This window comes from Balearica regulorum, chromosome Z, assembly GCF_011004875.1.
Source record: "Balearica regulorum gibbericeps isolate bBalReg1 chromosome Z, bBalReg1.pri, whole genome shotgun sequence".
Taxonomy (NCBI): domain Eukaryota; kingdom Metazoa; phylum Chordata; class Aves; order Gruiformes; family Gruidae; genus Balearica; species Balearica regulorum.
This window is the reverse complement of record NC_046220.1, coordinates 40,821,783-40,965,961: the sequence shown is the minus strand read 5'-3', so window position 1 is coordinate 40,965,961 and position 144,179 is coordinate 40,821,783. Positions and strand designations below refer to the sequence as shown.

General features: G+C 38.3%; 1 protein-coding gene across 4 annotated transcripts; it reads left to right on the top strand.

Annotated features, from left to right (window-relative positions):
• The first annotated feature begins 81,161 nt into the window (after positions 1-81,161).
• On the top strand, positions 81,162-143,560 carry ERCC6L2 (ERCC excision repair 6 like 2). 4 transcript variants are annotated; one of them, XM_075739395.1, is made up of 19 exons: positions 81,162-81,642; positions 85,032-85,456; positions 89,122-89,241; positions 90,702-90,895; positions 93,080-93,226; positions 95,451-95,658; positions 97,078-97,218; positions 98,825-98,938; positions 100,435-100,554; positions 106,829-106,900; positions 108,072-108,217; positions 115,518-115,613; positions 116,993-117,092; positions 120,376-120,528; positions 121,610-121,690; positions 123,349-124,546; positions 125,261-125,415; positions 140,479-140,666; positions 142,459-143,560. In XM_075739395.1, exons 1-19 carry the CDS (start codon positions 81,624-81,626, stop codon positions 143,423-143,425), a joined length of 4,644 nt encoding a protein of 1,547 aa, XP_075595510.1. In that variant the 5' UTR covers positions 81,162-81,623; the 3' UTR covers positions 143,426-143,560. The 4 variants fall into 4 exon arrangements, 3 of the variants coding, with proteins under 3 accessions (XP_075595510.1, XP_075595509.1, XP_075595511.1); XM_075739394.1 differs by having other exon boundaries at positions 93,080-93,241; XR_012832937.1 differs by lacking the exons at positions 116,993-117,092; positions 125,261-125,415; positions 140,479-140,666; positions 142,459-143,560 and having other exon boundaries at positions 93,080-93,241; positions 123,349-123,486.
• Positions 143,561-144,179: the final 619 nt, after the last annotated feature.

The following is a 144,179-nucleotide window of genomic DNA, read 5'->3' as shown; positions in this document are numbered from 1 at the left end:
CCAAGTGGATCTTCTAGGAACTGAAATTGTCCTTTCTCTTTCCCTTTCCATTTTTGCTTTTTTTCTGTAAAAGTGGGAGATCAAATTCAAGAAAAGCAGCTATTGGTATGCATATCAGTAAAAGAAATAGATGTCAAGATTCAAGAAGAAACCCTAGACTTCCTCCTAGGTTATAGTGTCTAGCCTTCATCAGAGCCTGGGCACTGAAGGTGGAAGAGACACAAAAAGTCTTTAAACTGTGCAATGCTGAGGGACCAAATCCATCCATATTGCAACTCTGAGCAAACATGGGCCTCCCAGAGACCCAAAGTTCTCCTTTGATCTCGTGGCCAGTGTCACCAAAGTGGGGCTCCTGGTCTCACTCTTCAGCCCTCCCAGGAACTCCTTTGTCTCACTGATAACCCACTGAGGCTGGGAGAACCTACAGCTTTCTCCCCTCATCAGCTGGATCCTGAAACCAATTAATTGCTTGCTCAGAAGTGTTCAGAAGATTCAAACAGCCAGAAGACTGCCAGATCTCAATCAGAATTCTGCTGTTTCTGACATGACAGCTGTTTGGGATCAGCTGGGATTAACTGTTTACAGCACCATTGATTTCTCTGTAGCCATGATGTTTTTAGACAATTTGATAGTCTGACATACAATTATACTGTATAAGAATGGCAGCTTGTCCTACAGATTTCCAGTCTCTTGGTGGAATGCTGTGTTGGGAGTTTTGATAAGCCATAGTCTCCAAAATGTTACATCTTGCTTCAGGTCTCTGTGTGACTTAGTTTCTGTGGAGTATGAGCTGTATGATTCTAGATACGGTTGATCACAGACTTAATCTAATTTGTTTAAGGATTCACTGAGAAGTAATATTTTTTTTCACCTGATGTTTTTAAGTCTTCCTTTAGGTTTCTACCAGGAAATACCAGGTTATTTTTTGCTTAAGACACTATAAATCATATTTGTAATGTAAATTTTATGTTTGAATTTTTCTTCCGATTAGTATATCTAACAAGCTGTCTAGTTCATTTTAATGTCTAAAATTTCTCTCTGGAGCTTGGAAACCCTGAAAAGCTCATAACTTTTGATGGCTAGGAACCATATCCTATTTGGACAAGCTTGCAGGAATTCCTCTGAACTCTTTCTAGGCTTCCAGTCTGTGACTACCTAGCTTCCAGGGGTTAAGATTACACAAACTGTTTACCTTATAATAAAGACTGCTACTCCTCAGATTCAAAAGAGGAGCAATGATGCTGCTTCCCACTGCTTTCCAGAGCTGTAATCCAAACCTAACACCTAGATACGGTTTTACCATTCAGTTCCTGAGTTGTTCGGTTGACTGTTCACATGTTTAAAGTTAAGTGAGTTTGTAACACTCATGTTAAAGTTATTTGCTGCATTCTCAAACTAGAAACAGTTTTAGGGATGCTTTTAAGAACGTGTTTCACCCTTCAAAATGGTTACTGCAAAATCCACAAGGAATGGAGTATGCAAAAGCAAAAAGTTGAATTTGGCTAACAAGGCAGCTTCAAACATAAATACTTTTCAAAGAACAAAACCGGGACAGCTGACCCCAACTGACCAAAGGGATATTCCATACCATATAACATCATGCTCAGCATATAAGGGGTGGGGAGAAGAAGGAGGAAGGGGAGGTTGTTCAGCATGATGGCGTTTGTCTTCCCAAGTCACTGTTACAGATGATGGAGCCCTGCTGTCCTGGAGATGGCTGAACACCTGCCTGCCCATGGGAAGTGGGGAATGAATTCCTTGTCTTGCTTTGCTTGCATGTGCAGCTTTTGTTTTATCTAGTAAACTGTCTTTATCTCAACCCATGAGTTTTCTCACTTTTACCCTTACTATTATCTCCCACATTCCACTGGGGGCTGGGGGGCCAGTGAGTGAGCAGCTGTGTGGGGCTTAGTTGCTGGCTGGGGTTAAATCGTGGCAGTGACAAAAACAGTTGGGAATGAAGACCATTTTGCTGTAAAATCATCTTCTGCTTTAGCATAGTTTTGACGAAGCTTATTGCTGTTCTGTTTGCACAGTCACAGAATCACAGAATCATTCATGTTGGAAGGAACCTCTGGAGGTCATCCAGTCCAGCCTGCCCAAAGTAAGTGTCATACAACTTTGCCCAGATATATTTTCCCTGTTTATTTTTGCACTGCTGAAGTAGGTACTTCTGGAGCGTGTCACCTTTTGCCAGTTACATCTCTACAGCTCAAGTCTGAGCTTTGGCTCATGATCAGGTGTAAGTCCATCCCTTTATGCCCCAGGCAAGGTTACTATATTGGCTCCTCTTTTGTAGCCTGTTCTTATATATAGTTACCCCAAGATATAGTTATATAACCCTAAGAATAAGGAGTCAATGTTTTCAAGATAGGCATACAGTTCTATGAACTGAAATTAACAGATGAGTACAAAAACATGCAATGCCTGCTTTAGTTTTGTATTATCTCCCCTTCATCCATGTTGACCTTCTATTACAACTCAGGCAACTAAGTTATACTGGCCCAAAAGAATTAATTTAAGACTCCCACTCATAACTATTCATGGACATGAACATTTAAATTAGGAATTTTAAGTCTTCTTTTCAGAAATATTGTTGCACGTAATCTGGGACCATCAACAATGTGATATGAATTAGCTGAAACTAACCAGAAGAGCAGAAATAACACAGCTCTTAGTGTGTGATTCATTGCTGAACAGCTAAAAACCACAATTGCTCACAATTAATATGTATTTTGTAAAATAGTTTAATGCCTTGAAATAAAAAAATGGATTATAGAAAATAGTTAGAAGACAATTATCACTATTTTTGGCACAGCTATTATGCAAAAGGCACTTAAGCTATGAATAAAGCATTAGTTGTGGCTATTCATACATCGTGCAATCAGGAGGACCAGTTTAACACTACTCAGGAAGCTTGCTCTATTGGATATTCTTTATGTTTACATTATGTCAAAAATTGGTTATGATAACCCATGATAAACATACATTTATCTTACTTTCTATTTGCCAAGTTACTGTCGTGTCTGTCATTATTTACACAGCATAGCAATAACACAGGAACTATCATTTTTTACTAAGCAATGTATGTCTCTTACAAGACAGAAAAACATTAAATTGGCCAGAGGAATGCATCATTCTGGGATTTTGAATTCACAACATTTTTGTATAAACATGTAAAAACTTCTCTTTTTATTATTTCCTAGTTGAATATTCATCATGCAGATAACTCTTCTTGCTGAAAATAATTATTATTAATCATCATCATCATCATCTTCTCAAATTCTTCATCACCATGTATTTGCCAGGTTTTCATAAACTGGTGATGTTAAGCTGCCCGATTTTGCCCAGAGTAGATTAAGGACAGTTTGCCATTTGCCAGGTCTGGTATTCTGGCAAAGAAATGGCAGGGGAAAAAAAAAAAAAAAAAAAGAGGGGATGCCATCTCTAACTTGCATGACTAGATCTGGCAGAGACTATCTATGAGCTTAATCTGAAATAACTTCTTTAAATATACTTCGTTATATTTAAAATAGATAATCTTGAAAATATTAAATGGCATTTATTAGCCTGCAAAGAGAGAAGAAATGTATTTGCACATGGAGATAATTATGACTTTCTTTCTGCTTGAAAATAAATCAAGGTTGAAAAATGAATATCAGTGGAAATTAAAATTAAAGCATCAGAAATAGGTAGAATTGCAACAATTAGTGGCTTGAGATTCACAGGAAAATATATGCTAGATATATGATAATAAATATATGCTAGATATATGATAATAAATATATGATAGACAATAAACCGTTGACTTTCTTTGCTTTTGGCTCACCATTTCCAGGAAACTTTCAATTTTTTTCTCTTGCAGTGCTTCAATTTTTTTTTTATTAAGACTTATAAATCTATTTCGCTAAGGTGTCCCTGAAGGAATGACATCTGTCCCTACCTAAGCCATCTGTGACCCAGTGACTGCAGAAACAAGAACGAACTGTGCAAAACTGATGTACCATTGCCATGTTCTTTTCTCCTCCCTGCTCATTACAATGCAAAACTGGGTTAATTACTATCATCTTCAAAAACTTCTTGTTGCCTTAGAGATTTTATTGTAGTGGAGTCCTCTTTCTCAGTTCTTAAGCATCATTGCAATAGAAACTAACTTATTTCACTTAATAAAATATGTACCAGACTGCTGAGCACTCATTTATGAGTTCCAAAGGAAGGGATGTTTTGTGAGTTAAGTAGAGAGACGAAATCAGAGGAAGGATGATACTGGTATTACCAAACAAATGTTTACTTGCTCTCAGAATTATATGATAATTAAATTGTACTTTTATATAAATATGTAATTTTATTACACTAGGAAAGAGCACATCCAGCAGCAGCAGCAGGGTCAGTCTCTTGATAAATTTGGAATGACATATTAAATAAAAGGACATTACCAGATGACACTGACAGATTTATTGTGTGGAAAAGATTTAAGAATCTCCATAAAGATTATCACCTCTGCAGTCCCATCCAACTATTCCAAGTCTTGCTTCTCTTTTCACAGCCAGGAAGAAATTTTGGCAAGAGGCAGTAGACGCTAAATAAAATGGACAGGGTTGTCTGGAGAGCTAGTAGTGGACACATTCTTACCTCTTCTGATGGGAATTTTTCCTTTGATTCCAGCAGAAGTGATTCTTTTTCCTAAAAATATTAATGTGATTGATAAGCAAAAGGACTATTCAGAAGGATTGCTGATATGATTAACCATTTAAAATCAGTACAGAATGATATGCTTTATTGATTGTCCAGAAAAGGTCCTGCTGAACAGATCCATTTCACTGTGAATTTAGTTAGGGGTTTTGCCCCTCCTGAAGTAGTGACTCAAAGATCAAGCCCAGTATTTCCATCATTTACTATCCACTTTACAGACTTCAGTGGGAGCTCTGAGACAGCAGTGAAGGCAGACTCTAGTTTTAAAATACACTGCAGTCATTATTTGAATTACATCTCCTTTTAAGTTCATTATTTCTAACTTGAGTCACATGCTATATGTGTCTCACTCCTTGGATTTGCCGTGTCCTCTGAAGAAAGGCTGCCTCTTACTTGTAGTGCTAGAAGGTCATGCATTTCAATCAGTCTACAGTTGTGAACAGAAATTATGGCTTGGTGACATTTACTCTTTTTAGTTTTGACTGCAGTCCTTGAATGGTGCGCTAGCATGGGATACCACGTTTTTTCATGGTAATGCATAACCACATAACTTTGGTCTGAGATAATTTCCTCTAATCTCTAAAATAAAAGGTTAAGGAAGAGCTATTGATTAAGTCTTAAACGAAAAATGAACTTTCAGGCTCTTTTCTTTCAAAGCAAGTGATTTCTCTTGTTCTGCTGGTAACAGAAAAGTTTTGGCTCCTTAAACATCACAAATGTAATCAAGCTGTCATCCTACTGCTCACGGTAACAAGCACAGAAAATGCGATAGAGACAACTTTGCACTGCAGATTAGTGGGGTCCATTTAGTCTGAAAGGCCATTTGTACAAATCCCAGCAGAAGCGTAAGGCATCTGGGAAATGTGTTTACAGTGACTCAAGGATCCCTCTTTTCTCACTGACTTCTTGTGAAAGCCCTAGATGAATCACAGGCTGCAGTCTCACTTGAACCTGAGAAAATACTCTTTTTGAAGAAAAGAGAGTTAGTTGCTCACACAGTTTGAAGGCCAACATGGGAAGATCGGTGTTTAATTAATTATCAGGTATTGTATGTTTGGAAGTACCCACAGAACTGTACGACTTCTGTTGTTCTCAGGGGACTTTCGTGCCATCTGAATGGGAGGAAAAACCTCAGCTTCAGGTTAGAGCTCTGCCTATGGTCCGCTGCTGTGACAAGCGACCCCACAAGAGTATCAGATTAGCCAGGTCCAGAGAAGATGGTGACTTGGTGAAGGACAAATATCTCATATTGTTCTCCGAGAAGTAAAACCTGTTGTGGCTGATTTCACCTTGTCCATGACACAACCAAACTCAAGCTCGGACAAATTTAGCTGGGACTGGAGAAGTGGAGGCCTGTTGCTGGGTCTTTTCCTAACTATCAACACAGGGCTGCTGCTGGCAATAGCCCACAGGAAACATGGGCTAGCAGCCAGCTAGCTCTGACTGACCATGCTTGGAAGCAGGTGAAATCAATGGGAGCATCACTGTTGACATGAACATCATTTAGTTCTAAGAGCACAGTGTAAGGCATCCGCACACATCACAAGCCATGGTAATGGAAAGTCTACCTGCATCTGGTGGATTTGGATGGTGTACAGGCACACAGACTGGGTGCAAAGATCTACTTTAGCTCAAAATGTTCTTCCCACCCTGCCCAAGGATGCACAAAATGCATTGTACAAAAAAAGCATTCAGCTAATATTTGCACAGAAATGATAGTTATAGTAAACTATGGCAGCTGTCATGGTCTTTTTGTATCTCTCAAATTTACAGGACAAGGTATTCTGTAAATTAAGCTTTATTCTATGTCTCATTAGGAAAGAAATGAACAAACATGTCAAACAAGGGCTCAATCCCCTTTGCACACACTAGTCTAATACATTAACTCAACAATTCATCACTTCATTCATGAGGTTTTCAACTCACAAGTTCTCTAATTCATCGCCGGTAACTCACATGCGTACGAGCAAACTAGTTACCTAACCGAGTTAGGGTGGGAGTGTTCATCTTTCCTTCCCCGTCAGGCTGTGGGCATCCCGTGTATCACATGGGCAACCATGAAAGTCTGGCTACTGTTAGATGCACTTCAAAACCTTTTTGCTAAAGTGACGTATTTATACCTTTCAGCTTGGAATTTGGGTCTATACTACATAAATTAGCGGATTACGTGTTGCTGTCACATGGACTTAGTGGCGCTGCTCCCAGTGCACATTGGGAGTTAGCATGGGCTGTGTGTTAGCCAAAGTCTGAACAGGAGTTGAGTGAACAGTCACTGACAGTCTACTTCAAGAAGACAAGAATACAACTATTCCAAACTTCATAAGCTTACCAGGTGGTCTTGGACAAATCATAGCACTTTCCTTGTTCACTTATATAAAATGGGGGATGTCCTCCTACTACTGGCTCCCCAGAGAGGTGGTGGAGTCACCGTCCCTGGAGGTATTCAAAAAGTGTGTAGACATGGCACTTTGGGACATGTTTTAGTAGACATGGTGGTGTTGGGTTGACGGTTGCACTTGATGATCCTAGAGGTCTTTTCCAACCTTAAAGATTCTATGATTCTATGAATCTAAAACATGCAATGGTGTCTACTGTAGGGAGCTTCACATCCAAGTGGCTCCACCAGATGCTAGTACAATAGAAGTAATATTTTAATAGAAATAGTAATTGCATTTGCAGTGGCAGCCACTTTGATGCTCTGCAAATCATTAAACCAAATTCAGCCATGGTGTAAGTGGGAACAATGCATCTTGATTTCAGTGGAATTTGAACGTTTATGCTAGGGCTGAACTTGACTTCTGTTCATAACCAAGTCAAACACTGATTGAGATTTTTTATGACTGGAGCTATAGTTTGATGCTAGAAAAGAATCTTAATTATATAAATGACACAGTAAACTTTCTTATACTTTCTCCGGGGTATTTGCTGCCCTTAGATCAATTCAACACATGCTTCTGCAAACTGTTCTCAATCCATGCTTGAGGGAGAACTCTGGGTAAAGTAAATTTGTATTTATCTTGGAAAAGTAACACATCCATCTCAAAGATTTCATGTTTTGTGATCTTTGCTTTGGCAGATTATCTCTGATGCAAACGCTGAAGTAACAAAACAGAGACACAAGCATATAATGAAATTCAGAGTTCACAATTTTCTTAAAATTACATAAGCGTTCAGCCCACACTTCTTGGCAAAAAGACTTCTGCTGACACCAGCACCTGGGTGGCTCTGAAGACAGTGCCCCCGCTCTCCTCTCAGGATTCTAAAACCAGTCTAGCTTCCCAACTTCTGTCACATAAAAGGTAAGACAAGGGTAATCTCAGGGTGCACAGGCATAGATAGACTGTGTGCTGCTAAGCTGTGAGACAACGCTATGGCATCGCACGGTGAGTCAGCTGAACCATGTCCCCCAGCTGCACCGAGCACAACTGCAGCACCTGCACTTCACATCCAGGGACTGCATACGGTGAGGGTCCAGTTACTTTGGGCTTTTCCAAAATCTTTTCCAAACCCAATCCCCTGATCTTACCAACTGTCGAGTAACGTAATGAAGGACGAAAAGGAGGGGGCTGAAACCAATTACACAACTGCTAAACTTTTTGTGGTTTCCACCTTGGCAGCAAAGCTGGAGGCAATTCCTCTTACCCTTTACTAAACAGAAACTAAATATCTGGGCCTGGCTTTCTCCTCAGCCCTGTGGTGGGTGGGAGAGAACCCAGACCTCAAAGCTCGGAGGTAGGCTATGACCTGGCTTCTCCTCAGCCTGCCCAACAAGCAAAAGTATGAGGCATTTTGACCCACTTCTTCAGTAAAATTCTCTCCCTGTTCTGCAAGGACGTGTCCTGCCTCAATAGAGCAACTCTCCATTTACAAGAAGGCAGCCTTTCAAACAAAGTGACCATAATGTAGTTTGTTGTCATAACTAATCTATCTGTCCATTATTCTGTCTACATAACTCCCGGACTCTCTTCTTCCCCCCCGCTACATTCCGATCTTTTCTAAGTCAGGATTTGTATCTTCTGACATTATGGTACATTGCACATCTCTGTGCAATGAGACTGTACTTCCTACCAAATAATTGACATTCAGGTGTGACCCATTGATGATATTCCTTGCAGGATATGGTAAGTCTAGGGAAGGAACCAAAAAGTGTTAGTTTTCTTCCCGTGGTAAATTCTTCATGCTTTCAAGTCCTAGCAAGACGGTTCTCAACTCCTGAACCAGATGCTGCCAGACAAACTTCGTCCTGGTGTCACCATAATTACTCCACTGGAATTATGGCAGAACCAATTTCTCCCTTTATAGTTGAAGATTTACTGCTGCAAAGTATAGCAGATATATGTCTCACAGATAGAAAGACAGTATATTTATAATATTATAAAATAGCACAAAGCTTTTCTACTGTGCACTGCAGCACATGCACATGATAAAACTTTGCAGTAAAGGGTATATTCACCATTGCCTTTACTACAAAGGATCAGGAGTTCTCCCGTACTGTTCAAGTGGAAATAAAATGGCTGCACAATAAGACAGAGGAGAATAGGAGAAAGAAACAAATATCTAAGGAAATCCTTAGGAGCTGCTGACTGAATTATCGGGTTTAGTAATCTGAAACAATATGGACACTTGTTTGTCTAACTGGAGCACATTCTCACTTCTATTTCTACACTCTATTGTAAGATGAAAGAGAGCAAAGCTTAACAAAGATGATTGCTAGAGACTTTTGCCCACTGTTAACCAGGAGGAAAGGTGACTTAAGGCAGGCTTAGAGCCCAAGCTACTTAGTAATGAAGAGCCACCTAAATTGGTATAATAGTTTTTCACACTGGGAAAAAATACAGAGTGGTAACAGAGTTCCTGTCCTTACCCTGAGCCAGAAGCTGCAGCTCTCTGTGGGAGGCACATATGTAGCCGTTGGAAAATGGCTCTACTGTTTTCTTTTGAATAGCTTTTCACCAGGTGCAGATGCCAGATGCACGACCTTCTGCACTACAGAAAGCTTTGGATCACTTCTGTCGCGCAGGGACTTTTGCACGTTAATATCAATACTCAAAGTAGATCTCGGTGCTTCAGCTCTCACTAGGAAATAAAGTCTGTGAGCACTCCGGTGAAAAAGGAAGAAGTGAGAAGAGGGACACTGCAGAAGGTCTGCGAGATCATGTTTCACTGTTAATTTGGAAGATAGTCTGTTAATGGCGATGGCTGGACTGAGAGATGTGATTTAATGGTCTGAGCACAGAACTAGAAACTATAAATCTCTAATTTGGCTCTGATGCATCATTTTCTTGTGGTCTGAGCCAAGTTACTTAATCTTTCTTCACCTGTAAAATGGGAATACTAGTATATATTTTGCAGGGCTATACGGAGGGCTTATTAGCTCAAATTTCTGAAATATTTCACAGGTAAAAGAACTGAAGATACCCTTTAAAAATATAGACAGATGCGTCAGTTCAGGTGAGGTCTTGAAACTTCAATGCTTTATCTACATTTATCTAAATTTCATTTAAAAGTTAATGATCTTACTAAATTTCATGAAAAATGTTATTTGAAAATTGTGTTTTAAAGTCTGCCAAGATTCCTTTCCAAAACAATGATGTATTTTCTTTCCTCCAAATGTATCATGGATCTTGTTCTTTCTTTCTTTTGCTTCTGACATTCGCTCTTTATTCCACCCCCTACATTTTTCCCGAGACCTTTTTTTCAGAAGAATTTTTCCTTTTGTCTTTTTATATTTTTGTAAAAGATTGTCATATGCATAATTTTTTACTTAGATCAGGATGGAGCTAACTTCAGTTTCACTCAGGCAAGCCCTGATTATAGTTTTTATGGTCCTGTAAGCAATACCCTGACAAACACTGTCAGATCACTCAAAATCATATATAAGATTAAGAGGTAATAACTGTCAGAGAGGCCTGTTGAATATTAGAAGGAATTTTGGAATTGATAGGGTGCAATGACTTCAATCAAAAACGACTTCTAAAAATCAAACCTGGTCTGAGGATGGAAACAAGATTTGGTCTTGAATTTATTTTTCTACAGTTATCCATGACTTTTAACTTTAAGGAAAAGTGTGGTAACTTCTTGCTGTATTTCCTTTGAAATAGGTGGGGATTTCATTAAAGAGGTAGCTGCAGTCATTTAGATTTAAAACATAAAATGTTGAAAAACAGAAGGCTACAGTAACATCTCAATATTCATGAATAGGAGTAGAGAATGGGAAGAGGTTTTGGGTTAGATGTTTTTATACTGCCTTATTTTACATACTGTGGAAAACATTTTAAGAATAACCTAAGAGTGAAAACAGTATAAAGCCAAAAATACTTACATAAGCGAGATTCAAATCACATACTTACTGCCATGTCATTAATAGGAACATTCCTACTCTAGTAACATTCTTTAAATACTCAATGTTACAATATCTCCTTATTCCCCTCAAACACTTCAAATACATGACTCAACATAAAATCACAATTTTCTTACAAACTGTAATGTAAGCACTTGGGAAGGCACATAATAATTTACGTATACTGGGCTACATCTGCTTTCTATCGCGGCCAGTGGCAAAACTTCTATTTAATCTCAGTAAGAGGAGGATTCAATCCATACTCTTGCTAAATGGCAAATGAAAGCACTCATGCTCATTTACTTAATTTGTATCAGTTTTTCATCTGAGCTATTGACGTCTTGTTATGCTGTAGGAAAAATACCAGATTCTGTTTTAATAGAGGGCTGCATCCAAGTGGAATTCTGTTTAAAAGGTGTCAGAATCAGAAATCCTATTTTAAATAGGGGCAAGAAGCAGGTCTGTTAAGTCTTCTAGAGAACAAATTAACAAGTGGGAATGATTAAGCCAGAAATGACTTGGTGTTCTAATTGAAGAAGTCATGCAGCATGATGTCACCCCCTGTTATTAGTATTTAATTGCTTTCAGAGAGAGCTCAGTGTGCCTCTCTTCTCTCTTCTACAAGAAAACACTCACAGCATTTCAAATGCATCAAGTTATAGAAGAATGTTGCTGCTTGCACACACTTGGTCTGTTTTAAGTTCATGTAATTAAATTAGCTAAATAAAAAACATGGAGCTGTTTATAGGCTCAGCTTTGGATTTTTTTGTTTTATGCATCCATGTCTGTTTCCAGTCTCACTGGCTGGTTTAAGGATTATTCTTGCAGTCTGTCTAACAAAGAATAGTCACATCTCCTGACTGCACCTGGTTTGCTGAACTGGCTATTTTAATTTTTTTTTTTTTGCAAAGTGTCAGTGTAGAAGGGTCATTACGTTATAGAAACTGAGAGGGAGAAGAGCACACTGTGCTCGTTACTTATCCATGCATATGAAGTATTCAAAATCTTTTTGTCATCAATGTTTTGGGACAGATGAATTCAACTTTTACATTAAAGCCAAGCAAAAGTTTTACTATGTGTTTCTATCAACTGCAGACCATTTAGCCTGCATCAAATTATCTCAATAGAACTATATATACACCACAAAGAAAGAAAGACTTAAATAAATGACGTTTGACAGGATAGAATTACACATTGCAGACTAGTTTCTACTTCTTGCTCATGCAGGTTTCCCCCGTCATGGCAGTAGAAGTAATGAAACATCATTACTCAGAAGTTGTATCTGGGTTGTTTTCTACATCTCTGATCGCTCCTTTCATACAGATAGCATACACATTTAACATTTTCAGTAATTCAATAATGCTATTGTTCAAGAAAGAAATTTTAAATTGTTGAGATTTAACACAATTTTGATGGATGCCTCCTGATTTCTGCATCACTACATCTTTCTCTAGACAGTTGCACAACAAAGATCCTGGGAAACATGCACTCTCAGTACCTCTTCTTGATCATTTTGAAAAACTTGTCCAGTTCATATGTTTTCTACCGGACTAGTTGCAAGGTTGAAAATTAGATACCTTAAACACTGCTGTAAGGGACAGGGCTCTGTGGCTTTTGTCCCAACTTTTTCTAGCTACACTCCAGATTCAGAAGGGAAAAAAAAATCTCACTTGCACGTTCTGAGAGAAAAGATATGCCTGAAGGTTTCTCTGTCTTTTATATCCAACAGATAAAATATGAGAGAGGGAAAAAAAATGTTCTTTTTCTCCAGACATGCAGATTACTCTCCCACTGTGGGGCAGCCTGACATGCAGCTTTTTCTTAAAATTATCCTTCCTGCTACCTAGTAGGCCTCAGCTGAAAAGGAGAAACAGGTAAACATCACAAGTGCAAGAAAAGAAACCTCATGTCCAGGCAATGGCTCCAAAAGTAAATTCCCTATGCCACTGCAGGGGTTAATTCCTTCCAATCATAGACATTGTGTTGGTTTCTCTTGGTTCTGCCAAATGAAAACAGAATACAGTACCTCAAATGAATGTGCACCAGGTAAGCCATTAAAAACTGACTGAACCAGAACTGCTTTTTGATAACTTTTCCAGTTATGGATCTCAGAATACTTTGTTATGTAGTTGCTTGTCCTTAGGTATGTTTATGCTACATCACCATGAAGTTAAAAAGTGGGAGATATGGCTGAATAAGTTTTCAGAATAAGGTACATAAAAATATAATCACAGAATGGATTGGGTTGGAAGGGACCTTAAAGATCATCTAGTTCCAACCCCCCTACTGCGGGCAGGGACACCCTCCACTAGACCAGGTTGCCCAAAGCCTCATCATAGCCCAAAGCTATGAAGTTCATGAAATGAAAGTCTTTTTCCTAGAGGAACCTGATGTGAGCCCAAACACTTTGCTGGAGCCCTGTGTCCTAGTTATTTTGCCGCTCCTATGGGTCTGGGTGCCTGTGCTCAAGGCTAGTTGTGACGTGGCGCAGCGGGGATCAGGCTGCCGTGAGCAGTGCTGTGGGAGGCAACGCTGGGGCTCCCTGCTTGGCTGGGGAGCTGCAGATAAGGTCAGGCAGTGGGTCTTTGAACTAAACTGCAGCTGTGCCAGCGCCTGGCCGCGCACTTTGCTGATTCAGTCCCTGACCAGTCTTGACTTCATAGTTTGACTTCAGGCCTGCCCTGATCACTGTGAACTTGCCTGGTGATCACGGCTGATGAGGCTACCAGCGCCAGAACTGCTCTGTTCTTCTTGTTTTGGGCCCTTGCCTGTAAAGCCACCGCCCCCCCTGCCTTGCTGTTGCTCTCAGCTCTGGGCTCGCCATCCCATGTGGAGATGCCCAGTCCTGCTGCCCTCTGACAAGCTCTTTGCTTTTGTTAGGCATGCAGGTCTTTTGTTTTAATTGGGTCTGTTATGAATAGCAGCTCAAAAGAAAACTTAAGCCAATTTATCTGCACTGTAAAGATGCCTCCAACTGCTATAAAGAGCAGTGGTATTAGAATATTATTTGTATGCATAACTTTTTTATCCAGGCAATACAGTCTCTCATGAAAACACAGCTTTTCTGAAAAATGACGTTTCTTGACTAAAACCTTGTTTCTGTCTTTTGGCCTTTTCCCTCACCTTCCTTCAGACCTAGAACTTCACTACTTGCTATTCAAATCCAGCTCTGGTTATACCACAGTTCATCAACTCTGTATGGAGATTATTTCAACTGCCTTGTGGTAAGAAGACTTTCTATGTTACATTTCCAGGCAATTTGTGGTACATGAAGCTTTGTCTTCAAAGAATGAGGTTTATAATATTTATGAGAAAAACATCACAGGTTAGAAGAACATTACCATTCCAAGATTATTTTTGACCCCTTCTTTTTTCTATAGAAATCTTGTCATAGGCTTTTTTTTCCCAGATGATGTGACATCCTCAAGATCCTTATTAAAAATGTTTGAAGGCAATCAGTTAAATCTTTTATACTAATGAGAAGGACTAGATCTACTCTCCAGAGGTCTATTTTTGTACAGAAGTGTTTTGAATAGTTTTTTAGTAGTTTTCCATATTGTTTTTTATTATTAAATAAAATAATGGTGCAAATATTGTTTTAATTAAGCATCGCTTTCAGAAGTGAGCCCTATTACTGTTTTATGTTTGTCACACGATGGAGACATGAAGACATTTTGTACTTTTAACAGCAGGACTATAAAAGATCAGGGCTTCACTGGCTGTCCTGTTTCCTATCATCATGAAAGTGGACATTTCAATAGCTGACTGTGGATGTGGTGTATTACTGTTATGGAGACATTTTCTAACATAATATACTGTACATACTGAGAGACCAGAGAAGCTGGGCAAGAATAAGAGAAAGGGAGTAGTATTTAAAAAAGAAAGGCAAGAAAGGCAAGAAGGAAGGAAGGAAGGAAGGAAGGAAGGAAGGAAGGAAGGAAGGAAGGAAGGAAGGAAGGAAGGAAGGAAGGAAGGAAGGAAGGAAGGAAGGAAGGAAGGAAGGAAGGAAGGAAGGAAGGAAGGAAGGAAGGAAGGAAGGAAGGAAGGAAAAGATGAACTGAAAGGAGAAAAAGAAAGAAAGAAAGAGAAAAGAAAAGAAAGAGAGAAAAGAAAGGATTTGTCTTTTATAAGGTAAAGTACCATTTTATTCTTGTTGCCACAGCCTTGCTAAAAATTGGTTAAACAACGTGGCAAGATATATAATAGACAACACGAATTTGATAGCAGAGACTGGACATTAGAGATGAAGAAAGGAAGGCTGAAATCAGTGAATTATTAAATAACATTAAACTACTCTTCTCCCTCTCCTTAAATTTATGAACACAGCAACAGAGCTTTTAGTATCATTAGTACAAGAGAAACATCTGACAGCCATTAAAAATCTACACAAGTATAGTATATTAACAAAAGTTCGACCTCCATGGAAATATACCAGTATGAATGAACTTGTCACAGTCTGTGGGAGTTACACATGGGTGGTGACAACATGTGATTTTTTCAGTACAGAAATTATATTCAGAAAAAATATTCAAACACCTTCATCAGTAGGAGACACAGGAGGTGCAGGGCAGCAAGTAGTATTATGGGAAAAAGACAGCATATTCCTTTACAGCTGGATAAAATGCACACCAAGGTAGGCACCGTGAGTCACGAGATAGTGAAGGCTGCAGTCAGTAAGAGCTGCGCTCTTTACTGGTTGGTTCCCAAACTTTAAACCACCACTTCTGGCGCTGTTCTTTAAAGTTTTCCAAGGGTCTCATTTTGGGGGCAAGTGATTACTTAAGAGGTAGCTGAAACAACAGCTGTTGGAAAATATTTTGCATGAAAGTAACAGTTTTCTGCATTCAAGACATGATGATGAAAAAATAGGGAAACCGCCAAGAATGGACAAATTACTGAATTATAAAAAAAAATTACTAAAATATAAGCAAATCCTAACTATTTCCTCAGAATTTTTCATCTGAATATGAGTGACCTGTATGTGTTAATATATATAGTAGTGTGATCTAAATACATGTGGCAAACACTACTTTTTTTACTGATAACCCTTCGCATTATGTCATTAATAATATTTTAAATATTACCACTGAAAACAAGATTCTGTTCAAACCTATTCAGGTCAGCTAATCCTTCAATTCAAATGCAACAGTCTTCTTAACTCAGGTTTTTTTCAGGTCCCTCTGCCTTAAATGGAGGAAACAACTGCATGCCTTGAGTGTCTAGCAAATCTGGCTCTACTAGATAAGTGACAGTAACAAAGTGAGGTCTTTAAATGAAAGATTCTGTGCTATGGATCTGAGAGAAGAAAATCTGAGGTATTTTATTTTGGTAATCCTAAGAAAACAATTTTCTTACTGCAAAAATATCCACATTTCTGAAATCATTCATGCCAATTGTCATCTTGGAAAATATACTGTACACTCTTTCGATATCATACAGTGCAGAGCATACTACCTGTTCTCTGCATGCATGGAAATCATGGAAGCAAGATAGTCAATGCTAAAGTGAGGAACCAGCAAATGTATCAAACCTTTCCACTAAACGTCTGGAAGAATGAAAACCCAGAGAAGGAAATAGCTACTTCTATTTTTCAAATATTGTCATGACCGAGGCTCATAAATGCCTACTAGTAGAAGGAGAGATAAATGAGGTATTACAACACACCCTACTTAAGAGTGGAAAACATTGATCAGTTATAGCAGAATTTCAGCAGTTGCTGTCAACCACAAACTAATTTCATTTTACTACTTTGTACACTCATATGCAAATCTTACCCATTACTAAAATTCCTACCCAAATCCTATCCTACTGCATTGGATTTTTAACTTCTCAGTGGCTGTGCTTGAGCTTTCTGAGACATGAGTTCCCTTACACCAAAACCCACATAAGATGTTCAGGGTTTTGTTGGTAAAAAGGGGCAAATCTCTGTTGTAGGTTCTTGGTACATGTGAGGCAAGACTTATGGTATTCTTGAGTCCTAGAGAGAACTCCCTTCCCCCTTAACCCAAAAGGTAATAGTGCCAAATTCTTGCTCTTCATACACAATCAGCTATGACTGCAGTACTCAGCGTTAGTAAACTAAGAATTTAATATTTTTGAGCTGGCTTTCTACCAGTAAACAGGTTGCTATCTTACAATAAAGTTATCATTGACTTTTTTTGGAAAATGGGAATGCTAGCACGTTCAGTTTTCCTTCAGAATCTGTACAAATTTCACTACCTTGTCCTTTCACTTAAGATTCTGAAAATTTGGGGGGTGGGTGGGTGGGCAGTAATTTTTATGTTGCATTGAAGAAACAGATATCTTCTGTTACATGACATAGCTTTTTCTCATATAACCTTCTCTTTGGCTTATGTGACATTCACCTTCCTGTGAAGACTAACGTGAACAGTGTGCATGCTACACTCTCTCTCACAAAGGACTGGTGTGCTTTGTGTCACACCTTTTGTTGGCTTCCTGCATGCAGCAAAGAGCACCACAGCTCCCTGGCTTAGAAAAACTATGCAGTTTGGTATGGCATAACTTATCTCCTGTGCTACAAGAAGACAGAGAAATTCTGTTTGTTTTACCTCTGCCTTCAAGTCTTATTTAATTATTTTACCTAACACTGGAGCAGCTACGGTAGAAAGGATGGGAAGTCCCATTCTCTGTACAGCACGCTGGCTATCGCAGGTCCTATGCTTAGGCATCTTTCTCTCTTCTTTTGAAAGAAGACACCCAAAACCATGACAAGTTCCAAGAGTTGGCAAGATTCTTAAATATTAAGCACTGCAGCTGTCAATGTGCTGTGGGACTAAGTCTCTGACACTGCTAGAAACCTCAGCGTGAGAGGACGTTTAGTCTTTCCGCAGGCTGGCAAAACTGTCGTGTTTCACTACATGCACAGCTCTGCTTAACTTTGCATCAGGCAGATGTCCTCTGGAAATCCACTTTGGTCATGATTCCCCTGTCCAACCCCTTTTAGTTTAGCCCACAGCAAACATCCCACTGAGCCTGGTGAGACATTTGCTCGACTAAGCAGTTTTCTAAGAGTGCTGAACACTTTGTGGGTTCTGCTTTGTTTTTTCACACAAATATTTTGAAGGAAAAAAAAAAGTGTTGTTTGTTGGTGTTCTCAGTAAAGGTTTTTGCTCTGCACATTATTAAATTTTTCTTTTTTTGGGCTTTGGATATGCATGAGTAGTATGTTTGATAGTCTTTGAAAATTCAGTAAAGGTGAAATAGAAAAACACAGAAGAAAACACACCACCTAATCAGATCTCTGTAGAAGCCAGATGTATTAATGCAAGGAAGAAGAAAAGAGTTACAAGAAATTATCTTCCTTGTCTTTTGACACAGGTCGTTGTCTTGTAAATACATAATCTTTCTGTGGCAGTTTTCTTCCAACTTGAAGGACCACCAGCAGTACAGGCTTTGCTAACACTACTTTCTACATATGGTAAAACCATGTTCATCAGCTCTTAACTACTTTTAGCTGCTGGTGAGCAACAAGCACTTCCCTTTTTAGAAAGCTGATCAGGCCAGCAGGTGTTACATGGTGTTAATGTGGAAAAGAAAATCTCCCTTCTTCTGCTGACATATTTTTGGGAAGTAGGTTGATTTGTGCTTGTGGGAGATGCCTGACTTGTTGCCAGAGAGTGACAGTTGATAATTGCACTTTTCCTGGAATCATCTCATTCATCCAATAAAGGATGAGACACTTTTCCAACATGTTGTGCTAAAACCAGATACCATCCACTTGAGCTATATATAAAATGCATATGGTGTTTTCAGTAAATGTTTACTGAAAAGGATATGGGAAAAAGTATCTCTACAGACTTTTATATTCCTCCATCTACCCCTGTATTTATATAGAACTTTGATCTTGCCTTGAAAAGTAAATTACGTATGTTGGCATTGCCAGCACCTTGTATGCATATGAAGTGCATGTATATGTCTGTAATAGCTGTACATACAGCTTACAAATGCTCACTAAAATTACCCTTTAAGTAAGTCCAACCTAAAATACTTAAAACTAGTTACAGATTACAGCAAACTGGCTCCTCAAACCTCTGGCACCACATAAACACAGATCTATCCATTTGAGATCCCATTCAAACTGAAACTATCGAAATTTAACTGACTATTAAGTCATTTTAATAACTTTCCTAGTAAATGAACATGAAAGTTCATGTTCATGAATTACAAAAGTAATTCATCCTGACCACAAGGTAAGGATGTTTCTCTGGACAGGAATTATAAACAGCATGGTACAAAAGTCTGAGACAAATGTGACTGTATCAATTAAACTGGTTTGAAACTTTGATTTCAAAAGTCAAACTCTCCATAATTTTTTGGGGGTGTTTTTCCCCTTTTCAGTTTCATAATAAGAATCCTTCCACTTGTGGCAGTTAGCTACGCGAGAGGTCTGATCCGAAAACAATTAAACCATACACACACAAACCCATACAGTCACTCACATACTGAGACGTGTGTTAGCCATAGATCCAGAGCGCCTGGAAAAGCCCGCGGGTGACACCAGAGAACTCCGTACCTTCTATTCCATTGCAAGCTCCCTTTTGTGCCCAAATTCATTTGGAAGGGATGACTAGGAGGTTACCATACTGGTTACATTAGTTTGACTTCAGATCAGACCACGAACAAACCAAGCTGACAAAAAAACATTTTCTGCTTTTGGGGAAGAAAAGCATCTCTGTGCTCAAATCACTGTATTTCCTTTGCCTTTGATACTGTAGATTATACGGTGCTTATGAGACAAATGGGACAAAAAAGAAAATTCACCTGATAGATCATTTCATTCCTGTGCAACAGATGTCCGTTGTCATGAGAGATACTTGTTGATCATTACCAAATATCTTGGCTGGAAACCAAAATCAGTCTAACCAGGGAAAAAAAAAGAATGAGGTACTCTGCTGAGCTGAAACTCTGCAAGACAGACAAGACTCTAAGCCTAGGCCACAGGTACTATCTTAACAGTGTGAGCCCTTACAGCATCAAGAAAAGATATTAACAAAGTCTCGAGAACCAGATGACATGGACAATGCGAACTGGAGCTAGATTGCACCCGACATCTCCGATACCTCATTAAAACTGTGCCTGTGGTATCTCTGCAGCATGCTGTGGACTGCTATACACACAGCTTCCAACATGGTTCACGCTATCTCCTCTTTCTTTTGACTTTTTTGTGACACTGCAACTGGAAAGCACCAGCAATCAAAGGTTCTCGTACCACCACCGTGGATGTGTTAACTAACTGTCCTATTCTCTCAAGCCGACAGTCACAATCACGTACACTGCAGCTCCTGCCCTGGGCACATCCAGTGACTGCCATGCCATATAGCTGGATGTGTCTCAGCTTTTCCACGTAATTGCCTGGCCCTGCACTTCACAAGTTTGCAGAGGCACCGTAATTCCCGTTACAACCCATGGTTTTTCCACACAGGTTTTTTTTCCTTTCTTTTGAGCCAAGCAAAGTAAAACAGTAGCCATATGAACTGCTGGGAGATCTCCCAGTGGCAAGGCTCCAACTGCAGCGCCTTGCAAAAATACTGCAGGCTCAAGCTAGAATCGCTGCATTCAATACCAACTCTAATGATACATGCTTGTTATTCAGAATTATTTCAACAGAGACAACATTAGTTTTCTCTCCTGTCTCCGACACAGCATGTAGAAGTCATGAATGATGTTAGATGCAGGCATCCCTGCTCAGTGACAGCTGTTTTACATTTTTGCTGTGAACCCTCAGTTTTTAGTTCAGTGGACGCTTAGGGTCTGTGTTAGAAATTAAAGGGTCATCCTAGACATCAGTACTTTAGCTCAAGGTACACTCACAATGACAATAGATGGCAACTTCTAACGTGCAACTTCTGCTTTTAATTTTCTCTACTTCTTCGTTACATTGCATAGGCAGTTTGTGAACATGAGTGCTTAAAATGCTCTGCTTGGATAAACAAAAGTTATCGTACCGAGAACTACAAGAATGATGGTCTGACTCACAAGTCTCCAAAGAGTGAGGAGTGCTGCCTGGTGAGGGGTAATGGTGATTTATAACTGATTTTTTAGGGAACGCATATACAAACTTCTGTGTGAACACAAACAGTGACAGTAACGCTTATTTTAGCCGTGTTTAGAGAGTGCACACGACTCTCTGATCTTATTCGATGGATGACTCCCTGAGGCTGGAGTGGAACGGCAGGTCTCATAACTTTTTGAAAACATCTCAAAAACCTTCCCAATACACTGACTGTTGGTGATTTCCCGGCTGATAGCTTGCTGGTCCTTGTGTTGATAGTGAATTTAACTTTACTTGCTGGTAAAATAGCAGTGCGTTGTCTGGACTCAAAATTATCAGACAGCAGGACTTTGCCTTCTCTGCAGTCACTGCTGAGCCTGCGGGATGGTCTCTAATGCTTTTTTTCCCCCACCAAGTACAAATAATTTAATTTTCTTTAGGTGACTAACTATGAAACAGCTCACTCGTGAGTAAAACGTAAAATACAGTTGTATTATATGAGGTGTGTCCAGGATCTGTCATGCTTTATTGCTAGACATTTCTGGGCCTTTCTAGGCAATGGCCTTGCCCTGTGCTTTGTGAGTGTGCAGAGACGCAGTAACTCAGTGTAATGCTTCTCTACGCTGCCTTCGTTCTTCCCTCTGAATAAGGGAAGCAAAATACTGCAGCATGAAGCCTGTAAGTTACTTCCATCCTGAACCGTTCTCAGGTTCTTCAGGACACAAGAGGCTGTTTTCATTGCATTTTTATGGGTGAATTTGTTGTCCCATATTAGAAAGAGCTCTTACTTTGACATGGTTAGTCTGTGGCTTTTAGCAATAATCCTTGAAGGAAAGAAAGAGTTTCAAGCAACCACAATATGGACTGTGAACCCGAAGGCCAGTTGAAGCTAATCCTCAGCAGTATTCACATTGCAGTAATAACAGACAGTAAAAAGAACTGGATCCAAAGGACGAGGCCCCCAACCCACTTAAAAAAACCCTGGAAATAGAATCAGAAACTTTAATGTCTTTTGATTTGGGTCACAAAACTAAGAGTCAATGTTAAAGCTTTATGAAACCAGCTCATGAGCTGTCCATACATTGCACAATCTGCTAGGAAACTAACTTGACATTTAAAAGCCAAACTCAAACTTAGTTAAGCATTTTCAACTGCATTGATGAGTGTAAAAGGAGAAAATAGGAAAGTATGCAGAATGACTGGTATATTAAAGCATTCTTTGCTAATTCTTTCTCAGTTATTTCCATGTTAAACTTAGATTACAAATTAAAATGTTTTTCCTGACTTTCAACATTGCAAACCAACTTGACAACTTCATAGCAGAACAGTCTGCCACTGGCACCTTCACTAATGATAATGCACTCTGTAGTTGTTGGTTAAGGCAAAGGGCTATCTATCCATCTTGATGTCTAGCATTGTAGAGCCAGTACCAGTTTAATCAGTGGTAAAAATCCTGGGAAATTCAGAAAATCCATTTACATTTAGCATCTATTTTATTTGCACTTCTATTCACTTGGCATTTTGTAGAGAAAATTCAGGTGGCTTTGTTGGTTATTTTTCATAAAATGACAATTTTCTAAGGGGAAGTTTCTATGGTAGTTTTATGAACAGAATAATATTAAGTTAATCAATGTAATATTTATTTATTGTTTTGCATATCTTGCAATCATATATCCAGAAAGGCAGGATGTGTTTTTCAATTGTTGAAATTTATTATAAAATGAACTGGCTTTAACCTCAATTAAATACCTAAAGTGAATCAGTATACACTGGTGTTTCAGTGTACACTGCTCTAAGAAATGACTTTTTCAAGGTTACAAAAAGCCTGTACAAGATGGTGGTCAGTGGTGTTTATTTGGTATTATAGTTGGAACCATTCATAACCATTTTGCTTACCAATCACTTTAGTCACTGGGACCCTCTTGCCAAAATAGAATACCTAAGTATAACTCTAAGATTATCCCAAAATTTTAGGGTCAGAAGCATATTGATGTAAAGTATGATTTACTTTCTGAATTGAGAACATGACTTGCAACTGAAGGAAAAATCTGGTTCATAGTAATGGTGAAATGAAAGATTTTATTTGTGATTTATGTACAGCTAGTGGTGAGGGCACTCTAGTCCAAACAGAAAACAAAAAAGAAAACAAAGTTAAAATAATTTTCTGCTGCTATCTTTTTTTGAAGAACATTTACAAAACACCTCTGAAACAATATGCAAGTGTTTTCTATATGCTTACTAAGTATGACATTCTGAGATTTCTTGTTTTTGTTAGGTAACATTTGTCACTTTAAAAGATGTCAAACAAATCATCTCTTTTAAACACAGAGTTGTGAGTTTACTGCAGCAGGCCATCTATTGACGTAGCTGTCTTTGTTTAGGCCAGATAGTTTAGCAGAATGTATTACTAATTGCCTATCACAATTACATTGCTATGGGTTCATCACAGAATAAAAGAATACAAATTTCAACTTTCTATTGAGTTGCATCAAAAATATCAAGTGAGCAACACCATACGCTTATATGCACAAAACTAGAAAACGGAAGCACTTACCAAGGCATCAGCAGTCATTGCCCCAGGGCCCCCAATTTATATTTTTATTCTAGCACATTCCCTTTCTGCAATGCCAAATGTTTTACCATGTATTTTTTTAAGGGACCTTCCCTCTGTATTTTGTGTTTCCTTATTCAACTCAACCATTTACATTAGGAAATATGAACAGAATAAAATATCTAGGAATAATCTTTTTCACATAGTTTCATCTCTCTATATTCTCTATAGTGTAATGGATTTCTTTGTGTATCATAACACATAAAGAATTGTATCAGGTGCAAATAGGGAAATTTTAAAGACCTTGAGTCTAGATTATGTTGCACCTTATCAATTGCAATGATGATATTGGAATAAAAACATTTATTCTCATAGTACCTTACACTCATTGTTCAAAGGTTCAAGAAAGTCAAGTAATGAAGGAGCCAGGCTGATCTCAATGTTAGTTATGGAATTAGTAGCAGAGAACATAGTGGTTAGGCAAATGCTATTAAAGTTACTTGTAATGTTTACACTGATAGTGGAGTTAGGCACATGTATGTATTCTCACAGCATAGAAAAAAACCCTGAACTGGTGATTTTGTTCTTATGATGATTGATGCAGTAAAGAGTTGAAATTAAAGTATTCTTATTAACTATTGCTTACATGCATTGGATGACTGCTCGTTCTTGGACTTTGGAGAAAAGTCTGTGTTCAAACAAAAAGAAGCTAGCACCTACCACTTCCTTGTAAATCATGACAATTTAGCCATTAAACGTGAGTTTAGAGATTAAAACATATTCTACAGAATGATTCTCTTGTATGTAGATAATTTGAATGATGGTGGTGGAGGATAAATATATAATAACTTAATATCATTCTTTTTGCTTCATTTTCAAAGCTATTTGAGCCTCATAATTATAATAAAAATCGTATTATTAATCCCTGCCCTTTCTTTTATTCATCCAAAAGTTATTCCAAAAAATAAGTAACATGTCTTAAGATGTCAAGGAGAATGGAGCACGCAAAATCCCTTATATTAATTCCTTTAAAATCCTGTCACTTTTGGCTACCTTAAATGGCTAGATTAATTTATTTTTTATTTTTTTCCCCCAGTAAACATAAACAAAAGTTGCATTCCTCTATGGTTAAGACTTTAGAATAGCATGATATAATTCCCTGTGGCAAAGTTTTCATAGCAGAATTACAGTCTAGGCAAATTAATGACAAGCAGCAAAATGCTCCTGGGATGTAGTGTAATTATTCTCATGATAACCCCCACCCTCTATTTGCTTTATTCCCTCTGTCTCTCATCTAAATTGTATTTTTACAAAGAACAGTTCAGTCTATCATTAAAACATGAAGGTTTACAGAAGGACTTTCAAAAGGCTTAAACTTAATTGATGTCCAAACCCTCTCAGTCTGCAAATCAATAACAAAAGACATTTTGCCTCCTTTTTGCAAACAGAGCAGTTGTCTAAGTAAAATATCACCTCTGGAACAGAAGCAACTGACTTTTATTTTCTCATCACAAAAATGGAAGCTCTCCACTGGTGGCCTTTCTTATTTACACCACACACATGGCAATCTTTGACATTCATTTCCTTGAATATAAACAGAAGATACAGCCTCCCTCTTCTGAAGTTAATGAATTGAATGATAAGGTCTTTCCATATACCCCCTTAATTCAAATGCTTAATGACTTTATAGTACTTACACAGTTCTGAAAAGAAAGTGCATTAAAATTAATTTTGGATTTCAAGATAAAATAGAAGTTTGGTGAAATAGTACTTTTCTGCTTAATATGAAAGGACTTGTTCACTTAGAGCCTTAAATCAAATTAGATATACCAATTTTAATATTGGCTAAAACTAGATTTTCATTTGACTATAAGCGAGTTGAAATGACTAGAGCACTGGGGTACGAGTTTTGTAATTAATCTGCCGGATCCTTTAACATGAACAAGATACCCAATGAAAGGACATTAACTATATTAAGACTCAACAGATATCAATCAATAGACTGAAAACTTTAGATAAAACACACATTCATTAGAACTAGTCAGATGCTTTCAGGTGAGCTGTTTTGTCTTTAAAAAATTACAAAACATGAAACTTCCAAATGTATGCCAGTTTTGACAAGAAAAAAAAAATTTGAAGTCACACAGACATGCACTACTGGAGAAAAATGCTCAGGAAACTCGCCTACAATGTGGGGAACAAGCCTGTTCTGCCTGGTTTGGATGAACAACTTGAACCTTGGCTCTGTCCAAGTCTCCTGGGCTAAGCAACTGTTCTAGTGTAAAATACTCTGTGGGGTTTTTTTGTTCTGTTTTCATGGAAAATACCTGAAGTTCCTGCAAAAAGGTGCATAATATTTGTTTGTCCTGCTGTGAGATGAGATTTTTTTTTTTTTTTTAAATTTTGAAAAAAGGAGAACATAGCTTCTTGTCCAGCTCTGATACTATTATTAGACTTGCTTGGTGTGCATTGCTGACTTGGCATTCTGTTTCCTTAACTCTTGAGTCCCAAAACATAAAAATTAGGGAAAAAAAGACCCTCCCAAAAAAGGAGAAAATCTAAGTGTTGTGGTTGGGGTTGGTTTTTGGTTTTTTGGTTTTTTTTTGGTAATACAAACTTCAGTAAGGGACTGTTTCTAATTCATTTTTTCCTTTTTAACTTTTCATATGAATTTGATCCCAAGCATGTGAGAAACTGAGTATCTTATATGATGAAATCTTGCTTGTGTCCAGAGCAAACAAAAAGTAAAGTCAAACTGTCCAGGCAAAACACTTCAATCTATTTTTTGCGTTGATCATTTAAAAACTGAGGAATTATTTTGCTAGACATCTGATAGCTACTTTACTAAAACTTGGTGAAGTTGCTTCTTGGGGCCTTTGAGGTTAGATGGAATCTGCCAATTCTCTGCTTGCACAGTCAGTGATAAAAACTTCCAGTCACTCTCCATGCAATCAGAATTGAACTGTGGATAGTTTTGCATCTTATTATTATTCCTTAATGGAAAACTTTTGGTCTTTGCATGGTATCCTGTTTTTGAAATTCAAGTTCAGTGTAGCAGATCACCTCATGTTTTAGGCAAAACCAATTACCAATAAAATCTACAGGCCTCCCACAAGCTTTTCAGGTTGCTTAGCGCCTGTTACATAAAAAAGAAGTTGTGGATCTGGGCCTTGATAAAATGTGAAAAAAGTGCTCTGGCCTGTAATAGCTGCAGAGTGAGACTAAGTGAGCAAACTCGTCCTTTCTTACCTTGAAATCTTTCCGTACATTGAACTGTAAAACAGAACACTCAGCAAGACCAGCTCCTGTGCATCGTTAAATGAACAGCCTCCTGTAAAGTCTCCTTATTCAAAACTCTCAAAATTCTCCTCTGTTTCAATGAAGATGTGAACTACATGTTTCATAAATAGCCGTAAATGAAAAAAAACCCCAAACAAACAACCAAACCCAATGTGTAAAAAAACCACAAACTTAATTTTATACAGGTATGAAGGATATTAAATTGGTAGCAGAAAAACAGAAAGAGCTGCTCCATCTGTCTGTATGTGTAATCTTTTGGCATGACCAAGCATTGAAAGAGAGCTCCATAATTCTAGCCATTTAGCAGGCCAAACCCCTGGAAATTCATACAAATAAAAACATCATTCATTGGAAACAAGATCTGCTCCACTCACATTTCTGGTGAGTAGTTAGATGGCCAGGAACGCATGGCTGAGATAAGGCAGAGAACGGGGAAGAGCGCTAACATAATATAGGCATTATTTCATAAAAGTAAAAGGTTTCAAGAAAGTAAATCTTGAACTCCCCCTGCACTGAGACACACTGCATTCCATGACTACATCCCATTTGTAAATATCAGTGATATCAGTAAAGGGTAATTATCTGAGAAAAGCAGTCTTATGTAAATAAGATGGCAAATTAGGAGGCAAGTATTTAAACTGTATCACAAACTATCTGGTGATAGGCACTTAGTTGAAGAGTAGATCTTTTAGTGTTGCTAATTGCTTACCATTTTCTCTGCTTTTTGACAAAATGCTGATAGAAAGGTGTAAAGTACTACAAGAATTTAGTTTAATTTTTTCTGTTAGAGCAATATGTTAGGAATAAAAGACCCTGGTAAGGCTGAAGAAATCAGTTGCAAAATTGGGCAAGACATACATTTGTTTTCATGTATATCTACTTGCAAGTTAAATTCTGTTGTTGTATTTTGCTCTTTAATGATGTGGGGGGAGAAGTAGGAGTTGCCGCCTTGATCCTTTGTGTTTGCCTGTCCTCTTGTAATACTTGTGTTCTCAGCTTTTATGAGTCTGTCAGAGTCCCAGACTCCTACACAAAAGCAAACTCTGTATTTTGAGGCCTGATCACATGTAAATCCCTTAAATGTAATTTGTTGGCTAATTCCTATTTTCACCATACTTATTGGCTCTACAGCATTTTAGTGGACAGCAGTGTAAATATCGTGGCCATATCAGCAAATTCAGTTCCTGGGCTGTAAATAAGCAGCAGAGCAGACAAAAGTGCCAGCCAGCTGGACATATGGTCCCTCCTTTGATTTTCTGAAGTAACCTGCATTACAGTGCCTTACAGTCCTTACTGAACAGAAGACTTGTGAGTGGAGGAAATAGAGACCAGACAAAGAAAAAGCACTTTATATGTCTAATTTTTTATAATAGCACACAATTTGAAACTATACACAAATAATGGCCAAGACAGCAAATGTTCTGCAGTTATTGCTTGCTGTTAATATAAAAGCAGTTCAAATTTCAGAGGGAAAGCTCTCTCATTTCCCTTGATGTTAATAGAACAGAAAATGAAGTTTAACAAACTTGATTATCAATGACAATTCTACAACAAAAAGGCAAAAGGACTTAAGCAGTTATATATTTCTGGGTAACTAATGTGTGGCACCTGATCTTGATTTTCAAAAATAGCAAAGCCTTGCAGTTCCCACTAACCTCATGTGAAGTTGTGGTAGGTTTGCATTTCTACAGACTAGGATTATGGTATTGCCAGTTTGCAGCTTAAATGTAAATGGCTCCAGAACAGTGGCCATTTGGGAAATTTTTTGCTTTCTCATGCAAATCACCAAGCAGCCCTTAGCCCATCTGCTTGGGAGCCCCATATTTTATAAACATTCATATTTCAACTCAGTTGGTGTTTCAGAGAACTTATGCTCATTGATTTACTGTACTTAAAAGGCAATGTTTGAGCAATTGAGTTTTTATGTATTTTTATCCATTGCTGTCAATGTTGTATGAATGCTTCTACAGCTGGCATTATTTATACAGTTATGTAAACTACAGCTAGGCTTCATTTCCCAAGTTGAAGTTCTGAAGTAGATGATAGAACTGGCTCAAAAAGAAAAGACAAAACCCCCCAAACCCCAAGAACCCCCTCCTTTCTCCTACAGATCACTGTGATTTTCTGAATAACATACAACATTTTTATACAGATCTTCCGATGGAAGCTGAGATCTCCATACAAAACAGTTCCATACCATCATTTTCTACAGAGGGCAACCTATACCAATGTAGCTTTTAGGGAAAAACTTGGCTATACACTATGGCGATACATCAAACATCCTACTACTCATCCCATGTGTGAGGTCCTATACATGGAAAAGGAAAAAAGAGCTTGGTTTCTTTAGTGCAGGGAGGATTTTTTTTGTTGTTGTTGGGGTTTGTTTTGTTTGTTTGGGGTTTTCTTTGTTTTGTTTTTCCCCCAGAAAGAGCGTCTCTTTAGGAAAGTCAAGCCTGTAATGCCCTTAATAGTAATCCTACAATCTGTTGCATATCAAATACATCTGTATACATGAATACATGAGGAAAGTTACTGGGAAGTCTTTGCCTGTGTTGTCAGCTCCCATCCTACTGCGCAGGAACCCTTAGGTAAACACACGCATTTAACATCAAGTTTTTGAAAACCTCTGGTTTCCACTCCTTGTGTTCTTCAAGTGTCTGTAGCCCTCAGCACGCACGACCCCCAGCAGCAGTGGTTAGGCCACGCTTGTCTTTCTGCTTATTTTCTCTACTTTCCAGAAGAGGGACATGTTCTCAGTGTGAACTGTCACCGGGGATACTCCACAACTAAATCTTCATTGCAAAGCTACTGTAGCCATTACCTTTAGCTACTTAAGTATTAGTTATCTTAGATTGTATTAATGAATGTGATACTTATGGACACATCATTACTGCTGTGATGATAGCACAAGCAGTGCGAGCAGCCTAACACTTTCTGTTAGAACTCTCTATTTTCAGACATTTCTTGACATTGATAAACAAACTATTTGAGTACTAGAATTATGACGTTTGTTGTCATACACTGACTAACTTTCAGGACTACTTGCAACCAAATTCGCAAGAAAGGAAAACGCAAAAAAAGCAAAATGAATCCTTAGGGGCTTGAGTAAAGTGAGCTCCAGGTATGTTGTACAACACTGGGTCCCAAAGGAATTCTGCCACGGCCATGCAGTTGATCTTTCTGATACATACATCACTTTCAAAGTGATTACGGTTCATGCACATTTCATGTACAGACCTGCTACCCTTTTTCCAACTCAGTCATTAGTACTGGAAACATCTACTGGGATCATTTTGATAAAATAAACTGCATAGACCTGTTGTTGAATTTCTGTTGAAAGTACATGCATTGTAAGATGTAAGAGAGCCCATTGTATTTAAAATCCTCGACTACAACACACGTTCTTTTTCTGGAAGTTGTGATTGCACACTAAATGGGAAGGGCGCCTGGATAGATACAGGTGTGGTGGGAGGGAATATGGTGATGGAAGGAGTAATGCGAGACTGCACCATTTGTAGAATATCCTCTCTATTACTTCTTTGTTCCTTTCAATTCTACAAAGGTTCTTTTAATAGCTGCTGAAATCCACGATGTGCATCCCTATTGTGGCTGTAGGGCAAATATTTGAAGTTATTTTTGTTTCTGCATAATGGCAAAAGTTACCTGTCACATCCAAATGCAGGACAGTAGCGGAAAATGCTCTGAGTCGGACTACACCCACTGGTGAAACAATGTTCTGCCTCTAAAGGTGGATATTTCTAACTGAGTAAGGAGAATTTGCAAGGAATCTCATGAAGGATATTTTCATGATAAAACTGCAAAGAAAACTAAACAACCCTTCCTCTCCCAACCTGACAGAATATAAAATTAGTTCAATCCTAATTTATCTCTGAACAGCCAACTTAGTCCAGCAAGGTTTGTTGCAAAATCTCTAACAGTACAATGGTACATGAAACAAAAAAAACCCCACTCTTGCCTTGGCCAACACACCACTTTCTGAGCTGTACTAAGCAGCCAACCTTACACGGGAATACGGGACAGTCACCCAGTGCCACACAACTTACACATGTGAGATTTAAAAATATTTTGTCATTTACTTTGAGTAAATTTTGTTCTTAAATGTAAGGTTTGGTAATTCTGAACTTTTAACCCTTCAACAAAGCTGCTTACGATCCAGAAAGACTCCAGCTGCAGCTAGGGCAGTACTCAACAACGGAGGCTGATAATCCAAATTTGAGACTTTTACAATGCCTTCGTATGTGGTCAGTGGCCTTGCAAACTAAGAGACCACACACGCACTGAGGTTCTTATAATTGCCTAACATTTTCACCACCTGTTCTGAAGCCATGTTATCAGATGTGAAGGAACCAGTAAAAAACAGTTTATAAGCTATAAATGGAAGCAGCTATGTCAGAGAGCTGATAAACATTTCAGTGCAAATTATTTGTCTAGCAGACTCTGTAATTTACATGATGCTAAACTGCTTTAAAATATTGGTTTCAAGTTACAGGATGTCACGGTTACTGTTTTGGGGTGGGTGACGTGTTGGGGGATAAAGAAGAATGCGGGCAGGTGATATTTCTTGTTTACCAGATCATGTCAAAGATAATGCCATCTTTTCCTTGCCTTTTCTGCTTCATCCTTACCCCAGTCTGCTGCCTAAATGGGAAAGCTGGGTTTAGCCTACCACGCTCTGTCATTTTATAGCCTTCAGAGCTGTTCACTTAGTGTGGAAATGCTGATATCTCTATCTCCAGTGATGTTAATAAAATTAATCTTAAAAAAAAAAAAAAAAAGATAACCTTACCTACACTATTAGTTTAAATAGACTAAAACTGAGCAGAAAAACATATTCTATATGCATGGCTCAGGTGGATATGAAGAAGAGGAAGGTATCTCCAGATCCAATTACAGCACTACAAGTCCTATGTTATTCTGTAAAGGCATTTGCTTTAGAAATTATTTTAGTGGTAGCTCTTCTGTCACTGCTGATCTGAATGAAAATAATTTGTAATCAGCCTTTTCTAGAACTGGATATTTGGTATGATGTGATGTAAATAAAGCATTCATTAGGAATATGTTGAATATGTTGTGATATCAGCCTTATTTCCCTCTGACTTAAATCCATTCCTATTTGTTACTTAAGCCCAAAGATCAGAACTGACTGATTTCTACAAGAGAAGAAAAAGAGAAGCAGTTGCATATATGCTGTTAGCCCTGTTAGCTTTGCATATCTTATTCAAGAAAATTTTGATACAATATTAGTTTTTGTTTTCAGTGAACTTGTCCTTGAAATTGTATTCATATGTACTGGCCTCTTCTTGGTTTTGGTGTAAATTGTCAGGGCTGTGAATTCCTGCCTGTAACACTCTTATAGAAATAGAAAACTATTATGTATCCAGATTTGGCAATTTTGGGCAGTTTTTGCTACTGCTACCTCAAAACAACTATTGCAGAATAAGAAACAAAACCAGAGAAGAGTAACAAGAATGAAGAGTGGTATGAAAGAGTGGTCATACGGAAAAAGATGAGTAAAAATGATTCTTCAGTTTGGGAAGTGAGGATTGAGGCAGGATGAAGGAAGGGGAAAGGAATCACAGATGCTGATGAAATTATTACTGTAGTGAAGAGGCCTGAAGAAGGATCTAATGAAATTAGCAACAGGGACGTCCAGTGAAATTACCATACATGGACTTAATACTAACAGAAGTAGTACTGACTTTCTCCACACGTCCAAGCTGTGCACCTTGGAGGCTTGAGATATAAATGTCTCAGATACTGGCTATGGAAGGCTGGGCAATGTATGGTAGGAATGGTGACCCTACACTCACCATAAATACACCAGAAGCTTTTCAAGACTCTCTGCAGAGCTAGGTGGACTTGGGTCCAAACCACTGCAGCAATTCTCTAAGTGACATTGTTCGTTGTTTTGCAATGGTGGTAATATTGCTTTTCAGTGTGGAAAATTTCCATCTTGTGCTAATTAGCTGAGGAATGAAAGTTTGGGACTTTGTGCCTGCAGAGATCACAGAAGGCTCTTACTGATGCTCCCGGTTAAAGCTCTTGTGCTATGCTAACCTTTCTAATTTCGGTGGTAGTTTCTCTTCAGATGAAGTTCAATTTTCCTGGAAACAAGATAATTTTTCCATTAGCAAAGACAATTTAAAAAATATTCACAAAATAAACCAATGTTTTTGGCTAGAAATGAAGTGTGGAAATTGCTGAAAACTGTTGCTTTTATTGCAAATATTTCATCTGTTTCTTACATATCTGCTGTACCAGGCAATATATTTTGAAGAAACAACCTAAACATTTCAGAAATTTAAAAAGAGAACTCTAAAAAAAATTGCTTGGCAAGCATTTTTTTAAAGGTGGTTCTTATCTGAACTTTGAGTGACATTCTGCTTTCTTGTATCCACTGCCTCTTCCTTCTTGCTGCTTCTTCCACCAGCTTCAATCCCATGACCCTTGCTAAGAAGGGTATCTTCTACTTTCTCTGATAGCCAACTGTGTTTTGAAAGTGTTCGTCTAATTTGGTCATGAATCTCATAACCTCCAGAATGCATTGCACCATCAGGTCATTTGTAAAGAATCAAAAAATTTGACATTTCTTTTCTTCTTTACTAGACAAGAGGCTTTATCCCACAGGCCACCCTGGCCATCTGCTTCCCTGCCAATCTCTAGCAAAGGATCTTTTCCTACTTCTTTCTATCCCCGATTTATTGCAATAACTTTTAGGTATCCGCTATCACACATTTATGATGAGTATATCCTCTGTGGTTTTGGGGAAGCTCTGGAATTTTACTTCAAGAGCACTCAGGCAGCAAGTCCTGAATCCACACAGCTGTCAGTATAACCTGATATGAGTTTGAAACCTAAGCAAAGTTTTGCACTTGTTTTGTTAACCAGTTAGGCAGATTTTTTTTTACTTTTCAAGCAACTTAATTTCTCATTAGTGTGTGTAGCAACAGCTAAAGCAAGGGAAGGAAAAAGTCAAACCCCAGTCCAAAACAAAGCAAATACCCCTTGGATGTCCAGAATTTTTCATATGCAAACCTGGATGCAAGTCTCCATTCTCGAACATGCAGTTCCAGAAAAGAATTGATAATAAACACTGAACTTTTATAGCTGTGAATTGCAAATAGACAGATGCAGATCATCAGCTGGAATCCAGGTCAGGATAGCAGTTGCTGAAGCTCATTATGTCATGGAAACAGTTGTGAGGTCTATTAAAGATGGGTTGAGGAGTACAGAAAGCTTTTCATTACCCAAAACTATGTGGAGATTATTGTGGAGGAGCAATACTACAACTTAATTGCTCTTTCAGTTCTTCTCAGGCTTCAGCTCAGTAAAATGAGTCAGGTGGAGACTAGCTCTGCCATCATGTGCAGTGTATCACTTCCAAACAAAAAGGGGAACATCAACCCTTACTAATTTAAAAGAAACATATAGTTATACTGGCAGTGTATCCAACCCCTACTCATATCCTACACTCATTTTTAATCGTTATATGGATGCCATTCAGGGGGAAACGCCACTGGATTCAGTCAGAAAGGACACCAAATAATGGAGTAATGCCTTATGTACTCTTGGGGCATTAATTACGTTCAGAAAGAATACAGACATAATGAACTTTAAAGAAAATTAATTGTTTGCCTGTTTTCCTACTTTTCTTTCGGTGGTTGGCAACAGTCCATCACTGCCGAGTCTGAAGCCCTCTGGTCATGTGAAGGGCCAGGCAGAACTGTGGCGTTGCTACCAATGCACGGCTCAGCGTGGCTGAGCAGGCGGGCAGCAGGCAGCTTACTACGGCCCTTCGCTGTAGTAAAAGCATGTCACCGGATCCACACATGAGGAAGAACTACATTTGCTCTGAGATACTCCAGAGTGCTAGTAACACTTTCTTGTCTCAAATTCTCTGTTGATAATAATTTAGCAAAGTTTGCCTGCTTGTATCATGAGGCAAAAAAATTAAGTACATATATTACATGCACATTAAATACATATATCTCACTCCCTCTAAACATCACACCTCTTTCAGGAATTTAAATTTGAGTCTTTTTTCTTTTCCTTTTTTAAATGTGTATGAACTGAACAACGGCACAACCTTATATACACAGACAAAATCGGATGACTGCTTACTTATAAGACTGATTCTTCCTGTATCTACAGCAGAGGGAAGAGATACAGAAAGTAAATCCAGCCTTTGGTAGCCACAGGATAGCTGTGAAATGATCACAAACAGTTTTGGCATTCAGCATTGTTCAACTTTTTGCTTCTTTATCTTGAACAGAAGTAGTTTCCTATCTGCTTATTGCACCCACCTACCTAAACTACAGTCTTCCCTATGGTTTTTTTTTTTTTTCAGCAGATGATGCTCACACCTGCAGATTTTCCCAGAATTTGGCCATTTCCCCAAGTAGGTAGAGCATTATGATGACCTCTCTGCTTTACTGAGCTTTGTTTTAACCTCCTGATCACCTTACAACCATCAGAGGGCTCCACAGCCCTGGAGAACGAAACACTACTGACCCCCCCCAGCTAGCCAGGGCCATGGGAGCCAGGAACTCAACCCTCACTTGGTGACCACCTTGCCATACAGCCTTTCATTCATTCTGCAGCACCAGCAACATCAAATCATTGCAACAAAGAGGTAACATCCTTAAATTGCTTACTTCAGAAAAATTTCTGCAAAATTGTTGTTTAAACAATGATATAGATTTGATCTAAATTAAATAATGATAAAGGGGAGAAATAGTGCCAGACCTCACCCTCAGACATTATGTATTGAACTGAGGTGTGGAAACAAGATTAACGTCCAAATGTTACTAATATCTCCCGCTTATTTATTGCAACATCCCCACCATGAATAACCAATAGCTCTCCCCTTCACTTGGAAAGTGGGAGACTCAGGCTAACTTTCCAGTGCCAAGCACTCTGCCACCAGGTTTCCAGTGTGGCTGTGGGCTGCTCTGGTTTGGAAAGGGCTCTCTGCTTCAGATGAAATCCCATGTGTGCTGAAGGTGGATGTGGGATCTCAGGAAGGATGTTCTGGAAAAGAAAAAGATGCATTTTATTGACAAATTCCTTACGGTTTTCTCCAAGTGCTGACTATGGAGCATGCAGCCACAGGCTCCAATCTGTGAGAGAGCAGAGGGACAGTAGACAGTGAGACAGAAGACATACAAAGCTTGTCTCCCACTCAATCCACAGTTACTGATTTCAAGATTGCATGAGTAATACAGAGTAATAATTTCTTGTGTCTCTTACTTACGGTAACACGGGTAAAGCATTTGGTCACAAGAGTCAAAAAGAAAATCCCTTTTTACAAATAAAAGTGAATGGGGTCCCACACAAAGCTTTGAAATGTTACGGGACTTTCCTTCTTGTAGTCGGTTTTACTTGCCATACGCAACTGACATAGCAGTAGGCTGCTCAGCTTTACTTCATTTGCTAGTTATAGCACACAGGCACACAAGGGCATGACGAGCCTAAAGCCGCCAGGAAAGAGCTAATGATGGCACACTAGTACATCTGCACGGAAAACCCGAAACAGGCAGAGATATACCCTCCTCTTTTTGAAATGCCTGGAACCCCACCTATCCCAGGAAGATTTTGCGTACAAAGCAAGCATTTAATGTTTATTTCTAAGGTAAAGTTTGAGCTTTCCATTTTGTTTGATATCTTTCTCTGTTTTACATTCTGTGTTTCTTGACGTCTGCAGTGCTGCCTGAACAACAAACATAAAGGTCCTAAAGCATCCTCCAGCACAGTGGGTTTCATGCAGACTTTTTAAGATATTTGCTAAGACAGCCTGTGCAAAAGATTTGGTTTTGCAAGTGTTTGTGTGCATATGCATGCACGATCCCTGTGTGTGGCCCATGTGAATAGCGAGTGCCATTTACCCCGAAGGCTCTCTAAACCGCGCTCTCTGCCTGTGTAGAAACATCTCCCTGCCGTAACTAAGCAAAATTAAAATAGTTAGTTATCCATTCTTCCTTTTATATACGCCCACTCTGGCCCCCAGTGAACCTCCTGTGCAGTTTTGCTGCACATTCTTAGCAGCAGCCGAAATTCCCCTCCTGTTACGGCACAGGCACAGCGAGCTGCGAAGGGAGGAACAAGGCACTGGAGGCATACTGCTGCTCTCCGCCTCGTACAGCAGCCGCTCCAAACTGCTTCTCCACTGAAGCTGCCCTTCCACACCTGTTCCTCCCTCCTGCACTCTACTGCTACTCTGCCTATTACACCTCTCTCGCTCGTGCTGCTCTTTTCCAGCACTTTTCGCTGATTTAAGCCTCTCATTCCTCAGAGGCTGAGTGGCTGAACTTCTTACAGAGTCACATAGGAGCTCTGCTTCATGGGTCATGAAAACACCGTATTTCTCTATCCTATTAAGCTGTTCCTTCTAAATAAATAAGAAAGACAGGAAATAAAACCATCACAAACTAATAGCTCACAGAACCACTCTCTTGACATGACCGCTATAAAACTTTGGAAGTGATTTGTTTTAATTTCTTTTTTTCTCAAGCATGCTTGCTGCCAGCAATCTAGAGAGTTCACTTAACTATCAGTGCAAGCAGGGCTGTAAAGCCTTGGGTCAATAATGTCATGGTCCTATAGCTGGTTTTAGAATTCAGAATATTTTTTTTAAATTTTAATCAAAATGTCGCCGGTATATAAAATTCACTGGCAAAAATAATCCTTCCACTTCACTCTTCGTACACTGAAAATTAAATTTTTCCATCTTGGAATCTGAGGTAATTGCTATCCACTTTATTGTGAGAAGTGAAAAAAACTAATTCCTGTTCCAGAACATAATACATAGTATTTGAACACTGTCTTTCTTCTAATTTCATTATTGCAGAAAGTGTTAAGTGTTTTATCCCCATTTTTCTGCTAGGGAAACTCTGGTAGAGGGAAGATAAACTACTTTCACAAGGATTTTAGAGTCTTGCTTGTCTAATGGCTTTCCATTAGCCTATATTGCTTCCAGTTTGGGAAGGCAGATTGCTCAGATTCTTTTAATGTATTTATGTTACCCACCTCAAAGCCGCTTTGAAATGATTAAGCACATGGCCAGGAACCACAAGTTCTTCCTCCTTCCAAAGCTGGGTTCTCATCATATTTTACTACTACGTCAAACTCTGCACATAGCACTTACTTTTGGGAGTGAGGAAAAAAAAAGCTAGACAGTGTGAGGGATCCACTGTCATCTAGGAAATTGGTACCAGTATTTCCACCTCCTGACACAGTGCAGACCGCAGCAGACCGCAGTACCTGCTGGTGAAATTTCATCAATGCTTTTGGTTAAAACCTAGGTCCTTTCACCATTTACCTCAATGGATCCCAAATGCCCCCTTTTCTCTTACCTTTTATAACACAGGATGTACTTACTCATCTACATTTAAAGTGGTCTGTGTCTGTGTACCTTCAGTCTCATGACATTTAGGATCTTTATTTCAGTCATTTTTGCTTACAAAATCAAGAAGATGTCATCACAGAGAATCAAGGAAGCATGCCTGTGAGAGGAGAGGCCGGTGCCTGAAGCAGCTGACTGGGATTGAACATTTTTTATCTTGCCTTTGGCACGTTAAACATCCCTTACTGTTTGGGAAATTGTGAAAGAAAGGCACCCCAGTAATTACTTCCAGTCATTTATGTAAACAAGGTAATAATGAAAATAAAAGCAACACAGTAGAGTCACCATCTAAAACTTGACTGCACGTAGTTTCAGTTAGAAATCCTTTTCTGTTTGAAAGTACACCAAAGTAACTCAGTTTTTTTAAAAGTCAGTGGTAAATAGATCTCTCATCTATTCAGAATGCCATCTGTGTGTTTCTGTGGAAAAATGTAATCGTGTGGAAAGGATATTCAAATACAGAATAATCTGCCAGAGTAAGCTGTAGCCTTTTCTGGATACAGCATCATCAAAACTTTCTTACTTTTGATTTCAAATTTTTTATTATAGACTCATATACAAGCTTAACTACCATGTTTAAAAATAACTAATTTTTATATTTAATGTGGGTAAATATGATATGAAGCTATTGATTCACAATGACTTCAGAACCCTAAAATGCCAATTTTAGAGTTATTCCACTCCATTTATTAAAATTCTTTAAAATATTTTTGTTGCATTTATAGTAGGCATCCTGCAAAACAGTTCTGCTTCCTGACCGACAAAGGTGAAGACAGACATTAACAATGGCATAGTTTATGACCACAGAAAACAGCACAACAAGGACACAAGGACAAAATTTTGGAAGATGGTATTATATGCACTACATTTTAGTGGTTTACACACATACAGCTTGCCTATAGCTGTATCTCGGGATAAAGTACAATCCATCCAGAGAATAAGGTCAGATGCTTAATATTGGTCATTCATGTAAAAAATATTGGACCAAAGTAGCACCGATAACTCAGCAGGTAGCATTCACTTGTGTTTATGCTGCAGGTTTGTAATCTGTTACACTTCACCAATACAACTGATGAGCAGTAGCTGCAGTCGTAGAAGATGCAGAATAATAAAGGGCCATTTTTGCTGTCTAACCTAAGTGATATGCTGTGCCTGCCAGTGCAGCCTGGGCAGCCGATTTCTTCCTAATGTACACCCTCCTTTTTTATTCTCACCAGACTGGAATTGAAATGGCAGGGAATTCATTGCTCCTCCATTTGCAACCACTGGGTAAGTACTGAGCTACTGCTTCAATGTTATCCTGCTCAGCTTTTTGCTTAAAGACAAAAACAAACAATAAAATGCTTTAGCTAAGGATTCTTACTGCTTTGTGCAAGAGGCGGGGCACCAGCCCCATTTTACTGCTTGCAGCTAGTAATTATAGTCTGTCATTTCCCCGGTGCTTTCAAATTATTACTGCATTCTTCCCACCCTGACCAAAAGGTTGTGTAGCACTTCATGCACTATTAAATAGCAGCTTCACTCCACCCTACCAACACCTGTATTTCATTGTTGGTGATTGAACCGACCCATCCGTTTCCCCTCACTGTGGAATGCGCTTTATAAATTTTTTGAACAGTGTGAAGTGTATACAGGGGTCACACCTTGTAGGAAAGAGCTGGCAACTGAAACATATCTATCAAAATTCTTATCTTTAAGTCTTTCCACTTCTCTCATCATGTCATGCTCCTTTAATATACCCATGCTACTTCAGCTGAGAGGAAAGTGCTGCTTTGTGAGACACCACCATTGCACGAGGAGCCAGGTACCCAGCAGGCTCACCAGCAGCTCTGAATTCCTCAGCTAGGGATGAGCGGGAGACCTCTGGCTGTTCTTGGGCTTATTTTTATTAAAATTAATTGAAATAAAATTCTCAAATTCTTTTGCTTCCCCCCCCACACCTCATAGATGCAAAAACCCCACACACAGGTGGACAAAAGCACAGGATGGTTACACGAACTATGAACCTATTCTTGATTTGGTTTGTTTTCAGTATGAATATAAGGAGTAATTTCTTGTGCTAGTCTTGATTGCTTGCTTTTCCAGCAGCAGTTATATGGAAAAAGCAAGAAAGAAGAAATCAGTATGGGTTGTTCATGGAAAAGTACACTTAATTTACAAAAACAGGGGTGTAATTGTCATCTACTACTGTCTTCTGACCAGCAGCATTCTGTTGCATGCAAGTTGTAACTGGACTGGCTTTTGCTTCAATAAGCGGCAAGCAAGTTACTTGGTTTTCTGATTTTTCTATGCTTGCGATAGGAGTCTCAGCATCACTCTGATGTTACCTGCACTGTACTACTTTTGCAGCCTGAGCTGGCAAGCTCAAAAGCCTGCTTGTACAAAAGCTCCCTGCATGGTGCTGAGCCTCATTGTGTAGGTCCACCAGGTAGTCCCGACGTAGCTCAGGAATTCACGCTGAATTATGCACTGGTTCTTCACACTTCAGGAAGCATAAGATAGTTTATTTTTTAAAAGTGAGGCTGAGGAACTTTAATTCAATTTTTGAAAAGGGTTTGTACGCCATGTTCAGCAATGCCATGATTGGGCACTCAGTGAAACGACTGAGGTCCCACTAAGTGAGTGAGGCTCAGACGTTCAGGAAAGTACATAGCAAAGTTGAGTACAAGTTAGAGCCCTGTTCCTCTTCCTGTGCTATCATCTTCCCTACCTGTCACTATTTTTGCTGCACTTATTCTGTACAAGTAAAGTTCTATGGTTAAGAACATGTACAGCATCTGGTGGGATGGAGTAAACTTTCTTCATAGGTGCCATGTTTTGGATTTGTGGCTAAAACTGTTGATAACACACCAGTGTTTTTGTTGTTGCTGAGCAGTGCCTGCACAGCGTCAAGGCTTGCTCTTCCTCCTCCTCCCTCTCTGCCCTCCCAGCAAGGAGGCCAATGGTGGGCAAAAAGTTGTGAGGGGATGCAACCTGGATGGTTGACCCAAACTGCCCAAAGCTTAGCTTACCTGCAGGCTGGGGTCAACCCATCCCAGAATGCAATTCTTTAAAAGAACATTTTAACTCTTCAAGCTAGCAGAGATTTAGAATAGGAGGTCCTGATTTTGGTGAACCTGGAATCAGTCACTGATGAAAGCACATCTGTGCTCATTTCATAGAAGAAATTCATATATCATTTAATCTAGCAGATACCAGCAGATACTTTAGAGAACAATGAATAATCAAAACTCATGCTAATTTGTCTTGAATCAGCACATTATACATGTATTTTGTATATTTCTCCATACTTTTCAGAGAATGGTTACTACTCCAAGGGGTCTTTACTCCAGGTATTAATAGCAGATCTGATTTGTGACTGAGAGCTCCCCACACTTTTGGAGTCTATCAATCAGCTCTATTATTGCTACTAATACTCCAGACATCTCTGGCTTTGTCTCTATTTTCAGCTGAAGATCTTAGAAGTGCTCTCAGAAGTGCTGTTTTCTCTTCCACATACACTTTCCCACAGGCATGGGCACAAACATAGCTCATCTGATGTGTGTTCTTCAAAGCAGCCACACCAGAGCTTGGAAAAAGGCAGAAGATCTGTAGTTTTTATAGATAATTAAAGTACTCACCAACACTTCAAAGTAATTTTTAATATGTGTTTTGAGTTTTATTCCATACTTTTGATGTTTTATAAATTTTTAGCCTGGGTTAACAGATATTACACATTAGAAAAGAAAAAATGGTGACAGGTTTTAATACCAAAAAACTGGGATTTAGCAAAATACTTCAAAGAGATGCTGTAACTTCAAAAATATCAAGCCATTTTTTAATAGAAAGACTAAGACAAGTAACTATTGATAGTGTGGTAATTTAGAAGTAGTCAACTAGTACTTGTAGCTCAATTAGTAATGAATGGTGCAAAGGTTAAAATAAAACGCTTAAAATTGTGTTGACTTTGGTAGTCCAGGTGGGAGTCTGAAGAGGGATAGGATCAGAACTAGATGGATATGGAAAGAGAACTTGATTTGTCTGATTGTTTATCAAAATGTCAAGATTTTCACTTCACAGAGTAAAAAAAGCACTGACTATACCAAGGGCAGCATCTTCAGAAAGAAAACTTGCATTCATTTGTACCTCTCTCTAACTTCCCTGAGAAGAGACAGATGTTCATGGTTCATGGCTCAGGAAAATGCCCTCCTTCCTTCATAAATCTTATGCCCATGAAATAGTTTGTTAAAGCCCACAAGAAGTTCTCTTGAAATATGCTTGTAACAGCACTAGCAGCAAAAATGATGAAGTAATTGTCTCATTTAGTAACATCCAACTTTTACTGCAGTTAATTTCTAAGGAGTCAGGAGCAAATTCAGCAAAAGGTTGTATTTCTTGCTCTAATTTCTGCATAAATGACATAGGAAATTGGCTTATTTTATTTAAATGGATGTCAGATGTTGCTAAAAGACAAGAAAACTCAGTCATGGGAAACAACTCCTTAGTACAGCAGGGTACTCAGAAGGCTTGTCATAACTGCTGCTAAACATGTAGGTAGTGAATTCTCCAGCCAGGGAACAGAAAACAGTTCCGACTTCCAGTGGATGGTGTCAGTAAAAAAACCACAAACAAAACCACCATCGACATTTAACAATAGGTCTATATACACTTCTGATAACTTATGATAGGCAAAAATATGGGGGGCTAAATATGGGCACAGGTGAGCTAAGTTCATCAAACATTCCAATTGAAATCGAGCATTCTGGTTCAGCTTTTAGGGACAGGCAATGGGAGAGGGGCCATACTAGGCACCCTGTTCACCACACTACACGCCAAAATCTGGATGTGAAAAGCCTAGAGACCCTGAGCCAAGCTTGTATCTGTCACACTTTTAACACCTCAGAATTATTCTACAGGCCTCTTCTGTTCTCACTTGCACTTTAAACAGATCCATCTCTGTTTGTTTCAGTAGTTATTTCTATTTACTTTGGGGTTTTTGGTCTTTTTTTTTTTTTTTTTTTTGTCAGGCTTGATGGCCACGTCTTGAATTTTCACCCAGATGATTTTTGTCCTGACACTGGCAAGAATTTACACACATCCGTACCTTTCACCAAAAGTATTCTCCCCATGAGTAACACTGTTATTTGTGAGACCACTTTTGCAGTTCAATCCATACATAAGCACTTGCAGAATCAAGGACTTTGAAACCTAGCAAGCAGAGCCAGTTGTTTGTCCTTAGAAGTGTCCAGCTTAGCTAGCATTAGTTCATACTTAAGGATATTTTATGCCATGCCACGTTAATTCAGTATTTATCTTTTAATGAGAAAGCCATTATTTCTCAAGTACAAAAGATGGTAGATATAATTCATCCAGATTCAGAAAGACATTTGGTATGACAGTATAACAGAAATTAAATGGTGTATGATTAATGAAGGGATTGTAAGAGGTGGAAAACATGAGAATACAATGAGCTATGCTGAAAGAGGAAGTACTCGGCTAAAATAAAACCATCCAGTGCAAAGGAATTATTTCTGGAAATCCATTCCAAGAATAAATTCAGTATTTAAAAAAAATTATTACAAGATCACCTCTGTGCTAGGCAAGATTATGGAGCAGATCCTGCTGGAAACTATGCTCAGGCACATGGAAAAAAAGGTGATTGGTGACAGCCAACATGGCTTCACTAAGGGCAAGTTGTACCTGACAAATCTGGTGGCCTTCTATGATGGGGTTACAGTGTTGGTGGACAAGGGAAAGGCAACTGACGTCATCTGTGTGGACTTGTGCAAAGCATTTGACACTGTCTCACATGACATCCTTGTCTTTAAATTGGAGAGACATGGATTTGACGGATGGACCACTCGGTGGGTAGGGAACTGGCTGGATGGTCGCACTCAAAGACTTGTGATCAACAGCTCAATGTCCAAGTGGAGAACGGTGACGAGTGGCTTTCCTCAGGGGTCGGTAGTGGGACCAGCACTGTTCAACATCTTTGTCAGCGACATGGACAGTGGGATTGAGTGCACCCTCAGCAAGTTTGCCGACGACACCAAGCTGTGTGGTGTGGTCGACACGCTGGAGGGAAGGGATGCCATCCAGAGGGACCTTGACAGGCTGGAGAAGTGGGCCCATGCAAACCGCATGAAGTTCAAGGCCAAGTGCAAGGTCCTGCACGTGGGTTGGACCAATCCCCCCAAGCACGACTATAGGCTGAGCAAGGACTGGATTGAAAGCAGCCCTGAGGAGAAGGACTTGGGGGTGTTGATTGATGAAAAGCTCAACGTGAGCTGGCAGTGTGCACTTGCAGCCCAGAAAGCCAACTGTGTCCTGGGCTGCACCAAAAGAAGTGTGACCAGCAGGTTGAGGGAGGTGATGCTGCCCCTCTACTCCGCTCTTGTGAGACCCCACCTGGAGTACTGCATCCAGCTCTGGGGGCCCCAGTACAGGAGAGACATTGAGCCGTTGGAGCGAGTCCAGAGGAGGCCACGAAGCTGATCAGAGGGCTGGAGCACCTCTGCTATGAGGACAGGCTGAGAGAGTTGGGGTTGTTCAGCCTGGAGAAGAGAAGGCTTCGTGGAGATCAAACTGTGGCTTTCCAGTACCTGAAGGGGCCTACAGGAAAGATGGTGAGGGACTGTTTATCAGGGAGTGTAGTGACAGGACAAGGGGTAATGGGTTTAAGCTGAAGGAGGGTCGATTTAGATTAGACATTAGAAAGAAATTCTTTTCTGTTAGAGTGGTGAGACACTGGAACAGGTTGCCCAGCGAGGTTGTGGATGCCCCATCCCTGGAAGTGTTCAAGGCCAGGTTGGATGAGGCTTTGGGCAACGTGGTCTAGTGGAGGGTGTCCCTGCCTGCAGCAGGGGGGTTGGAACTAGATGATCTTTGAGGTGCCTTCCACCCCAAACCATTCTATGATTCTATGATTCTATGATCACTAGTAGGCACAAAGGTAAAAGCATTTGCTGTTGCCCCAGGTGGGAGGTGGCAACCACCCTGAGGAGAACCAGAACATCACTTAAGAATTAGGCAAGTTTGGGGACAGGAGCTATGGGAAGAACTCAACAGTACAAAAATGTAAAGTCATGCATTTAGCATCTGTTAATAGGAATATCCTCTCTCCCAAGAGGTTACCTTTTGGAGGAAGAACAGAAGGAAGGTCTACTATCTGTTATGCAGTAAGAAATTGAAAAGAACTGATCTTTTAGGAAGCATTCCTGTGTTTGTACAAGCCAGGTACTGTACTCACTGCAGCTCTTCTTCCATGTCTTCCCATTAGCCAATGCCAAACAATTGGGATAGAGGGAAGGCAAAGGGGAGAGAGGACAAAATGGAAGGAGCATTTTGAAGTAAGCATTTCATGAGTGATTTTATATTAGCATGACCTTAGGAATAATTGGGCATAGCATGTCTGAGCCCAGCAGACTCTTGTGCAGAATATGCACTCACATTGATGGCATTCCACCAGTTTTGGCTGTAGCCAAAGGGGCCTCAATAGCCTTTCATGCACAGAGAGAAGAAGCAGGCAGTTATACTCCCGAGCTGGCATGCTCACTTTGTCTCTGCTGCTAAACAAAAGATGTCTGTACGAGGTCACTGTATAATGAGCCGCAGTTCAGTTGTAAATACATTTTCAATGTTTCCGTCCCAGTGCAGAACAAAGAGGAGTGTTCCAATTCAGGTCAACACTTCGCAACATCATCATTTGAGGAGAAAAATAATTTCTCTCATCAGTTGTCTCGGCATTGCTGTTTCATGGGAAGCAGGCTTCCTGATGCATTTGACACTGGCTGTGATGTCAAATGCCTGTCATTGCCCTCTTTAATCTTAATTGGTGATCTCTGCTTTGAGCTTTGTTGCATTTCTGCACATTCAATATTACGGGAATGAATCCTGTTTTGTTTGTCCCCCAAAATGACACTCTTTTGGTTTTCAAAGGTTTGTTTTCCTGGGGTGCTTGCAAGTATGTAAAATGTGAGGTGCAAAACACCAACGAAAGACATGCTGGGCTAGGAACAGGAAGATTGGCTTGCTTTTGCATAAGAAGACATATTTTCAAATTGGTCTACATAGTACCATCCCTCTACAGAATCCAGGTCAACTTCCAGGTCTGCAGGCTCATATGTAGTGTATTTTCACTGATACCTTCTGTCTGGACTTTATTTTTTTATTTTGAAACTCGCTCAAAATACTGTATTTCTTCTAGTTTCTGAGTTGACATTTAGGATCTAAACTACTGCATGCTACCTTTTAGGGGGGGGTTAATGCAATATACTCAGATGGTACAATTAAAAATAAGGGTACAGAATATATCAGGATGCCAAAATTAGATTTGCTTTCACAAACACCACCAAAAAACAGAAATGCATTTTTTGGGGGAACTGAAGATGATAGGAGACTTCCTACTAATCATCTAATTAAATTAAAGCAGTGAACTAGTACAAGCAAAGTTTTATTTTCAGCTGGAGATGTTTAGATCTGTCTCACTGCAACTTACAGGCAAATCAAAATTAAAAGTTAATTTAAAATTACTCAGCCTTATTTCAGTTTTTCTTCAGCACAATGGGATTTAAAGAAGCCTGTTGCATAAAAAAAAATGTTAACTCAAAATCTTTGGCATTCTCTTCTCCTTGAATAATCCCAGCTCTTTAGCACATCTTGGTTCTGCCTTTGCTCTCCTGTGTTCTTGTCTCTGTATATACATTGCTCCTCAAGTTTACAGGTAGATGCACAGAGACAAGTGATTAGAGATTCCATTAAGTATTCTAAAGACTCTAGCAATAATTTTTTTTTTTTTTCTGCTGAAAGTGCTTACTCAATGTTATATATGATGCTGGTCTGAGCTTGCAGTAGAAGTGAAAAATATTTTCAGGTGCCGCTTTTCCAGTATTAGATAAGTCTTTGCAACTACATTGCTGAAATAAGGCACTTGGAAAATATACCCTATTGGGTTCCTAAGTAAGAAAACATACAGACAGATTTTCTTGGCAAATTCTAACACTAACATAACAGCACATTAACAAGGTACTTTATAGCAATATATGGCCAGGTTGCTGTGCAAAATATTTAGTTTTAGAAACACCAGTACCTTTCAGTATAACCCTCATGCTTCCTCCGTTCTGAGAGTTTTGCATGCTTTTATTTATTCTCTTCCTGGACTTCCAGAACATGTCTGCATCCTTCCCATGGCTTTGATGATCCAATCCCCTTTTCCACCTCAGGTGGGAAATCTCTAGTGCCTGATGACTACAGTTTCTTTGGAATTAGTTAGATTTTTCTTCCTTTAAACACAGACCTCCACTTGTAGTCCACTGTTTAGACCCAGGTACAATGGTAGGGTTTCAAACCTCTCACAAGGGGCTACCTCAAAAATGTGTCACCAAACGAGGCAGAACATGAAATATTCCCTGAGTAAACAACTTGCTAACCTCCAGCCCTGCTCACTCCTCACAAACCAATCAATCTAGGTGTTCCCCATCTCTGCTTCTTCTGAACTGGTGGTTTCTGGGCCACCAGAGCTTCTTCTAATTACGCAATAGCTTATCAAGTGGCCTCATGTCAAAGAAAAAAAAGTTGCATGAAAAAGACTGCAATCTGGCTCTTCTGTAGCTGTGCTTGTATTAGAAAATGGATGTGTGGAGCTGTGAGGCACGGGTGTCTTTTCCTTCCTTCCTTCCCTGCTCTGGCTGGTCAAAGCAGGGAGGCTTCTGACTTCTGTTTTCAATTGAGATTTTATTTTGTTTGACTATTGTTAAAAACAAAAAGATTCTGGGAGGGAAAAAAGCTTTTAAAAGAACGTGGGTGTGGCTTTTGCTTCTCTCTAGCTGGTGACTCAGCCTACACAACTGTACTTTGAACTTGTTTTTCTGGGGGGGGGGAGTGGGGAGCCTGGATGCCTCCTGCAGTATGAAAGATTCTCTCTCCATAATCACAGCAACAAAGACAAAGTCAAATCTAAGGATTTCCGAGATTTGCCAGCATGATTCATAATGATATACTGCAGAATTTAACAAGACCATTAGGTGTATAACTGATTTCTCTGATCCCACACTACTGCAAAGAAAACTGCAGTAAGCATCTCTTTCCATTTATGAATCCACACCCCTTTACTATCCCTGCCAAAGAAAGCACAGGAGCTTTAACATTTAAGCGTAATTGAAAAAAAGTTAAAGGAGAACTTCAGCTTATCCAGTCGAAAGGGTCTATTTTACAAGGGGCTCATGAACTCCAGTTTTTTCATTTGGTGAATTAAAAAAAATCTTTATGGAACAAGATGTAGAATTAAACCTCTCTCTTCAGGACACAGAAATACCACAGTTATAGAAGTCTTACACCTTTTCTATTTCTTTTGAGTATTGTTTGTTTCATAATAGAGGACTTCAGAATCTTAAAATGGGGGTGGAATAGAGAAAACAGAATAACTGGAGCAAAAAAGCCCTAAACTTCTGTTTTTCTATATTTCTGTCATGCACAATACTGGAGTCCAAATAGATCAGATTAATTTCTTTCTAACAGTCTGGTTTTGACTGTCAGTTATGTTTGTTATTCAACTTTATCCTGAGCCTGTTTTCAGGAGATTTCTTATTGTTCAAACACAACTAAACTAGCAAGAAATACAGATGGGCAAAACTGAGCATTTGAAGCACAATCAAAAAATTACACTAGTGCCAAAGCAAATAAACAAACACAATACCAAAAGCTTTGTTTTTGTTCTGCTAAATCATAACTTTATTTTGAAAGTTGGTATGCGTTTTGTAATTTTTTTGTTTTCTTGTTATGACAAAGAAAAGCATTGACTGGAGATTTAATTCACTTTAACATGCTCTTTGGGGATTTTTTTTTTTTTTTTTTTTTGAAGCTAATAGTAAGAAAATAGCCTCTGCTTTTTATCATAATCTAAAATTTTCTTTTAATTCTACACATTTTTATGGCATTTTATTTATTAGGCTTTCATTTGGAAGAAAGAGAAAGGGTTGATGCATGAACTTATATGGCTTCTAAGACAGATGTCATTATTTACATTTTTTTCTTTGAAAAATACATTGAGCCAAATCCTACTTTCAGTTATAAGAAATAGTACCAAAAACCACTAGTGAAGTCTGTGGACTTCCTCTGATTTTACAGGTATAACAGCCTAGGCTTTACCCATGTGTGTTTGTGTTTTGTAACAACTAGTATACACTTGAACTATTAACATATATAAACCCTGTAAACAGCTTTATCTAGATATAATCAGTACATCTTAATTTATGACTAACAGAGAATTACAAATAGAAGTGTCTCACTCTTCAAAGGAACTGCTTGGTTTTCCTCTGACTCTAGTCCTAACTTTATACTGAGTCCTCATGTTATACTTCTTATGGCGAAAGGATTATGATTCTGCCAAAACTATTTAAAAGGCTTTTCATATATTTACAAAATCATCTAGGCAGTCCTTCATTCCACAAAGTACTGTAAAAATGTCACTCCTAAAAGCTATCATATATCAAATACTACTCCAATTTTTGGATTACCAATCGATTTCTGCCTAATATTGTGTAAAGTTAGTAGCAAGGCAATTATTTCTTAACTGAAGCCTTAACATGTAAAATTGCTTCCTATATTATGCTGCACTTCTGTTTAGAATCATCACAGAATGGTTTGGGTTGGAAGGGACCTCAAAGCTCATCTAGTTCCAACCCCCCTGCCATGGGCAGGGACACCCTCCACTAGACCACGTTGCCCAAAGCCCCATCCAACCTGGCCTTGAACACTTCCAGGGACAGGGCATCCACAGCTTCTCTGGGCAATCTGTTCCAGTGCCTCACCACCCTCATGGTAAAGAATTTCTTCCTTATATCTAATCTAAACCTACCCTCCTTCAGTTTAAACCCATTACCCCTTGTCCTATCACTACAGTAAAAAGTCTCTCTCCATCTTTCTTATAAGCACCCTTAATGTATTGAAAGGCCAGAATAAGGTCTCCCCGGAGCGTTTTCTTCTCCAGGCTTTTCTCCCAACTCTCTCAGCTTTTCTTCACAGGAGAGGTGCTCCAGCCCTCTGATTATTTTCGTGGTCCTCCTCTGCACTTTCTCCAACAGCTCAATGTCTTTCTTGTGCTGGGGACCCCAGAGCTGGAGGCCCCAGTAGTGGCTGCAGTAGTCCAGGTGGCGTCTCACCGGAGCAGGGCAGAGGGGCAGGATCACCTCCCTCAACCTGCTGGCTACGCTCCTTTTGATACAGCCCAGGATACGGTTGGCATTGTGGGCTGCAAGTGCACATTGCCAGCTCATATGTAAATTTTCATCTACCAATACCCCTAAGTCCTTCTTTGCAAAGCTGCTCACAACCCATTCATCCACGAGTCTGCATCAATGCCAAGGATTGCCCTAACCCAGATGCAGGACCTTGTGCTTGGCCTTGCTGAACTTCACAAAGTTCACATTGTCCCACTCCTCAAGCCTGTCAAGGTCCCTCTGGATGGCATCCCTTCCCTCAAGTGTATCAATTGCAGCAGTCAGCTTGGTGTCATCTACAAACTTGCTGAGGGTGCACTTGATCCCACTGTCTCTGTCATTAATAAAGATATTGAGCAGTGCTGGGCCCAATACAAACCCTGAGGGACACCACTTCTAACTTATCTCCATTTGGACATTAAGCCATTGACTGCAACTCTTTGGATACAGCTAGCCAATTCTTTAGCCATTGAATAGTCCATCCATCAAACCTACATCCTCCAATTTAGCGACAAGGATGTTGTGTGGGACTGTGACAAAGGCCTTACAGAAGTCAAGATAGATTACATCAGTTGCTCTTCCCTTATCCCCCCAACACAATCTCTCCATCTTAGAAGGCCACCAGATCAGTCAGGCATGATTTTCACTTTGTGAATATTCACTTTGTGAATATTGCCTGTCTCCACCTCCCTGTCATCCATATACCTTGATATAGCTTCCAGGAGGATCTGCTCCATTATTTTACCTGGTACAGAGGTGAGGATGACTGGTTGATAGTTCCCAGGGTGCTCCTTTTTACTCTTTTTAAAAATGGGTATGATGTTTCCCTTTTTCCACTCACTGGGGATTTTGCCTGACTGCCATAACTTTTTACTTTGTACAAGCTATAGTTGTAGTGTGATTGATAAGTTAGTCTTCTAAAGTTACTCTGCCATCTACACCTTACACAGAATTCTAAGAAAATCTTGTAGTCCTCTTCTATTTAGAAGAAAAACATAATCTAAAAGTTATCTATGTCAGTGAAGACTAAAATTTATTCTCAGTCTCCATTTACAGTATAAATTCTTTTATTTCTACATAAAATATTTCATTTCATTATTTAAATAATTTTCTATCCCTTACTATTATAGATTTTAAATTTTGTTCTTGACTAAAAAATACTAGTTTTGCAACTACATGGAGAATCATTTTAACATTTGTAATTATCTGCCTTATTTTCTTTTCCTACAGTTTTTCTTATTTAAAAAATAAAGTCCAGTAGACAGGATTACCTTTTACTTAAGATGAGGTCTCACATTGCTATAAAACTTAAACTCATTTGTCACTCCTTTCAGCAGATATTCAGGGAATAGATGAACTGTATCCCACGTTCCTAAAATCAGTGAGCTTGGAATACCTTTGGGGAAAAAAAAGGATGAAGAATAAGTTATGGGGTTAGAAAAAGGAACAATTTCAGAAGCTAATGCTCAGACATTACAGAATTTCTAACATATATACAGTAAGCTTAATGTGAACAGTTATGCCTACAGCAGTACAACTGTAGGTTTGTAAGTAGTTTGCATGTCATGGAAAAGGTTTTCTATTTTGAGCTAGATATATCTTTTAAAATAATGTCATTTAGTCCTGGTTAAGATGACCATAGTAATTCAAACAGGAGGTGTTAGGACCAGGAGTTCCTATCAGAGAAATATATTCATGATAGACTGTACTGGGTTTGCGTGGCAAGGTTTTGAGAGTGGGAGGGCTACAGGGATGGCTTCTGTGAGAAGCTGCTAGAAGCTTCCCCTGTGTCTGACAGAGCCAATGCCAGCCGGCTCCAAGACGGACCCACCGCTGGCCAAGGCCGAGCCAACCAGTGACAGCGCTAATGCCTCTCAGATAACAGAGTTAAGAAGGCGAAAAAAAACCCCACCTTAGGAACAGCATTTGCAGCCAGAGAAAGGAGTGAGAAGATGTGAGAAAAACAGCCCTGCAGACACCCAGGTCAGTGCAGAAGGAGGGGCAGGAGGTGCTCCAGGCACCAGAGCAGAGATCCCCTGCAGCCCGTGGTGAAGACCATGGTGAAGCAGGCTGTCCCCCTGCAGCCCATGGAGGAAGGATGAGGGGGTGTAGCGATTCTACCTGCAGCCCGTGGAGGACCCCACGCTGGAGCAGGTGGAGGCACCTGAAGGAGGCTGTGGCCCTGTGGGAAGCCCATGCTGGAGCAAGCTCCTGGCAGGACCTTGTGGCCCCATGGAGAGAGGAGCCCACGCTGGAGCAGGTTTGCTGGCAGGACTTGTGACCCCATGGGGGACCCATGCTGGAGCAGTTTGCTCCTGAAGGTCTGCACCCCGTGGGAGAGACCCATGCTGGAGCAGTTCATGAAGGACTGTAGCCCGTGGGAAGGACTCATGTTGGAGAAGTTGGTGGAGGACTGTCTCCCGTGAGAGGGACCCCAGGCTGCAGCAGGGGCAGAGTGTGAGGTGTCCTCCCCCTGAGGAGGAAGAAGCGGCAGAAACAACGTGTGATGAACTGACCACAACTCCCATTCCCCGTCCCCCTGTGCTGCTGGGGGGAGGAGGGAGAGAAATCGGGAATGAAGTTGAGCCCGGGAAGAAGGGAGAGGTGGGGGGAGGTGTTTTAAGATTTAGTTTTATTTCTCATTACTTGACTCTGATTTGTTCAGTAATAAATTAGGTTAATTTTCCTAAGTTGAGTCTGTTCTGCCCATGACAGTAATTGATGAATGATCTCTCCCTGTCCTTATCTCGACCCAGGAGCCTTTCGTTACATTTTCTCTCCCCTGCCCAGCTGAGGAGAGGGAGTGATAGAGCGGCTTTGGTGGGCACCTGGCCTCCAGCCAGGGTCAACCCACCACATCAACCAAAAAGATTAAGGAGATCTTGATCACTGAGTCCATGCCAGGGAGCTTTGCGCCACAGATGTTTCAATTTAGTTAATGAAAGTAGTATGACATACTTCCTCCCACATAATGGGATTAGATATTAATTTAAGAACACTAAATATCATAAATTACCAGAAGATGTTCAATTCATAAACAGGAAATCTGTGTGCAGGACAGAGCTCCAGCAGAGTGAGAAGTTATGCCACCATGGAAAACTCGGTATTAGTGAGAATTTTTTCAGGGTGCTAGAGAAACACCTGAAATTGCAAGTACTTTGGACCAGAAATTTATCATGATTAATGTTGAAGACTGATCAACTGCTCACGGCAATGGTGATGAGGGCTTGGAAATTTTTTTTCTGAAAAGTACCTTTTTGGCTATCACAAAATCCTCATTTGAATGAAAAGTATAAACAAGAAAGACCTTTCTTGAAACAAGACAGACCTGCAACACTGGTTTAAAATTAGGTTGGAAAGAGGGAAGAAACTAGTTCATAATAATTGTTTGGACTCGCTCAAGTTAATTTAGCAGATACATGAACATGAACAGGAAGGCTGAGGCCACAAAAGTATTCTGAAACAAAGATGGAGAGTGATAAATCATCGAGGTGTCAATAGAATAAGGCAAGAACGGAGTAGAATATTTATTACTAAAGGGATTTCTGATGGTTAGTGCTAGCCTGGTGGGCTGACTCTGGAAAAAAAAAAAATCACTAAAAGTAAAACTTTTGTCTCAGAAAAGAGAGAAAGGGAAGAGCTCATAGTACTGGCAGCACAAACTTGGCAAGATAAAAGATTAAAAAGATAAAAGATAAAAAAAAGATAAAAGTCTAGTAAGACAAAACCAGGGGCTCAGTGCTCCATGCTCTTTTGATACAAGACTTGGGGTGGCAGATGATGCAAGCCAGAGTTGTTAAAGGGTCTTTTGTCAACTACAGAAGTCAGGTGCTGTCAGGACCTTGGTCTTGTCTCTAGATAACCTATCGCTTCTCCTTCTGTCCCTCATTGCTTCCACAGGGCATCATGGTCCAAGAATTGCAACCATATAATAATGCTTTTGAGAATAGAAAATAAATCTAATTGCTCATCTAGATGAAATAATTCTACAGTTCTCTCATAGCTGCATTTTAATAATTATATTTCTATTTTATTACATTAGCAACACTGAAGCATTTGAGGTAAATTTCTGGCATATGTGTATGTAAAAGCTTAATTATTACAAAAGCACATGTGGAAGGAATTTGGGGAATAGTAGGACATAAAGGGTCAAATTTGGCTAGTCCTGTACATGCACTGTTAACCATACAATTTTTTCTGCAGTAAACGATTTCGGGTGAATATCCAGGTGCCTCATGTGGGTAGCACTGTTGCAGACTGCCATGATTAATACAGGACACATATAATCACATGATACTTCCATTAGCAACATGCAGCACAAATATAGAGTGAACACTCCTAAATTTTTTTTGCAAGAAGTAAAATCTGAATGTCTCATATTTTCCTGTTGTTGGCATGCAGTTTTTCTGTGTGCTTTATTGCACAGATTTTATTTTTAAAGATGTATTTTTACTTGCACTGCTGTAAGTTCCTATACAGATGGAAAAAAATTTTCTAATTTCAGAAATTGTAAGCATACAATAAGTAGACTACTTATTAAGTTCAAAAGGACTCATTTTCTTAAGTATTATATAGTACTGCTTGCAGACATCAGGTTTATTATTATTGATATTTCACCTTTCTTGATGCATTGTTTAGATGGCATTCTGGCTTCCTTAAAATTAGACCATGGTCCTGTAATATTTTGGTTTTGAAGTCATAATAGCAAAAAAATAGTTCTGCAGTCTTTATTATCAAAACTTACATTGCTGTTCTTGGTGTATTCTTTAGCTTAATATTCAAAAGAACTCGGTATTTCATTCTGAATTTCCTTAAGAAAATGAAGATCAAAACATCTCTTTAGCAGATTCTCATGGGAATCTCATGAAATTTAGTGAAACTCGTAGCAAATGTTACATACATGGATACATTTAATTTTGTTTTAAAACAGTTCTCATCTTAGAATAAGAATTAAAATGTCATACCTGGAGAAACAGAAAATGTGATTTCAAACAGAATGAACAGTTTTCCTGTTAATTGCAATTTAAGGGTAATTTAATTTAAGGGTAAATGAATAAAACCGGAAAAAAGGCTCTGAAAGTGATTGTTGGGCTAGCTCGACATAGGCAGATGAATTATTGAGAAAAAAATTTAGACAAGGGAGCTTTACCTCTTCTGTGAAATTATACTTCAGATCCTTACCCTAACCTCCCACAACCTTCGTCCTCCTATTCTACCCTTTCTGCAAAGTCCATGTACTGTAAATTGTTATAGGTCTTAAACCGACTTGTCATAATTGGCATTAGTTTAATTAGTTTTGGCAAATGCTTTTTGGTGACTCATGGGAGAGTTCTTCTGGTCTTTAATAACAGATGTACCATTTCCTGTGCTAAAAGTAATGACAACAATGTCACATGGCTATAAAATTGTAGGAATTTGCTACTCATAGTCCAATAAAAACAACTTGCTTAAAAAAAAAGAAATGGAGTAGATAAGATGGAAAATACACATTAGCAGAAATGTTTGGTCATAAAAGGTTTGATCCTTTGTCATTTAAGGTTTGATCCTTTGTCAAGCTTCATACATCAAACCTGAATTCTGTACTATACAAAACGTTAACTTGCTGGCAACAATTACGTTGTGTGACAAAGAATGCCACTGCATTGCACAAAGCTGCGTCTTCACATTATGTGCATGGAATAAAATGAACACATATAAAAAATTATCACTTTATTTATCAGCTCTAGTACAATTTGCTAGATATTCCCTGTTTTATCCCAACATGTTTCTCCTGGTTAAAGTGTTCCAATATGAAAAGCAGTCTCTGTGGAGTCATACTTGAAGACCAAAAGACAATCCACAACAATTTTTAAATCGTGATTTGTCCACTCACATATACTTACTCTTCTTCTCTGCTTACTTTATGCAGCAGAGCAGCCCCCAAGAGATACAATAATAAGTTAAAGTCTAGCGATTAGGATATGGCAGTTTCTTTTAATGATCCCCAATGTCCCCTCCCCATTTGGAAGCAGAGGGGGATGGGACCTCCTCTGGGATAGGTGAGAAAAGGGAAGTAGCACCCTGCCTGCATGCCATCTTCGTCTTCCAAAGAGGGCCCTGGAGGAGGCCACCAGATCTTTGCTGGACTCTCCTCAAGCCCTCAGGGAAAGCAACTTAAACTACCAGTGACTGTAAAGGGGAGTCTTCTGCCACACGCTACTCACAATTATTTGTTAAAGCCCCACAAACATGGGTATATATTCTCCATTAATTTCAATTTGCTTTTGTATGTATCCTGAGATTTTTATCTCTTTTATCAAAGAGCAGGAAAATCCTGTGAATCATCAGGAGAACAGATTTCCACGTGAACATCTGCCTGGCCATTCTGAAATATTTTTGAGATGCCTGTCCTGTAAAGCACAGACAAAACCGTGTGCCTTGTGCCCAGCTGTATTATGCAAATACAAATATATATGTATTTGTATTACACAAATAGCATTTCATGGTGTGGATGAAGGTGGAAGGAATAGACTCTCCTGATGTTACTAAGTTGTGATTTTTAGACCTAGCTGAAACATTTTTTAGATAATTCAAGGGGGAAAATAAAAAAGTTAATGAAATACTTTTTGAACCATTTCTCAACCAGCTTCAATGACTTCATTCCCAGTGCAATTAATCTGTCACCTTTATCAGAGCTGAATTCACCAAAACAAAACAAAAATGAAGGGAATGTATTCATCATTTGATTACAATTAAAGGTTCAGATTTAGACAAGCTGCCACAGGGAGATGTAATTTGCACATCCTAACATCAGCCAACCTTCCTATGCCAGAGGGGGCAATTCATCACTGTGGAGGGGTATTTGCTGTTTTGTGAGAGCTCTGCCGGCAGTAAGCTCCAAGTCAACACCTTTGTTAGACATCCTAGTCATGCCCTCTCCTGGACAATGCTACCCACTCCTTCAGCTGCTCCTACAGCATCTGGGAGTACCTGGGACTCTATACTGATATCATGTATATTGAACCAGCATTCTGCAGCTGCAGCTTCCCCACACATCACAAGGTGGGGAGAAGAAAATTCCTCAGTATTAGAAACAAGACTTCATGCCACAAATATAGGATCACACACACTTATTCTTTTGCTCCTAAATGTCTACATACATGAGGACAAGAAAGAGAAGTTGTTAATGAAAAGGTCGACATTAAGGCAAGACTGCAATTAAACCTGGAGTTGGAATGGTCACAAATGTATTTCTTGAGTCACCTTCTCTAATGTTTCCACAGTGTTTACCACAGATTCCTCTTTTCCACTTCTGTTTTGTATCATGCAAAAGTTAAAAGTGATTAAAAAAATCTATCTGTTATAGATAGGGCCCCATCTGTAATATTTATTCAGGCCTCAGTTAATCAAAATTTTGTATTTCTCACCTAACACTTTAATATTTTCACGACATGTTCAGCATTTGATGAAATAGTTCCAGTGCTGTTAAACTCCATAATGTGGAAAATCTTTTCAAAATAGTATCACAGAAATTAGATGGTCAATGTTAACATGTCTAAGAGTTTCTTTTGTATGGAATTAAAGCTAATCTTGACTTCCTCTTTTTGGAGACTCTGGACAACATTTAACACAAAAGGAGTTATTTTGCTGATAAAGAAAGCCTTCTTTGACCTTTATATTGTCTGTGATACAAAAAGCTCCCACCATAGCAGAAAGCAATGTCAGATTTAATTTAAATCCTTGCAATTTGAACTGTCATCAATTATAAGTTCTTCCTCATCAGCAACAGGGGAAAACATTTCCAGTAGTTTGGAAAAGTGTGAAAACCTTCATGTTAATGAAACAAGTTGAGTATTGATTTCCAGGTTAAAATTTTGGTTGTACAAACTGAAGATGATTAAGTACGATTTTAATAGAACAATAATATCTCACGTCAAAAGACTTCAGAACACTTTAGGAGACCAAAAAACTTCAACTGGTAATGGTTTAATTTCACAGTGGTAATGTAGATCAGTATAACTTCCTCCCTTTGGTGACAGATAAACTGAATGAAGTTTAGATACTCTTTCTGAGAGACGTTCCTGGATCATTTTTTGTGGGCATTTAATTTGGAATTAAGAATGCTGATAATGAATGATGAAAGATACAAAAAAAAAAGGGCCTGAGTGCCTCATGTGAGTGTTAATACATATTTAGATCAGTATCTAGTGGAATTACTTGAATCTTGAACAATAATTTAGTCTCTATTCATGTTATTCCTGTTACCTTCTCAGGAATTTATAGTTAGGGAGTTGAGAAGATCATTATTTACAAAGCTTCTGGCAGGACTACATAGTTCATATTTTCCCCAAAAGACTTACATGAATATTCATTTCACTACCATCTTATCACCACTGAGCAGAGAAACAAAATAGAAAGTGTTTTATCCTGCATTTTTAAAAATATAGTCCACACTTCTTACAACTAAAGGTTCAACTCTGAAAATCATACCCTTCAAGAATGCAAGGTCATTTTAAGTGAATCGTTATTGCATTCCTTTCTTCTGTTTTTTAGATCCACTCAGTAAACAAAGTAAATATGAGTCACGGAAAAAAGATATGTAACTTTAACTCTAGTTAAAGAAATAATATAATCTGTATCTTCATTACTGTTTAAGTAACACACTGGGCTTTATTTAAAGTATATAATAAGCTTTGCTTCTTAATAATTTTTGTATTTTTATAGTGCATATCTTTTACATTTTTCCTTAGGAAATGTTTATGTTTCCAACGATATTGAAACTTGTTCAGGATGGCAAACTAATTTTTGTGTAAACAATAAAAATAATCAGAACTCATCATGCTGGAAGTCTCAGTTACCACCCAACGTGTATCTTATTTTTAGATTTCATTACTCATGCATTTACATCTTTTAGATATGCTTTTGGCTTTATTTTCAGCTTTAACTCCACAACTCAGCTTGACTTGCCTGCCACGTATGACTTGTATGTCAAGTTTTTCAAAGTACAGCCTTGTTTCAAATGGTCTTTGCTCCTGAAAACTTAGTTCTTCTACTGTGGAAAGGTAAGGAGTTTTTAGGCAATATACCCTGCCTGGAGCATTGGTCAACAGTTAGCAATTAGGGTCAATTGTTCACTCCTCCACCCCAGGGAAACTGCACCACTGCTAGTAAAACCTCTCTAATGCCTTTTGGATTTTATGTGGCAACATAGTTTGAGAATGACAGAAGAAAGATAATGGTGGTAAATTCAATCCAGTAACATTACTTGCCAAGGTAGGTGAAACCAGAATTCACATCGGTTTCCTACTGAGGATGGGGACTGTGTTGACAATCTATTACAGTATTAAGCACCAGGAATAATACTGAGACACTAGGCTTAACAATGATTAAACACTTTAAAAATTTAAATTTGAATGCATAGGAGAAGTCACTGTGCTTGGTCAATACCAGTTAACAATGGAGAATTTTACTTCTGCAATATTTTGAAAAGCAATCTTTTAATTTCCTAGTGTATGGTTTGTAATAGATGGGAAAGATGTTAGTGTGAATAGTCACAGAAGATTATTTTGCCCATCTTGTTGAATGATCAAATAAATATATTATCTATAGTTTTTAAAGAACAATTAATTTGGGAATGTGCATAAGAGCATATAGATGCATACACAGCATATACAACACAGACAAATGCTTCATAGCATATTTCCATACCCAAGGATTTAGATGTCTTCTGTGTTTACCAGATCCATGTACTGAAAAGAAAAAAAAAATCAAATCATCATCCCAATGATTCTTCTCATTAAATGTCATTCACACACAGCTGGGATAGGTCTGCACAGCACTCTAAAATGACACTGAAGAACAGTACAGATGTTTTTACTGTACTCTCACTCTTGGCAGGCCACTGTGTACTTCTTTTTTCCTTCTTGATATTTCAGCTTATACATGTGGCCTCCAGAGCAGCTCTCTTACAGGGGCATATAAAACTCTGTCCCTTCTTGAATGCTCCAAGTCCAAAATAAGCACAAAACCCCAAACTCTTTCACCACTTTTGGGCCCAAACTTTTATTAGACTCTTCATTACCACTAGACTGTACAAACACTTCTATCCTGCCCAGGTTCAGGCAAGCCTAATTTGTTTTTTGACAGCTAAATAAGTAATCATCTCCTATCAAGCTCTACCTTTCCACAGGGAGCAATCTTCCTTAGGTCCTGACACTCAGCCAGTGCTTTTACTCCCACAGTAACAGCTTAAAAAACCTGTCTTCTTCCCATTCTTAAAGCAAAAACACCCCCAAAACAACAACAACAAAAAACCCCAATCAAAAACCAAGAAACACCACACCCAACCAAACCTGAAACAACAGTGCTAGGCTTCTCCCTTTGAATCCTCCAAGAAGCTTAATATTAGTCTCAGTCACTCTAGAGCCTGTTAAAACCTCTTGGGGCTCACTGTGTATCTCTTATGTAAGGGTGATAAATCCCACTAGAGTTGTTTGAACATTGAAATGCCTAATTCAAGAAAAATCAAAATTTCTAAAAGAAAAAACATGTTTCTACCAAAGGTGAAAATGAAGATCACATCATCATGCATGGTTCACACCACTGATTTTGATGTAAATAATTTCAAGAAGCATGCTAAAGTGTATAGACTGCATTTATACATTGTGTATATACAAACATACTGGTGGAATGTGCAAGAAGGGATGGAGAAATAAGCATTCCAAATACTTCATTGTAGCAAGGAAATCACAAAGGCATATGGCAGTAATTAGGCCAAACAGCTTTCATCCTGGTGTTAGCTGAGACAGACAGGAAAGCTCTAACAGATAAGAGTATGGGTTCATGGGGTAGGTGTACAAAGGCAACAATCTGTTAAGATTTTCTGATACTGATTGTTGGTTGCTGTTCCAATCCTACCGTAAATTAGAACTAACACATAAAAGTGGTCTGGGAAGCTCTAACCTTGTGCCAAAACTCTGGCAGCATGAAACTCCATGCCTAGCAACACCTCCATACCTCACAGAAAGATCCTCCTATACTGGCATTTGTTGACACCAATGTGCTGATTTGCTCTAACAGCTCAAGTTTTACTATCAATGTTTACTATGTAAAACAGTGCTTCAGGCTGTTGGTACCTTCCATATCCAACTTACTATGCATGTTGCAAAAAAAATCTCTATTGTATATACATTTTGTTTGTTTATTTTGCTGCTTACTGAAAGAAATACTATATATTGACTGTGCCAGCTCTACTGCAGATCACAGGATTATGCCACTGTTGATTTTTAAATGCAATTGAATACCTCATATGCTTGTTCCTATTGGTGGACAACTCTGTAATGACAGGTACGGTAGCAGGAAGTATTGCAATTGTAAGAACAAGTTCTGAGAAGCCAGGAACATTACTATTAAACATTTTTGCCAAGCTATACTACTTCCACACAACATACACATCTTTCAAATAAAAAAACTCAGCCAGCAGTTTAAGCCCTCCAGTGTTGGTTGGCTACTTCCTACATGTGATGTAATTGTGAATCATAATATATCATAAAGTTACTCAGTCTTAATAACAGAACAGCTTCTTTTCAAGCATTTTGTGAATCTATACAGGAAAAAAAAAAGCAAACTTTTACAGTGAATTAAGTGTTTGGGGTATTCTTAGCCAATGAATGATTTTGTACAGATCAAAACAGCTCCTCACCAATACTAGGAGTGCAATGCCCTATTACAATTCATATTTACAACATCCTGCCTGTATATTGCAAATATTGTGCCATTGCAAACACCACTTTTCAAATGAAGCTAAAACAGTGATGTTAGTCATTATGACCAGCTACTATAATTAAGGGGGGGGGGGGGGGGGGGGTTGGTTTTTTTTTTTCAAGAGTACACATGGCTGCTATGGCCTTCTGACCAAAATCCAATCAAGAGTATCTAACTATCTGATACTTACTGACTATTTTATTAAATTTAATTAGCTGGATACCATATAGCTGACCTATATACTTGGTTATAGCAAGGAAGTTCTAAGCACAGTTGAGGAAAGACATATATATGAAGCCTTCGCTTTCTGTCATCTGGTATTCATGCGGTGTACTGAATGGGTTTCTCAGGATAAATTTATGTCTGCTTTAAGTCTGTATTCCCAGAAGAGGTCCTGGAAACTGATACATCAAAATAACCCAGGTTTATGTTCTTTTCCTCAGTTATCCATCCCCCCAGGAAACAGATCCTGCCTTCTGCCTTCCATGCTTTCTGTGGCTAACAATGCTAACTTTGCAGCCCATAGGATACATCCTATGATAGGAATATCCTACAATTGGATATGTACCTGATGATTCAAGCTCTTTTCTTCCCTAGAATTAACAGCCCCATACCCAAACAACAAGAGACTACATTTCAGAGACAGACAGCATGTGTTCAGTTATTATTCTAAAAGACACAGAAGTTTGTGGAGACAGTCTGAAATCAGTAAACATTTTAAAAGTTCCCCCTGAAGAAGCAGGCAGGAACAGCAAATATCAGAAGAATATGCTGAAATGAAAATTATCCTGTGCCAAAGGCAGGATTTTTATCTAGAGAAAGAAAAAAAAAGGAAAACAGACTAGAATTATGCGATTATTAATCTTTTTTCTTCTGCTTGGTTCATGGTTAATATAAAAAATTATCCTTTTGTTTCTATATTAGAGTAAAAGGAAATTAAGATTGAAGTAACATGCACGTCTGAGCAATCTCTACATCTTCCATTGCATGTACCTTCTGTTCCAGATAAAGGTTGGGGTTTTTCTCTCACTTTTCCTGTCCACCCATTTTCATGGTTTGTTTATCATTTAGTATCTTTCACAAGACTAATGTGGCATCGATCCATTGGAAGATTACTTTCAAGGCTTTTCTCCTTATCTTCCTGTATTTAGACAGTCTCCATGTTAACTCACCAAGGATAGCAAGGCTTTCTTCTTGAGCCTAGGCATGTGCTTTAGCACTCTACCTTCCAAGTTGGAGTTGTTTATTATGGAAAAGGAGCAAGCATTTCAAACCAAAATTGTGAACTTGCTTGACAAGAAAAGGAAAAGAGACGTAAGATTGGACAGTGCATTAAATGGGGTGTTGCCATTTCCTCTCACTCGACACCCAGGTTGCCCTCCCAGATGTTAGTGTTAAATATCAAAAGTGTAGAGTGATTTCTTTTGGCTGCTGAGTTGGATTCTTCTGGAGGCTATGTGGCACAGAATATGAAAGATGAGTTATTTGATGCAGAAATAATCTGTACGGTTTAAGTTTCTAATCTGAAAACAAATCTTTATCTGTAATGCTTGAATGCACAACTTTATAAACATCTATAGCCATAGGGATTTGTAACAGTATGTATAAATTTTGGGTCCAGGGCCTGATAAGGTTTCTAATGAAACACACCTAACTAAAATCAGTAGGAGTTGGCCCTACGACTTCCAATAAACTTTAGATAAGAATCCTTCTCAGCTACTGTGGAAGCCATGAAGAACTTGAACAATGCTGACACCAAATGTTTAATAATCATCAGATCTTCTCAGGCTTTTTTCAATTTCATGTTTTAAAAGCACAGAGCAGCTTCAAGCACTCTGTATTAGGACTGGTATGCATAGAGCTAAGATGTAAGACCTTAATAGTTTAGGGAACAAAATGCATGCTGAGACACAAAGGACTAGCTAGTGCTGCAAAAGGTAACAGTCCGACTATGGTAAGTTGGATAAATGACAACAGACAGCATATTAGTTTTCCCTACTTAAAGTGTAAACAAACACTTCAGCAAACTGCAGGGACCACAGATGTGCTAAGTTTTAGAGAGGCTAACAAGGGGGGGAATAATTAATCCTTGGGGATTAGATCCTTCTTCTTCTGACAGCTACTTCAGTTTTGTGGCAGTGTACTTCTTCACAGCACTCAACTTTCCAGATAGTTTATACACAGTGTTAACTTTACAAGTAATAGTAGCCATAAGAGAATCACACGGCAGTGTTAGGATCCTGATGAAGGCTGCAGCCCTTTTCCCCAACCAAAGCAAGAAAAAGCATACAAAGTAGACAGAAGCTGCATTCAACCAGATCCTCTTGTTTCAACTCTTCCATTGCCCAGTTTAGTATCCTTCCTTTCTATAGCCTGCCTCTACTGTCATAGGAGCTTACAATCTTTAATGTGTTTCCTACAAGTATTGAGAAATAAACTGTCCGCTACATAGTCCAATGTCAGGACAGGGCTTACAGTCCCGCCACTAAGCCTGATTCACTAGCCCTCACGAGATTAAGGTTGGGAGGCCTTCCTATGAACTTAAAAGATACAACTTTGAAATCATAAATAACAGTGCCTCAGGCAGCAAGAAGGAAAGGCAGAGTGTTTCCTTCATCATATTCAGGCACTATTGCAACGCAGAAAAAGTATTCCTTAAACAAAATCCAAGGAACTCTATAGCCAACATCTCAATTACATTGTAAACCTTTTTTCTGGGCAGCTTTCAGTTGAGCTGGGAGACAGCATCAGTTTTTGTTTTCTGAAAATGCCGTCAGTTCTATATTAGGAGTATGTTTCTGAGGGATAAAATTTTACTATCATTTAGATAAAAAAGGACTCATTATCAACACAAGTTGCCTTTCAAGAAGCAAAGTACATCATAACTTTTTTCCCATCAAATTCTCTTTGGTTCATACTTTTGATCATACCTGTCAGAGATGGCTCAGTGGTGTTGGCAACAACTGTAAGTTTTGGTATATGGTCAAATGGAAGAACTGCCTTAACTTATAATATGTGGGATGGAATATACAAAACAGGCTTTGTCTTCTCAGCACCTGAAATTTCCCAAAGTCATCATTATACAAAGCTATAAACTGAATCTCTCAGTCAAGGACCACTTGTGATTCAGAAATTCAGATCATGTGCGATTCACATCTTGAAGCTTTGTTTTCCAGAAAATAATGTCCACGTTCTGCAATATTTCCAAATGTTATTCTATTTAGCCCCATGAGCACAAGACTAACAGGTCCATATGCCCAATTGGTTCATATGTAGTCCAGTGAGAAGCATTTTTGTTACTTTTAATCACAGGGGCCACTTTTGAGGCCTACCTTGCCAGACAAGGAGCATTTCCATTGTTTGGAGAGTGCCAGATGAACAGAAGTTGGCCACAAATAGATCATCTTCTGCACTATGATAGAAGCATTTAGCATAAAACATAATGCAGGGACTGCACTGTAACATTACCACCACTATGGATCATAAATTCAGCTAGAAGTGATTCTCCTTGCTATTCTTGAGGCTCCATGCCCATATTCTTTACCAGCAAGAGTCTCTCCTCAGCTCTTAGGTTTTAGGTAAAACCAGCAGTCTCCCAAAACAGATGCCTAGAGCCCCTGGCAGAGGATTTTTTGCTTGTATTCTGCATATGATGAACAAAACACAGTATCATAGAAGCCAAAGCTAATAAAGTGAGCCTACCTTCATATGCAAAAAGCTTTGATGACTGGCACTGCGTTAGGATGCAATGTTTTGTCTCAGCACTGAGGACCACCTCATCTCTACCTAGTTTTGAGAACCCACTTGCACAAGTCTTGCAGATCTGGCCGATGTATGGCTATGTGACTAAGAAGTCCTAGTGTATCAGCAAGGGGTCTGCAGCCAAAAGTATGTGACAAACTGTTGAATATGAAATGGATAACAATAATTTTAGGACACACTCCCCTCTTATTATCTTTTTTTCAGGTCAGTCAGAATGGCTAATTACAGTGCAGTGGTGACATTCCAGAAGTTGTGTTTGAATTATAGTGTCCTTTGGGGACAGTAAATATCTTCCAACTCCATTTCCCATGAGGGAAATAAAAATGGAGGCTCCCATATGCCACAGGGAGTGTGTCTAGACTGTGTCTTCCTAGCACTACATGTGTAGCTGTATGTGCTTATTAGATGTAGCAATGGAGAATATTGCAGGGAGCTGAAATGTATTTTGGAGGGCAGAAGACCACTACCAAAAAGCAAAGTTTGACGGTGTCATGCTACCATCCTCAGTGTCATCAGTGTCATTATCCAGCCTCAAAATCTACCAATGCAGCTAATTCAGTTAACCTAATTAAATAATTGAATCTTTTAGTTACACACAAGTAACACGCCAGGAATGTACGGTCTACAGCTCCAGCCACTTCACTGGGGGCCTCTGTCCATGGTGCCAGCCCAGGTACTTCCTTACTTGCAGTCTGCTAGGTACGTGGCACAATAGAAGATCAGAAAGTATGAATACTTAGGGATAAAGTACTGGAGGAGTTCAAAAGACACAATTTAAGATGTGTCTTTAACCTTCTGGAGGATCCAAAGAAAAATCAAATTGCAGTCATTTGTCCTTTTTCTAAAACAAAGGCTTTAGAATATTATTCATGTAACTCTGTGTGGAGAAAATGCCTTTGGTCCCAAGAGCCTGCAATGTAGGCAGGTAACAGAAAAGGCAAACCAGCAGGAGGCATGCAGCAAGAGTAGAATGATGCAGCAATGACACTGAGCCTGTGTCTCTCTTTTCTTCAAATATGTTCTTTGGGTTTTTTCTCCTTTTGTATTAACTGCCATATTGAAGAAAGGATTGAAGAAAGTACTAAGCTAAATGCAGTGGTATTAAATGTGAAGAAAATGAAGCTCATCAAACTCAAAGGCCACTTTTCTGCATAAAACTCAAACTAGCAGAAGCTGTACATTTTAAACTAACCTTTTCTGGAAAATACTTGCTCCAATAAAACAGAAGTAAATTGGCAACACAACATAAGGCCTCTAAACAAGAAGCCCACTTATGGAGATGCCATTCATTTATCGGCTGTGAAACAAAACAGGCCTTTACAAACTGCATTATAGCTCCATCTGTAGGAAGCTTGGACATAAATAATTTTGTGAGTCAGCAAATATTTATATATATATGGATATATCTCTCAGCTCTGGGTTTTCTTGTACCTGTTTTTTGAGAGCCTGTAGTCTCTAATTCTAGCTCTCCTCTGGTCCTAAGAATCCTTCCTGAAGTCAGAAGAAAAACAGGCAAAAGGGAAGGCAAGAAAGAAATAAAAGTGGGATCATAACCCCTCTCTTCATCCCAGCTAACTGAACTGGTTTATATTATTCAAAAGTTAGAAAAAAACTTTTTATAACATATAGGTTTGTGATGTGAGTGCAACACTTTTAAAGGTTTAGTTCCTGTGCCTTAAGCATTTTTCTTTGTCAACTCCAATGTTAAGGCAATGTTTTAAAGTGGCAGCCAGTTATAATCATTCAATTAGAATAAACGTTTTTTTATTCAGGGAAAAATATGAGTTCCATTGGAACTACGCATATTGACAAGTCTTTTCTCCCTGTCTAAATGTCTGGGCCTTCACTCACTCTATGAGGCCACAGCCATGATGCAACTGAAAGTAAATATGCAGCAATATCAATAAACTAGATAAGTATTAGCATACTGATCTAAGAGATTCACCTGTGACTGGATACTGAATAATCTAGATTACCTTTAAACTGGCTTGCTTGGGTGCAGTTATCATTTCAACAAGACAGAGCACAATGCAGGCTGCAAAGCCGATGGGAAAAATACAAAAGCCTACCCTTGCTGGGCTCTTTTCTCATGTCCCTGAACTGCTACTTGACACCCAGATTAGCTAATTTAAAGCTAGGTCACTGTGGCATTTGCTGATACAATTACTATAATACAGCTACATTTGGGTACTCTTCTAATTTAAATACAACCCACACTGGCAACAGAGTATTTTTGGGGGAATAATTTATCCTATTTCCCGAAACAAATTAATGCAGTAATTTCTGAGTCAAAACATATTGTTCGAAATCATACTGCTTATATTACAATACTGGGAGAAGTTTTCAGTATACATGTAGACTAGTTGTTTTTGCCAAATGAAACTGTGTTTGTCAAATGACAGTAGCTAGTTTTGGTGGTGTATTTTCATTGAAAATTAAATGTAAACTTCTTAGTAAAACAGTACTCCATTTTCTTATCTTAGAGGCACATTCATTCCAAAACAGAGTGCAGAGTCAGTCACTGAGCAATATAGTCTTTTCTGGTTATGTTACGGAAATGGCCACACCCACTTTAGTTGATATAGGAGAATTAATTTTGGATTTATGTAAGATTATTGTCTTGGTATTAATGCTGCTGTTTCACTGCAGATTTGTATATGATGTATTTCTGCAGCTAAGCTTGCAGCTGAGTTTGGGGTCCTTTGACTTCTGTATGAATCTCAAACTTTTAGTAAGAAACAACATACTACCAGTAAAAGTTGATCTTAGAATTTGAGTTTAGCAGTGTAAATCTGGAGTTTAGAAATGAGAAACTAAGAATCAAAGGATATTTTATTCCTTGCTACTGTAAGAATTCTTTTTTCCTCTGGGGCAAGTCTTTCACTCAACCTCGTCATATTTGATTGCTTAGCTGTGAAATACTTTGCTGCTCTCAGTATATGCTGCAATGTGTTACTGATTAGGTACCACAGATGCTGTGACGGAAAGTATTGTTACTAAAAACTAAAGTATTTGAAGAAAATTAATTAAAAACAACTTCATGCAGTTTATGGTATATTTGGTTTTCAGTTATAGGTTTATCCCACCACCTATTTGGTACTAGTATGTTCCAAAGTTGTTAACATAGCCAAGTAGAGAATTGGGTAATCACACGGTTGTTTTCATAACATACTGCAGTTTGTTTGGCATTTGTAAGGACCTCTGATAAGAATGAATTCTGGTTGTTCCAGTGCAAGCTGCACAGCAGCTGCACAGGATGAACTAATACTCAGCTATGAGCACTCTGTACTTTGGATCTTTCATATTGCACCGTATGTACTGTAATCCTCTCTCTGACTCTGCAAAACACTTGTGGATGTATCATCTACTAGTGTCCTCTAATAATCTCCAAGTCTCTGGGCTGATTTCAACTGAAGGGAGATGGAATCACAGAATCTTTGACAAAGATTCTAGTCAGAAGATTCTAGTCAGAAGAGGGTTTTGGGTGATCACATATCCAACCTCTTGCTGAAAGAAGGCCTAATTGCAAGTTAGAATATCTTGGTCAGGACTTCAGTCAAGTTTTAAAAATCTCTGTTATAATTGCATTTCTAAAATTTAAAGAAATTTGCCATCTGGGTAGAGATCAATACAAGTGGCATTGTCAAAGGAAAGGGAGATAGGACGCCGTTAATACACATTTTGCTTGGCTTCTGCTAGTAAGCTGATAGCTGATATTATGGCCTATGGAGGAACTGGCAAGAAAGAACCTGGTGAACATATCGAGGAAAAAGTACGTTTTGTTAATTCTCCTGTTTCCAGAATAGCTTATACAATAAAAAAACCCCAAGAAGGTAAACAGAATTTTCATTTTTCAACTATTTTTTCACTCATGAAATGCAGTTCCACTTCATGAATAGCATTTTCACATTAGAAATATAAGAAGCATATACACATAACCAGCCCAGATTAGAAACCTTAATTGCAGAACCCTTTCAAATAAATGTAAACCACCTAGATGGATTTTAACTAGAATTCAGTTTATTTCTGAAGGCTGAATTCAGATGGGCAGGTCTGGTTTTGTTATGTACTGTCTAATTCTGTAATTCTTTCACAAGTCCATCATTTTGCTTGATATAGCAGAGTTCATTTAGAAATGCATGAGAGAAAAAAAGCATCAAACATTACAGAATGGATGTCAGTGTCTCTAATTAGGTTGTAACACTCATAATTCTGTGGATTCATACAGACGTACTGAGAGTCTTCTAAATCTAGCTAAACCTAGGTTTACGAGTAAGTATCAAGAGGCAAAAAATGACCGCTTGCTCTGTTTATGGATTTAATGAGAAATAAAAACATTATAAATGTAGTATACTCTTATCATATCTTAGAGACTGTAGACTTCTGTACCTCTGAATGTCCCATTATAGTAAGAAAATATATGAAGGTTTACTGAGTGGGTTTACTGAGTGGCATGCCAGTTGTCTAGCAAAGGAAGACAAAAAAATATTTCTAATGCAGTTTTACCTGCACGTTTTATTGCACTCTATCAAACACATCTGCCAATTTAAAAACCCCTTAAATTGTTTGATATAATTTTGTACATCACATCAGATGCATTAACATAGTTAAAGACCTCTCCAAAGCAAACAGCTTAGACAAAATTTGTTTTTCAGAATGATTTCATTGCTGTTTAAATTGGTACCTATCCTCTAAGTATTAAAGAAAAATAGCTTGAAATGATATAAATAAATCTCACTATAGAGGTAAAGGCTTACATTCGAACCACCCCTAGAAATCAGTTGTACATAAGCATGGCAATGGTGATTTCTGCATATCAGCACTGCATCCAGCAATACTTAGCAAGCCAGCATTATATATTCTTGAAAGGGAGACTGACATCAAAACCACTAAGCATTTCAGGGATCCAGTAATACATACAGATTTCTTCTTATTTCAGATGTGGTTTGTTTAACTGACAAATTGGATTTTATTTCCTAGTCAACTATATCTTTCAATGACCGATCATCATCCAGCTCTGAAATAAATGTTACCTGATTAAAGTAGTAAAGGTTAAAACATTTAAAACACATGCCACAGATCTCAGAAATCAAGTCAAGATGTGTAAGGGTAAGAATTATTAGAGGATTTATGAAATCTGCTCCGAACAAATTAATTCATCAGTTTAGCCACAGGCCTGTCAATGAATTCAAGAGCTTTTAAAAAAAAATGGAACATCTGTTGCATATTTAAAGGTTCTGTTTATATGTGAATGTAGTGGATTATTCTTTCTGAGGTGGGATACACAGTTTACATAAATATATTTGGAAGTTAATTTGGAATCTCTCTCATGTCCTTGAGGATCAGGGGTAATCCACGGAGGATTCCAGCAAACACTAGTCCTCAAGCCTTTGGAGTGATTGAGGAGAATTAGATCTTGAGTGAAGCTGCAAGATATAGCCATAAATCTGGATAATGACTTTGTCAAAACAACCTATTACCTCACAAGAGTTAATAGTAGCTTTTTTTTCCTTTTCTTTTTTAAAGGAATCAAAACAGCTTTTTCGAAACAAGGTGGAAATCTCTCTGCCTTCTGTGGTCTTTCTGAGGTGACATAATAACCTAGGCTCTCATTTGTCTTAACATTAAGAGCTGACTAATCTCATTCTGGTTTAGAAAATCAATTAAACTAAGGGTTAAGTCCACTCAGCTAAAATAATTTGTTTTACTGTCTTTGTCATGAGAGGATGGTACTGAACAGAAAATGTGCATAAAGCAAATGTTTAAGCACTTAGGTTTTTTCTTACGTGTATCTATACAAATATGCTATTGTAAATGAACATCCCAGATTCTACAGAAAACTGACTTGATTGTGTTACTTTTTACCACCTCTATTAACTTCATATATATAAAAGTATTAATGAATATAGCCACCTACTAATTCAGATTTTTTTAATCTTTCTATATATTGCCTTAAGCATTCTTAGAAAACACTGCCTACCATAAAAAAGACACAGAACCTTTCTTAGAAGATATCTTCTCTGCCTCATTTTCTATGGTGGCTGCTGCTACTCCATTCATTTTTATCGGTCCAGTAGCTGTAGTAGTTGTATGACAAACATCAGGGAAGCCATTGTAACAGCACATATGTTTTAACACAGAAGTATTCCCTCCCACTTACACACATAGAACTGGGTACAAGCAACAAGTTAATCTCTTCATTAAGAAAAAAAAAAAAGACATACAATAGGAGTGACTGGCTGTGGTAAGAAAGGTCTTGGAAACATTTTTTCTGCCATTTTTTTCTCTTTTAGTTACACCTATGACAGCAGATTTGGTGGGATGTGGGGTTTGTTTGTTTGTTTGTTTGTTTGTTGGGGTTCTTTTGTTTGGTTTTTTTTTTGGTGAAAGTCAATGACTACATTTCACAATTGGCCTGGGAAGCCAGTTACTTGTGTCTTATACTTACAACTCAAGGCCCACATAGACAGAATCAGCCTCTAGTACTGACCCAGAAGGGAGAGCTGAATTTGAAAAGGGCTGGAAAGCTCTGGACTGGCAGTAATCTTGAATGTTGTGGGAATACCCTGGTAGGCCTGTACAGAAGCACAAGCAATTGAATGCTGTATATTTTTGTCTTCCCTTTTCCTTTTCTTTTGCCCTTTTCTTTTGCGCTTTCCGCTTTCCCCTTTCCCCTTTCCCCTTTCCCCTTTCCCCTTCCCTTCCCTTCCCTTCCCTTCCCTTCCCTTCCCTTCCCTTCCCTTCCCTTCCCTTCCCTTCCCTTCCCTTCCCTTCCCTTCCCTCTCCCTCTCCCTCTCCCTCTCCCTCTCCCTCTCCCTCTCCCTCTCCCTCTCCCTCTCCCTTTCCTTTTGACTTTATTTACTTATACTTAAAGCATGAACCTTTTTTGGTTCTGGAGGACAAAGTGAAGCATTCAGCATGAGAGACGACCATGCTGAACAAGGCAGGTCCATTGCTCACTGCTGCCCTGTGGCAGTGCAACTAACTTGATTACAAGTCTACTTAAAGTCAGCAGGTAATCATCCTCAGAAACAAAAGTATTCTTCCAAACTTCAATAAATGCTCCACTTCTTTGGCCTTGGTGTGTTCCTTTAAAATGTGCTAGCAAACCCAGTAATTTAAAACTAATTTAACAGCAAATATTAAACAAACAAAAATCTGTTCTGTTTAAAAATACGAAAAACATATTAAAGTTGGGGTCCAATCCAAGACTAAGACTGAATATGTGGGTTTTATTTGGTTTCAAGAATTTTTTTATAGGGAAGCGTATTACCTGTCTTTGAGATAAATTAAAGGTAGAAAAAACATTTACGTTTTTAACAGTAATTCCTTTTGTAAGCCATATTGTTTGTTTTTGTGGTTTCTAAATAACTTATGCTATATGTTACATTTTGAAAAAAATCTGTTATCAACTCAGAATTTACTGGATAAGGTGAATCACAAAAAATAAGAGAACACTGCCATTCAAAGCAACTGAGAATTTGCTTACAGCTTACAGCTGAGAAAGCTACATATCTTTGATTCGGACAGTAAGGTTTAGCTATATGAATCAAGTTTACTATTTTTGTGGCTTTATTTAGTTTTAATTATTTGTACTTGCATTTGGAAGCCTTAATTACAAACTAGAATGGGTTTCAGTTTGAGGGCCAGGGACACATCATATACATGTACGTGTACAAACTGATAGATAGGTCGTTTTCAATAAACCTAACAGAAATGTTACCTATTACAATGATCAGATACCTGACAACAAGTTAAGTGATATTAAACCAGTAGAAGTCATGCATGGCAACTTACTTTTTCATTTGATATATAATGTATTTCTGATAATTAATTTAAATTAAATTAACTTATAACTGGCTTAATATTTTCTTTGATGCTTTAGAAATCATATAATGGTATTTCTCCTAGTTTGTCTTCAATGTTATCCACAAGGAAAGACTTGGAAAAGTCTACCAGTAGTTTTACTAGTATCATAATTTGTTGCTGGTGTCACAAAAAGGTTTTGTTGTGTTTTTTTTAACATAACAGTGAACTTTGGGCAGGGGATCAGAATTTCTCTAAATCAAAGATATACTTTGCAGTGCAGTTCCCATTGTGTTAGAAAATGTCTCTGTGCTTGGGTTACTGGTTTAATATATTTGTTATTTTGAAAGCTGATTCAGCAGAAAGAATCTCTGACATACTGGTCCCAGACGTTTGTGGTTTCTGGCACCACCGACAGTCTGATCCTCCTAGTAAGAGAGGTTAACTGACTTGAGAGTTGGGGAAAAATCCCCCAGGAACAAAAAATATCCCTGCCTCCCGCATGAACATGCATCATTCATACATGCTTTAGGGGAACTGACTGGTGAATTGTTTGACAAGCCCCTAGTTAGCATGTCTAGCTCCAGTTTACATCTTTAACATATTTGTACACAGCTATAATGTTCCCCTAAAAACTGTCACTTCATCAAGTTACCCTATTTTGCTAGATATGGTGTATAGATAACACAAAGAAGAAACACAGGAAATAACTTGTATAAAGCACTGCATTCTACTCACAGTATTGGAATAGGATTTTTTTGTTTAAACAGGAGTCATCTTTTTAACAGAACTGCAGGGTTGCGTGCGGGCATGTGTGTGTGTGCGTGTGTGTGTCCCACAGCATGTTTCCCCAAAAGTGTAACACATCAGGTTACAGCTCACACAACTAATGAGGTAAATACCTTAAAACAAGTCAGAGAGGGGAAAAAAAAAAAAGATGTATCTTTAAGAGAATAACTATATGCAGTTTTTCTTTATTTTTGGGTCATCATAGGACCCTAGCAATTCACAGCTGGCATCACATTTCCAAGATGACCCTAGAGTTTCATTTGATTAGAGATGCTCTGGCTAGGTTGGACCTGATGATTAAGTCAGACGGCTGTTTACAAGGGTTGTGTATTCCAGGTTTTTTGATTTTAGCTATGAAAGCTGTGTGTCCCAGTCTCCCAGACCAGATCACATTTGCATCTATCATCTGCTCAGGAGGCTTTAAATCATGACTATCATATCTCTCGAGGACAGCTTGCTGTTACCCTCCGAAAAAAAGAAAATAAAAAAATATATATTTCCAGTTGTAGTCTTTTTTTGCTCTCTGTGTGTGTGGTGCTTTTAACTCTTTTCCTTCATGCCATCAATCAAAACTCAAAAATGTGAAATCAAACCTGAGGAAGCAAATACTTTTTATTTTTTCCTCAAGGAAAAAAGGGATTACGGGAACCAAACTCAACTGTAATGTCCATAAACCATTTCTATGACTACTGCTCCTAATGGAAAGCACTGTTCCATTTCTGAAATAATTTTTATTTGTAAAGTGAAATGTGTAACACATAATAAAAGATCCTCTGAAGAACAATTATGCTGATTTGGTTTAACCAGACCCAGAGCATAACTGAGACTGGTCCACAAGCCTTTTGAATGTTCACTTATTTTTCTGAAACATTCAAAACTGCTCTACACAAATACCTGCTACAAATCCAATGGAGCTGACAAGCCTCATTATCCAGTTCCCACTCCAGGCAATCATGAAATCTGAGTGTTGCTGACATGATCCATTTATATACAATATTTATTTAAGGACAAAACTTTACATTTTCCTCAAGTCACTCTTTAACCAGACACTCGAAGGAAATGAATCAATACTTTGTAACACTTGTGGAATCAGTCTCTCAGGTTTATTCAAGCTAAGTAACACATCATCTGGCAGACAAACTTTAAAGGACAATTTTGCAGCAGGTTATAAGAATTATACTACCCTGGCTTCTAAGAGTTAGTAGGATTTAAGACTGGCTAGACTTTTTCTGAGAATGAGTTAACAATGCAAGGGATATCTGATTTATTGAGTTAAATTCTCAAGGTGTTATCTATTTTTAATGTGCTGCGCACACGTTTAAGTGTTGTGCAACATTTGCAGACATCCTTAGTTAGAATTTTCAAGCTTTTATTTTATGATTGACAATAAAAGAAGAGAAGAATGACTCGAAGATATTACAAGAGCAGAAGCAGTTAGCCAGAACTGTTTGTCCTACAGACTTCTTCAAAGAATCACAGAATGGTTGAGGTTAGAATCATAGAATCATAGAAAAGTTTGGGTTGGAAGGGACCTTTGAAGGTCATCTAGTCCAACGCCCCTGCAATAAGCAGGGACATCTTCAACTAGATCAGGTAGCTCAAAGCCCCGTCCAACCTCACCTTGAATGTTTCCAGGTATGAGGCATCTACCACCTCTCTGGGCAACCTGTCCCAGGGTTGCACCACCCTCATGGAAAAAAATTTCTTCCTTGTATCTAGTATAAACCTACCCTCTTTTAGTTTAAAACAATTACCCCTTGTCCTATTGCTACAGGCCCTACTAAAAAGTCTGTCCCCAAAGGCTGGAAGGCTCTAGAGAACATTTAGTTCATCCTCAAAGTAGCATCAACTAGAGCAGGTTGTTCAGGCCTATGCCCACTTTGGTTTTGAATATTTCTAAGGACAGGGATTCCATGACCTCTCTGAGCAAACTGTGGCAGTGTTCAGCCACCCTCACAGCTGAAGAGCTTTTCCTGATATTTAAATATTTCCTGTTTCAGTTTGTGCCCATTGCCTCTTGCCTTGGGCATCACTGAGAAAAGTATGGCTCCATCCTATTTATATACTCCCATCAGCTATTTATGCATACTGACAAGATCTTCCATGAGACTTCTCTTCTTGAGGCTGCACAATCCCAGCTCTCAGCCTCTTCTGGTATGGTCAGATGCTACAATCTCTTCATCTTCATGGTCCTGGACTTTCTCCAGTACGTCCATGTCTTTCTTGTTGTGGGGAGCCAAGAACTGGACATAGCACCTCAGATGTGGTCTCATGTGCGCTGAACAGAGGGGAAGGATCACCTCCCTTGACCTGCTGGGCAATGCTCCTCCTAGCACTGCCCAAGATACTGTTGGCCATCTGTGCTGCAGGGATGCACCACTGACTCATGGCCAACTTACAGTCTACCAGGACCCACAGGTCTTTTTCTGCAAAGTTGCTTTCCAACTAGTTGATCTCCAGCCTATACTGCTGCATAGGGGTTATTCCACCCCTGGTGCAAGACTTTGTTGAACTTCATGAGATTCCTACCCGCCCATTTCTCCAGCCTGTTGCAGTCCCTCTGGATGGCAGCATGAGCATCTGGTCTGTCAACCACTCCTCCCAAATGTGTATCATCTGTAAACTTGCTGAGGGTGCACTCTGTCCCACCATCCAAGTCATTAATGAAATGGCCAGTACTGGCCCTGGTATCAGACCTCAAAATACTCCACTAGTAATGCGACTGCGATCCTTTAAGCTCTGAAGTTCAGACAATTTTCAATCCACCTCACTGCCCATTTATCTAGCCCATACTTCATCAGCCTCTGTATAGAGGATGTTATGGTAGAAAGTGGTGAAAGCCTTGCTGAAGGTCAAGATAAACAACATACACTGCTCTCCCCTAGTGCACCAACCAAGTAATTTCATTGTAGAAGGCTAATGGGTTGGTCAGGCATGAGACTGAAGGCATTTCCTGAAGTCCAGGGTTATAATCCTGCTATTTGTCTTGTTCCTCTCTCTCAAGATCCTGGAGTCCACCTCTCATGGTCACTGCAGACCAGGCAGAGCTCCATGTATCCCTGCTGCTCTCACATAAAACACCAATTCTACTCCCCACTGTCCTGGCTCATCCTTCCTGGCCCAGGCCTGTTGACAGCAGCACTCCAGTCATGTGAGCTATTCTGCTCCGTCTCTCTGATCCCAAAGAGACTAGCCCTGCAGCTGCCAAGAAGGGCTCAAAGGGCTCCTTGATCCCTGTGGGGTGTGCATTACTGTACACACACTTCAGAACACCATTGGTCTGATTTCCACAAAGAATTCTCAGAGCTTCTTGAATACTGTTAAGGCGTAATGTGTAAAATACTGTGGCAAATGAACTGCTGGAGAGACAAAAGGCTTTCCAAAATGTTAATTCAGTGCACATCACATTACCGAGTTCCTCTTTGTAGCACTTTTAATGCTGCCATGCTTAATAAATACCACTGAATTGAACCATCTCTTCTTTCTTCTAGTATAGAATTAAACAACCAGCTTACTTGCATTTTCAAAAACTGTAGGCGCCTGCACTTTCCACGGGTTTCAGTTAGACTTGCAAATGCTGAGTGCATCTAAGAATCACTAGCATGCTTTGTTTTCAGACATACTGACATGTAGGATGCTGTAAACGCAACTAAGCTGCCCTTTGTGCAGGCACATCAGTTAATTTATCTCCTCTCTCTGCCAAAGAAGAGCGAACAGGAAGGCGACAATGTTACATGCAAAATGCTTTCAGGGATATAGCACATATTTAAAAAGTGCTTATCCCCATTATCCTATTCATTTTGGTTGTTATCTTGAGTCTAACACTTCTCTTATGAAATCTAAACTAAGTCAAATATAAGCACAGTTCAAATTTTCATATGGAGTTTGGATACATTCAACTCTTCAGTAATGGCAACAGCTTTTCAAAATGAAATCCTTTTACAAACCTTTCCCTGCAGAAACCTGGTGTGAGACATTTTTGACATCCCAGCAAATAACTTCTATTTTGAGCTAGAAAGACTTCCTAAAAGAAGGACTTTTATGCTCCAAAAACTTGCAAAGATATGTGACAGAAGAAAATAATCCTCTGACCTCTGAAAATATTTTCATCATGGACCTGGTCCTAATCTCAGTGGGCCAGCTTGTTTTCTAGCTTTTTTCCAAAGTGGAGTAAAGGTACAGAAACTTCTTGTAATCTGCAAGAGGAATTCTAATAGCAAGAGGAAAACTACCTGTTGACATGCTAACCAGCTGCTCCTGCTAAGGGTGTGTTCCTCCCTTTGTTCTCCCTCTTTAAGGTAAGAGCTGCAAGAGTGTACCTAACTAAAGGGGATTCATCTCAGTGACTTCACTGGGATTTTCAGGTGCAATTCTGTTTCCAGCTAAGCCACTGAGGTCTTACCACTGATATAAAAGCAGAATGGGATCCTTGGAGTGCAGGCAGAATTTTACTGCCTGTTTATTAGAAAAAATAAAGTGTTTAAGCAGGAATTTAATCTGTTTCTTATTTCCTTCTATTGTGAAGTCACAATATTGTATTTGTGACTATAAAATAACAGCTGTACTCTGCATGAAAGAGTCCTTATTAAGCACAAGTATCTCACTAAGAATCAAATGCAACATAGTATTCATTAAATAAACACCCTGTGCTATAAATGCATTTATCTTCACATGTGATCCAGTTTAAAAGCTTGCTTTAGAATCAGAGCCTATATTCTCACTGATTTTTCTAAGATGCTCTGAGGGCTGAGGTGTATGAAGTATCTGAGGTCATGGTAAAATTATATTGTATTTTGCCAAATTTTTAAAATCTGAAATGTCATACTGTTTTCAGGTTTGGTTTTATAATAGTATAGTTCTTGTCACATTCCTTTGGAATTAATGCAGTTAAGTGCATGACTGCATGTATATTTTTAAAACAATTCATTGGTTCTAAATTACTTATTTTTGAACAACTTTCCCCAACGTACATGGTGCCTGATATTCATGTAGTTTATTGTTGCAGCAACTGTATTAGTGCTTTCATGCCTGTTATTCTCACATTACTCTAACATAACTGGCAAATCAAAAACCATACATCTTTCATTAACTTCTGTTAAAACAAAATTCTGGATAATAGCACACAACTTAAAGAAGCAACTTAACATTGCTCCAGGTTGCATAAGTGTTCATTACTCTTAAAGCAGGCAGGTAGCTGCCTGTACGTTAGCTGCATGCAGAAACAGCACGTAGACCCATGTACTAGAAAATTTGTCTTGCCTTGTTTCTGAAAATACTGTAGGATGTAGAATTTGATTAGCCAGTCTGACTATCCATCTTCATTGTATGCAATTTTACTGCACATGCCAAAAGGATCATGTTTTTTTCTCTAATGCTTAATCCCTCCTTAACATGTCATTAAAATGACTGGTTATCAAATAATTAGAAACAATGACAGTGATTCATCCCAAACTGATGTCTCCTGCATTAAAAAAGTAATCAAAGCTGTGTTAAAAATAGATCTTGCAAAACATCTACACACACTTTAGGTTTTGTAAGTGAAACTGCTTAGTATTGCACTATTAAATACATGTTAAAGCATTTTGTCAAAGTAACGGAAAGGATCTGGGAACCCGCACCATTGACTTAACACTTTATTAAATTGCTACCGAGATACAAGGCAATCTGGATAGATTTCTTGGTGGGGCTGAATTTTTTCAGCAAGAATAAGGTGGTTATTACCGATTGAGTTTATGATTTGAAAAGTGTTACTGCATCCAGTTAAGCTCATCTGACAGCAGGTAGAGGTAGAACATGGGCCTCTCCATCCAGCCTTTCCCACAGACGTTGGATCTTGCTGCACGTCTGGTTCTTGCTGTGCTCCAATTACCTCACTACAGCTATCTCCTCTCTACCGCGCCAGCTGCAAGGCCGCCATCTGCCAGAGCACCACCTGTGCCTTCCGTTGTACTAACTGTTCTCCCTGCTTCCTCATCTGCACAATTTCTTAGACAGTAACTTTACGTTTGCTTTTTTTTCCGACAGTAACTTTACATTTGCTTTTTTTCCCCCTCCTCTACAGATTTTGCTACAAACAAGGGCCGCATTAAGAGGAAACTCAGTTACAGTATAGGTAGCATGAGCAAAGATGCCGCTATTCCAGCCGGAGTAGTGGTACTTCACTCAAGGCCAGCACCGCCATCTTTGACGCGTCACAGGCCTGTACAAAACCGCCACACATACCAGACGCCACCTCGGGCGTTTCTGTGCGAAAGCGCTCTTTGTTTGGTGCACGTAACACGTCTCGGCGGCGCACTCCCGCCCTACTCCCAGTGCCGCGCAAAGCTCTCCAGCGGAGCAGCCCCACCAGCACCGACGGCCGGCGGAGTGGGAGTGGGCCTGGCTCCCCCGCCATCGCACACAGCACCGAGAAGCGCCATGCCCAAACCCCTCCCCGCCCGCCTCTCCCGACACCGCCAGCAAACCTCGCGATACTTCCCATTCCTCCCACTTCACCGCTGGCTCCTTTAAGAACGGCGTCCCGCCGCGCTGCTCCTCTCGCGATACCCGCCCCCCCACCCCCCGCCCTGTAGTCGGCTGTGGCCGAGCCTGCTGCGGCGGGGGCGGGGTGACAAGCGCGGGGGCGAAGGGGCCGCTCGCCCCCGTTCCCGGTTGCTGCCCGCATCCTACCGGGGGGGGGCGGGGGTGCAGGGAGGGCGCCTGGCTGTGGTCGGGGCCGGTAGTACGATGTGGAGATGGGGGGGCAGGCGGCCGTTTTCCTCCCTGACGCGCTGTGAGGTGCCCGCCGGGTGACTGCTCGACACCCCCTGGGTCTCCAGCCCCTTCCCCGCTGTGCCGTGCCCGGGGGAGCGTGTGGCCTCCATTGAAGGGGTGTGGGCGTTAGACCGGCCCGTACCCGCCTCGTGTGGCGGTAGGCCCCCAGAGCGGCGGGCCCGGCTGGCTTCTGGTCCCCTCCTGCCGCCGAGTGCCTCCGCCCACGGGCTCTGCCGGGCTTTGCAGGGCCAAAAGTTAAAATGTGTGATGATGTCCCAGGTAAGCATCTTCCATGTATCTTTCCCGTGCGATGTTCAGACGCTTATTCACGTTTGCCCAGGTGGAAAACGAGAGCAGGTGTGGAAGATACGAGGTGCTTGGCAATCCACAGTGGGAGCTTGCTGGCAGCTCCTTGTGTGCATCTCTGTGCCACAGTGGTGCGAGGCCTCGCCTAACAGCAAAGCTGAGGTGTTTGAATGTTAGGAAGTGTGCTGTTGTATGTGTTTTAGAAATAATAAGCGAGAAAACTCTTTTTAAATCGGTGCTGTTTATCAGAAACATTTGTTTCTTGCAACAAGTGGAAACGTGTGGTTAAGTGAACTCAAAACACCACTTTTGGAAGACTACATTTTAGGGTTTTTTAACCTCTTTTATGTAACAACTTTAAGCTTTGCAATTTAAGAAGGGCAGTGCTTTCATAGTACCCTTGAATTTTGCTTTTACAGTAATTTATTGGAGTGTAAAAAAGCCTTTGCACTCTACATTAAGTGGTCAAACCTCAATAGCTAGAAAGCATTCATAGTACTTTTGGGGGTTTTTTGTTTGGTTTTTTTTGTTGTTGTTGAAATGAGCTAGTGTGTGACAGTAGACCATTACCAGCATGATTTAGTACAGTTGATATATATAAAGACACAGGGGTTTTCTAACCGTGATAAAAGGACTAAGTATAGGCAGGAATCTTTACTACCACTTTCTTCATTGGTGGCAAGTCTACTGTACCCACACTAGGAAGCCATATTTTATTTATTTTTAAAGATAGTACCCTACATAAGTTATAGTTCTGTTTCAAAACCCAAGAAGTTAGTGAATCAGACTACTTAAAGTAGCAATTCTTGTTTTGGCTTGTACAGCATTATTTTCTGGGGGTTTGTAGCAGTGGTTTCCTTAATACCATTGCTTTTCTTTTCTTTTCTTTCCCTTTTTTTTTTTTTTTTTTTCCATTCTGTTCCTTGTTGCTCACTAGTTTGCAGTTTGGTAATGCTGAAACTGTTGTCCAATGTGATTTATTCCACTTTGTACCGGGAACCCTAATTCTGTCAAGTCATATGTAACTCATTAAACGCAAGTAAATGGTTAGTTAAAAAACAAAGACACTGTCATCTTAAATCATAGTTTTAACTTGAGAGTTTTTAAACTAATGTTGCATGTCACTTCAGATATTACTGTACAAGAAAGTAATTACAGAAATGCTCTCTCTTATTTTAAACTTTGTTTTGCATATTTAACAGTGTGCTATACATAGCTGGTTTCATTTATTCAGTCTTGATTTTGAGAAATTGCTCAAAGGCTTAAATGCTACTGGGAGAAGTTCACGTGCACTTCCTTTTTTCATGGATTTGAGCATGTGTGAGGGACAGTACCAATGCCTTAAAGTTTAGGAGATTAGTTATGTATGATTTGTTGAATATACTGTCTGTACTTCACCCTTTGCCTCAAAAAGATACCTTTGAGCTTCAAGTCTCTGAGAAGGTCAGCAGGAATGGCTGAAGGTATGGAGCACTTTGCGTACAGGTCACAGGGTGTGGGGCTTGAACTTACCAAGGATGATGGGGAGGGGGAGCGCATCATGAAAGAAATCTGCAAAGTAAGTCTTAACGGAGAAGTCATGGTTTCTGATCTTGTTAGTATAAGAAGTAATGAGCCATCAGTTTAGGTTGTGGGGTCCAAGTTCATAGCAGGCAAAAGCTTGTTGGGTATTAGAAAGCAGACCTGCAAAATTCATAGTCAGAAGACACTGAATGCAAGAAATCTGCATGTGTTGAAGTGGAATGGAGCTACTTGAGAGAGGTCCATTGAGGTTTGCTAAACAAACCACACCTGGCCCAGGAAATCTCTGTAGCTAAAAGAATACTTTAAGGACAAAAAATTTTAAGACAGATGTTCTGTATGCTTCTGCTGTTTTTAATGTTACCTGGATGCCAACTTATGGCCACTGCTGGTCAATTTTAAAAATGAAGTATAGTTATTACTGATCTAACTAATATGTTGTGGAGAATAATCCTGTGAGCGTATATTTCCAGGACAGCAGGAACTAGTGAGAAGAACTTATCTTCTCCATGAGTTTTTTTACATTGACCCATAAAAATGGGAGAAGGTGGAGTTTCTTGCCTTCAGGACTTCCTCTTTTCCTTACCTCTGAAAAGTAACTGGGTTGATGCCCCTAGAATGGTGTACTACCACTGATCATAGTTACAAAATATGAATACTTGCTCTAATGCAAGATTCTTTCTTGCTCCTTCCCATGAAAACTTTAGGTGCCTCTTACTGCAGCTGATTATGACTTTCTCAGAAGTGGCAGAACTTATTCCAAAAAATGGATAAGAAACAATGAAAGTTCTGAAATGAATTATGTATGTTCTTCTCTTTGTTTTGGGAAGGCTTAGCAGGGGAAGGTTGGAAATTGTTTCCACAAACACAAAAGGCCAACACTTCCTCAGTTCACATTTGGAAAACTTTGTGTGCAAATGTTATTTGCTACGTCTTTCTGTTTTTACTATGAAGAGTGAAGGCCTTGTTTTTTCTGATAGAGGTATTTTGTTGGGTTTTTCTTTGTCAGTACAATGTGGGTTCTTTGGACTCTGATACACTGCTGTTCTTACCTTCCTTTTTCTCTGTTAACAGCATGCATACCACCTAAAAATTATGTTTGTGCGTGAAGTGTAAAACTGAGATAGCTGCAAATGAAGTGGTTCAGTCATCTCTGTTGTAAATATTTGATATGCTGTATTAAGGCTGTAGTGAGACCACATAGAGGAACAGATTTTAACAGTTCCAGACTGGACAGCTATGTAAGCAGCTTACTGAGTAATTACCCGCTTTGATGAACAATATAGGCATATGATATGCTACTAAATGTTCTTAAAGTGTGCTTCTGTTGTTTCTAAACATAAGGATTTTTACCTGTTCCACACCTTGTTAGGAGGAAGGTGATGTTTTCCTATGCGATTATATTTGTAAAATGGTTTACTGACAGTGCAGTACTAGATTCAAGTAGATCAGAAGTGTATCTAATATAGAAGGCTTTTGATCAGTTCATGTGGTCTGTTAATTGGAAAGTAAACCTGCAGGCCTCAGTGTATCAGTGTTTGCCTGTGTGAAGCCAGTGTGAAACAACTTAATGTATCAGAATATGGCTTTTACATGAGATTTTTTCCTATAGACTTTCTGATATTTATAAAATAGCAGCACTTCAGCAAATTATAATTTAATATCTAGCTCAGGATTTGGTTCTAAACAGTAATCAGTATCATAATTCTAGTGCTACCTTCAGTAAAATCTTAAATTTAATTAACAAAATGCATACAACTTATATCCAATGTTTTATTAGTGTGATGCAATGAAATACTTTGGCCAGTTTAACACTGTGTGTTTGTTTGGGTTTTTTATAGATAATTGGCATATTGGAGAGAAATGCCTTGCCCCTTGTCTTGAAAATGGGAAACTTCATGAAGGAACAATATCCTCTATTGAAAAGGACAAGAATGGAAAATCATTTGCTGTTGTATCATTCTTGGAGTCTGAAGAAAGGAAAATACTAATAAATAAACTTTGTAGAGTCGAAGCCAGTAGAGGATCCTGGAAAAGCTTAATATTTGATGATAGTGATCTGGAAAAGCCTTATTTTCCTGACCAAAATCTTCCATCTCCTGCAGTTGCTTTTGAATTATCTGACAATGGTGATTTTATCCCATATACCATTAACAGATACCTGCGTGATTATCAAAGGGAAGGAGCACAGTTTCTGTATGGACACTATGCTAATAAAAGGGGTTGTATTCTTGGAGATGATATGGGACTTGGAAAGACAATACAGGTATTCTTTTTAATTGTTCCATTGAGAGAATAGATAATTTTTTGGCAGTGTGTTTTCTGCGAGATGTAAATCTTTTTTATAAGTAATGTATTTAAGAAAAGCCACCTCAGTGGAGCTTACCCTTTTTTTTCTGTTGTGGACTTGGAGGAGGCAGGACACTACTGTCAAGGACAGTACCAAGAGCCAGGAGCCATTGCTGTATTTAAGATTCTCTTCTGACAGGCCACAAAACTGGCATGTGGCCCCTTTTAGTGTAATCACAGGCAGTTACAGTAGTTAAAATGTTAGTATTCATTTTATGTTGAATGTTCTTTGAGGATTGCTACCTGTGCATCATGGAAGTAATTTGCGTTGGAGTATACTAAAACTGCTTGCAGCTCTTATTTGACTGTAGCTCTCTAAATGTCTTTTTGTTCCATGGAAACCAATAGTTTGACTGTACTGGGAACGAGAAAGAGCAGATACGTTTATCCCCATCACTGGAAAAAGTGCTTAGGTGTTCCATGTTATTTTTATCACTGTCTTGGAAATACAACTTGGGTTGATGAAAGGACAAAGTATAGCTGGATTTTTCCATTATGCTTTGAATCAATGAGGCCCAAATGATTTATTTATTTTACTAAAATTAGGGAGATTTTATGTTTGAAAATTCTCTTTAATCTGTCGGGTTTTAACTTAGCAGCTTGAATCTTGTGGTGGCTAGTCTTTGTTCCCCTCTCTTTTCTCCCACTGTGTCAAATGCAAGCTTATTTCTTCAGTGACAAATTCTGTCTGTAGTGTCTGTTGCCCTTCTATTTAGGACAATGTCAACAAACACCCAACAGCGCAAAGAAGTATTGTTCTGTAGCAGACTTGACAAGAGGAGTGAGTAAACTAAACTAGCACAACTTCTCTAGGTGGAGCACTTAGAGGTGTGTCATGGATTTGTGTAGCTGCTGCTGATCTGATAACAGATGTTCAACTAAACTAAACCACATCCATTTACCTTATGTTTTACCTAAGCTTGGCCATGTTTCTTGTCCATGGCAGTTTAAGAACTAAGTAGTTATGGAAGTTTATTTCTGCTCAGAACTGCAAATACCTTATTTCATATAGTAAGAATCATCTATATAAGGTAGCAGTAAACTGGGGAGAAGGGGAGAATTTGAGTTGTCTTGCTTCCTTCTCTTGTATTTTTTGAATCTCAGAACTGATTCTGTGATGATCTGGTCATAGTTATCAGTCAGTGGTACTGTGTTCTTGTCTGAAATTCACATCTGATGGTTATTTCTTTTAATTAGAGCATCAAGTTAGCAGAAGACAGAAGTTTTGAAGAATATTTTGTATATTTTTATAAAACACAGTATTTATTTTTCAAGTTCAGTATGGATGTTGTGGTTTAGCCCCAGCTGGCAGCTAAGCACCACGCAGCAGCTCACACAGTCCCACCCCCCAGTGGGATGGGGGAGAGAATCAGAAGAGTAAAAGTGAGAAAACTTGTGGATTGAGATAAAGACAGTTTAATAGATAAAGCAAAAGCTGTGTGCACAAGCAAAGCAAGAATTCATTCTCCGCTTCCCATCAGCAGGCAGGTGTTCAGGCATCTCCAGGAAAGCAGGGCTCTGTCACATGTAACGGTTACCTAGGAAGACAAACACCATCACCCCCCTTCTTTCTTTGCCCAGCTTTATATGCTGAGCATGACATCATATACTGTGGAATATCCCTTTGGGCAGCTGGGGTCAGCTGTCCTGGCTGTGTTCCTTCCCAACTCCTTGTGCACCCCCAGCCTCCTTGCTGATGGGGTGGGGTGAGAAGCAGAAAAGGCCTTGGCTTTGTGTAAGCACTGCTCAGCAATAATGAAAACATCTCTATATGATCAACACTGCTTTCAGCACAAATCCAAACCATAGCCCCATAGTAGCTACTGTGAAGAAAATTAGCTCTATCTCAGCTGAAACTAGGACAATGGGAAAGGCAGTTCAGTAGATATATAAAAAAAAAAGAGAATTCACTTGTTTACGGAAGATTAGTATGTATGAAAGAATAAGTATTAAACTTTATCAAGTAGTAACTGATTTAGTCTTATAGAAAATTCGTCTTATGTTTGTCAGTTGGCTGAACTTTATTTTTTCTGAATTATAGGTTGATTTATGAGATAGACTCTTCTAGAAAACTTTTGCATCTTCATGTTCTTTGTACTTCTGAACTGATTTTTGCTTAAATGGCTTGACTGTATGGCTCTCTCATTGCAAGCTGAAGTTGAGGTGGAGGCAGGTGGAATGTCTCTTAACATGATTGCAGTGAGTTAAACTTTCTTAGTAAGACCTTTAGTTTGCTTCCTGCATTATCTGGAGGAACCAAAGGTTTCTCAGCAGAGTTGCCTTTTTTACAGCGTTTCGCTATTGTTACAATTTTGTGATGCATAATTGTTCCAAAAATGGAGGATCTGGAAGGCACATGGAGATTTTATGTTCAGTTGAATTTTATTCTTGTTCTTCAAAAATAAATTTCAAGTCAAACAACATGTGCAATCTTGCAGTTCCTCTTAGCCTCAGTTTATATGAAATATTATGTGTGAAAACATTTTCTTTTCTTCTACATGTTTCTTTCCCACCCTGCAGTCCCATATGTGATGAGTTTTCTCTCTTTTCTGCTCATTTACCTTTACTCTTCTCAGGTATTTTTCTTGCATTTTCTGTACTGGCTGGTTCATTTCCCCCACATCATTAGAGGGAGACAGCTCTGTAAATTTCCTCTTCTTTGGAAATCAACACGTGACGGCTTTACCTCTGCCCTGCTATGAACAGCTGTGTATCAGCTGCAAAAGGAAGCATAGCTGGAGCTGGCTGCTCAGAGTAAAGAGAACCTGTTGAATTTTCAAAAGAAGGGCACCTCTCTGATGCATCGGGTTCTTGGTGCTGCTTAGCCTTATTGATACCAAGTGTTTTTTATGGATTTGAAGCTCTGGGCAGATATCTCTGTGTCTTCTTCCTGTTTCGGATTACAATGGGAGCAGCTTTGAATAGCCCATGCTGGGATGTTTGTCCCCACTGTGGTGTATTATAGTAAGTGTCTTCTCATAATCAAAGGGAAGTCACCTTGCCTGGTTTGAGGCAGATCAGAGAATACAGGACCAAACATGACAGAAAGAACTGGTTTTGAAGTTAACAACAGGAATTGGAAGGAATAGAACCTACAGAAAATTACATATTAGTAAAAATCTGACCTCTGTTTTAAACCTCTTCTTCCTTTTGCAGAAATAGTTTTGAGTTAGCAAGTATCTCTTCCTTCTGTTTTCTCATCAAAGATTCAAGTATCATCCTGAAAATGGAAGAAAATTGCAAAAAAAAGCACGCCTCAATTTTAGTTTTTCCTGGCTCGTTCATAATCTCTTCTGTATTTTTGGGACTTCTCCACTTGGAGGGTGGAAGAGTAATTAATTGCTATTATCATGAATTCAGGATTCTCCAAGCGAAGAGATTCCCATTTTTAAAACAGATTTATTTAAAACAAGCAAACAAAACCCCAGAAAAGAAACAAAAAAACCCAAACCCAAGCACCCCAAACCCCCCTTTCTAAATCCCATCCAGGATTTCATCCTAAATGTTTATTTTCAGTGGAACTAATTTACTTTCTGTTTGCATTTTTGTACATGATCACTGATAGTTGTTTTCTTTCTCAAGGTCATTTCGTTTTTGGCTGCAGTGTTGCAGAAAAAGGGAACACGTGAAGATATTGAAAATAATATGCCAGAATTTTTACTGAGGACAATGAAAAAAGAATCAAAGTGTAACCCCAAGAAGGTATAGCTTTTAGTGATACAAGCTTAAAGATCTTGGTGAAAGGCAATACTTGGATTTTTTTGTTTGTTTGCTTTAGGAGTTTGTATATTCATTTTTAATATTCAGCTACTTAGGTAGATTAGGGGTTCATGGCCTTCCTAGTAGTATTACGGAAACCTTCAGTTTTCCAGATTGTCATAGTGCATTACCTAGCTGTTATTGTATAATCTGTTAATACTGTTGATCTGCACTAACACAAAACCTTTGGAAATATCTGAATGAGATTTGTGGCTAGAGTACTTTGAAAAGCCTGTGTCACTAAGTAGAAAATTATAGTTTTCTGTGATTGTATTTCTAAAGTACAAAAAGCATGTGTGTATTGATTAACCTGATATTTAAATAATTAAGGCAAATGCATATATTTGGAAAATTTATTGCTACTATTCTTGTGACCGTGCCTATTTTCTTGAATGACTGTCATAATGTCAGAAGTAAGGCTGCCTGATAATCTAGGTAATCAAATACAGCAAATAAAGATATGTGTAAAAGTTCTGTGTGAACAAGAGAAATCTGAAGATCATTTTAAATTTACTCATCACGGGACCCCATGCAATTTCTGTTTTCCATTGCTATTTTTATTTTATTGGAATAATTGGAATATTTAACTGGCAGAATAATTCATATAACACTAGCTCTGTGAATAATGGATACAGGTTCCTCAAGAAAGACAGGCAGAGAAAAAGAGGCAAAGGGATAGCACTTCATGTGTAGGGAAAAAAACCCAACAAACCAGGAATGCTTCTGACTGGGAATAGGAGAAGAATTTCACTTTGAGCATGATTAAATATAACAGGTCACAGAGAGAGGTTGTGGACTGCCCTATCCTTGGGGGTTTTGAATACCTGTGTAGGGAAGGCCCTGAATGTCTGAACTCAATGTTACTCCTGCTTTCTCTGGAAAGTTGGACTAGAAACTTCCCAAGACCCTTCCCACCTCACTGATCTTACTATTCTATGATACTAAATAAGTTGTATGAGCTGTCTTAAATTTTGAAACCCTTTTCAGGTGTTTCTGTTTTGAAGTCCTATATTGACTAGATTTGTGGATTGCAGGAAGCTGCTTACCCTCTTCATCTTTTTGTTTTCTCCATCTGTACACAGATACAGATGCTATAGCAAAGCAAGGTGATGATATCTCATGTCTTATTGCAGTTGTTAGAGTATAATTTGAGTAAGTAGCACTAATTTGGTATCTTTCATAGTATTGCAGTATTTTTTGTCAGTACTATTTACATGATCTGAGTAAACATTACTTTTTAATTTATCTTGACTCTTCAGATATTTTCTGTACTATGCTTTGAAGTGACAGAATTAAACAATTCAAACTGTAAAGCAGTAAAAAAAATCTCAAGATTTTGACTTATTGAGAAAGTGCTATGTTGTAGTTTCTCCAGTAATACTATAACAGCTATTTGTTTTCAGACTTTCCTCATAGTGGCCCCTCTTTCAGTGCTATACAACTGGAAGGATGAGTTAGACACATGGGGGTACTTCAAGGTCACTGTCTTACACGGCAGTAAAAAGGATGATGACTTGAGTCGCATCAAGCAAGGGAAATGTGAAGTTGCCCTTACAACGTATGAGACGCTTCGCCTGTATTTGGATGAATTTAACAGGTGATTATTTTAATGTGTTTTTCTACACACAGAATTTTAACTGTTGGTCTAAGTTTGCATTGTTCTTTGCAGGTACTTAATCTTTGTGTAATGTATTTACTGTTAAATCTGATGACTCGTGTTGAAGAGGAGAATCCCATTTAACTATCTTTGAAGAGTTTACCCTATACTATCTTTGTAGTGGGGTGCTTGGGAGAAGTTTGAATAGTTTTCATAAAGCTAGTATTTTACTGTTAACCCATTCATGAAATGTTCTCTAAAAGATGCAGGAATTGCCTGCCTGAAAACCAGTGGTAGCTAAAAGATATGCAGAACTATATGCACATATGCTATATTTCAGTACAGTGTAAGAACAAAGAAATCTGGAATTTTTAGCAAACGTTCAAAAAAGTATTTTCCTTGTTATTTGCGCTTTTCATCAGCTTGATGAAATTCTCGAGTCCTAAAAACTGAGATACAAGATGTGTCTATGTGCCTGTGTAGTTTTCAGTACCTGATGGACCTAATGGAATCAAGGTCTTTCTGACAGCGGATTGTATTAGAAATCCTACTTCAATTGATCTGTAGCTGTCAGCATTTTCCAACTAGGAGTGTTGCCTTTCCTTTGGCTATGTTCAGGAGTACTTAGCCTCTCATCTGATCCTAGTGTCCTCTTTCCTTATGTCATCTTGGAAGTAGGGTACAAGTTGCATGAATAGTAGTAGCAGCCTGCCCTTAGCAGCTGGTGTTGTCAGTGGCTCTGCAGATCCTGTTGTTTTAGGTGTTGGGAAAGGTCCAGGCCCCAGCGAGTGTCCTAGCATTCTGGTCAACCATCACCAAAACAGTCAGATCTCCAGCTCTGTGCTCAGGTCTGAGAAAGAAGTGCAGATAGGAGAAGATTAAAGGAGTTATGTTACCAGTACACTAATTCTTGCTGTTGTCTTTCTGAGGAACTCTTCAGGCTTGGTCATCGAATAGACAGTGGTCAGGAAATAAGCGCACATCAGAGCAGATCTGATGTGTGACTGACTGCTTGCAAATACGTTTCTTCAGCATACAGATTTAAAAAACTGTTTCTGCAGATCACGTGACTGGATGGGCCTATGATCTTGTCACTGGAAGAAGCTATGTGTCTTGCTTTGCTAGAATGGTGGATTGGCCTCAAAAACTGGTTTTGAATAATTATCACTAGTTAGAATACGTAGACTCAGTTATGCATATAAATCAGCATAATGAGAGATTAAATTGAAGGAGCTAGAGTATAGTTGTCTGTTAGGCTTCTTTCAGAAACTCTGATTTTTAGCAGGTTTTAGGAATGTAAGGAACTCTGTTATGTATGAATGTATTTAGCAGGCATCAAAAATGCCACAAGATCAGCCTTCAGATTACTGAACTAAACGTAGTGTCCTCAGGAGAGAGGTTTCCTTCTAAACATGTCTGTTTCAGCTTTTTCCTGCTTGAAATATCATCAGAGTGGATATGATTTTTTTCTGAAATACTCGTTCATATGTAAAGCAATCACATGAAGTTAATAACTCTCTTCCTAGTGACTTGATGACTTAAATTGATATCACAGTATACAGGTCATTCTACATCTAAGTTTTATTCTGACCTGGCTGCAAAATATCTTTCAGTCCCTGCTTCTAGATACGTTCCTCCTAATCACAAAATCAAAAAATACTAAAACTCCTCTGCCATATTGGTATCATAGATATTTAAGAAGTTGAGTGATACTTCCACATAGGAAACTATGCATATTGAAATGCTTTCAGTCTACTTCTAGTTACATTGGATAGTTTTTGTGGGAAAAATGAAGCACACCTGTGTTAAGGATATTTCAATAGTTTCAGAAATTTAATTTTTCTAAATCTTACTTATCAGTTAAATTAGTGCTGGTGAGATGTGCTGGATTGATTGCTCCAGAGATTGAAAGCTGCTTTCTTCATGGAAAGCGTTTGATACAGTTAACAGTAGTTGATTTATTTGGCTATATAGTTTAGCCATTATACTCAACTATAGCAACCGAATTTACTAAACAGAATATAAGAAAACTGAGTAATATAAAAAAAATATAAAACAGGAAAACCAAACAGTAATAGTGTCTTATCAGAGTCATGGCTATGTGTGTGGCTTACTTCACTTTGTGTGTGTGGGATGATGGGATAAGTAGTTTCGGTTAATGTAGTATTTCTTGTTGATCTGCAGTGTAGAATGGTCTGCTGTGATAGTGGATGAAGCACATAGAATCAAGAATCCAAAGGCTCAAATAACTCAAACCATGAAGTCGTTAAAATGCAGTGTCCGCATAGGTCTTACTGGAACCATTCTTCAAAACAATATGAAGGAACTTTGGTGTGTTATGGACTGGTAAATATTTTTTTTTATTTAAACATCTGTAACCATGCAGTAGGATTGGGATAGGACTGGAAGATTTGGACCTATCTGTGTTTAAAAAAAAACAACCAACAAACCCAAAAAACCCTAATAAAACAACCCCCCCCAAAAAAACAAACCTCACAATGCTCCCCCCCCAAAGTCCAGTGTTTTGTAAGAATGAAGTATGTTTTTTCATAGATGTATTGGAGGTAAGCTCCTGATAGTTAAATATGCTGTATGTATTTTGCAGTTATTTATTAAATAATATATAACTAATAATAAATTGAGTGCACCCTCAGCAAATCTGCCAACAACACCAAGCTGTGTGGTGTGGTCGACATGCTGGAGGGAAGTGATGCCATCCAGAGGGACCTTGACAGGTCTGAGAGGTGGGCCCATGCAAACCACATGAAGTTCAACAAGGCCAAGTGCAAGGTCCTGCACATGGGTTGACGCAATCCCAAGCACGACTATAGGCTGAGCAAGGACTGGATTGAAAGCAGCCCTGAGGAGAAGGACTTGGGGGTGTTGGTTGATGAAAAGCTCAACGTGAGCTGGCAGCGTGCACTTGCAGCCCAGAAAGCCAACCGTGTCCTGGGCTGCATCAAAAGAGGTGTGACCAGCAGGTCGAGGGAGGTGATCCTGCCCCTCTACTCTGCTCAGTAGAGACTCCCACCTGGAGTACTGCGTCCAGCTCTGGGGGCCCCAGCACAAGAGAGACATGGAGCTGTTGGAGCGAGTCCAGAGGAGGCCACGAAGCTGATTGGAGGGATGGAGCACCTCTGCTATGAGGACAGGGTGAGAGAGTTGGGGTTGTTCAGCCTGGAGAAGAGAAGGCTCCGGGGAGATCTGATTGTGGCCTTCCAGTACCTGAAGAGGCCTACAGGAAAGCTGGAGAGGGACTGTTTATCAGGGCATGAAGTGACAGGTTTAAGGGGTAATGGCTTTAAACTGAGGAAGGGTAGGTTTAGATTAGATGTTAGAAAGAAATTCTTTACTGTGAGGGTGGTGAGACACTGGAACAGGTTGCCCAGAGAGGTTGTGGATGCCCCATCCCTGGGAAGTGTTTAAGACCAGACTGGATGAGGCTTTGGGCAATGTGGTCTAGTGGAGGGTGTCCCTGCCTGCAGCAGGGGGGTTGGAACTAAATGATCTTTGAGGTCCCCTCCAACCCGAATTATTCTATGATTCTGTGGAATGTGGAGCTCCTCATCAGCTAGATTCTTTGGGGAATTTGGGAAGCAGTTGAAATTTTTTTTTTTCCTCCTATGTTTACCGCCGTTTTTTTTAAGGACGCTATTTTCTGCTTCGTCTGTCCTCCACACAGTAGATAGAGAATCATTACACAGTCTCAAACAGCGTTGTGCCTTTGCTCTGTCAATACGTGCAGGTCATTCTGACTCACTTGGAAGTCGAAAGTAGTAATATTTTGCTGTTTTTTAAAAGGCACAAGTGCATGTGTTTGGAAAGGAACACTGTTGTCCAGGAAGACTTTTAATGGAGAAGGAGATGTGGAAATAACCCTAGATAGAAATCTAAACATAGAAGCACTGGGGGTGCTTTACAGAGGAGGAACAAAGGAAACAGGCCTTAAATATATGGAAATACACACTGAATTGAAACATCCGGAAAGAAATACTTTAACAGCAAGCTCAGTGTTGCATCTTATGCTGATATAAATAGATGTTCCAATATGTAGTGTTGCCAATGATTACCAAATTCTTTTTCCTATTGGATTTCTTAAGATTTTTATTTAGTAAATTGCAATATCTGTATAACCTCATTTTAATAAAAACCGTGCAAATTGAAAAATGACTGCTTAGCTTCTGATTTAGGCTCCTGAACAGTAGCAGCCTTGTAGTTCAGAGGTTATATATACTTGTGATTTAAGTTGTTCTGCTGAGCTTTAGTTTTTTTGGAGATGGCAACCCTTTCTTAAGGGCACTCTCTTAACATTTGCAGATCACAGTAATTAAATGAAAAAGTGGTGTCTGGAATTAGTATATGTTTCTATTTATATACACATTTTTTATTAATTTCTCTAGTGATTGTTAATTTAAGATCTCCTGCTGTTAGCCAAAAACAATTTATGGTATGCTTTGAATCAATGGAATAGGATAGACTGTCTTGGAATAAAGAAAATGCTGTTATGCCTTTACATGTGCGCACACATACACCCACCCTTTTTGTTTTTTAATAGGGCTGTACCAGGACTTTTGGGTAACAGACAACACTTCAAGAAGAAATTTTCTGATCCAGTGGAGCATGGCCAGAGGCACACTGCAACTAAAAGAGAGCTAGCAACAGGTCGTAAGGCCATGGTGAAGCTAGCAAGAAAAATGTCTGGCTGGTTTCTGAGACGTACCAAAGCGCTTATCAGTCATCAGTTGCCAAAAAAGGAAGACAGAGTAAGAGCACCTGCACGTTTCAAATACAATTTTAATGAATATATCTCTTTATTTTTTGTTTTTGTTGTGTTTTTTTCTCTTTCATCATGCCTTTAGTAGTTTATGGTTTTCTTTTGGACTTAGAATTTAAGAAGAATCCAGAGCCTTGGAAAAAATGCACATGCAGTAGTGTGCTTTGTTCACATAATTACTATGATTGCGTGCTGAAATGGAGTTAATCAAGCATGAAAATGCTCAACTAGACTTCTGCCTAGTGATTTACACATCTATTTTATGTGCACTTTTGTATTTATCTGTGCAAACCCAATGCAATGTATGTAAATCTCTTGAAATTCTATGTAGGACTTCTGAATTTGCAGCCTGACACTTGATACATAGGTCAGTATGCTTTTCATTTGTAAGTCCCTCGTTTTTGATCAGTAAATAAAAGAAAAGCCCCAAACCTAAAGCTGATTGTTAAGTCTATAATCCTGTTCATCTAATGGTATTGTAAGCATTAAAGTGATGATACTTATGACTATAGATAAGTTTCTGATAAAATCTTATTAGATATATTTAGGCTTTTTTCTAAGTAGACAAACATTAGAGTGCAGCTGGTTGGTTTTTTTTTTCAAAATTAAGTATTTATTCTTCGTTCTTAGTGTATAATAGTGTCATCTAAACTGTCTTCTGAAAGGAAGATTAACACAAATGTCAGTCAGTTGCTTTTCTAAATCTAGCAGGTTTTATTCTTTTCATTCTTTTCTTAATGTGAGTATATGTTCAAGTTACTGCTGTATTATTATAGCTCAGCATGGTGCTGCTGCTGTGTGGGTGGCCTTGGTTAAGGAACGATCTTGGGATTTCTGTCTCCTGCTGCTTAAGACTAAAGATGTCATGGAGATGCCACCCATAGTCTCTAAGAAGAGGGATAAGAGTTTAGGCCACAGCACTGTGTAGATCCTTGCCTTCTCATTGCTTATTCTGTTTGTCCTCCCTGTGGTAGTGCCCTACAACAGCTAGTGCCTAAAGAGGAAAAAAGGATGAATTAAGCAACTGGCAAAGCAGAGGGGAATCTTTAGTTACAATTATGCATTTATTCCTTACTCTGCCCTCCTCCTTCTGTTCCTCCACAGAAGTCATACCAAAAGGTTTATAGAAACATAACAGCAGGTTGTTGTAGCTTGATATTGATACTCTTTGTAAAATTTTGGGAGGGGATAAAATAACTGTACATACATTTTAGCTACAACTTCATACTATCTTGGTGCCAAGATCCAGATTTTTTTCATTTGGTGGTAAAATAATTTCATGTAACTATGAAGCAAATATATTCTTGTTTTCTACTTTTTCAATGTTTTATGTTTTTTTGATGCAGTGTTCTTTGTTTTTCATTGTATGCTGCACATAATTGTGTTTTGGGGGTTCTCTCTTTGGCAGATGGTATACTGCTCCCTGACCGAATTCCAAAAAGCGGTGTACCAGGCTGTGCTAGAGACAGAGGATGTAACCTTAGTATTACGAGCAGGAGAGCCCTGTAGCTGCAACAGCGGCCGTAAAAGGAAGAACTGTTGTTACAAAGTAAGAACTTGCACTGTTTGGATTTTAAGTACACAGTGTTTCGGTATTGAGTGGTAAATAGGTTTTCATGAGAGAGACTCTGCTCATGAAGAGCTGACTGAAAAGTCTGCATGGTTGTAGGCCATCTGTTTGGGAAATCCCAACTGGAAGCATGGATGGTTGCATCACAAATATGATGGAGTTGGGCACTTTGGGATTACAACAAAGCTGCTTTGCATGCTCTGAGCAAGTAGTTGTTATTTAGGCAGTAAATTCTGGATTTGTTGTTTTAATACAAGCGTATCTGTGAAACGATGTTGGCAAAGATACTGCATTGGGATGTTCAGTATGTGTCAGGCATGCTGCTCCCGTATGCCTCAGGTGGTAACTGCAGAAGCTGCAAATCAGAGGCATCCTGGACCCAGCAGGTTGTCTGGGCTTTGCTTGTGTTTTAACTACAGTTGGATTGTGTCTTTCTGTGCCACTAAACATGCGCTTTACTTCGCTTCATTGAAGGGAGAACTCCTGACAGTAGCCATAGAGAACAAACAAAACTTTGTTCACGAGTAACAGCTCTGTAGATTTCTTCTGTTGTCTCTGGACTTCATTAACACTTGATTAGTGTAACTTTGCATTTGTTTTGTCTGTATAACTCAGTAGGCTCATATTAAGCATGTCTTTTTAATATTTAGAAACGTGCCATACTTGCTTCTCCCTTGTTTTGCTTCTGGCCTGTTTTGATTCTTGTATAGTGGAGGGTTTGTTTTTTGGTTGTGGTTGTTTTTTTTCCCCAAATGATATAGCTTATTCAGTCTTCTGCATCTCTCTTTAAAAACAATTCTGTCAGCCTGTTTAATATTCTGTGGATACTGGTGTTAGTTCTTTGCAGACTTCTGTTTTTCAAGATGTTTTGCAGAAAAAAGTTAAATGCTGTTGAACTTAATTCATAAAGGGCATTAGGCAGGCCTGCAGATACTTAACTGCTCTTATGGGCTGTCTTATTCCAAAGTTAACCATGAAATTTAGTAACTTTAGAAGGGAAAGGAAAACAATTATTGGTCAAATCAGCCAACCATAACCAGAAGAGTTGCTGATGCTGTTACTGCTGCTGCATTGTAGAATGTTTGAAGTTGTTTGAATTACGTTACTTGAGATGTTTATAAAACTGTAGACATTTCTGCTGTAGAGAAAAGTAAAGTTAGCAGTTGTAGGGTAAGAAGTCATTGAAATAACTCTGGTTTGATTTACATTATAACCCCAATTTACATTATGACCCTTTACACTTAAATCAGCTGTAAATTTATTGTCTTTTTGTCAACCAAGGGATTCTTGGTTATCTTAGTAATTTCTGTAGATATCACACTATCTGAAATGTTTAGCAAACTATGAACATAGCTGTGGGGTTTTTTCTTTTTGGAAGATGTTTTATATCAGTAGGATCACAAAGCTGAGGAGGAAAAAGCCTTGCTGCATTTTTGTTAGAAATACAGTATGCATCTCTTTGGGATCAATTATAGTACTACTTAAAATCGCTAATGCATTAAATCTTGTAAGGACAACACTTAGTTTATTTCTTATTTTCAGGAGTATTTGTTTGCATAAATATTTTCTTCTTTTTTTATTGTAGGTAAATGCTCATGGTGAAACAATTAAGTCACTGCGCTTCAGTTACCTGACAATCCTACAGAAGGTTGCAAATCATGCTGCACTGCTGCAGACAGACAACACTAGCAAGCAACAAGTTAGTTTCAGGAGTATCTAAAAAATACTTGTGGAAAATGGGATGAAAACTCTTGAATGAAAATTGCTGCTGGCCTCCTTTTTAAGTCTTAACTAACTGAAATTAAGATATTTTGCAAAATTCCTTTTCCATTCCGTAATTGAGAATGTAGCTTATTTAATAGAGATGTTACATAACAGTATGTTCATTTAGTTGATGCATATTTGAAAATAAGGGTTATAGAAACATTGGAGGGCTTTAGGGGGAAGATTCATTTTTAGTGATTTTTAATAATGCCATTTCTGTTTCATTTCTGACAAGTGCCTAGTAAAGAGGAATGTCTTTATGCAAATAAATAAATAGTAAGCAATTAGAATGTGTTGTTTTCTGTAGTATTTTATATTCAAAGCTCAGCTTTAAATAATGAGAAACATGTTTTAGTAGAAAATTCTCAACGAGAGAACATTATCAGTTTATCTTGTTACTGTGGTAAGTAACCTACAAGACCCACAAATGGCAGAGTTTTTAGAAATGCTGGTATGTGATCCTTATGATCCAAAAATGAGCAAAGGGATTTAGGGATGTTACCACTTCCTCTCAGAAGCCACAAGGGAATGGAAATGAGAAAATCCCAGCTAACTTTGGCAAATTTGTTCCATTAAAGCAGTTTTGCTTTTTAGGAAATATTACTGTTAGTGTCCAGGGCCTTATATGCAGTAAATAACACTGAAAGCATTTGGGTGGTTTTTTTATGTAGTATGTGGTATGTAGTTTTTGTTGTAATAACATTTGAGAGTTGAAATAATAGTATATGAGCATTGTGAGACTTACTGTCTTTTATGGCATACATAATTATTAACCTCTCCAAAAGCTACTGAAGAAACTGAGATTTTGTATGATTTCTTACCTTTAGTATTAAAGTCCATCACATGTGTTAAGTGAGAGATGAGATCTTTTCTGCTCCTCTGGAAGAGCAGACTTTCCACTTGTGTGTGGTCACATTCAAGTTCAGAGCTATCCAAATTTTAGCATTGGAGGTTTAATGTGGCTTTTAACAGTTTAAATGTGTTTCTGATACTGGTTTTTGTCATATCAGTGGGACAACATGTAATTCCTGTATTGGCTTCTCATGCCAGAGCATCACAAGAAATGCTGGTACACAGCTGTTGGGTAATGCAAACCTCAAGCCAACACTTTTGAGACTGACAATTCTAGCCAGTCCTATTGCAATTTCTGTCCAGCAGAAGAAACTTTGGGCATTTCTTACTCTAGTAACTGGAATCCATGGTTTCAGACTAGGATCCTCTTTCTTTTTTAAATGAAGCAAACCACAACACACAGAAGATGTTTTATTCAGCACTTCTGTAGTGAACTGAATAAAAACATGTAACTCTTTCTGCTTGAGTTACTTTGGCAGATTACTTGCCTCAACCTGTTTAACTCCTTGTATGGCTTACTAGTATCCCAATGTAGCTCTAATTTTTAATGCCTATTCAGACTTTCTGCTTTTCTTCCAGGAAGCACATATCAAACGAGTGTGCAACCAGGTGTTTTCCAGTTTTCCAGAGTTTGTGCAGCTAAGCAAAGATGCAGCCTTTGAAACGATTTCAGATCCAAAGTACAGTGGAAAAATGAAGGTAAACTTGTTCTTTAGAGGAAAAATAAGTATTAGTAATAGATCTGCAGGTGTAGTATATGGCTATAAGAAAATGTACACCTAATAATTGTGGGTTTTTAATTGTTATGGTGGTAGTACCACAGCAGAGATCTCCTGTCTTGGATTGGGGTGCCTCTGGGCAAAGACTGGATAAGTGTGATTTGTGATGCTAAGATATCCTAAGATGTTAGTTTCACATATTTAGTGATGGTCATAGAATTGAACTTAGCAGTCAAGGGGATTGGGGTCATAATATTATGACAGGTAGTTCCATGAAACCCTTGATTCAGTGGCAGTCAGAGGTGTTTGGGGAAGGAAAAGAGCAACACAAAATCCTTACGGACTTAATGATTTGTGCACACCTTCAATATTGTGGATAGTCCCTCCTCTCAAAAAACATGTGTTACACTTTGAAAAGGTTTAGAAAAGGGCCACAGAGGTAATCAGTGCTGTGGGACAGAAGCAACCAAGTAGGCTGGAACTGTCCAGGCTGGAAAAAATGTCTTAGCATAAATGCTAAAGGGACAATCATCAGTAGCATGTGGCAAAGATGTAGTGAGCGCTCGCTGTCTTTTCTAACCCTTTGGACGTCAAATGAAGCTAATAGGAGCCTGGTTAAAGATGAACAAAATAAACGTGTTAAGCATAAACCTGTAAAACTCTTACCTCAGAAACTGGTTTCAGAGGGGAACAGGATGAATAACTGAAAGATGTCTAATGAAGCTAATTAAAAAGAAAACCATATTAGGTTTAGGAGCGTACCTTAGCTGACAGTACCTGGAGAGTGAGAAGCTATGCAGAATGGAGTATACTATATTTTTGTGCTCTCTATAAACCTGGATATTCACAGTTGGTGGTTGGGACTCTGGAAGGCAGTGGCTGGGCCATGTTTTTTGTAACAGTAATAGTTGTTATCACTTTATTGATTTGTTAGCATGCAAGTGCCATCTTTCTTTTCTGTTATTACATACATGCGAGAGGCCTGCATATTACCTTTGTTATATATGCTTTGTTATCTCATGAAATTCAACTTTATTGCTAAATTAGTTACCAGCAAATATTTAATACATACCTGTCAAAACTAAGACCGTGATCTTCAGTGGTGCTTACAAAGCTCTTTGTTTATTGGTTAAAACTAATTTTGCTTTCTCTAAAAATTTCTCTTTTGGCGCTATTGCATACTTCACTCCAACACTGCCTTATGACATTTTCATTATGTGTTTTTTTGACACACTAGTGAACAACACAGTCAAGCAAAAATACCTGAGTTAAGGCAGAGGTTCCAACATTATGTTCCTTTAAAGTCTGCAGTTTACAGAGCTACCTGTTGGGATGAATCTGCTCCAAACCATGGCCTTGAGTTGCTTCTGGGACAGCATAGACTGCAGTGTCTTCTCAGGGGTGCAGCCAGCTGTGGCTGTGTAAGTTGGTTGTAATGTTGGCCGGTAGCAGTTAGGCTCTTCTCATGCTTGTGTGCAGTGGACTTGAGTGGTAAGGAAGAAGGTTCTGCTATCTTGCGGTGCTGGAGTAAGAGCATAAAAGGTGGCAAGAGAGCAGTGGCTGTGATAGTTTTAAATATACAGAGCTTGCGTTGATGGCTTGATACTGATGAGATGTCAGGGAGGTTGAACGTTTACTTTTGACATTGAGAGATCCGCACGGTTAGAAAAATTAATCTCTGAGGTACCGGTAGATAAGTGCGAGGCCAACTTATATTTCTGGATAAATTGCCCAAATGTAAGTAAAATCTTAGAATAGTTTGAGTTGAAAGGGACCTTTAAAGGTCATCTAGTCCAACCCCAAGTAGAATGAGATGAGAAATACGTGTTGTATAATGAGCTACTGGCATGGTGATTACTCCTGTTGTGTTTTTGGGGGGATTTTTTATTGCTAATGAATCCTCTAATGCTCATCTTCATTCTCACTACAGATTTTCCTGATTGTGTTTTTTATTGAACTTTTGATCTTTTAGCTTTTTATCAGTCTGTGCTGATCAATTTTCCTGTACTTCAAGGTATTTTTATATAGATTGTAGGTAATTATAAAAAACCCCAAAACTCAAAAAAACCCAAAATCCAAATCCTAAATAAGCACATATTTTTGAGAAGAGCCTTTGTGTGGAGAATTTCCATTTTATACAAAAATGCAGCGTATATCATGGCAAACTGGATTTTAAAATCTAACCTTGTATTTTTGAAGTAATATTTATATTGAAAAATGTTTTTTCAGTATGTTAGGTAGATGACAGATAAGTGCAATATAAACTTCTGTAGAAAAGTAAGAAAAGAAATTTTAAAAATTGCTATAATTCTTTCACAGAACATTTTATTACTCTGACCTTTTTAAAAAGTCATATCAGTCACTGAACTGCACTAGTGGTAGACAAAGGTGTGAAGCAATATGGACCTTTCTTTCCTCCAACATAAGAAACTATGATCTGACATTATTATGAGGGGTTCTGCTTGGGGTTTTTTATGTTTTGGGTTTTTTTTACTTTATGAATTAGAATAGAAGCATTTTCAAATACTGCATTTATGACTGCCCAGTAGACTTATAGAATATTTTTCCACTGTTGATGACCTCTGGTTTTGTATACATGATGCTTTATTTTAGAAATCTATTCTCTATTTCACTTCATTGCAAACTGGATAAAATTGATCTAAGAATTATTGAAAGAATTGCTTACTTTGAGGGAAATTGTTCTGCTTTCTCTTTTAAGCGGAACTTGAATTTTGTGTCAGTTCATGAAATGTATCTTAGTATAAACAGAATATTCTGAAATGAGTGGTGATATCTCTGTGTCTGGAAGGAGGAGTTTTATGTAATGGGCCAAGTAGCCATCATTGAAAAATAAGGTGTTTTTTGAGTCCATTAAATTTGACTTCAGAATAATTATGATGTCAAAATTGATTCAATATGTGTCTGGTATTGCAGTTGGGTTTTTTTTTTCCTGCTGTTGATTGCATTGGAGGTTCGTCTTGTGAGAAGATTGTCTTAACTCTTTTGTTTTCTGTTGTGAACTTTAAAATGGAAGCTGTTTGGGATGATCTTGGTCTTTATGTTCTGGAAGCAAAGTCATTCAGAAGTTATTCCATTTAGGAGGTACTCTTACCATCAGAAAGTAATCAGAGGAGAGTCATCAGATACTGGAGCTTGAAAACTACTTTATATATTTTTAACATGTTTATTTGAAAATGAAACAAATTAGTCAAATGTATTCAATAGCCTTGTCCCATTTTTACATTTTCAGTTCTACAAGTGAGTTCTGGATACTAATGGAAATAGTTTTGTAACTTTCATCTGCTAGTATAGACTGAATAGGTATTATTTAGTCCTTTAAATGTAAATTTAGTACAGGCTACCCAGAAATTTTGGCACAGGTGATTATTCTTTTGCAGATGAGCATATTTGCAAAGGAAAAGTTTGTGGCATTTATTTAAATTTCTTCAGGGTGGTCAGAGGGCTGGGATTTGTTCAAGAAGTTCATTAGCTAAGCAGCTGTAACTGTTTTTAAGGGTTGAAAAGGTTAACCTATCTGCTAAAATACCTTTTGTCCTCTCACCAAGCAGAGATAAAACACATAGGGAAACATAGCTTTTTGTACTGTGGAATATGCCTGCCGCCACCACTAAATGAGAATTGCTTGAACAGAAGTGTGAGGGTGTGGCATATCTGTGTTTGTGTCTTACCTTGTGCTATGACTGCAGTCATCTCTAGGTGTCTTGCAAGCTGTAGCATTTACAATGTGCCACTCCAGGTTTTTTGTTCTGAAGTTAAGATTCAGAACAAGAGCCTGGAAAAAACAGTCCCTGTCATCCAAATGTATACCTATAAGCGTTGATGGTACACCGATGACTCGAATACATACTTGTTATGGTGGGAGGTGGGTAATAACACAGTGATGTGATTTGAACTTGAGCTATTTTGGGGGAATTATCCCTTCATTTTCAACCATACTGCAGAACATAGAGTTTTCAGAAGCCTTTGCTTACACTTTCTATTGCAAGGTGAATTTCATACCTGGATTTTTAACCTGAAATAGTTGAATATGTGAGAATTGAAGTGAAAGGAGTGTGCTGTCTTTTTAAGAAACTACCCTTTTTCCATCATGAAGTAAGAAAGTGGGGACCTGAAAAGTGTGAGGACAAGTGTTTTTAAACACAAATATTGGCGATTGTTCACACAGCAGTATTGGGTACTGCTTGGAAAAGAAGTAAGAAAAATTAAGGTAGTTTTATAAGCCTGCAGTATTTCTCATTACTATTTTGATTATTTCTTCAGTTTTGTTAAAATTCTGGCTCAGACTCTCTATGCTTTGTATGTGAAAGGGCTATTAAATGGGCACTTGAAATCACTTTTTGGTTTTCTAAACTACATAATAATATAATATTTCCACAGACATCCATTCGTGGAGTTTTGGAATACTGTTCTCCATTAATATAAATCTCTTAGGAATAACTATATTGGATTGATTTATTTATTTTGTTTGGCATATTATCATTATTTAAGTAGGAAAATAGAAGTCTAGTAGAGCACCTTGCAAATACTAGTAACTTCCACTATTAAACATAACCCTAACCCAGGCAGGCATGGTTTTGAAGCCTTAAAAACACTCTAGGCTAGCTTGGACATTGCCACGGTGGTTGGAACTAGATGATCTTTAAGGTCTCTTCCAACCCAAACCATTCCGTGATTCTATGGCATCTGTTTATAAACAAGGTATTCTGGGATGCGAGATGTAAAACTTCATCACACTCAAACAATTCACAGTGTGTAGTAATGGGGAGATAAGCATTTAAATCCATGTGGATTCTTGCAAAGAGCATGTTTCTTTTGCTTGAGTATGATCAAGTGTTTTTCTCAGACCAGCAACTTTCAGGATAATACTCTGGTGTGCAAGCGTAGAATTTATTTCTCTTTGGTGCAAAACCATTCATTACTTTTTCCCATTCATCAGCGCTGTTCTTCACTCCAGAATACCTAAAATCCCAATGGGCATGACATTGATCCATTTTATTTAAACAGACTGGGTGGATTTGTTTGTGTGTTCTCTTATAGGAAATTCATTATTTGACCTGTGCTTTACTCTAATAATAACAACAATAATACAGTAGCCAAATTCCTTCTACTTTGAAAGCATGTCACTGTTTTTCCTCTGTTTCTTAATGTGGCTAAATAAAATGCAAATGTAAGTAATTTAGCTCTTCTTAAATTACCTGATGTGGATTTTTTCCCAGTGAAATAAATCCTGGTTTACATGATCTTGTAGAATGAAACCAGGCAAAAATTACCTTGTTTGTACCTTGTTTTCACTTGTAACTGGCTGGCTAATATATACAAAAGGGGTTATAAGTGATGTAGAATTACTTTTTTATATTCTATATGTTATCCAGAACTATAAATTTAATGTTAACATTTCTCATTATTTGGTTGTCAAAGATTTGTTAGGCTTTTAGTGAAACTCGTGTCAATCAACAGTTTATGTATTTATCACTGAATACATACAATTTAAAAATATTTATTGCCCAGTGGGAGAAAGCTACAGACACAGTACAGAAAATTCCTCTTTCCCCTTTGTGTATTGCTTCTGCGCAGTACTCTGGAGCAGCCATTGCCAGATGTGGACATGCTTCTTTTGAAAATAACAGTGTCACTATTATACACAAGGCTCTGGATTATTTGCTTCCCCACCAGAAGAACATTGTGTGTGGGCGGATTATTGGCATTTCAGGGTCTGTGCAGAGTCTGGGAAGCTGGATCCTACTGTAAACAGAGCAACAGACGAGAGTGGGAGCGGGGAGGGGCATACATCTCACTGATTATTTTAAGAAGACAAGTTCCAAGAAGTTCTGAGCTCAGATGTAGTACAGAAAACTTAAACAGACCTTCCAGTTTTTTAGGGGAATTGGGTGCATTTGCTAAATGCAGAAATTCACAAGCTGAGCTAGCGCATGAGTTAAGTAACATTTAGTTGTAGTGTATGTAGTGACACAAATAGCTGCTGAATTTACCTATTAGTAATATGATTGCCTTTTTATAGCAGGTTTTCCATGTAGATCACAAAAAAATTCATGTCTGGCATTTTCATTACCTTTGGCATATTTATTATGCTAGCATTGTTTTTAGTTATGCCACTGTTTTGCTTTGCAAACAATTTATTACAGTGTAGCATGTGTAAAGGCTGAAAACACAATTGTGTGTGAGATGACCCGTAGATAACATCTCTTCATTTGTGTTCTGTGTTTCATTTACAGGTCCTTCAGCAGCTTTTAAATCACTTCAGAAAAAACAAGGATAAAGTTCTTCTTTTCTCCTTTTCTACAAAGGTGAGCTTCATATGATTTTTATCAATTAACTACAGCACTAGATTCTGAAGTTTAAGGCACTGAGGTGACAGCTGTCAACCACATTTACTTTCTCTGTTCTATGGGAATTAATGATAAGGACAGTGTGCCATACTCCAGAAGCATGTTGAAACCTTATGTGAATTCATGCTAAAAATAGTGATGGCAAAACAAATGTAACACTCTGCCTTCCTTAGAGCTTTTTAAAATTGTTGTATTACTTTAGTTGTAGAAGTTACTGAGTTCGATTGTTGTGTCTTGAGTTAGAGCAGTATCAAAGCAAAATGTGACTGAAGTATCATACAACCTTTGTGTTAGCACTAAATGTACTTAAATTTCCCCTGTTTTACTGGCTTTTGACCATCACCAGTGATGAAACTTCAACCTTGAGCCTTATTACACCAGTTGGTTTGAACTGAAAACAGTGTTAATTGGAGCAAGAGGTGTATGCGCACTTCACTTTTAAGGGACTTGCTCCTTGATTTTCTTGTTAGAGAATAATGTGTTTCCTTAAATGATGCAAATTGTAATATGGTTTTCTTTACTTAACTATTCATAGTGATAACATTAAAAATATTGAAAAATAATAGTCTGAATGACAGTTCAGAGTCTTAAATACTTTAATTTTGTGGCTTTAAGTCAGACTGCAAGTTTAATATTTAGATGTAGTACTAAAATGCTGATGTGTCTCAGGCTGTGCTTCATGGTGTTCAAGGCCAGACTGACTGCTGGTTGCTGCAGTCTCTTTTGCTCTGTCCCATTGAACTCTGCTTACCAGCCTGTTTCTTTGTGCTGGCTCTGGTGCTCATTTACCATACTTCAAGTCACTGTAACTTGCTAAGATGGTAGGAAACTGTTGAAGTTGCCTGCCTGCTTGTTGTGTTAAACTGACTCAGCATCACTTAGAGGTGGGAGAGGCAGCCAGGGTTGGAGGATTGACTGAGACCACAGCAGACCACCATTAATCACCTTGAGTGCTGTAGAATCACAGCTAAAGAGTGATGAGGATGTGAATATCAAAATGGGGAAGATTTACTCTTATTTTCAGTGCTTGGTCTATTGAAAATGTGTTTGAGATATGGCCTCTGTGATTATGTTTAATTAAAAAAATAATAGTAAGCACTCAACTTTTTAAATTTATTTTTCCACCCAGTTGCTAGATGTGCTGGAACAATACTGTATGGCATCTGGGCTAGATTACCGAAGACTTGATGGAAATACAAAGTCAGAAGATAGGATCAGAATTGTAAGAGAGTTCAACACCATTCAAGAAATTAACATATGTCTGGTATCTACAATGTAAGAAAATTTAACTTGTCTGTTTCACTCTGCCTTTCTAGTGTTCAGTAAGTGGATGACTCCACATTTTACTTGATGACCTTGTGAAGGATTACTTCTTCGAGAAACTGAGTTCTCTTGTCTGTTGGTAAATATAGACTCAGTGCTGGGGACTAAAGCTTCTTAAAATATCTGAAGACTTCCTCCCTTGCCCTCTCCTTTATAAGGATTGCTGAGATCTGAAACAAGTGGGTTTTCTGAATCCTAGTTTTCAATCTCCACTTGCTGTAGGAGTGACTTAGTGCAGACACTACAGCTACCTAGCAACAACTACCAACATCAGTGCGTTATCAACATTATTCTCATACTGAATCAAAACACTACACTGTAAGGGCTACTGGAAAGGATATTAACTTTATCTTAGCCAAAACTAGGACAGTGAGGAAACATGAAATGCTATACTGAACTGAAAAACTACCTCTTAGTGTTACTGTAATTCATTAACCACATTAATTAGCATACATCTATTTTAAATACTTCAAACAATCCTTGATTATCTTTCTAAAAGGTATTTGCCTTTCAGATCTGCTTATCAATTTATTTTGAAATAGAGCGTTATGTTCAACTAAAATTAATGAAAACATGATGACCATTCTTTTATCTTTGTTTTTTCTTTTTTCTTTTTTTTTTTTTTTTAAATCTGGTTACTTCCATGTTGGATGAAGTTTGTTACCAGGAAAGGGCAGAAAGCGAACAAAGAGAAACTTTATTCTTCCTGCCCATAGGAAAACTCAGTGAAACTCGAAAAATGCAAATGTGGTGTTCTTGCCTGTATGGTCACCTTGGTTCTTCTTTACTGAAAGTGTGCATGTTGGATTTAGATAGGAAGATCGATAGTCTAAAAGACTGTTACAAGTGCATGTAAGAACTGTCTTCAGATACTCTCTGGTGCACGTGGGCAGGGTTGTGAAAAGATTTGTTTTGTTGGTCATGCACATTTGCTTGTAATCTCTGTCAACTTGGAACCTGGCCATCAGCTTCCCTAAGACCTTCATGTGTCCCTGAAGACAGTAAGGAATTACTGCATCTGTAGCATTAGGAAAGACTCTCTAGTTTGTGCTTCTATCAGTCTAGTTCAGTTGCATAATTACAAGCTTTTCAGTTCTATTTTACATAGAAATAAAATGAATGTCAGGTAAACAGAGGTGGACTTTCCCCGTTCTGCTGTGAGAGCTTATGAATACAGAGATTGATGAGTCTTCCATGCCTGCTGGTGGTACTTGACACGAGAGTCTTGATTCTGTTGTTCTTGGTGTTTCTCATATTACTGAGTAAACGGAAGGTAGAAACAATGATGGAATTGCAGTCAACTGATGTTTACTAAGAAAAACAGAAGGTGCAGTTCTTCAAGAGGTTAATCACAGATAACAAAAATGTATCTTTTTCAGTCAATCATAAAATGGTTTGAGTTGGAAGGGACCTTAAAGATCATTTAGTTCCAACCCCCCTGCTGCGGGCAGGGACACCCTCCACTAGACTACGTTGCCCAAAGCCTCATCCAACCTGGTCTTAAACACTTCCAGTGATGGGGCATCCACAGCTTCTCTGGGCAACCTGTTCCAGTACCTCACCACTGTAGGTGTTAGAAAGAAATTCTTTACTGTTAATCTAAATGGACCCTCCTTCAGCTTAAACCCATTACCCCTTGTCCTGTCACTACACTCCCTGATAAACAGTCCCTCACCAGCTTTCCTGTAGGCCTCTTCAGGTACTGGAAGGACGCAATTACGTCTCCCTGGAGCCCTCTCTTCTCCAGGCTGAACAACCCCAACTCTCTCAGCCTGTCCTCATAGGAGAGGTGCTCCAGCCTTCTGATCAGCTTCGTGGCCCTCCTCTGGACTCACTCCAACAGCTCAATGTCTCTCTGGGGCCCCCAGAGCTGGACACAGTACTCCAGGTGGGAGACTCTATTGAGCAGAGTAGAGGGGCAGGATCACCTCCCTCGACCTGCTGGTCACACTTCTTTTGGTGCAGCCCAGGACATGGTTGGCTTTCTGGGCTGCAAGTGCACACTGCCAGCTCACGTTGAGCTTTTCATCAACCCACACCCCCAAGTCCTTCTCCTCAGGGCTGCTTTCAATCCAGTCCTTGCTCAGCCTACAGTCGTGCTTGGGATTGCGCCAATCCACGTGCAGGACCTTGCACTTGGCCTTACTGAACTTCATGCAGTTTGCACAGGCCCACTTCTCCAGCCTGTCAATGTCCCTCTGGATGGCATCCCTTCCCTCCAGTGTGTCGACCACACCACACAGCTTGGTGTCGTCGGCAAACTTGCTGAGGGTGCACTCGATCCCACTGTCCATGTCGCCAACAAAGATGTTGAATAGTGCTGGTCCCAGTACCAACCCCTGAGGAATGCCACTTGTCACCGTTCTCCACTTGGACATTGAGCCGCTGACCACAACTCTTTGAGTGCGACCATCCAGCCAGTTCCTCACCTACTGAATGGTCCATCCATCGAATCCATGTCTCTCCAATTTAGAGACAAGGATGTCATGTGGGACAGTGTCAAATGCCTTGCACAAGTCCAGGTAGATGACATCAGTTGCTCTTCCCTTATCCACTAATGTTGTAACCCCATCATAGAAGGCCACCAGATTTGTCAGGCACGATTTGCCCTTGGTGAAGCCGTGTTGGCTGTCACCAATCACCATGTACCTGAGCACAGTCTCCAGGAGGGTCTGCTCCATGATCTTGCCAGGCACAGAGGTGAGACTGACCAGCCTGTGGTGCCCTGGGTCTTCCTATTTTCTCTTCTTAAAAGTGGGGGTTATGTTCCCCCTCTTCCAGTTGGTGGGAACTTTGCCGGACTGCCATGACTTCTCAGATATGATGGAGAGTGGCTTAGAACTTCATCTGTCAGTTCCCTCAGGACCCACGGATGCATCTCATCAGGTCCCATGGACTTGTGCACCTTCAGGTTCCTTAGATATTCTCAAACCTGATCTTCTCCTACAGTGGGTGGTTCTGCATTCTCCCAGTCCCTGCTTTCTGTGACCTGGGCAGCGTGGCTCAAGCACTTGCCAGTGAAGACTGAGGCAAAGAAGTCATTGAGTACCTCAGCCTTGTCCATATCCTGGGTAACCAGGTCACCCGTTTCATTCTGGAGGGGACCCACATTTTCCCTCGTCCTCCTTTTCTCACTAACATACCTATAGAAGCTTTTCTTTTGTCCTTGACATCCCTGGCCAGACTAATTTCTCTAAGGGTTTTGGATTTCCTAACCTGCTCCCTGGCTGTTCGGACAGTTTCTCTGTATTTCTCCCAGGCTACCTGCCCTTGCTTCCACCCTCTGTAGGCTTCCTTTTTGTGTTTGAGTTTGTGCAGGAGCTCCTTGTTCATCCATGTAGGCCCCTGGGCATTTTTGCTTGACTTCCTCTTTGTTGGGATGCATCGCTCCTGAGCATGGAGGAGGTGACCCTTGAATATTAGCCAGCTGTCTTGGGCCCCTCTTCCTTCCAGGGCATTGTCCCATTGTATTCTACCAAGCAGATCCCTGAAGAGGCCAAAGTCTGCTCTCCTGAAGTCCAGGGTAGTGAGCTTGCTGCGCGCCCTCCTTGCTGCCCTGAGGATCCTGAATTCCACCATTTCATGGTCACTGCAGCCAAGGCTGCCCCTGAGCTTGACATCACCTACCAGGCCCTCCGTTTTACTTGACTGATACACAGTAATGGAAGCAGCTTCAATTTTGTAATCCTTTGGAAATCAGAAAGTGATTTGTCACAGCTCTACTCTACAAGAGATTCATCCTTCCTCTTGCTCAGATTTCAGACATTAAGTCTTCACAGTATATTCTTTATTTCTCAACACATAGTAAGTTGACAGAATTGGGTCATACTCTTCTGTCTGTACTTTCTTGCAAAGTTTTTGGCCGACTATTCTGTGTAGTGAACTTGTACGTGTCCTGAAAGTACCATTGCTTGAAGAGACAAACGTTGATTTTTCGCTGAAAATACTTGCACGGTCTTTTGGCTGCAAAAATGCATTCTGTAAAGGATGAATTCCCTGCATAGTGATCACGAGTCTGCCATTGTATTTCACATTATATTCCACTGGCACAGTTAACATACAACTTTAAACAGGAAGCTCCAATCTATAAACTAGTGACTTACAATGCAGACAGTGCTGATGACTTCACTGTTAAATTTGCAGTGTCCCTGTTTCATATTTCATTTTTTTTATACTGGCAAAATTCCATTTCTGCCTGGAATTGCCGACGTATAGTCTGTAGATATGTGGAAATCTGAATTTTAGCTCGTTGGTGAGCTTTTTGAGAAATAGAGCCTTAAGCAATAAAGTAAAAAAAAAAAAAAGCTATATGGAAAAAATATTTTATGGGTATTGAGAGAAAATATGACTGATTTCTTCAGAGCTTGTAAATTTCATCAGAATGGTAGATATAGATTATGAATTTCAGCCTTGAGCTTTATAGAAAAATAGGTCTATATCTGTTGGAGCTTCTACGGCTCATGAAGTAAAGTCTGTTTCAGAATATTTCAGTCCTGTGCTGGTGTTGCTGGGAAAATGTATGATTATTTGGAAGAAAAGGGTTTTTTTGGTCATGCTTAGAAACATTGAAATAATTGTTAGAATAACTATAATTTGACAGAAGGATGTTACTATGCATTGTATTACAATGCAACTCCATTGATGCTGCTTAGCCTGAAAAAGGGGAACTGCATGTGTGCAACGCTGAAATCTGTGCAATCCTGTTCCATTGCAGTGTTCTGGAAGAAATAAGAGTAGCAAGTGATCCCACCTTTAAAGCTAAATCACTGTTCTCTGGGTTTTCCATGCTAGTCTTTCTCTAGGTGGATCCTAGAGAATTCTGATACCTTCAGAATAATTACAAATGCAAATCTATTTCCGCTTCTCAGTTTTTCTTTATTAGGTGAAGAGAAGTGCTTAGATGATGAAGAGATGATGGTTACAGAAACTTGTAGGCAACTTTTATTGTGAAGGGTTATACAGTATGCATTTCCATTCTACCTGCAGTATTCTCAATTACTGGACTACTGCCCATTACTTTGTGCTCTTTCAGGGCTGCATTTAACTTGAATTCTTAACAGCTATGTTGTAACTCATTTTTAATGTACATGTAATCACATTCAAAGAACTCTCAGCCACAAGATCTCACTGAAACAGAGAACTCGCAACTATAAAAACTTACGTCATTAAATGGAATTACATAGTCACAGCTTTCATGGAAAATTTCCTCAAGTGATATTGTTTTGTAAGCTCTAAACATTGTGGTATTAAGTTGTCATTGATAGGATATAAACCCACGCCATTTTTTAACACAGTGTGCCTTTTTAAATAAGGTGATCTTTTGAACGCTGTTTGTAACAGAACTGTTATGAGACATTTCATACAAGACTCTTAATTTGAGGTGTATTATAGTAATTTGTATGGACCATCTTGCAGTAATGACTTTAGCATCCAGTTAAAATGATATTTAAAATGGAAGATATTCTCTACTATGCACAAACTAACTACTACCTTCATTCTGTCCATGAAGGATATAGGAGCCATTCTTTTTCTCTTTTGGAGTATCTGAATTTTTGTGGCATACCTAAAAATATTGAAAGGTAAAATCTTTCTAAAGCCTAGTATCCTGTTTAGTTAATTTTCATAGTCAGTCTGTTTTACTGACATTAAGGCTTTGCACTGAGGTTTAATTCATATTCCAAATACTGCCATTTTTTTATGAGAAAGCATTTGGAAAAACATGTTGACTTATGTTTCAGCCTGACTGCAGGGTTGGTTTGGTAAGATGAGAAGCTGAATTCTGTCCTCACTAAAAAGAAATACACCAAAATTCCAAAATACAGTAAAGTATTCTGAAAAACACAAAGATTTTTATTCAGCATTTCAAACTTTGAGAGCGCTCATCCTCCGGAAACCTCCGTTAATTTTGGCAGGTTCCCACATCCTCTCCCTTTCCAGATTTAACTAACACAACACCACACTACACCTGGAAGGAAGAGGCCACAGCAGTATTTACATTAACAAGGATTCCATGAAGACCAAAAGGTAGTGGGGCTCCATAAGCTTTTGGTTTCTGTCTCCATTTATTCACATGCCTGGAAACTTTACCTTTCCTCCTGCTTTAAACAACCAGAATATAAAGTAATCTATTAAAACTAGGTGTTTGGTAAATTAAATGGGATTGACTTTTTCAATTTTGTGGTACGTCATTCAGGAAAAGACACACTTGAAACTAGTGCTGTCTATGTCAATGTAAAGAATTCTTTTAGTAGTTAAATGAATAATAGTATTTGGCATGTGCTTGTATAGGAACTTGTCTCTTTTTGTAGGAATGTTGGTTGAGCCAGTTGAAAAGAATTTTCAGTATTTGTTTGTTTTGCAGCTGGATGAGAAATGGTATTTTTCCTCACTTTTATTCCTATTGAATCACCCAGCTGTACACATGCAAAACTCGAAGAAACTGAGCGGTTTTGTTAGATTCAGTAAGGGCATTAGTTAGCTACCTCAGGTTAAGCATATGCTCAAATTCTTTGCTGGCTTGCAGGCTTTACCTGAAAGCACAGTAGAGCTGTTGAATGTTTAAGATGATGCAACTGGTATCCCTGTGACTCCTTACCCCCCACAGTAGACAATTTTCTTACAGTGACTTTTTTCCTTGTAATGACAGGTATGAATGTTGTTGATATGCAGCTCTGTGGCCAACTATATTTTTAGCAGTTGACTTACATACTGTACCACTATACTTGTGACAGTTGTTAATTCTTACCGATATGACTTACCCTATACTGTGACCATTTTAGTGGAAGCTGCATAGCATTATTGTCAAAACCATGTTCTGGGATTAGAGGAAGTAAAATTTAATGCAGACTTTTTATTTAAGCTACAGTTTTCCTGCTTCTATGATGTTAACTGGCAGGGAAGTGGTTATGAATTTCCGTATAGTCATTGGAGGAGTTGGCCTGTGTAGGACTCAGGGAGTCAGGACTTTTGTTATAGTAAAGTGATAATTGGTTATGACTCAGCTAGTAGTACCGTTTGTAATCTTCTTGCTACTTAGGTGAGACAACTGCATTTTATAGCAGTGGTTATTTAAGTACTTGGTGCTTATTGTCAAAACAGTAACACAAAGCTGTACCCCACTATTTTCAGTATCCCCATTGTGCTCTTTTTTTATGTTGAAGAAGGGTATGCTAAATGGACCTAATACACAAGAAAATCAACAATTTTCTTTTCTAACTGTTAAAGTTCTGGTTTTTCATTTTTATGTTTTTAGGGCTGGTGGACTGGGTCTTAATTTTGTTGGTGCCAATGTTGTTATACTGTTTGATCCCACATGGAACCCAGCAAATGATCTTCAAGCTATTGACAGGTACACTCAAAATACAGATCCATGTTGTACTCTTTTGCTTTGCAATTGTCCAACTACACTTGTGTAAAGGAGGATTTTTTTTACATAGTCTGACTTGTCCACAAGATAGTAAATGTCCAGCTAAATTAATTTTTAGCTTTGATGTTCTTGTTTTTAACCTTGAATTTTACTTCTTTCTTGACATCTATTTTTGTGGTACTATGATGGTGGGCTCATTAAAAAAAAAAAAAGCCATATTTAGTGTAACTTTTCGTGATCTCTAGAACAAGTATGTATGTGTCTGTATAGCTGGATGGCATTTTTCCTATGTTTTTCAGGACAGAGTGAGTTGTAATTGACTCTAGTTCAAGTGATGTTTTGAATTCCAGAATCCTTAAAGAAAAACATCTCTGTTCTTTTCTGCTTCACCATTGTGGAGATTAATGGTTCTCAGCACTCATTTCCATCTCTGATACTATGCCACTGGAGGATTTCCAGGAATCTGGATTTTTCTTTCAAGGCTTTTTGATCATAGGATGTTTCCCTAGGAATTCAGGACAGACTTTTGAATAGCTAAAGTAAAGAATATGGGAAGCCTTCAAAATTCAGTAGATTTATTTTTGCTCATGAAAATATATGGACTTGTTTCTGTTGTCTTACGTAATTCCATTTTACGGGTCTTTCTGACTTCTCAGAGGTGTTTATGTGTGCCTGTTCTGGAGGAATATGTGTATCAGAAATGTGTGTTGTTGAAAGGGGCTGTATAGAAACGTGGTCTTACAAAGATTCTTTAAATTGGTTCAGCCTCTTGAATTTTCAGGATGTAATTTATTAGAAGTCTCAGGATTTGCCATTTAGAAAGAACATTGCCTGTTCATTAGCTGTTTTTATTATGTTGTAATTTGCAAAGTGCTTTATAAAGTTAAAGAACAGACTGCCCCAAGGAATCCTTGATCTAGCGCCTATATAATGCAAATAGGAGACGATTTTGTGCAAGACCAGATGGAGACAGAGAAAAAAAAAACAGAACTGAGAAAACATAGTGGAAGATGTGTTTTCAAGAAAGATGGGAGACAGGCTTGTGAAACAAATCAAGGAGAAAGCTTTTTCAACTGGATAGACCTGGGAAGAAACTTGGAAAATTAAGGGTAAAGGAGAAGGGAAAGAAATACTGAGGAAAATTTGGACAAGTGAGGAAAAAAACCCCAACAAACCCAGAAAAAACCCAGATTTAAAAAAAAAAAACCCAACCATCAAAAAGCACTCAGCTTCTCAATGATTTAGAGTACTTCTGTTTTATTGGAATGCTTTATTTATTTATTTTACTATCCCTAAGAGCGCTCTTTTATTTTTTTTACTGATTAAAAGGTATTTTTTTTAATATGCCACTGTCCTTGCAGAGCTTATAGGATTGGCCAATACAAAGATGTTAAAGTGTTTAGATTGATATCCTTGGGAACTGTGGAGGAGATGATGTACTTGCGACAAGTTTATAAACAGGTAAAGTTCACAGACTATTTAAATTAGGAGCTGGTTTTTTGCTGTTTCAATGACTGAAAGCTAAGCTAGCCTATAGCAAAATTGAAGTTTACTTTGGTTTTATGATATATGCTGTTACTTTAACTTGCTAAGGAAAGATATATCAGTAGTTGTCAAAGAACAAAACAGAATTATATTTGTATTCAAGTTTTTCTGTAACTTTTGACAGTTTAATTAACGAATATACCTTAATCAGGTTATACAGAATACTGTTTTATTTAAAAACCTGTAAAAAATATCTGAGAGAGATGTAGTTAGTATCTGCAGCAGTATGATTCAGGCAGCTTTTCCTTTTGAAAGACTGGAGAAAGAGAGCAAAAATCTTGCTGGTGCTGTAGAAGAAAAGCAAGATGATGTTGTTACTCTCCTGTCTTTGAAAATTTGCATATAAAAGGAGGGGGAAACAGCTTGTAGTTGCTGCTGTTATGAAGATAAGAAGTGATGTTGTCTGCCAGAACACTCAACCTGAAACAACTGCTCTTTCTAAATTTTGCTACTTGCATTGATAGGCTTGAAAACCAAAGAATGTGAAAAACTGTGTGTGGTTTGAGGAACACATAATCTAGCAACTGCTTCCTGATGAGATCAGAATTAAAACAAAAAAATAAGCAAACTCAAATATCAACAACAAAGAGCAGGCTTCAGAGTAATAACAAAATTGACGACATTTGAACATGTTTTTCTCAACAAAAGTTGTAAGTTAAAAAGATGATTGGGTTTCAATTAAGATACTGATGTTATAGGCTTATAAACTTGGAGAAGAAAATTAGTGAGATACAGCTGTCGTGAAGAATGCATTGCCTAGAAAAGGCAAACTAGGTCACCTCACTGGGCAAATGATACCATGTATTAAAGAAAGCGTTATGAAATTTGATGAATTAACCTAATAATTTCAATTTTTGGCCATAAATAGGAAAAATTTGATACTGAGTCCTCAGTGACAAGCACCCTCTTGTAGCTGGGTTATTTACAATGAGGAGCTGGAGACTGAAAGAGTGGGAAATGCAGTAATAGACAGAGTGTCATTATCCTCATACAGATTTAAGTAAGTGACAAATAAGAATAAGATTCTAAGATCAAGCATTTGGACATGATATCTGATTTCACAGAGCAGATAATCAGAAACCCCACGGCTGGAAGATCAAATCTTGAGCTTCTCTCAATGTGTATGGCCAGCTTTAAAATGTTACTTTCAAAAGGGTTACAGTGACTTTATCGCACTTAAATTCAATGTTTTACAGAACCCCAAAAAATTTAAGAGTTCTGTTTAATTTTGACAAAATGATCTAAGTAAAAAAAAGAGGAAACTTGTTAAGAAGAAATTAAAAGTAGTAGGTGATGGGCTGACGTGCTCACAGGTAACTGGGCATTTCCAAAGACTCTGTATCAGAAGCTCAGAATGAATAAGACATTGTATTAATAGGTGAAATCATACTAATCAGGTGAGTTAAATATAAAAAACAGTAAGTCAAAAAACTACTGTTGAGGGACAGTGGTCTAAAAACATAAAAGCTAACAATTTTGGTTTTTAACACATCAGGAGCAGGAATTGTATTGCTCTATGGGCATTACTTTAGCAAGGTTTAAACCATTGTTCATTGCAAAGAACCCACTTGATATGTTCTTTATATCCATATTCATGGAAAAGCTTAGAGAGCATCCTGTTCCAAAGTTTCTCATGAAGTACCTTTGAGGATTCATTTCAACAGCAAGTATCAGTAGAAGAGGTCTCTGAAAGACTTAACAAAATGATCAATAGAGGATTATGACCAACTATATTCACTGAAATCATGAGGGAGCAAGTCATGCTTCACAGAGGTCTTTGGAGTTGGTGATCTTGTAGACAATGATCTGCATGATACTGTCTGTTTGGATTTCCAAAAGACATGTATAAAACTACTTGAAAGGCTCTTGTTTGGTTGTGAGGTTTTTGGGATTTTTTTCAAGTTGACTTGGTTTTCAAGCCGAATAAGAAGCAATAAACAGAGTAATTGCAAGTCTGGGGTTTTTTTTTTTTTAGTTGACGCTTGGATTGCATTCCCTGCTATTGACACTTGAGCACAGTTAGGAAATTAGCAGTTAAGTTGTAAAGAAAATGCCTTTATCTGCTGTTGAAAATTCATAAGCAATGAGTATATGTGGACATGTTGCTTTTGGTGAACTATACAAATGTGCTCTGAGCTAAATGTCACCAGTCCTTTTCATGAAACTAATTTACGTGAAAATACTTTATGATGTTTGTAGTGTATTCTTACTAAGGAATCTATTTGATTTTAAAATTGTGATTTATATTTTTTTTAGTGGTGTTTGGTTGTCTGACCTCATAATATGAGATTGAATAATGTGATATAAATAAAATTGAAATGTAAGATAATAGAAACCTGAATAAGTTGTATATGTATCCTAAAATATACTTTTGTAAATACTATGCATGATTCAAGAAAGTAAACTGTGCTTAGCTAAAGTTAATTTAGAATTTGACGGTATAGTTACTGGCCTACATAATTCAAGAGATGTCCTGTCTAGGAAAATGCCTATTCAGTGCTAGAACTAGAAGTGAGTAGAACTTAAGAACTACCAACTGCTTAGAGTCAGTTACAAAAAATATTACAGGTCTGGTATCCATAAACCCATGGTTTTGACATTCTTCCAGTTAAAGTCAAATATACCAATTATCTAAGTATTGAAAATTTGCAGTCATTGGAATGAAGCTAACCTGCCTGACTTAAAAAATGTTTTAATTCTGCCTGACAAACTATTTACTTGTCTTTCCTTTTCACCTGGAAGATTTTTAAGTCACTTCTGTTCAATCTACTTAGCAAGAGTAGATTGCTAAAATATTCAGAGATCAGTAGGAGTAATCTTGTGGCTTTTATTTACTCCTTACCAAGTAAGCTTACAATGCAAAGGGCTATGAAAAAACAGTAAGAATTTAGTATTGAGTAAAGATAAGCCGTCAAGATACAGAGGAGTCTCAGTAGAGCGTATAGTGGGTGTCTGATATTAGGCAACAATGAAGTAAAAGATTCAAATTTTTTTTTTTAATTCAGTAAAACCAAGCAGGTTCATGTCCTACCACAATCTATTATACCAACATCTGTCAGGTAAATTAAAACAAAAATATACTCCCTTAAGAATTTCTGCCTGGTCCAACTAGAGCTATGTATATAATGTGGATGCCAGGAAATTCTGACATGTTGTTGGAGCAAACACTTCTGAAATGTCTTGTGTTGTTCTGTTTTAGCAACTTCACTGTGCAGTGGTTGGAAGTGAAAATGCCAAGCGGTATTTTGAGGCAGTGCAAGGATCAAAGGAACATCAAGGAGAGCTTTTTGGGATCCATAACCTTTTCAAACTTAGGACTCATGGGTCCTGTCTTACGAAAGACATCCTGGAGGTGTGAAGTCCTACGCTTTTTCTTCTGGATATGTTTTACATTTTTCCTTTCCTTATGAGAAGCTTTCATTCAAAATTATAACAAAATACTTTATAAAACTCAAACAGTACCTGTCTATGCAGTGCCTTAAATGACATAGGCATGCTAATTTCTTGCTCTGATCCTAGACCAGATTTCCTTAAACAAAAAACTGGAAAAAGTTTGGATTATAACTTCCAAAAGTTTGCAAATATATTTCTTTTCCTGATAAAAATGCCGTAACTTAATTTTGTGATACTTTCACATATTGTCAGCTTTGTGCAGATACCTTTTTTTATCAATAGCTCAGCTAGTAACCTTTTAAGCCAGATCATTAAAATATTTATGATCATAGTAACCTTTTGTAGTACATTTTGAGATGTCAAAAACTGCTTAATAAAATATTTTATCATGCTAGGTTTAAAACCATTACAAGGTGGAAGAAAATAACTGAGGCTTCATATATTAAGATAAATTTCTTAGCTACTCTAAAAGGACTGTTGGCACAATTCCATAGCATGTAATGCACACTGGTTTTAAGAATATGCAGTATTATACCTTTTTCTGTTCAGCATGTTTGCTGCAGCTAATGTGCATCTTGGAATTTATTGCTGCTTTATTCTAGGTTTCTTTCCATCCTTCTTGTTATTTTGCCTATACTAGGAAGAGGCTGGGGAATGTGATATAGCACTATAGAGAGTAATGTGGTATAAAACCACCATATATTAAGCTCAAAAGTTCTCTAAATTAAATCTAAATTAAAACATGGCATATAATATGAACATTCCAGCAGATATCTGCTTTGGAAAAGAGTTAAAAATTATTAAAACAGTGTATATGTAAGATCTTCCCAATTTATGCAGTGTGTTACTTTTCCTGTAGGTTATGGGTTAGATCAAAGAGCACTAAGTGTCAAAATGTAAGTCTTAGCCTGGACTTCACTGATTGTACTTCTGATGCTTCTATCTCTGTAGAAAAAAAGAAACTTTTTTTTTTTTCTGGGCTTGCCTTTGTTACCTTGAACAGATAGAGTTTTTCTTCTATGTATTCTTGATTGTTTTAGAGGGAAGGACGAGTAGAAGCAGGAGTTATGACAGCAACTACATGGCTAAAGGAAGAGACTTCTTCATGCAGCTCAGAAAAGGTGAGATGTCTTTGTGGACTATGGACCAGAGCATAACCGTCTCTTTAGTTCCTGATACTACAGTGGTACATGTGGACAGTATGTTGTTAGGCTGGTAATACTTTTACCCTGGTCTGCTCTTGCCATCTTTTATTGTCTGATTGTTTTACATAATGTAAAGCCTTAGATAATGTCACATTGTCTGTATTAAAATGGAATATTCTGAACATCTGGTAATAGGATATTCTATGACCTTTACAACACTTGGATATCCTCAGTCTGAATGAAAGTATTACTAACATGCTGTTACTACAGAGCAGTATTGTTTACTGAAGCATTGCTCTGTAGTGTCTTAAGAGTGGCAGCCATGTGATATAATAGCCTCAGATCAAAAAGTCAATTGAGAATCTAACACCTACTGTTCTTTAGAGGATTTTGGTTTGGAAATTGTGGAAAGGAGTACAGTTGGTCTGGAGGATTGAAAGCTTGCTTCAGGCTTTGTGGACCTCTATAGAAGACATGGGCTATTCAGCTGATGTAGTCAGTGATTCCCACCAAATCAGTGGTCTGTTCAATGTCGGCTTTTTTCCTAAATAATGTATCGAATCACTTCCTTCTGGAACCAGACTTCTTTTTTTTCCTGTAAAGGCTGGGTTTCATGGGAGCATTTTTATGAATGTATTTAACTGAGCACTGCATTCAGATGATTTGAGAAACAAACAGTAGGTCTGCAAATATGGCCTCTAAACGTGGAAATGTCATTAGATTAGATCACTGAACAGTACTGAAAATTAGCCACTGCCTCATGCTTTTTGGAGATTTCTGTGGGTAAATGTCAGTATAAATTTAAAAATCAGTATGCCATCACACTGGTGATAACCTCACATTGCTGTATGGTCATGATCTCACAATGGATTTGGGGACAGTAACTTTTTTACTTTGTATGAAATGCTTTTTGATAAGCAGGTTGATACCAGGATTAATATATTAATTTTAAAACTTCTATTTTTGTACAAAAGTTTAGTATTTACCCTTCTGACTTTTCATTTAATATTGTCATAATTTTTATCTCAGTAATACAGTGTTTTGGAGTTGTATTTTGGACTTCTGTAGCTTCAAATATTTTAAGGTTGCCTGGAGGTAATTTTTGTTTGATTACAGTAGGCCTCAACTAATTTTAAGAGCAGAATGTTATGCACTCCTAGCTCTTTTAAACTGTATTATCCCCCAAATACAAAGAGGTTGACTGCTGCTGGGAGGTTATATTTTTATGAATGTCACTACGCACTATTAAGGTTTGAATCAGGAAGTCACTTTTCAAACTACCTTTGAAAGATGAAAAGTTGCAAGAAGGTCAGTATAAACTGGAAAAATATGGGTGGGGATTGTGAACACATAATTTGTTTTAACAGTGTGATGCATATATAGTCTCAAATAACCAAAAGTGTATATTTTCTTTGTTCTGCTAAAAATTTTGTTCTACCAAAGACTTTCATGTAATTTCTCTTCATTATTTGTTTTGTATTTGCTTGCTATTTGCATATCGTAATACTATTTTGTATAATTTTTTTGATTGAGTACCATAATGAAAATCCACTTTTTTTACACTGTTTTGGAATTAGGTTTATTCCATATATTACTTATGTTTTAAATACCTTTGCTGTAAATTACTCTTTTAGTATGAGCAACCAGACTGTAAGGAAGATAGACAGCCCAGAAGTATTCAAGCACAATTAAAGAGAGAAGAAACGGATTTTTGTGATGACTTTAGTGATGATGATGTTCTAGAAACTTCTGTGAAAAAATGTGACAGAAGGAAGCCTTGCGATCTAAATAATTTAACAGCAACAAAGAGACAGCTTTCCTTAATGCAGTGTGGATTCTCTAAGTTGTTGCAGAGAAAAATTGAAACTACCGAAGAAGAGTCTAATAATTATAACTCTCATCATTCAAATTCTGATTATCAAACTATAAGAAGAAATGTAAATAGCAAGCATAGTGATTTTCAGAAATGTCAAAGCCATGTACCTGCTTTGGAGCATGGGAAAGCTGTTCAGTCACCAGATGGAACTGATAAACGAGATACATATAGTACAAACTGGCTTGTTTTGTCAGACTCTGAGGAGGAAGAGAACAGAGAAAATGAGGATCAGCACCTTTCAAAGCAAAGTGATGTAGTCATTGAAACTGAATGGAGTTCTGAAGAGAATGATGATGTCATCTTTCCTACCCAAGTTCCATCATACCAGCAACCAATGCTTACTAAAAAAGTTGAAGTTTACAGGTCAGCATCTGAAAATTGTGAAGAGTTAGCAAAAGAAAAAGATGGGTTGGTATTTAAGGGAGACAGTAGGCAACTTAAATTCCATAGTACTGAGTCAAATTTCAGCAAAGTCATGTCTTTTAAAGACATCAAGAACAGCACAAGAGATTTGAAAGGGGCAAGTGACATAAGTGATGAGTCTGATGATATTGAAATTTCCCACAATTCTGAATCAAGAAAGTTAAGGACTTCCAGCTTTTCAAAATGGAAAGAAAGACACACCCATAAAAATGGATTAGGTAGCTTCTCCAAACCTCTGCTACAATCAGAGAAGCCCAACAGAAAAGAAAAGGAAAATAACTCTCAGAATATAGATGAATTTTCATCCTCTGAAGATAGTTTGCCAGTTGAGAAAATTCGTGCCAGAAAGCAAAGCTGTAAGTATAAAAGACAGAGAGGCAGAGTTCAGTTTGGGTCTAAAGTGGTTCATCCTATTCAAGAAACCTCTGTTGCACAAACGAAGTCCAGCAATTCTGCTGTGCGTAGGACCTCTGCAAGTAAAACTGCATTTGAACATCAAAAGCAAAAAGTGGAATCAATGGACAGATACTTAGGTAACTACTCATTTCATTTCTTTAATCTTATTTCAACTAAAGTAGTAACATGTTTAATTTATCATTGTTGGCAGGTTTTAAGTTCTTTGTGCTATAGATGGTTTTTGCTGCGAGACACTAAAATGCTCTGCTAAATTATTTAGTAATGTCCTTCTGTATCTCTCTTTTTACCTATTAGCCTTACTTTTGTGTTTTGAGGTGATGGATTCCTTTGTGATATTTTGTTAAGCACTTACTGTTGAAGGATGCTAAGATTGAAGATTTGTTAGGAATTCACAAATCTAAATATTTGATCTGTAAAATCTTGATGGGGCTGTTATGGTGGGTTTTTTCCATGTATGTAAGTGTTTGTTTATATGATTTGGGAGTTTGAAATACCATGTAGAAGATTTGATTCTGTTAGAGACTTAACTTTAAAAATTAATATTGCAGCCATTAAATCACAGATGCTTTGAAACTTCTCCGTTGTCCATCTGAAAAAAGCACTCTGAAATAGAAGCAGTATTAAACTGTCTGGATAAATCTGAATAAGTGTAATGATTGTTGTTCATTTCAGAGAGCTGAGAAACATGGTGCTGAGTGAAATCATAACAAATTTTACAACTTCCATGTAAAACTTTTTTTTTTAAATTACAAAATCCTTTCTCAGTGTAACTGTGTACCTTCAGGGTTTTGGAACAAATCTTTGATTGTATCTTTTTCCTAATACATTAGATGGTGTTCAAGAAGTGGCATATATTCATTCAAATCAGAATGTGGTTGGATCCAGCAGGGCTGAGAATCGCTTGAGCCGGTGGGCAGTGCGAGACGTATTTGAGTTGAAGCAGTTTTCCCAGCTCCCTGCTAATGTAGCAGTCTGTAGTGCCAAGGTAAAGAGAAATGTTTGGGAAATGTTGTTTTTACTGTTTTTATCCTCATTTTTCATCTTAAAGCTCTAGTGAACTTGTTTTTCTGTTAATGGCCGCCATGAATGATCAAAGCCACTGAGGGTGGGAGGAGGAGGAGGCTCAAATGGAGGTCTAATAAATTACTTTTGTGTTTTGGTTTTTGGTTTTGTGTTGGCTTTTTTTTTTAATTGTCCAGCTCTGAAAGAGTTGGGAATTAAGCAGCAGAGCACCCTCTGTAGGACTTTTCTGAGAGAAATGATAAGATTAAAGATTGGGTGTTTGAAATCAAATTCTATGCCATGTTTTTCTGATTTGAGGCTTGAAAAAGCTTCAGATAGTCCTGGATCCAGTCCTGAATCCAGTTGCCACAGTACATGCCGAAATCTCTGTGGTGTAGAAAGTCAAACATTAATCAGTTTGCAGAAGTTTTTTTTGGGGTGGACACATGCAGTTGCTATAAGGGGTAAAGTATTGGTCGTTATTGTCTGTGCTTAATGTCTGAAATGCAAAACTAGAGTTTACTGGGAGTGCTCATTTGCAGCAACAGATATATGTTACACTTTTTGTTTGTCATGCATCTTGTTTAATTTGGAATACATACAAATCTGGAATAAATTCAGGTACAGCTTCCAGGGTTTTGTTCTTATTACATAGTGGTTTTAATCTACTCTGATTATCTGGACACTTTGTTTGCTTTGTAATAAACATTTGCTGTTTCCTAGACTGATTCTTAAAGATAAACCACAAGCCTAGAATAAGTAATTGGTGAACGTGCAGTTTAGTCTTTACAAATATATCAGCAATCACTATAGAAATTGTAGCAGAAACCTATGTCCTTCTGGGGTGTTGAACGACTAAAAGTTTCTTCCAGTGTTGTTGATGTACTGTATTTAATCAAGCCATTAGCGGGGATGCCAAAGAATTTTTGCACTGGGAAGGTTAAACCAAGCCAACAAGTAAAAGTGAGGCCTTTTCAATTCTACCACATTTGCATTAGAATGTCTCTTATTAACAGAAAAATTGGTCAAAAATACTCAGAAATAGTGTAGAAAGGTCCTTATTTGATGGCAATGGCTGACAACATTAATAAAACTAAATATAAATGAAAGAATACTTTGAAGAGAGTACTTTGAATAAATGTCTGTTGATCCACCTATGTTCAAAACTAGTCTGTACGAGTCATTTGTATTGTTCATGTAATTTACATGTCACTATTTAGAGTTTGTGTGACTGCAACTATTACAAATTAACCTCTCTTGATTAACTTGTCAATCAGTTTTTCTAAGGTACCTATTTTTTACTCAGAAGCAATGGTAGTATCAATTCTCTTAGAGGTTTAAGTAGAAAGAAAAGCATCAATAATTATGGAGAAGGTTGCCTCTTCCTTTGCTTCCTGTTTTTTCTTTGATGTAGAGGCACTGATCTAGAAATAATCCCTAGATGGCTACCTATTCTTAAATGTGGAGCGTTGAATTTTTTGTGCTCAGCGTAAAAGAGCTGCCAGAGATTCAAAGATAACTTTTGAAATATGATCTACTTAGAATGTTACTGCTATTTTCCTTTCTTCATTATTTTATTTTTATTTTAAAAGGTGTTCTGTGAAAAACATGATCATTATTGCTCTTCTGGCCATCAGTCTTCGCTGGTCATTTTTCACTTATTTGCCATCAGTTCAAGCGAAGACATCCAGTGTCAGAGCAACTGACTGTGTATAATTGTGTTATAAAGAGAATGCTGATTTCAAATGCAGTTTAATAAAAAAGTTTTTCAGCATATTAAAGCATTATGTACAATGTTAAAAATACAACTGAACAATTAAAATTTTAGTTACCAGGTTATGGAAATTTAAGTATTAAATACTGAAATATTAATTGTAACCTGATAGTTACTGACAGAAAAAATTTTTGTCAACTGAAATTTCTCACTGATGTTGCTTCCTAGCATCATTGTTAGAACTTTCTCAGAAATTATGTAGCTGTTTCTATTTGCTTTGGGTATCAATCATCACATTCTTAATTAGAAGCTTTTTTACAGTGTATTGAAGCTTTATTTGATCTCATCATGAAGGCTTCTGAATAATGCTCTGATAATATTTATGTCCCTTTTTAAGCACATTTAATCTATTTGTCTTATTTCTAAGTAGGAGTGATCAAAAAAGGATCTCTTCATTTCATAGATAGGTTTCTCTGGGACAAAAGTAAAATATTATTTGTGCTGTTTAGTCTACCTATGCCAACTCTCCCTTCCTGCTTTGCAATTTTGCTCTGCAATCTGTCTATAATCAATTTTGACTTTAAATACATCTTTCAAGAAATTACTAATATCTCTGGGGAAGGGATGCAAGAACACTTAAAGTATTCCATTGAAGTGGATGAGTTTTAAGTTGGGAAATACAGCTTTTCCTACAAATCTTGGTTGATGTCTGAGTGAAACTTTTGCTTCCTGCTTAACACTTAGAAGCATGGAGACTAATGTAGTCACTTGAGTTACAGAAACTGCGTAAAAGTCTGGAGCAGACTGCAAAACCTGTGAGGACTCTTCCTTCAGAGTGAGGGAGGTTGCATGGGAAGAAGATCCTTGAGAGACAACGTAGAAGGGATAGGAGGCAGGGAGATTTTTTTGCTCAAGAGAGAACTTTGAATGTATGTATAACATCTTATTTAAGAACCTAAGTAACTAATGAATAAGTAAACTTGGATTTCAGTTGATTATAAAAAGTGTAAGATTTGAACTTTGCGATAAGAAAAGGTGTTTATCTTGGAGACAGTCTCTTTCTTTAATTTGACTTCAGAAGGTGTTAATCTGAACTGTTGGCATTAATGTAACTCACAGTAAAATCTCTTAACCTTTTAAACTGTACGTTTCAATCAAGCTAATTTGTTTTTATCCAGTAATAAATAGTCACTCTGTCCTTAATGTTACCTGTGCCAGTATTCATACACCCCAGCTACCTTTTCTCTGAAGTAATAGAACATATTATTTTAACCTGCTATTGTTCTGTGCCATTAAAGGCTTAAGGGAATAAAATCTTTGTTGTTTTTATGAGAAATAGGTCTTGCTACTATTTCTTCTGTTCCTGCTTGCTTTGTGCTCCATGTTCCGTAACAGTCCAGGTACATGACTTCAAGACTGCTGCAGAGCCTTTGACTCTTCTTTCTCCTGAGGTGGTAGGGAGCGCAGTCATACTCTCTTTTTTGTTTGTTTTAAAAGGAATTGTGTAAATTGACTAGTTCAGCTAGAATGTTCATGTTTATAATACTGAATGCTTGTTTAGTGTGTATTCCCCTAAACTCTATGTAATTATTGAAAATACAGTTAGGTAACAGCAATCAGAATATGAAGTCTGCTGTCAAGAAACAAAAACAGAATATAATGAGAGCTCTCTTGCAACTGACCAGCTATGAAAGGTGAGATAAAATCTAAAAGTAGTGAAAGTAACAGTATAAAGTATGCATTAATTATACAAACAAGAGAATAAACTGTATTTTGGTTGAATATCATTAGTCAAAACAAGTCCTGTCCAGCACCTGAATTAAAGAAAGATAACTATCTGAAGATAGTTTGTATATAACAATAGTAGAAGCAAACAAATGTGAAAGGTTTTATCACATGATTCTGAAGAAACTGAAATAAATTGTGGGTTTGGGAATATATTTCCTTTATGACAGAGGTCCATGGGATTGCGTGGCAGTAGAAGATGATTCAGTAGCGGTAGGTGAGTTGGAGTAGCATTTTTCAATGGAGAGAGATGCTGTTGTCTTGTTATAGAGGGAGCTTTAAAAAATAATCATCTACAGCAGTGGTATCTGCTTATACTTTATTTTGCAAGTGTAATCAGGGAGATACTTAAAAGACAATTATTTTTTTTTGTGATAGACATGGTATTTATATACTAGTATTCTACACTTAAGGGACATCTAGAATTACAGTAAAAATATTATAACTTATTACCAACAGGCCCTGAATTGTACATATTATCCTGTGTCTGAAGATTGTCCATATTCTGACCATTGACACTTGCAGTGTCAGATCAATGTAGATTTTGAGGAGGAAGGACAGAAGAACAGCATGATAATTATCCCTCAAACAGTTGATGTTTCTGGTAGTGTTGCTTATGTGGAAGGCACTGAAGTGTCAATAATTAGAGTTGTTAAAGACCCTCAGTAACTGAAACAAAGCCAGGGATTTTTATTGCATGCAGAGGTGTGGCAGACAGCTGTTCCCAAAGAAATTTCAGGAATACACATTATGCATCTCAATTTCCACTGCAGTTCTGAAAAAATATTTTACACTCCAGAACCTAAGTGTCTCAGAAAGCAGTTAAGTATCTCTCTTTACTCTGGCTATTTGCAATCTTTGATAGCAAGTTGTAAGTGTGAAGGCAGAAATTATGGTCAGTTCTGATACCATGATGTAGGGAGAATCACACCAGGCTTTAGTATTCTAAACATCTGAGATTAGAAAATGCATGTCGTTTAGTGTGGCAGATATCCACTCTATTAAAAATTACTGAGAGCTGGTCTTTGTTGCTTCCTTATGCGTATGACTACAAAATACACTTGATCTGCTATTTCGTAGAAGATTATTAGTAACAAGGGTTTTCTGGCCTTCTATTTACAAGTCTGAGTGGAGATAATTCTATTAAAAATTAATCTATTGGAATAAGTAATTTGGGTTTCCTGCATTATTTTGTATACTGTTTTTAGGCTGATTTAATGACATTGAGTCATCTTTGTTCTGCATTTTAGTTTAAATTCAAGTCTTCTGTTTGTGCATGTGTGCAAATAGACTTGGTTAAAAATTTATTGTTTTTTCATGAAACAAGGTGGAAGATTGGTATTTCTATTACCCCATTACTGTTACGAAGATAGTTCATTTCGGTTTTTATCTGTCTTGTGTAACTACAGAAAGAAGGGAAGGGGAAATGAACTTTTAAACTGGACGTGGTGGACTTACGAAGCCAGGCTATACTTTTCAGAGCAGACCTACAGGTATTTCAGCCTTTCAGGGAAGAAAAAGTCTTGAGTCATTCATGCGGTATTTTCCTCAAAATTATGCTGGCATTATTAATTTTGAGGGAAAAAAAGAAAGCGTTAGCATTTTCTCTAAGACCGTAGTCATCTACTAAGTATTTTTTAGAGGTTTGGGGGGGCAGGGGGGGTGCCTTTTTTTTCTGGTGAGTTCCAGGTTTCAAAGCAACCTGGTTGATTTTGGAGTGCAGACCTTGTTACTTTAGTTTTTGGGTAGTTTGCACTGTTGTTTGTGCAGCTTTTTCATAGTTACCATAAGAAACAGAAGCCTCCCAGGGAAGATTAAATATCTTCTTTTAACATTTCTAATCTATTCTGAAGTAAATGACTGCATTCCTTAATTAATTTCCTAATTAATTTCTGTGTTAATTGGCAAAAACAGCCTATGTGAAATGATTTACATAAGTACAGAGGTCTGGAATAGGCTTTCTCTAGTTCCTATAAAGCTGAATTTGTGTAGTATTTCTTCAATAGGCATCTTGGTGGGGGGGGTTAGAGCATGGGGAAGACTTTGGAGAAGGCTTGGAGGCTTCACAAAAAAGACAAAAAATGGGAACAGTACATACTAAATTTGAAAAAGTGATGATGTCCCACATTAGAGCTAATTTGTGGGTTTTTATATGTGGAAAAGTATTAGTCACAAGTACTGTACCTGTTGAATATGTGGAGTCTCATTTTTTTCAGTCAACTGCATGTTTTCAACTTAAGTTTACTTAAAGTTTTACTGAAAAGAAATGTACAAAGACAGCCATTCAATTGAGGATTAATCACTATGGCAACAGAAATGTGGTGACTGAAAAGGGGGAGGATGTATTCTACCCTCAGCTTCCTGCCAGCTGTCATATTCAGCCTCTGCGGCATGAATTCAGGCCAAAATATAGACTGTGACCAGCTCTAAGAAACTATATCTGTATTTTTATAAATTGGTACAAGAATTGCACTATAAAAGAAGACTTAATCCTCTGAATTGGATGACAGACATTTGGCACTCTTGCCAGTGTTTGACAGAGAAATAACGGGATGCTTTGTAGTAAAACCTGGATTAATGGTAAACCCCTCTTTATGTTATTGCAATGTGGTGTAAATGAGAGAACTAAGCATGCTGTCAGCCCAGGGAAAAACATGCCCTTTGTATCTCCAATGCATATTAAAGTGCTGTTGAGAACACTGTAAATACAAAAGTTGTGTTATTAAGAACTCCTCTTTATCGTATTTGTATTACATTGACATTTTGTAGATTATTTAAACAAAGTCTATCAGTTATAGTAACTCTGATTGCAGTGTATTTGCGCAGCTTTCAGATTCAACAAGTTTAGATAGTTGTTTACAAAGAGTAGACTTCTGGGAGATAATGTTCCATTATCCTTGCTTTTCTAGGATGGGGAGTGCCATTCAGCTTTAAAATAATTGTTCCTAAATGATTGGCCTGTCCTGTAATGCTGCTTTATTAAGTTTACAGTTTCAGCTTACAATGGAATCAACCATTTCAATATGGCTTCCAGTTTTGTTTTGTTTTTAAATATGGTGAGTTCATATGTGGCATTCTGTGAAGCATGTAGTTGCATATTCATTATGGTGTATGTGCATGGCTTTTGGCTTTGCTGCTGTTTGGAGAGGTGAGACAGTGAAAGAAGATAGGTGCAAGTTCACAGGCTTCTGCTTGAATAAGCAATTACCTTAATCAGCCTGTCTCAGCATTCAAAACTATCTAGTCTCATTTTCAACAGTAATAACTATACTGATTTATAGTCAGATTTTTCATGCAAGAAAATGATATGGCTTTATAGCTCTTTTTGTTAGAGTCAACAAATTAAGTAAAACTGCTGCCAGTGAGAAATTCTTGCTCTGTTACCTGATTGAGAAGAAACAGACTCAGAAGTAAATGTGAAAGTAAAAACTAAAATGTGAACCCCCCCCCCAGTCTGGTCTCAATTGACTTAGTAGTCAATTCTCCACTATTGAGCAAAAGATGAGAGTTTATGGGATGTCCTTGGTCTTGCTTTGTACAAGTGGAAAAGCTGAATATGACAACCAAGGGAAAATAACTACATGTTACTCTGATAAAATTTCTTTACTTTTGTCAGCAGATGTAGCTAAATGCTGGTTTCTTGGTGTTGGCAGAATATTTTTGAGGAGTAATTTGTACCCAGAATAACATTTTTTGTAGCTTGAAGAATATTTCAGCTATTGGTTTCCTGTGATACAAAATATTAGATATCTTTGTATTCATAGCAAACATCCTGAGTAGTTTTGTTTCGTTCAGAAAGTATAAATGTGATTGTCCTAGAGCATTCTAAAATTTTAATTAATGAATTTTAGCTTCGTTTTCTAAGGCAATTGAAGTACTTACCATTGGCTAAATAATTACCTCTAATTCTTCTTCCACGGTCTTGTTTTGTTAGAACAATAGATAAATTCAGTCTGAGTGAGACTGTTTTTCAATTCATAAAGTTAAACTCAGAGGGAAAAATAATGTCCACATTAAAAGTCATTCTAAAATATAAGGTTCAGGCTTATTTAAAACTGTGGGTTAGCTGAAATAATTTAGAATTGTAATTTGGGTAGATAAATTCACTGTAATGCAGTAAGTATCACCTGATCAAAATAATAACAATCATCCAAAGCCCACTGCAACTAACAACATATCTGGAAAGTCACGTGTTTTCTCAGGTTTTGAGGGGAGTGGGAAAACAGAAAGTAGAATATGGCATAAGAGTTTGTTATTTGCTTGCAAGCTGTGTTTTAAGAGGACAGTCATACTGAATTCACTGTTTCATGCTTTTGTATGATTTAGGTGACTGCAAGGCAGCTAGAGATTTGAGAAGGCCTTTTTTGTTTGTTTTAGAAATGAAAACAAACAATGAAACTGCGCAATGGAAAGTATCCTGGATATCTGGCAGCAGTGGTTTTATGCATACCTGAAGAGAAAAGCCTGTTAACTCTGTTTCAGCTGTGAGTGGGGAAGCTAGAGAGGGTTGTTGCTGACTGGAAGTCAGTATTTGGTTGGATACTTAACATAGTGATACTTTGAGTAGTCGGGCAGCGAAAGAGAGGAAGGTGCTCAGACATAGCACAACTATGGCTGAGGAATAATTATGCAAACATGTTTTCAACTTCAGATTCAGGCTTTTGAAGGAAGTTCATTATCCTCTAAGTCTGTCGACTTGAATTGCCACAAACATGAGACAGTTAAAAAAACACGTATCCCTGAATCTTTTTTTTTTTTCTACTCGTCTTACTCCTAGTCTCTGCTTACTTGCTCTCCCATAGATTTTTCATCTTGCAGTACTTACTTAAAAAGATGAATGCTGTTCTCTTTTTGCCTTGCTTGAGGAGATTAAAGAGAGGAAAAGTGAAGTCACAGGCTTAAGATGGCCAGTCATCTCAGTCATGTCTGAGGATGCTTATACATGGATTAGCTTTTATTGCTCCAGAGTGTAGAGCCACCTCTTTATGCCTGCTGTAGGAAGAACAGATACTGAAATTTTATACTGTCAGACAGACAAAAATTGGTTTTGGTAGGTATTTACTATTTCTAAAACTGCTATAACTACATAGCAGGAGACAGATTGTCACATGGAGCTAACAGATCAAAGACTTGTTGCAGATTCGAGATGGAATCTCTAAGTAGAAGTTACTGCTGCGTTGTGGCACTTAAATTTTTGATGCTCAGCTGCATGTCCTCATTTTGTCTTGGAGAGCATTACCCTTAAATGTGAACTGATGTGGGACATTAAATGTGCAGATGCTACAATTTTTGGACTCTTACAGCCTGTATGTAATGTGTAATGCAAACAAATGGAAACTCACTATTGGTATCCAAAACTTGCTATGTACTTTCAAGAATAAGGGACATGCATAGTAAAACAAGTAGTGGTGGAGGAAAATATCTTCTGTGGTAGGAATATACAACATGTTTATATTGAAAACTGGTTTGAGAAAGGAGAAAATGTGAAGAATAAAGAAATGTATAATGGTGTTACAGATAATTCAGTATAGGCACACTTAATTTATCAGACGACCAGTAAGTATGTGGTCAAGTTTAAGCAAAACTTTTCTGCTTTGAACAGCAGGAATTTTGTAATATGCACTGCAAATGCATAATGTCTTGAATATATATAAACATTTAGTAAAGACTAACTGCTTTCGTGATTGCTGTCAATATTCTTCTAAAAATTATATAGCAGATACTGTATGCTATACTAAATATTTCTTTAGCTTTGCATCGTGTACTTCAGAAGGCTCATCAGAAGATATTCAATGCAGTGCATGAAGAATATGCTTTAACACAGTATGTGTGTGTGATGGTATAATGTTTGTCAAGAATGCTTTTGGATTTCTATTCTGTGAATTTTAGTTGTCATTCAGAGTATCTTGTTCTTATAATCACGTATTTGAAACTTTTAAGCATATTTACTTTTTAAAGTGAGTGAAAAACACACTATCACCTATTTAGGCAGTGTATGGAATCTTAATTCCAGGAGAAAGAATTTGTGTTGCTATTTGTGCAATTTGAGGTTTTTTACTATTTTTCTTCTCCCTGTGTTAAATTGGTTAACACTTTCCAGTAGTTACATGGCCATAAAGCAAAGCCAGACTTACTACGTGGCAAAACGATCGGATGTTTTTGACCAAAAAATTACTTGTTCTTCTTAATGCTCCTTTCTTTCTTTTGAATCACTCTTTCTAGTCCTGAGATATGCTTACAGACTGATCACTATCATCTTTCCAGTTTTCCAGTAATCATTCGAAAATGCTATAATCACATCTTATATCGTTGAAATGTTCTTTCAAGAAGTTCAGCAACACTTGTAATTACCTAAGGATATTAATTAATATACAGTACTTTAAGGACAATGTGCACTTCCAAGTGCACAGAATACTTCTTGCATTGAACGATTTTGGTTTCCTTTATTATTCTGTTCTTTTGGTCATAACATTAATTCATAAAGGATCTGATAGTCAATAATATAAACAGATTGTTAAATGTGCTAGTATCAGTAGTGTTAAGAACAAGAGTCAGAGGTTCCTAGCTGAATCAAATCGTATAAATTTCAGTCTTTCTTCACAAGATTGCCTTGTGCATATGGTATACTTGATAATTCAGGTGAACAAGACTACTGCTGTAAAGTCAACATGAGATTTCATATAGGAGCAAATAATAGGGGGGACACAGCAGTTTGGTAGAGAAAATGCTTGATGAACAGAAAATAGAAAGCTGTTGAAAGGAAATGTTTATCATGAAACAGATTTCAGCTGATGAATTAGAAGGCAAAAATGGAAAGAGAATCAGAAAAAAATCTGCCATGGTATCTTGGGGCACATTAAGAAGAGCATGGCCAGCAGGTCAAGGGAGGTTCTCCTCCTCCTCTACTCTGCCCTGGTGAGGCCACGTCTGGAGTTCTGTGTCCAGGTCTCGGCTCCCCAGTTCAAGAAAGACAGGGAACTACTGGAGAGAGTCCAGCAGAGGGCTATGAGGATGATTAAGGGACTGGAGCATCTCTTGTATGAGGAAAGGCTGAGGGAGCTAGGTCTGTTCAGCATGGAGAAGACTGAGAGGGGATTTTGTTAATGCTTATAAATATCTAAAGGGTGGATGTCAAGAGGATGGGGCCAGATTCTTTTCAGTGGTGCCCAGCAACAGGACAGGGGGCAATGGGCACAAACTGGAACACAGGAAGTTACACTTGAATATTGGCTGGAAGGTCACACTCAAAGAGTTGTGGTCAATGGCTCAATGTCCAAGTGGAGAACGGTGACGAGTGGTGTCCTTCAGGGGTCGGTACTGGGACCAGCACTGTTCAACATCTTTGTCGGTGACATGGACAGTGGGATTGAGTGCACCCTCAGCAAGTATGCCAACGACACCAAGCTGTGTGGTGTGGTCGACACGCTGGAGGGAAGGGATGCCATCCAGAGGGACCTTGACAGGCTGGAGAGGTGGGCCTGTGCAAAACTCATGAAGTTCAGCAAGGTCCTGCACATGGATTGGCGCAATCCCAAGCACGACTGTAGGCTGAGCAAGGACTGGATTGAAAGCAGCCCTGAGGAGAAGGACTTGGGGGTGTTGATTGATGAGAAGCTCAACGTGAGCTGGCAGTGTGCGCTTGCAGCCCAGAAAGCCAACCGTGTCCTGGGCTGCATCAAAAGAAGTGTGACCAGCAGGTCGAGGGAGGTGATCCTGCCCCTCTACTCTGCTCTTGTGAGACCCCATCTGGAGTACTGCGTCCAGCTCTGGGGGCCCCAGAGAGACCTGGAGCTGTTGGAGTGAGTCCAGAGGAGGGCCACGAAGCTGATCAGAGGGCTGGAGCACCTCTCCTATGAGGACAGGCTGAGAGAGTTGGGATTGTTCAGCCTGGAGAAGAGAAGGCTCCAGGGAGATCTAATTGTGGCTTTCCAGTACCTGAAGGGGCCTACAGGAAAGCTGGTGAGGGACTGTTTATCAGGGAGTGTAGTGACAGGACAAGGGGTAATGGGTTTAAGCTGAAGGAAGGCAGATTTAGATTAGATGTTAGAAAGAAATTCTTTACTGTGAGGGTGGTGAGGCACTGGAACAGGTTGCCCAGAGAGGTTGTTGAGGCCCCCTCCCTGGAAGTGTTTAAGACCAGACTGGATGAGGCTTTGGGCAATGTGGTCTAGTGGAGAGTGTCCCTGCCTGCAGCAGGGGGGTTGGAACTAGGTGATCTTTGAGGTCCCTTCCAACCCTAACCATTCTATGAATATGAGGAAAAACTTCTTTACTGTGAGGGTGACCGAGCACTGGAACAGGCTACCCAGAGAGGTTGTGCAGTCTTCTTCTCTGGAGATATTCAAAACCCACCTGGATGCCATCCTGTGGGACCTGCTCTAGGTGATTCTGCTCTAGCAGGGGGGTTGGACTAGATGATCTCCAGAGGTCCCTTCCAACCCCTACCAGTCTGTGTGAATCTGTGAGAGGGAAGAATTAAGAAACGTAATACATGAAGTCAAATTCAAAAGGAAGCAAAATAGTATAGATGTTGACAGTGTTGGAACATTGATTGAAGTTTTCACTTTTTTAATGGTAATGCTAGTAGAAAGATACAGGGAATATTTTCACCTCTATGTGTCTAAAGCTTATTTCTGCCTACAGCCTCGTCTATGTATTGCTCAGAGTATCAAACTTCAGATTTGAACTTTAACGAATATGGAGACATCCTAAGAAAAACTGAAATAAGTGTTTTAGTTTTTACTGACAAAACGTTTATCATTTTTCAAAAAGGAATTATTGGATTTGGTATCTGGGGGCTGGATTTAAGTTGTCATGCTTTCAAAAACATTCACAAATTCAACAGAGCCAGTTGTCATTTCAGCCTAACTGGGTGCCATTTAATCAAGTGGCTTTGCTCCAGAGAGCTGAGAAATTTTTCAAGAGTAACTCACAGTGACATTAGCTCCTGCAGCTCTTGGGGTAACTTTTTTATAGTAACTTTTTCTACCTTCAGGAAAAAACTTTGAGCAACTAATTTAGGGAGAAGAAGAGGAGCTCTTTGTGTGTATATGGTTGTATTTTGCTGCTGTTCTTTCTGGTTTGGCAGTGTGGGTCAATGTACTTGAGTTTTGTAGTTCCAGAACTAAATATGCCATTTGTGAGTTCATTTGCAATTAGCAGTACTTTTTACGTTAATTCTGATTCTCTGCAAAGACAAGCAATTTTATGACTTTCAAGTGTTTACAACATTTGGCTTTTTTCCCAAAGAGATTTTTAATCTGTGTTTGAACAGATGTGTAAACCAAAGTATTACTACCCCATGTACTTTGGTCTTGTTTAATAAGAGGTAGATGGATGCATATTTATGGGGGTTTAAAATACTTTTAAGACAGGCATTGACATGGTTAGGCTTGTATTCTATGCAAGTTATGCTGGCTTGAATTAAATTATACAATCCTGGTATCCTGACAGAGTGACAAATGCGCACTAGGTCTTATCATAGTGAGTTCTGAGTACTATAAATATTTTTCATGCAAAAATTCCATCAAAATAAATATATTTTAAAACTAGCATTGCTTGCTTCTCTCAAAATACATTTTCAAAGTAAAGTTCTGTATTTCTTATGTATATCTTTAAAAAAAATAAACATTTTAAATGCAAACAGAATTAGCAAGATAACTGTAGTATATGCTGTAGATAACATCTGCTAATCCAATCTTAATTTTGTTGCTATCATCATAATATTATTGGGAGATAGGGGTTTTACCTTAATTAGGGCCTTGGTTTCAGTTTTGTGTAGTATAACTTTTAATAGTGCAGTGAAATTTTAATCTTTGGAGTTGTGCATTTAGCTTAGAGTGAAAAATTACGCCTGTAGGGTCCCCTACTATTAACATCTCTTTCTGTATGCTAGTTTGAGGTTAGTTGCCAAAGTAATGGATTGAGAACAGATGTGAGATCCCAAAGCTCAAGAACATTGTGAACAGCCCATGGAAATAAAGGAAGTGGACATGGATCAAATAGAAACACATTGGGAAGAAACACTGTAGATCAAAAACCAAATTTTGAACTGCAGATGACAAGGTGTGAACATAGTTTGTGTTTTCATCTCTTGAGCAGTGCTTGTAGGGAGACTGAGGAGATCACCAAGCAGTTATTCTTTCCTCAATCTCATTTAGGGGGGGTGGGGGAAAGGTAATGGTGCTTTTCTGGTCTTCCTCTGTCTTCTCCCTGCTTTTGAAACACATTCTTTAATTTTCATATTTCCCTTGCCTTTTGGGAAAGGGAAAATTTTGACAAGAATTTGTAGGAATTTCTGAAAAATAACTAAGATGTGTAAACAGGATTATGTTTTTGTGCAAGATGTTGACTCTCAAAGCATGATGAGCTGATCTGTAACATGACCTTCTTGAATTTGATTAAAACATTACCTTTTTATGACCATTACATTTAAAATTTTAATCTTATCACTTTTAATCTTAACAGTATTATAATGAAAGTGTAATGTGTATTTTTTTTCAGTTAATTAACAAGTAAGTATAGTGATACCTCTTCCGAAAGTATCTTTACAACTCTGAATAATCGTGTGTGTGCACTAGAGACTGTGATATTGACAATTATTTTACCATAACTTTGGTATCTTTAAATAGTGTTGTGTTTGTTTATAGTTTTTCTTTGAGTATTCAATTGCTAAACTAAGAGTTCTGAATATGTACTGTGCAAAAATTGTGTAACATACATTAACAACCAGGAAGCAGTGAACCCAAATCATAGAATCATAGAATGGTTAGGGTTGGAAGGGACCTCAAAGATCATCTAGTTCCAACCCCCCTGCTGCGGGCAGGGACACCCTCCACTAGACCACGTTGCCAAAAGCCTCATCCAGCCTGGTCTTAAACACTTCCAGGGATGGGGCCTCCACAGCCTCTCTGGGCAACCTGTTCCAGTGCCTCACCACCCTCACAGTAAAGAGTTTCTGTCTAACATCTAATCTAAATCGACCCTCCTTCAGCTTAAACCCATTACCCCTCATCCTGTCACTACACTCCCTGATGAACAGTCCCTCACCAGCTGTCCTGTAGGCTCCCTTTCAGAAACTGATAAGCTGCAATTAGATCTCCCCAAAGCCGCCTTTTCTCCAGGCTGAACAGCCCCAAAAATTCATTAATCTTGATACGTAACACCTTCTTGGATTAATTTACCTATTAAGACTGTAAGCTTTTCTAGTTTTAATAATATTTGAAGGTTGTAAATGAGATTTGGATCCTGTGGTGCAGGATTAAGTATTCGTATAACTGTAGGAAAGTTACAGAGATCTTTCATTTAGCCTCACATTTAACCTGTTCGGAAAAATATCCCACCTTATCCCACCAAGAACCAAGACTTGCCTTCAGCGTCCCTGGAAGTTTGTGACTGAGTAGGGAGTTTACACTGCAGCTCAGAATCTCATTCTTAGCACTCAAACCATTGAGTGCTAGTGAAGAGTGATAGAATTGGGCAAATTAGAGCTCATCATTATGTCCCTGACACAGCTGTTTTGACAATTTCCGTGTCTCATTTTACTAGAAAAATGAAGAAAACCCAGAAGACGACACAGCAGAGAAGAACGTTATTAATGGAGGGCAAGAAATGTTGACAAACAGTAAGCAACATCACCTGTATCTTACGTATCCTGTGACCCAGAAAAACAAAAAAGTACACAGAGCAGGTTCAACCACCTTCTTGGTTGGAAAGACACCCAAAGGGATCCGCAGGTGAGATTGTTTTGGTGAGATGGAAGTAAAATTCTACGCTTGAAACAAACTTCTCTTTGGGCAGTTGCTTTTGTCTTTTTTAACCATACTCAGGGAATATTGATGATGTTCTGTGGCAAGAGCAGAACTAATGGGAAACTTCTACTCGCACTATACAAAGAGTACCATAATTGATTAATAAAATGAGTTGAACCCACAAATCACTTTAATGTGTTGATTCAATGTGCCATGTATTACATAGCTGTGCAGATGTCATCACCACCAGTATTCATGGTGTGTGTACCATGCAGTATTACAAACCAATGTTTAAACTGTATCAAAGCAAGAAATTTTATAGTGTCAGCTTCTGACTGTCTACTGGTTTTGCCTAAGTCTCATCACAAAAAAATTGGACTTGGTATTTATTTTTTAACTTGGGGCTCAATATTTTTTAATACTTCCTTTAATATGTTGTTTTCCCCCCCTCATATTTGGAAAGATGTTAATTTTTGTGTGCCCCTTTGTTTTCCATTTTTCCCAAAACTGTTGCTGCTATTAATATAAATACTTAAATTTCATTGTTACATAGATAGAAGTTTAATAACAATAGCCAGATGGTATGTGGCAAAAGACAATGCAAAGCTGTAGCTAACTGTGCAAACCTAAAGAACTGGGATTTGGTATATATTTTTAATTACAATTATAGTAATTTTAGACAAATTACTATATGAGAATTGGTATCTAGGTAATATCTCTGTGTTCAGACTCTGTCATATGAGCCAGCTGGCCTCAGCTACCCAAACTGTTACTGTCATAGTGCCAGACTTGCTTACTGTTATAGATACTGAAAATTCTGAATATTTAAGAGGCAGATAGAGGAGAACCCTTCATGATAAAAAAACCTCAAAATTGTTATCAATAATTTGTTGAGGTAAAAATTTTCACAGGCAATGAAGTAATGAAGGATGCTATTCCAAGATCCTAAAGCCCTATCTAACAAAAACCTTAAGCACATTCACTCTTAAATGTTAAGCAGGTCATCTGTTAGCACCTCACTTGCACTTTGCAGTACATCTGGATCCGCTGTGCAGTGAATGAGGATGATGAGGTGCCTCAGTTTGATGTGTTGCAGTTGGGAAGCTGCCTGCAGTCACAGCACACAAAGGGTATAGCTGGGGCTAGCCGGTCAAGTGGTATTTGAGACCAAACAAGGTTAAATCTCACTGCCTACTGGAGCCCTCATACAGGAAAGGCAACATGTGCATACCTATTTTCTGACGAGAGCATAAACCTACCTCTCCGGCCTTCCAGTTAGGTCACCTGTTCCCAAACTATGGCTAACTTGATTAGGATGGTCTCCTTTGGAGCTTGGCCTCTTAGCAGAAACAAATACTCCACAGCTCACTAGAGGGGACAGTCCCAGTCTCCTGTGAATTGTTCAGCCCGATCTTGTTTAGCAAGTATTTCAAAAGGAGTTTGAACAACTACTTTGTGGTTTGTTTGCATCTGTATCCTTCTGAACTCTGGTCCTTTGGTACAAAATCTTACCTACACTGAAAGTCAGTAAATCTGTGGGTCGTAAGCTGAGGGAATCACAGTGGAGTTTGGGATTCACAAGTCACTTCAGTTCTTCTAAGGTCATTATTCTTTCTTCTCATTGCTAGTAAAAACAAAGCAAGCTCCTGATAAGGAATTTACTTTTAGTGATTACTTTCTGGGATATGTGAAATGCATGAATTCAGTTAATAGTTTGAAAGCTGCTTTTGTTTCTAGTTAAAGGTGTCAACATATTTTTCCTTCCTGATAATTACAGGAGACAATTTGAGGAAATGGTGTCCCACTTTAATATGGGATCAGTGGAAGAACTAGCGGAACGTATTGCAAAAGCTACGTCAGAAACAAGGCAGATGATGTTGAAGGAATTCTATGTTTCCAAGCATCCAGAGATGGAGTCTTTCTTCCCAGTTGAAATACCAGCTTCACATGACAATGAGGAAAAAGAATTGGGTACAATACGCTCCAGAAAAAGAAAATCCCTTGTTAATTTTGGAAGATCTAGGTCTAGATCTGCATCAGCTAAAGGTCCACTTTTGAGTGGAACTACAGAAACACAGAACCAGCAGAGCCACAAGGGAGAATCAGAGCAACTTCACAATGACTCCTGCATGCAAGATACGTGTGTTGATGCAAAATATAAACAATCAGCCACTGTTGCTACTCAACAAATCGAAAGGAGAAACAGTCCGACATTCAAGGATTTTATGGCATCTGGCTCATTAAGCAGTAAATCAGAAATAATTGAGGTGCTGTCTGTAAAAAGTTGTGAAGGACAGCAAGACTCCAAAGGAACGCAGCCACCAAGAAAAAGATCTCTGTCTCAGTCAGAAAATAGGGAGATAAAAGCTCAGACTTGTAAGAAGTCTTTTGTGGACTTACTTGGAGATACTTCTTTTCTTAGTGACCTCTTCCGAAATGATGGAAACAGGCCTACTGAATCACCAAGGAGATTCCCTTCAGGGCAGGTACAAAAATCAAAGGAGAGACCAAAAGACTTCTGGGACATGCTGACTGAGCAGAATGAGGAGAGCCTCAGAAAGCTCACGGACATAGCAGTCATAGAGAAGCTGTGTGAAAGAGCATCTTATCCCCCAGTGACAGAAGAGAGAGAGGTGTGTGAAAGTTCTCTTTGGAAAAAAAATGAAAATTTTCTATGGAAAAAATACAGTCCAGATGATTCAGATGAACCATCCACTGCTACATCTTATAATGTAGTAAAATGAAAGTTTTCTGCATGAGTTGCACTATAATTATCTTAGTTAAACATTAAAATATGCACAACTTCAGCAGTATGCAGGAAAATGTGATACTTCCATGAAATTAAAGGCAAAGTAATGAATTCATATTTATGATGATACAGATTTATATTTTACAGATGTGAATATATATGTAATTACATATGTAATACATAGTATATATGTGCATATGTACTATAGTACATATGTACTATATATTATTATAAGCTATATCTTAATTTTAAATTAAACTTTTTAAAATGTTGTGAGTACACTTTGCTTTGTTTCATCCTCATTTTATTTCTAGACTCAGTAGCAGTACTAAGTAATTTTTTCCCCTTCCGTTTGAATACACTCAGTCATCTTAGCAGAATCTAATGATATTAAAAGGATTTGGCAATGATACTGCATATTTTTTATGAGCCAGTAGAGACTCAGGGACTTCATGAGACATGGATGATGTCTTTGTGTCTAATAACCTTTGGTGTTTTTTTTATATCTGATTTTGCTCAGTCTCTCAATGAAGCTGTAGAGCTTCTAATTACCTTCAGTATCCTATAGCAGTGAGTTTCTCAGCTTGGTTGATGTGAAAAATTGCCAATTTTTGTTAGCTTATTCATTTTCAGTGCAAGATCTACAGCCCATTAAATGATGTTAGGTGGCAATTTTGATCTTTCATTACACTTTCATATGCCATTTTTTTATTTGTATAGACTTCTAGCATGTCTTTGAGGTGGTGTGG

Excerpts from the sequence above, each read along its gene's own strand:
- ERCC6L2 (XM_075739394.1), top strand. Across the intron at positions 98,939-100,434 it reads ACAACACTAGCAAGCAACAA|GAAGCACATATCAAACGAGT; the intron begins GTTAGTTTCAGG and ends CTTTTCTTCCAG. Across the intron at positions 120,529-121,609 it reads TTACGAAAGACATCCTGGAG|AGGGAAGGACGAGTAGAAGC; the intron begins GTGTGAAGTCCT and ends TGATTGTTTTAG.